This window comes from Centroberyx affinis, unplaced genomic scaffold, assembly GCF_046629955.1.
Source record: "Centroberyx affinis isolate AG114_WGS23_722 - 3 ecotype Tasmania unplaced genomic scaffold, CSIRO-AGI_Caff_v1 ptg000338l_1, whole genome shotgun sequence".
NCBI classification, from domain to species: Eukaryota; Metazoa; Chordata; class Actinopteri; order Beryciformes; family Berycidae; genus Centroberyx; species Centroberyx affinis.
In genome coordinates this window covers 191319-332500 of record NW_027279013.1, presented here as the reverse complement: position 1 = coordinate 332500, position 141182 = coordinate 191319, and the positions used below count along the sequence as shown (strand labels likewise).

At 43.0% G+C, this 141182-nt stretch overlaps 7 protein-coding genes across 15 annotated transcripts in view; 5 read left to right on the top strand and 2 right to left on the bottom strand.

The window, feature by feature from the left end:
* The first annotated feature begins 42301 nt into the window (after positions 1-42301).
* On the top strand, positions 42302-92069 carry rapgef1b (Rap guanine nucleotide exchange factor (GEF) 1b). 4 transcript variants are annotated; one of them, XM_071515309.1, is made up of 27 exons: positions 42302-42553; positions 71453-71598; positions 72295-72473; positions 74376-74532; positions 74722-74810; positions 74916-75073; positions 75813-75870; positions 76430-76544; positions 76804-76990; positions 77178-77699; positions 78427-78629; positions 80678-80839; positions 82736-82882; positions 83416-83508; positions 84538-84620; positions 84772-84874; positions 85714-85789; positions 86172-86256; positions 87144-87236; positions 88714-88899; positions 89276-89360; positions 89537-89631; positions 89821-89899; positions 89989-90090; positions 90230-90327; positions 90434-90562; positions 90820-92069. In XM_071515309.1, the coding sequence occupies exons 1-27, from the start codon at positions 42526-42528 to the stop codon at positions 90968-90970; spliced, it is 3609 nt and encodes a 1202-aa protein (XP_071371410.1). In that variant the 5' UTR covers positions 42302-42525; the 3' UTR covers positions 90971-92069. The 4 variants fall into 4 exon arrangements, with proteins under 4 accessions (XP_071371410.1, XP_071371413.1, XP_071371411.1 ...); XM_071515312.1 differs by lacking the exons at positions 75813-75870; positions 80678-80839; positions 82736-82882 and having other exon boundaries at positions 74916-75074; positions 76807-76990; positions 77169-77699; ... (2 more) ...; positions 86172-86260; positions 87148-87236; XM_071515310.1 differs by lacking the exons at positions 75813-75870; positions 80678-80839; positions 82736-82882 and having other exon boundaries at positions 74916-75074; positions 77169-77699; positions 84535-84620; ... (1 more) ...; positions 86172-86260; positions 87148-87236.
* A 70-nt stretch (positions 92070-92139) lies between these two features.
* On the bottom strand, positions 92140-97280 carry uck1 (uridine-cytidine kinase 1). 4 transcript variants are annotated; one of them, XM_071515318.1, is made up of 7 exons: positions 94869-95027; positions 94240-94399; positions 93724-93820; positions 93477-93619; positions 93281-93375; positions 93123-93171; positions 92140-93033 (listed from the first exon to the last, which is right to left on the bottom strand). In XM_071515318.1, the coding sequence occupies exons 1-7, from the start codon at positions 94956-94958 to the stop codon at positions 92840-92842; spliced, it is 828 nt and encodes a 275-aa protein (XP_071371419.1). In that variant the 5' UTR covers positions 94959-95027; the 3' UTR covers positions 92140-92839. The 4 variants fall into 4 exon arrangements, 3 of the variants coding, with proteins under 3 accessions (XP_071371419.1, XP_071371421.1, XP_071371420.1); XM_071515320.1 differs by having other exon boundaries at positions 93477-93550; XM_071515319.1 differs by having other exon boundaries at positions 94896-94973.
* A 386-nt stretch (positions 97281-97666) lies between these two features.
* LOC139641077 (uncharacterized) lies at positions 97667-105019 on the top strand. Its single transcript, XM_071515315.1, has 10 exons — positions 97667-97877; positions 98524-98699; positions 99310-99441; positions 99932-100084; positions 100247-100486; positions 101213-101588; positions 101717-101952; positions 103333-103508; positions 103684-104428; positions 104702-105019. Exons 1-10 carry the CDS (start codon positions 97754-97756, stop codon positions 105017-105019), a joined length of 2676 nt encoding a protein of 891 aa, XP_071371416.1. The 5' UTR covers positions 97667-97753.
* Positions 105020-110427: 5408 nt separating this feature from the next.
* On the top strand, positions 110428-125533 carry lrrc8aa (leucine rich repeat containing 8 VRAC subunit Aa). Its single transcript, XM_071515321.1, has 3 exons — positions 110428-110521; positions 115976-118100; positions 119873-125533. The coding sequence occupies exons 2-3, from the start codon at positions 115986-115988 to the stop codon at positions 120146-120148; spliced, it is 2391 nt and encodes a 796-aa protein (XP_071371422.1). The 5' UTR covers positions 110428-110521; positions 115976-115985; the 3' UTR covers positions 120149-125533.
* A 1860-nt stretch (positions 125534-127393) lies between these two features.
* Positions 127394-132116, top strand: phyhd1 (phytanoyl-CoA dioxygenase domain containing 1). 2 transcript variants are annotated; one of them, XM_071515325.1, is made up of 11 exons: positions 127394-127532; positions 128162-128320; positions 128679-128754; positions 128844-128891; positions 128973-129028; positions 129113-129175; positions 129358-129379; positions 129517-129645; positions 129984-130100; positions 131408-131534; positions 131721-132116. In XM_071515325.1, the coding sequence occupies exons 1-11, from the start codon at positions 127500-127502 to the stop codon at positions 131767-131769; spliced, it is 879 nt and encodes a 292-aa protein (XP_071371426.1). In that variant the 5' UTR covers positions 127394-127499; the 3' UTR covers positions 131770-132116. The 2 variants fall into 2 exon arrangements, with proteins under 2 accessions (XP_071371426.1, XP_071371427.1); XM_071515326.1 differs by lacking the exon at positions 128162-128320 and having other exon boundaries at positions 127469-127532.
* Positions 132117-132223: 107 nt separating this feature from the next.
* On the bottom strand, positions 132224-135761 carry dolk (dolichol kinase). The gene has a single exon (XM_071515327.1). The coding sequence runs from the start codon at positions 135759-135761 to the stop codon at positions 134190-134192; it is 1572 nt and encodes a 523-aa protein (XP_071371428.1). The 3' UTR covers positions 132224-134189.
* Positions 135762-137331: 1570 nt separating this feature from the next.
* nup188 (nucleoporin 188) overlaps positions 137332-141182 on the top strand; it is a 16632-nt gene continuing 12781 nt past the window's right edge. Inside the window, exons 1-10 of one of the 2 annotated variants that reach the window (XM_071515316.1) lie at positions 137332-137371; positions 137585-137725; positions 139350-139401; positions 139567-139640; positions 139727-139811; positions 139905-139985; positions 140539-140583; positions 140704-140796; positions 140908-141027; positions 141146-141182. The exon at positions 141146-141182 is cut by the window's right edge and continues 175 nt beyond it. In XM_071515316.1, coding sequence (XP_071371417.1) covers positions 137685-137725; positions 139350-139401; positions 139567-139640; positions 139727-139811; positions 139905-139985; positions 140539-140583; positions 140704-140796; positions 140908-141027; positions 141146-141182 — 628 coding nt within the window. In that variant the 5' untranslated portion in view covers positions 137332-137371; positions 137585-137684. Of the gene's footprint in view, positions 137372-137584; positions 137726-139346; positions 139402-139566; positions 139641-139726; positions 139812-139904; positions 139986-140538; positions 140584-140703; positions 140797-140907; positions 141028-141145 lie in introns of those variants that run through there. The other variant, XM_071515317.1, reaches the window with a different exon arrangement.

The window sequence follows — 141182 nt, the reverse complement described above, 5'->3', positions numbered from 1 at the left end:
CTATATTACATGTACATTAATATATCATACTGTTAGAAATTGTATCAGAACTTATGTTTGTCTGAGCATCCCAGGATAGGTGAGGGACGGGTTATTTTTCCTGGTGTGTGGTGGTGGGTGTTGATTTCTGAGATGAAGTATGTTGTTTTCAATACAAGAGTATGTTTTTCATGTTATATATACTTCCTATATACGTATATATACTTCATTGTATATATACTTCAGAGGAAATCGAATTGTGTGCACAAACACAGTACACTTGTCTATGTGACAACATGCCGTGTCATGTGTGACAACATGCCCTGACATGGGGTAAGTTGTCAGAAGTTGTCAAGTTGTATTTCATCAGTAATAACTTTTTCTTGCAGTAAATTATTCAAAATGTAAAAATGCCATTTTTTAGAGAAGACCTTAATCTAGCTAGAAAAAATATATATCATATCTCAGTAGTAAGGCACTGCTGAGAAATACACCAATGACTAAAAAGTGTGACAACATGCCCTGCTCTCCCCTACAGTTAGATCATCTGCATGCGATTTAGAGAACAACTATTAATCAGCATAGTCATATATATTGTAAGGAAAACAAATGGTTTTAGAAAACGATAAATCTGCATTGTTCCCCTCACTGCCGCTCCAATCTCCTCTCGCTCATCTTCCAAAGGACAAACAACTCAGAATTTGCTCCATCCTCTCCAAACTCACCTATCAGGTTACATTTGGCATCACCCACACAAATCAATGAAAAATTACCTTAACAAAACTCTTCATACTGTGTGGACACTGCATTGTCTGTTCATATACTGTATGCTACAAATGCTGTTTTGGTGCTCTAGATGATAAACATTAAAGGAACAGTTACTCACCCACATGTTAGTCCAGTTAACCTCTGTAGTTCTATCTCAGCTGTACCCAAAATAATTGAAATAAATGGGGCTTGGTTGTTTAGAGTTAGAAGAGGGGCATAAAATGTCCATTACATTTCTCTAAACAGCTCGTGTGGCATCCAATTGCATCCAATCCAATTGTTTTATAGCCAAACAATTGCCCTGTGAGTCCAAAGAACCTATATTTACGCGATTATTTCCCATATTTACATCACTGACAGTGCCTTGTTATTGTCTTGTCCAGCAGAGACACCTTGTTCCTCCAATACATGACCAATTTCACCTGACTGAAGATATTTTTAAACGAATTATATAAAAAAGTCTTTGGTGGCCCTTACTCTCTGCCACCAACATGGCTGACACCACTAAAACCATAAACTCCTCAATCTGTCATTTGATCACATATAACCTGCTACATCTTATTCACAACCCAGCCCAAAAGTACTGATGTATTTCAGCATTTCACTTCAGGGTGGTGAACTATCCACAAGTACTTCATCTTCAAGAGAGAAAGTTGTTGCTGATTACCAGGCAGGTAAGATAATGTTAACTTTACAAATCGTTGCAACTATGTCACGTCTCTCTTTATCAGTGGACAAACGAAACTAAATTTCATCCCCTCCATCCTCACACAATTATTACAACCAACATATTGACAGGCATTTTAGTTGGTATTTAGTAAATAAAGAGTGTTATTTGATCAAATAGCGATGGTAGGAAGTGTTTGCCATAGAATTTCAGGATACTCTGGGGGCTGGAAGCTTTGGGCTTTTTGGTCTTAAAAGCCATAAAATATGTTTCTTGTTACAGTATCAAAATAAAGCACTAACAATTTCATATTTGTTCAGTAAGCTACTTTATTTTCTGCATTAAAGGCCCTTCACATCTACAACAGACTGTAACAATGTGAGAATCTACAACTCAGTTGAGTCAGTCCACAAATCCCTGGCTCATTTTAGATGGATGTCACAGCTGACGGGGCACTGGACACTTCTTTTTCTCTCTGGTCTTTCCTCATTTTCAGTCTGTCTCTCCTCAACCTGACAAATTAACTAGCCTTACTTCACACTTATATTTTGTGCAGTAATGTAACAGTGAGTCTGTTTAGCAAACTTAGTGTGTCATAATGTTGACCAGTGCTCAGCTTATTGTTTTGGCGACTATCACACACACACACACAAACACACACACCTCATGTTCGCTGGGATGTCTTTTCCTGGGAAGCTTTTAAAAATACTTTTCAGTGCTTATGATGATCTGAATTTTTCTTTCAGATAAGAAAACCATGAACAGATTTAACTGAGTGGAACCAAAACAAAATCTTAACGTTAACGTTAACAAAAAACGTAATCAATGATGTTTGCTAGTTACATGAGAGTTTAGCTACTTGAGGCTGTTCTGAATGTCTAAAACAGCCAATAGTATAACAACTTACCACAAACTCCCACACTGAAACACAACACTCAGATGTGCGTTGTTTCGCCCGGTGAAGAGAGTGGACGCGTTCCAGGTTGTCCGACCACATAAATATTCCACACAACCATTGGCTGTGCTGCGGCTTGCAAGTCAGACTGAAACAAGCGTGATCTTTTGTCTACTAGAGTGCATGCAGGAAGGCAGGGGGAGGTGCCACACTGCTCAGCTGTGTGTGAAAGCTGCTAGACAACGGCTAGACAACCGACTGTGACCATCCTGTTGACTGTGCGGGAAACCTGGGAAACATCGGTAGGCACATTCTCTCACTAACTGTGAACACTTGTTTTGGGAGTAAAATTGGGCGTCAATATGGCGGCATCAGCGGTACAGTGATGTCACCGCAAGTGGATAGGGGAGGTTGGGCAGCAATGTTTTAATATATGGCATCCATCTTCCGTCTTTGAGATATGCAGATTAGCACTGAATTATGCAGACGTGTGAATGGTGAAGTACAAAGAATTACACACACAAGCATGCTCCATAAATAATATGCCACGAAGCCAAATGTCAATGCCTACTACAAGAGCAGCTCCACTCGCGTCACGACAAAGTCCACTCTCGGCTTCGTTATTGAAAATCGTTCTCCCCATATTTCTCCTCATCTCCATCATTTCTCCTCCATTACCATCTTTCTCCCTCACTTTCCCTCCCTTTCCATCTCCCTCGTCTTCATTATCCCCCTCCCTCCTCGCCAGTCCCTCTCTCTCCCCCTCTTCTGCATCTTTGCTCTCTTCCTTCCCCCCCCCCTCTCTCTCTCCCTTGCTGGTGGTGGAGCCACGGCCCAGACCTGCTGGCCCGGGGTTTCCAGATGGTCTGGCTGGCAGAAGGTTCAGAACTGACCCCTCAGCAGCTGATCCTGTCCTACCTCAAACCCCATGGGTCTGGGAGGGAACACATATCTCAAGATGAGAGGCAGAGGACAGGAGAGGGACCGGGGACTGGGGAGAATTGCGTAACAGCCGAACCTGTCATTTACTGCATCTCATCCTCAAAAAGTCTGAGGCTGTTTCTTTTAGTGCCTGCACTTGTAAGTTGTTTGAAACACAAGCACACACACACACATATCGCCATCGCTCAAGTGCTGGGTTTAAAAAAAAAATTGACTTGAATAGAGAGAGGGAGTGAGTTGGTGTAAGGAAAAAGAGGGAGAGCGTTATAGACAGAAGAGACAGAAAGGGGGGAGAGGTGAAGAAGCGGAATATATAAGAGACAGGGAGAGAGAGAGACAGAGAAAGAGAGAGAGAGAAGGGGGGGTCTGCAAGAGACAGACAGAGAAAGAAAGAAAGATTCAGCGAGGCATGGATGACAGCTTGTGACGCCACATTAGTCATTGTGCAAGAAGACAGAGGTGTCCGCACGGCCTCTTTAGCGCTGTCTCCTCTAATGGCTGTGTGTGTTTGAGGAGGTGTGGTGCCCACGGCCCGTGGCACGTCCCACCAACACTGCCTCTGTGTGCTTAACGTCTGTTTAGACAGCGGCTGCAGCGGTGTTGATGGAAACACACAGGGGAAGGGGAAGGGGAAGGGGAGGGGGAGGGGGGAGTGAGCGAGCGAGAAAGAGGGGGAGAGAGAGAGAGAGAGAGAGCAGGGCACTGCTAATTGGGACAGAAGATCGGGGTCAGGAAAAAAGAAGGAGAGAGAGAAGAGAAGTAGAGGAGAGACAGGGAGTCCTCAAGCCCTCCGGTGGCTCACTCTGCTTAATGATGCGTCTCTCTCGTAATTAGCAGACGGTAATTAACGCTTGGATCACCCAGGTCTCTGTGGGTCACAGTCTCTCTCTGCCACTCCACATCCACGCCTTGCTACAAACAAGCTAGAGTCGCATCCCCGTGGTCCGGCTCCCGAGGCTCCTCAAAAGCCCCTGTAGCTCAGACACAGCTAATAAAAGCATTGCTTCCATATGGGACACACATTTTATGGATTTATCTATGGCTCTGTTTAAACCAGATTGTGTTTATTTTCTTGTGTATGTGTTTGTCTGTTTGTCTGTGTTTCTATGCTGCCCTGGTGTGTGTGTGTGTGTGTGTGTGTGTGTGTGTGTGTGTGTGTGTCTGTGTCTATGTGTGTGTGTGTGCGTGCGCGCGCCTGAGCGAGTTTATATGGGAGGCAGCCAGTGTTTTGTACACACGGTCTGTCGTTTGCTGTGTTAGAGTGGGCTTCACCTCCAGGCTGGTTTAAATATTAAGACTGAGTGGTGGCTCAACATACATATTTTAATGCAGCCCTTGTGTGGATGGAGAAGTAGAACATGCAGGTTCCAGACAGCAAAACTTGACACTCAAACTTTAACAATCATGATCTGCAACGCTCATATTCCGCATACTTACCTGACCTTAATGTGTCACACACACACCATAATGCATGACAGAGATAAACACACTCGCAGTCGCACACACACACACTGACACATACAGACACACACACTCAAACAGACAGACAGACGCACACACACACACACAAACACGCACATTCAGTCACACACAAATGCATGCAAAGAAAAATACACACAGATGGTGGCGCAAGACACAATATGCTTTTGCTGGCTTGCTCCTCATCCGTTAATAAAACATGGAGTTGGTGAGACATTCATTTCAGACAAACTCATCTCCAAACAAGGCCTTGTGGTTAATAATACAGGTATGAATTTATCCCTCTCCCTTCTCTTCTATTTCCGCAGCTGTGTGCCCTGGGATTGGGTCATGTAGGGTTTTGCCCCCCAGGGGTGGCAAAGGCTCGTGGGATGCTATCTTGTTCACTTTCTTATTAATTGAATTTTAAAGTGACCTTGCAGTGATATTGATCTGCATTTGATGAAACACACTCGCACACGCACGCGCTCGCACACACTCACTCACACACAGACAAAAACACACACACACACACACACACATCCATCCTTCCTTATGCATCCTTCACAAACTCAAGGTTAGCGTAGTAGCAAAGTAAGCAGCGAGTTAGAGTGCTTCGTCGTGTAGAATATTTGTCAGAGTTCTGTGATGGCTGAAGTTTGGGAGTTGTGCTGAGCCGAGCAATAAAGGCGGGAGGGGCCGGGAGAGAGGAGACAAGAGGAGGAGAAGGTGGAGGAAGGGGAAAATGGAGTGTAAGCGAGAGAAGGGGTGGGGGGTGGGGGGTGGGAGGGGGAGGTTGCATGTCCAAAGAGCTGCGAGTTTAGAGAGAGTCTTGGTAAAGTCAGTGTGATGGTATGCTGGGGGGGTTGGGGGGTGGGGGGGATAAAGAGGATGAAGAGGAAAGGAGAGAGCAAAGGGTGTTATTGTGTTACTGGATTTAAACTAAGTGAAGAGGAAGCAGGCACAGGGTACAGCCAGGTGTGGAGGAGAGAAAGCCTGAGACTTCTCTGACCTATTTTACCGAGTTGGGATGCTGCCTTGCCCCGGCTCACTCACTAACAGCTCCCCCTTCTGGTGCAACTCAGTACTGCGCCTGCAAACCAGCTGGGCATGTCTTTTCATTCTTCATTAGTTGCCATGAAAGACAGCAAATTACAAATTGGGTGTATCTGTTTCCGATTAACGCCAGCAGTCAGACTTTACTTCACTTTTCAAAACCAAAACAGATGAAAGCGCAATGTTTCGGCAGATGACCAAGAGTGTGACTGCAGGCAAAATGTCCTCTGCTGATGGCAGAGATCTCAACAGTATTTTCCTTTGAGGAAATACACGGGCGGAGCCGTTCTCTGGGGATCTCGGTGAATCTTGAGTCGTCAAACTGAATATCCAAGGTCATGTTTCTACGCCAGAGGATTCTTAAAAATACGTGTGTGTGAGTGTGCGGTGCATGTCGTTGTGTCACATCCACTCTGTCATGACACGGTGGCAATGACGTTTGAAACCGCGCTGAGTGCCGCATACGATCGAGCGGCCATGTGTCTCCATGTGTGGGTGTGTGCATGTATATGAGTGTGTGTGCCCATGTGAGTGTGAAGGTGTCGCGGGGTAAAACCAACACATAACCAGACGTACACTCTTCTCCCTAGTTCTCTCTTCTCTCTCTATGTGTCTGTTGTTTTCTCTGAGTGGGCCCTCGTCCGCTCCTCCCTTTAATTTCCATCTCAATCAGGTAGACAGAAGTATGTCGGACCATTTGTGAAATATGTGGAAAAACATGCTCATTACAGATGAATACAAAGTGGAAATTAGACTCAACAGAGAGAAACTTCAGGGAGCTAAGATCTATATAAGCTTATTTTATCCTTGAATGGAATTAAGTTTTTTGCAGCTCCACAGTGCGTCGACAGCCATGTGATATTAGTCAGGACAGACATGGGCGCAGGGTTAAACACCCTTTCACTGAATCATAGATCTGTGACATTTACCGAGACGGAGGCATATTAAAGTGTGCCTCGTCATTTCTGGCGTTTATCACACACATCGACTATGACTGTCTGCTTAACTCGTCCAGGGAGGGGTTAATAGCAATTGATTGGTTGTTGTTAATCACCGTGCTTTGTGATTACCTGGCAGGGTTGTATCGATCGCTCATTGATCAGCGCATCTTTGCCACCACTACCGCTGTGTCTCTGAACTCACTGTCATTTAGCCCTATGCCGGTGCAATATTGTCATTATGACACCCCAGGCGTCGGCGCTGGTCAATGGGTCCCCAGTGGCAAATGGTTGCCGCATTACTGAACCAGTGCCCACTCAGCCAAAGCTTGATTTACAGGGCAGGGTGACCAAATGGAGACTAAACTGGAGATAATGTGTCTGAGTTAGGCTGTGGGTTTCTTTTTTTCTCTGTGGCCTTCAGGCTCTCTTGTGCCAGCGTGTCATGGCTAAATGGTTTGTTTCTTCACTTCCTCAGAAGAACCCAGTCTATGGTCAAGTGAGGTGAGGGCATGGTGTGAATTATGAATAAAAGTTTACTCTCACTCTTGGTCCCCATAGCGCGCTCTCTCTCTCTCTCTCTCTCCCTCTCTCTCTCACTCTCTCTCTCTCTCTGTCTGTCTGTCTCTCTCTCTCTCTCTCTCTCTCTCTCTCTCTCTCTCTCTCTCTCTCTCTCATTCATTTCTGTACCTTGGTGTGCCTGGCTCTAGCCTCCATTAAAAACCTTGTCTAAAGTAATGAGTTTAAAGTCAGGGTACCTGTCTCAGGGAGGGAATAGAAACAGGGAGTCTGTGTGTGTGTGCGTGTGTGTGTGTGCGTGTGTGTGTGCGCTTGCTTGTACTTGTGTGTGTGAATGTATGTTATAGCACGCACAGGAATAATTGCATGTGTGTGTGCGTGCGTGTGTGTGTGTGTGTGCTGCAGCTTTGAGGTATGCTTTGACAGCTGCGAATTTAATAAGCAAACGTTAAAGGTAGGAGGGAGGGGGGGGGGGATATGCATAGGGCTCTGCTTATGAAATATGAATGACTGTTTCTGCATCTTCTTCAGCGTGCTTGATAACGTCTCTGGTTTGCAATTCCCCTGCTTCACTCAGAACAGGATGCACAGTCCAGCAGTCTTGTGAGAGGAGATGTGCTGTATATAGATATCTTTCGTCAACTTGTCAAACTGAGCTGCACAGGGTTTTAATAGGCTGTGTCATATCTTAACTTAAAGCAATATTTCACTTTAGTGTAAGAGTTTCACCTTTTAGCGTGCATATCCCCATATGGGTGCATGAGCAGTCAATCACCAGTACTAACTGACCCAGCTATTTGAATTAATGTCACACACTTTGTCATTTTAAAACTCTATTCCAAAATTAATGCTTATGACATACAGTATATACAAACTAAAGCAAGGTGATGCAGGTATTTTCATCTTTGCTCTACATCACTCTTTTCAAAATGTAATTTAGCCTCTTTATAGCATCATTTGTTTTCCAAAACTTATTTTACTTTATTTAACTTTTTACATGGAAAAGCTTGATAGTATCAGATTCTCAACACCTGAGACATCGTGGCTTTAACAGAGGCAGCATGGTGGTAGTACAGATTTAAGATATTTTTTTAAAACCTCACCACTTATACCGAATATTTAATTGAATGTGAAAATGTATATTGCATTGTGCCACAACCTTGGAAAAGCTTGGGATTGTTCAATGATATATTTGAAGTTATTTGGTAGACCAAAGGCAACAACATAATCAGCCACAGTTTTTATCAGCCAACTATTTTTTTAAGCTGGGGAGAAAATGGACCAAAATGGTGCTAAAATACTCATTAATTACCTTAACGATCCCTTAGAAAATCACCTCACGATCAGAAAATGTCCAAGAATATGTGTCCCATTTTTGAGAAAAGAGAAAATGATGAAAAATAGATCTGTCCATGATACTCTCAGTCTCATCTGGATCATGATTTGTGACACATGGACAGCCAAAAATAAGTACATTGCTGTGGATAACCAACTTCAACCCCCTTTCAGACATACTTCCTTTCATCATACAGTCAAAAACTGCTCCTGACATTTCTCATTAACTAACTTGACACTCCTAGCATCTGAGATTTCATAAGCAAATTGACTGAGTGATAAATGTTTAATGTAAGCTGTTGCAAAATTGCATGTGAATCCTTTGGCTACAGTTTAAGATGTCCCTATGATCTGCTGAGTTAGCATATAATGATTAGTCTGTAACATAAAAAGGAACAAAAAGTTACGATTACAATAACAATCCATTTTTTATCTTGAATGTGCCTCTGAAATGAGCCTTATCCAATATGGATCCATAGGGTTTTAGATTGCAATACTACAGGATGAAGCCTATTTTCCTAACATACTCACATTATCTAAAATGATAGAAATGATAGAAAGCTTCAGTAGTGACAGGCATACAATACAACAGTGTTCATGAAGTGTTACTGTCCAGTTAATAGCTTAGATCCATCCAGTAAAACCTTTTATTGCAACAGAGGTCTGGGTTCAACTTTCTTACTTGATTAATTCTTAATATGCACATGGACTATTTATCTGGTAAACTCGTGAAATAGCTTACTAATCATTAAAAACTATTTCTGCTTTAGCCTGAGGCCTTAAACACTGAGCACATCTCAGTTGGCCAACCTAGCCCGCTGGCTTACAGCAGAGCTGGGCTCCATTTCAACTGGTCACATTAATACAAATTTGAATAAGATATACAGTATAGAATAACAATATATTATGCACTGAAAGATCATGTTACTTCAAGGTTTTATCAGACTGGATGGAAACAAGATGAATGCTGAGATTTGTAATGCGACACACCATACACTGCGTGCGCACACACACGCACACACACACACACAAACACACACACACACTGACACAGCAACACTGAGGTGGGCCAGTATGGTTTAAAACTAAGTAAGCACCCAAGTCTGTCTTTAAACACTTTCTCCACACAGTGAAATAAAGGCAAACAAGGTCATCAGACAATTAACTTTCTTTGTTTTCCTCCTCTATTCCCCCATTTCTAATGTATATTAATTCCACCCCCTCAACCTTAAGATTAGATTCCTTTCGTCCCAACAGAGGGGTCCTCCCCTCCCTCCCCACCCCGCACGGCTAAAAGGGTGATGAAATGCAAAAGAAAGGGGTAAAGAAAGAGGGAAAAGAATCCATCACTGTGCAGAAAGAAAAGCTTTCCCTCTTCCCACTCCCACATGCCATGTTTCCCCATAGTGTTTAGTTTAACCCCTCCATCCTTCTCCTTCATTTCCCCCCCGCCTTCCCTTCATCTACTGCAGCCCCCATAATAGCAGAGCACTGGCTGTGTGCTTGATAGGCTCAAAAGGATAAAATGGATGGGGTTACAGGCACATACAACAGCTCTCATTAGCAGTCTCACACCGATAATGTGGAGATGAAAAGCCGCTGCACCCCCGTGTGCCCCTGCCGTTGTTTTCTATGAGCTTACCATATGCATTACAGCACTGCTAAAGCCATCAGAGACGCACAGCAGTGTTTACGGCATTGTTTAAAACTTGCTTTGTGGAGGGGGGGAGAGCATTTCCAGTCCGGCCATGTGAGAATACTTTGATTGAATGAATAAATGACAAATAATTTAAAACAGTCATTCTGAACCAGTCTGGGCCTGACTAATTCTTCCTTTTTCCATCAGATGAGAGAAAATCAGTACTGGCAAAGTCAAGTAATTTGCTCATCTTCTATCAAACCACAGTATTGTCTATTAGGTAACATGGCAGGAAGTTACAGTGACATATCAGTTCCTCCTTATGCCCTGTCCCTTTTCATCCCTGTTGGTCTGCCTTCCTGAATCTCTCTCACTCTCTTCATTTGCAATTTAAATTCCAATCAGCTTTATTGGCATGACCAGTGATTCTTATGTTGCCAAAGCTTACATACATTTTGATAACAAGTTAATAATTATGAACAAATGAAATAAATGATAAGATAAGATAAGATAAGATAAGATAGCATTTTATTAATCCCCTTCTTGGTTCCACTGGCTTCCCATCAGTTTATGGCAGGTTGCAACATAATTTGCAGATATAGAATTTCACGTAAAAGGTATTGCAGTTTTTCCTTGTTAATGTTTCATATTCAATGCCTTTCTGGATAATTCTGGGACAAAATATGCCTCGCATGTGTTTGTGTTTGTCACAGTGTAGCAGGAAGTACAGCTCTGCCTCCACTTCCTCTTGTGAACAGACTGAGAGTTGGCACAACCTTTCCTCCTTGGGTAGCCAAGACTGCCTGGGACTGCCTTTGTCTAAGGAAAGGTTGTGTTCACTAAATCTGTACATAGTTTTCTATTGTTTTGGATTGTTCTTTATGGTCAGTTAGTCTGCCATAGTGTAATCTCTATTTAGTGCTAAATACCATTCCAACTTACTTTGTGTTTTTGTTGTGTTTTAATAGGATATGTCGGTTTCTTTTTCTTTGGTTGTAATTTGGTTAGGCCAGATTGTGTGAATGCTATCTCTCTCTCTCTCTCTCTCTCTCTCACTTTCTTTCTCCAGTTCCTTTTCTTCTCCTAGGAGAATTAGGGGAAGTGCTAAAAGCTATTGTGGTGTCTCAGTAGTTGTCCGTTGGCGGGGCGCGCTTCCACTGTGGTAGATAGTAACCTTCCATGATAACTAGCTCGTAAGGGTTTAAGTGGGTTTTCAGATGTGGTTAGGACACTGTGTGTGTGTGTCTGTGTGTGTGTGTGTGTGTGTCTGCATATGCATGCATATGCCTGTGCCTGTGTGTGCATGTATATGTGTGTGTACATACACATATACATGAGTAGCACGACCGTGCAAACATGCATGTACAGTATATCTGTATTTCAGTTTCATTACTCACTGTTTTTTTTAACTGGACCAAACAACACTCAGGTGTTTGGAATGGATGAAAATAAATCTCAACTAAGAATCCTCCATATCTCAGAAAGGGTATATTTAAGTTAGTAGTGTTATAATGGGTGTGAATGGCACAGTTCTGGTCTGTTTTTTATTTCTTGTCCCTGGCAAAGCCTCCATGGATGGGGGTGGAAGGCGTGCTTGATCTTCCCTTGTTCATATTAAATAAGTCAGATTCCAGCCCCCACCTCAAAAACCTATACTCACATTTAAACTGGGGCTTATTGGATGTGAATATGAGCCTGTGTGTAGCTTTCCTTTCAGCTCAGGCCAGTGAGTTTGAGTCCTTTTGAACAGGCAGTAACATGAGGCAACTATGACAGGCAGGACGACCCTTGATCACTGTTAATTATCTAAGTGGACGTGAGGCTCCCAAACCACCAGAGCTGTGCAGCTAGCGCTCTTCATCAGGGAGGGTGCGTGCGTGTGTGTGTGTGCACGCCTATATGAGACCCTTTGTGTGGGTGCACTTGTTATGTTTATGTGCATCTGTGTGTTACCGTCATCACCATATGAAATATTGCCCTTCAAGTGTGTGTCACACTCACAGGAAGGCAGTCATGTTCTTTAACATTATTCAAAAGCAAAGCAGAGTTTGTCTAAACTGTCAAATACAAACTCACGCAAAACAGCTCTTGAGCAACATGTCTTTAATGAAGCCGAGGCCGTTGAAGATTTATGAAAGAGTTTTACATCCCAGTACAATAGACTGTCGTTACACTTGAATTCAAAATGGTTGCATCATCTCCTAGGAAATGATCTGTGCTTGGATTGTGGAGATGATGCACTGTATTCTCCGGTGATTAAAAGTTAAGAACAGGGGGAGTGCAGTATAGTAATTTTATACGTGCTCAGAACTATTACTAAACTTTTAGATCTTGCGAAGTGAAAACGGAGAAAACTTAATTGAGGTTTGACAATTTACAAAAAAACTTGTAAAAAGCAAATGTAGAAAAAAAAAAAAAGAAAGAGTCAATTTGGTTACTGCAGCTTCCTCGGCTTGGTGCACTATTTACATAATATGTCAATGTTGTGTATAAGCTGGAGTCATGACAGCCTTGTGTACTGCACACTTAAAGGCCAGGGATCAGAACATCGATGGTCACAAATGTCCTTGGGCGTATCGATCGGACTGCAACATATCACTGATAGCCGTCTTAATCCCACCGCTTCTCATAGGAGGGAATCTGTGTATGCATCATTTCTGCTGGGGAGTGTAAAGGGCTGCTGAGGCCTCAGTCCACTGCCAGAAATGGATGTAACAGCCAAAGACATAATGGATGTTTTGCACATTAAACCATCAGCCAGGGTTCCAGGCACCTTACATCTGGACCTTTCTCACAGGACAGGTAGTTGACTTTATTGTCTAAGCTGAGCAAATTTTCCACTTCTTAAAATTAAAGGATCTCCGCCTGTCTTCTGTGGAAAGAACCTTGCCTCCTTTCTGTCAGTTCTAAACCAAATAACAGCCATTTAACAAGTAGGAGTTTGTTGTCAGTTTTCCTGGGCAGAAACTTCCTTGCATTAGCTGTCAGGTTGTCTGATATAGAAAATAACTTCTGAGTGCCTCCACATTTATTCCCCTAAGATGCGCTGAAAGAGACCAGAGTAAATAGAAATGCTCTGTGACAACTTACATCTGTGTAGAGGGTGCTAAAGGAAGTTGTGAATAAGCTATAGCTAAGGGAAAATTACATCTAACCATCTGTCATTCTGTAGGGAGAGAGGGAGATATGTATGCCATAGGCCTGCCCAGAATCTGAGTTATGGCTGAGTACGCACCTTTAGATCCACTTGCTGGTGGGTGGATCAAAACCAGAATGTCTTCCCTACTCTGTGTCCCTCTCTGCTTTCCTACTGTCTCAGAAAAATGCTGAGGGGAGGGGGTCTACTGAAAATAAAATAATTAAATAAATCTAGTGGCTCAAGGTTCTTGGGATCAGGATTCCCATTTCTCTCTTATTCCTCAGCCCATCATCACCATGAGTAGATCTGATACTGATCTGACTGTTTTGCTTGAAGGGCTCTAGACACTCTATTTCCGATGGTTTAGGGTTATTGTACTGACTGAGTGTATGGGTGTTGTGTTTTGCGTGCGTGTGTGTGTGTGTATGTGTGTGCAATCTTGCCATTGTGCAGATTAGTGTTTGCAAACTACATTGTGTATGGAAAGAAGGAAAAAGCAAGTGAAAGATAGAGGGAGAGAGATGCAGAGGGAGCACAGAAAACAACACTATCAAAGGAGGGCTTCAAAGACTATCAGCTGCGTCTCCTGGGTAATTTGCGATCCTGCATTCTTTCGACTTCAAAGGGCCGCTGTGTGTTGGAATACTGCAAGTGGGAGAGTGAGGGGGGAGGCGAGAGGATGGAGGAGGGGGAGAATCTGATTTCTCTAATAAATGCTGACACCAGGCCTGTTTGATATTAGATTCAGGGAACAGTTTGATTTGTTATCGCCTTTGAAACTCTTCGGACGTCCTTCAGAGAAAGCAGGCTGACTAGCACCACACCCCCAGTGCAAGGGAGGAAAGCAGAGAGGGCCAGGCTGGTGAGACAGTCGCTACAGTCCAACTGTAAAGATGACCACTAAATAGCTATTGATCATGGCATGTATCTCTCCTTCTTAGAACGATTTGACACGCATCTCGGTACAGAATCGATGATTCAATGCACCTAAGATACATTGGAAGCAGCCAATCAATTAGAACGATCAATTAACACCTGTATCGATGCAATTGTTTGGCCACTGGTTGCAAGAGGGAATCTTTCTATCTGTGTGAGACGGGAAGCTGTACATTAAAACGGCCTCCTAACATCTTATTTGGAAACTCTAAATAATCCTTTCAAACAGACAGAGTGCGATGGCTTCAGTAGCTGTTTTTTTTTGGCAAGTGGAGCATGGAAGAACATTTTGAAAACTTTTTCGTCAGTAGCGCTGCCACTGGCTGCAGGTGAAGAGGGGAAAGCAGGGACTCTCTCTCCCACAGCGAGTCCATGGCGTCTCTTAGAACGGGTTGCCAGATTAGAAGGCCGACTGCTGCCTGTATACTTCACTACTGGTTGGCAGGTTTCACATACTGCAACAGCTTTCCATCTTTATTATAAAACTCAAAGTGGGTCTACACTTCTATAGAGTTTATAGGTGGTTGGTGCATCGTATATTTTCTCTCCGTCAGTCAAAACAACGGACAGAGGATCATGGAAGGGAGGTGGGGAAGTTTATTTTCTTTGAGGGCCGGGGACACATGACGTGAACCTTCACTGGGATGACAACTCAGAGGCAGAGACATTCTCTCTTGGAGGGAGAGAAGCATGAAATTATTAGGTGCTATAATGAAAAAAGATGTGTCATATCAGGTTTTTCCAATAGAGACAAGCCTGCATCGATTTAAAGGGCAAGACCTAACTGCCTGTTCTTATGCCCTGGCACAGATTTATTGGTGTTAACACTGACTATTGCCAGGTTGGTGTTTCTTTTACCCCACCCATGGCCAGGAAAATGAGAGAAGAGTTTGTCCCACTCTCTATTCTGTGATTTTATACCAATGATCAACTCAATTTTCAATAAAAAAAAAAAAAAGTTGGCTTGAACTCAGGAAATATTTCTGGGTATTAAAACGCAGATTCTGGTTTTAAAGCAGAAACACTACCATAAACAGTTCAGTCGGCTGTAAAAGTTCCACAAAATCAGCCTCTGATTCATTGTCAACAGAGCAGCCCCAGGCTGTTAATTGGCATGACTTGACAGATTAGAGCTGTGGTTATTTTGTTTGTAGTGTTTGGAAGTACATGTTAATGGTCCCAATACTGTTCACATACTGACTGGTTCGCCCTAGGCATAAGAATAAAACGTGCCAATATTTCAGTTGGGTGGCATTCTAGTTATTATCAGTCTATGAATTGACTGTATTGCAAATAGTCAGTCTAGGCTCAGAGTCTCTTATCTGAATTCATGTGATGAAGAGAGAGAGACAGTGTGGAAGGAAGGGAGCAAGGAGAAAAGACGGAGGGAGGTGAGCTTTCAAATTCTGTTTCTGTGCTCTCCACTAATCAACTGGTGCACATATTAAGTTAGAATAAATCAACTTTAAGTGTGGATTTCTATTTGTATGCATAATACACACTTTTCTCTATACACCTATACATCTACCTGTACATCTTCACACGTCTTCACACATTTACACACACACACACACACACACACGCGCCTACACACATATCAAAGTCGTTTCAAGCAGATAACACCTGTGGTGTCATCATCCTGCCCCACATAGACAGTATTGACTGACCCAGGGGAGGATTGCGGATTTGATTATTCCGCAGGATGATTGATGTATCGTACGCCAGCTTAGTTTGTATGCATATGAAAGCATGCATCGCTATTGATCTATTGATGCATGGGATTGTGTAATGAATATGCACCCTGCTGGGATAAAAAAAAAAACACTCCTCCGCATCCAAGTGATTGGCTATTGATGACATCATCCCCTCAGTCACAGGTGTTTGGATCCTGCTGTCCAGACAGGACGCTAGAGGCTTGTAAATGAGATTTAATCAGTACATCAGTACTAACACTCCTGTATCTGTGCCAGATGAAAAATACCCCATCATGCCACCCCCAAATCTCTTGCCCCTCCTCATTGCCCATGCCAAAATCCCTCCCCTCCTTTTCCTCCTCCCTATCTCCTCATTAGTGCTGGGTTTGGAACAAAGAGCCATCTGGGCACGGCTACCTGCCAGCTCAGGTGGGCCTTTACACAGAAAAGACAGCGTCTCTTCAACATCTGTCTGCCTGGATCAAAGACATTTCTGTTTACCCCCTGTTTAACTCTCTCTCTCTCTCTCTCTCTCTCTCTTTCTCTCTCTCTCTCTCTCTCTCGCTCTGTCTCTCTCTTTCTCTCTCTCGCTCCTCCTTACTCTATCTCTTTTCTCTACCCCTCACACTCTCCACCTCCATCTCACTGTCTTACTCTGCCACCAAAACTTCCATACATTAGATAGTGAGCAGACTAAATGCGGCACCCTCCTCCCTCTCCGTGTCTCTCTCCGCCTCTTTGTCACTTCGCGGCTCTTCTCCTCGCCCTGAGGGTGTCACGCATCTTCCCAGACTGCTTTGTTTTCTGTTTTGAGCTTTTTTATATAATTGTTTCTCTGTATGTGTAATGAGGCTGACATGATTTTGGAATTTTTCTTCGCTTTGTATCTCAGCTTGTCATTTGATAAATATATCGAGTTTTTTTTAATCCTCTCTCCTCCTTGCCTTGGGTTTTTAGGTGTGAACATGTGCGGGAGAAATAAACTGCTCATATCACATTGTGCTATACAAAAAGCCAGAAGTATTGCTGACATTTTTTATGGGCATATGCACAAGGTATCACAATGTATTTGCCTGTGTCCACTAAAATCGATAAACATGCTGAGCTATATCTGCAGACAGTAAAAAAGGGTCAGCCAGATTTACAGCTTGTAATCAGATGCAGATGGGTCCCCAGTCCCTCAGTGAGGGCAGCTTCTATCATGGAAAGTATTGATGTATTTTGTATCCACTTTCAGAGAAATGATGCTGGTTGCTTTTGCCGTAGGTAACCCTGTGGTTATGAGATAGTGTATTCAGCTGGCCTGGCCCGGCAGACCCAGGGGATCAGTGGAAGTGTTATCCTTTAAGCCAGGTGCCGCTGTTCAACACACTCAGTTCCTGCTGACTGAAACATTTCCCTACACGCTTCTGTCTGCTTGTCTGTCTGCACTCTTCCAGGCTCACTGTGTGTGTGAAGAGGTTACTCAGGCCCACTCTGCCTGAGCCGTGTGTGTGTGTGTGTGTGTGTGTGTGTTGTGAGTGAGTGTGTTGTGACTGTCTGAGAGAAGATTTTCTGGAAGGCTCTTCAATACAGCGCAGTTGTGTTTTCGTTGTTCTTTCTGGCCCTGTGCTCAGAACTGATAAAGATTGATTAGTCTTCCGTTCTAGATCAATGGGGGCGCTATTTTGGTTATGCCTGTTTGCCAGGATGCACTCTGATCAATGACAAAGCTATTTTTTGTGTCGAGGGCAGGGCCCAGTTTACTTCAGTCAGTATCAGAGTGAAAGGCTTGGCCGATGGACCGTTCAAGGCCACAGACGCTCCAAGCAGCTCCCCTCTCCTCTCCCAGCTAACATCCTGTAAAGTCTCCTATCCCCTTGCTCCAGCAGAGAAAGGGAGTGTTGATAGTGAATTAATTTGGAGAGATTTAGCATGCTCCATGTCACACACATTACCAGAAGGGAGAATTACATCACTGTCAGATTACAAGTTGCCACCCTCTGTTCTGCCAGTTAATAAAGGCACTGCCAGGAAACCCTAACTAATAAGTGTTACTTGCTCGCTCTCTCTCTGTCTGTCTCTCTCTCTCTCACTCTCTCTCTCTCTCATCTCTCCTTTCTCTCTCTCTCTCTCTCTCTCTACCCCCCACCCTTCTCCGGTGCGGGCTCCTCTCCCCTACACCGACTTGGAGCAGGGGGTCATTGTCCACTTGTCTCCGGCATCATGTTCAGCAGGAGACAGCCAACTGGAGCGTAAAACAAGGCTGCAGTCTGCAGGTAGCAACCGGCTGAGCTCACCTGCCGCTAAATTCACTCTGACAGGTGAGATCACAGCCTCCTGGCGGGGCACGGCACCCGACAGAGAGGCGAGAAGCATGCGCGGGTAACAGCTCGGCCTCGTAGCACCTAACGGAGCCACGGCTCACAGATCTGCACTGCGGCTCGGCGGAACGAGATGGTTAACAGCGACGCGTCTCGTGGGTGACACGGCCGTATCGGCTTTAGTGATTCTGTTTAATGGCGGCGGTAAGATCCGGCTGCCACCCAGGCCGACCGAGGCTGCGTGTTATGGGCCGGGTAGTCACCGGAGTCCCTCTTTTCTATGGGATCATATTATTTCAATAAAAGATAATGACTTTCATTAAGAGTATGTTCAACCCCCTCCTCATTACACCGTTGTGAACCATACCATAAAAGATGTAAGAGTCATTTAATTGGTTTGAACAATCCTGGGAAGGACAGTATGTCATATTGAGTGTCTGACAGCAAGTGTAAACACAGTGCCGTTCTGAAATTCAGAAATTAGCACTCAAACATCAATCCTCAGTGGAATCACACTCTGGATTAACTTTATTTTGATGAATATCTCTCTTTTCTCTCTCTCTCTCTCTCTCTCTCTGTCATTGAATTAAATGAAGAAGAGTGAATGAGAGTGAGGGAGGGAGAGAGAGAGAAAGAAAGAGGCACACAGTGAAGAGGTCCAACTCCATCCAATCTTAGATTTGGCTCAGTTGAGTGGAGTATTGAGTCAAGACTGTTTGTTTTTTTTTGGACAGATCTACACAGCGGTTTTAATTGTTGTTCTTCCACATGCTGTAGATTAAAAAAAAGGAGCCAGCACATGAAGTGCAGGTTGTTTTGAGCGTAAACATGGTTTTGTTGGTTTAATTTGTACAGAAGTGGTCTTTAATCTTTCATGACCCAGGGGAAGCGAAGGCCTTCTGGTCCTAACAGGCTGGGAATTAAGGGTACACTAAAAATAGACTGGATTTCAGGGTCACAGCTAACATTTGTTTGCCAGCAGGAGCCCTACATTGACCAAGTTTTATCTCATCAACAGAGCACAAAAGTCACCCAACCCCCCATCGGCATTATCATATGTTATTATCCTTGTGCTCTTTCCCCAATGAAAAAGCAGTTGAGTTTCCATTATTTTAATTTTCATGTTTTTTGAGGCAAGACAAGAGGACTGAAATGAAACGGGAGTTAAGTTGAAAATGGCATCCCATTAAAGTTTGGAGGGGAAAAACAATGGTGTTCCGCAGAACATTGGTGTGTGTCGTTTTGTTTTTCACCTTTTCCATTGCCAGAGTGTTTTTATTTGTTTCACTCAGGTGCAAAACACACCACAGGGAAACCACACCCTTGCGCGCACACACACACAGACACACACACAGACACACACACACACATACACACAAAACCTCTACTCCCCACTCAAAGCTATCCCGGCTCCACCACTGCAACTCAGCAAATGTGGCGGGCAGGGTTTAATTTTCTGGCCCCCCGCCTCAGCCCCAGCCTCATGCATTTTTCATCACCACCATCCTGTTCCCACCCAGCCGCTGCCGCTGCACAATGCTATTGATTGGGCGATTAAGCCATCAAACTGTTATAAAGAGGTTAATATTTTAAAGCTGTTAGGCTTTTCCACCCTCCTTACCTTAATGTGTACCCTCTAGTACAGTTTCAAGGGTTTTTAAGAGTTTCCGCTCTCATGCCAGGTCAGGTTATGAATGTTTGATGTAATGCAGACCGGTGTGTGTTTTTTACGCTCCTACCATGCTTACTCCGGCTCTGCGGTGGTCTGTTCGATCAGCTGACTGTGCCAAAGGTTGAGAGGGAACAGTGTCAGTCAGCAGGGAGACTGGGTCGGGTCACATGCTGCTAACACCAAACGTGGGATATGTCTAGTTGTTGACCAATTTGCTTATGGTAATTCTAATAGATCTCTGGAGGCCGCCTGGCAATATTGAGGGTTCAGCGTTAATTGTGACCACTGGGCAAAGAATCTGCAGTCTCATGCTATTCTATCAGTAATTGATGAGCATCTTGAGTTATTTTTAGGTGTTAATCCAGAAGAGAGATTCCTCTCCCTCTGCTTACAGTAATGTTATATATAGTACCCGACAAAACCTTATTATCTCTGCTATACTACCCACAGTAATTCCACAAAGGCTGTTTTCTTGGGTGTGACATGCTTTTAGATGGCGAATATTCAAACGAAATGAAATAATTTCACGCTCATCCTCACCAAATGTGAGAGAGGCGGATTATACCTTTGTGAAAGGTCTATTCTCTTGTTAACATAGGTGGACTTTGCCTCTGTGGAGTAAGTGAATTAGGGGTCTTGGAAAGTGGCGTGTGAACAAGGAAGAGACTGAGGAGAGAGGTGAGAATGGACATGGAATGGATTTATTGTGTGTTGTGTGAGAGAGAGAGAGGGAGACAGAGAGAGAGAGAGAGACAGACAGACAGAGAGAGCGATAGCGAGTGTCATGGCTGTTAGCCCACCGCAGCAGGATTCACACCCCCAGGCCTTGGGACCGGAGGGAAAAGATGTCGGGGGGGGGGCAGGGACAGGGTCGCAAGATGGGAGCGAGCACAGAGGGAAAGCGAAGACCCTCCGCTGTTGTGCAAAGGACCAAGAAATGTTTCCTTGAAGCTATTCAAGTGTTTGTTCGCAAAGGCTTTGAGCGCAGACTTTCATTTCACTCTGACATCAAGCCAAGGTCATGCACTGAAAGGCACAGCTTTCACCTGTTATGCTTTCCCATCTGACACGACTAACCCCGCTCACTATCCTCCAACCAAAATCTACTCAGTTGATATACTATTCCTCTGTATGTCAGTAATTTTTTTCCCTCCGGTCGACAGTGCAGACAAGTGACTCATATGATAAGAGTGGTGCTCTCCATTAGTGCCAGTCAATTTGTCCTGTTTAAGTCCTTATGGTGCTCTCCTTCAGGGCAGAGCCAGATAACACGCTTGAGCAGTGTCCCAATCACTGTGATCACCTGTGACAAACCGCACCGAGGTCCAATCAATACGCTACTCTCTTGGGGCGGTGGGATTAATGTAACTCTGCTGCCCTCTGTGTGTGTGCGTGTACGTATGTGTGTGTGTGTGTGTGTGTGTGCATTGGATGAGTGTGTGCAGACCATTACTGTAGCTCCCACTAGTATATCTTGAAAAATGACAGAAACTAGTATCTAGCTGTCAATATTTGATTATATTTTTTGGGGGGGGAATTTATGATATCTCTCCTCACTTGCCACTTCAAGTCTGAAGCCATCCCGGGAAAACAAACATCACTTTTACCTGGTTTTAGTAGGCCACCGCTTAGCACGAGTGTGAGAATGAAAGGAAGAAAGGAAGAAAGAAACAAAGAAAACGAAAGCAAGCAAGAAAGCAAGAAAGAAAGCAGGAGAGAACAAACGGGGAAACAGGACTCGATAAAGATGAGAGAAAGAGATTTCCGAAAGATGTAGAGGCTAGTGGAGAAAGTTTCGGAGAAGATACAGGCACAAATGAAGGGATTGTCAGGGAGTGTGTGGGAGACTCTGTACAGGCGGGGGGGGGGGGCGGAGAGCTCAGTCGGCGGCTCCTGAGGGAGAGCGTTCACAGCTATATTAATATAACACAGAGGGGGTAGTTAGAGAAGCTTTCTTTGTCTTGGGCTAAATTAACACCCTCTTACCATCATAATAGTCATGTCATTATAGGAGAAGGTTCGAGAGCCTGCAGTGTGTTTGTGTCAATGTTTTCCCTCCCACTTAATGAGCTGGGTTTACTTCATGCAAATACACTGGCAGCTGAGATTATTGAGTTGTTCAGCAGTGAGGTTCAGCAGTCCACCTGAGGAGTCTGGACTTTCTTTAGCCCTGTCAATTCTTTCGCAGAGTAGCTACAGTTAGGATTAAGCCACACTGAAAATAGACAGTCGCAAACACACTCACGGAAACACACTCACACATGAAAACATGAACACACACACACGCGCACACTGTACACGCACCATACACAGAGTGTACCAAGGTCCAGCTGTTTCATGTTTTCATTAAAGTGTTGTGAGCATTTTGTTGCGAGATTCTTCTTTTTCCTTCCTCCGCCACTTTTAATTCCTTGGCATTTTGTTGTCGGTCTTTGTTCCCCTCTCTCTCTCTCTCTCTTTCTCTCTCTCTCTCTCTGTCTCCTCTCTCGTCTCCTCTACCTCCACTTCCCTTCCAGCTCATGTTGAACCTCCTGCTGCGGTCGCCTCCAAACACCATCCGCCCACCACCGCCACCCCCATGCCTCCAAGAGTTTGTCCCTCATTATCGGTCCTTACTGCACCCCAACCAACCTTCCCACCCAGCATGGTGTCATAGCTTCAGTACAGTATTGTCTCATTATCTCCACAGACACCAGAGAGGCAGGGCATTACGGGACGTCAGACACTCCCCCTCAGTTAGAGAGCTGCAGGCTACTGACAGAGCCGACAGGTGATTAAGACAGGCCAAAGGTTTTCTCTGCCCCCGTCCATACAGTGTGTGCCATGCTAAACTACTATACTGTAAACATTGAACATTCTCTTATTCTTCGCTTGTGCATCATGGTTTGTTTGCTTGTTTGACATGAGCAGCACACACCTGCAAGTGAACTGTCACATCGGTGTAAAATGAGTGAGCATTCAAAATCAACCCAAAAACCAAATAGGCTTATACAGTATGTTTCAAAACAAAATTTTATTCAGAAAAAGAAATAGCAAGTAGGAGAATCTGATCTTTTTTTTTTACTATCAATTTACTAAAGAGGAATGCTGCTTTGGTTTCTGTTTAGTATGTACTGTATATTTATTATTTATTTGCTAATGCATGGCGTACACATGTACAAAATGTTTAAAAAGCACCAACAAACTCAGGGTGAAAGCTGTGAAAGAGTAACAGGTGCCATTTATAATCTCTAGAGATTATATGGCACCTGTTGCCACCTGTTACTCTTTCACAGAGATTCATATAATTTATATAATCTCTAGAGATTATATATGGCACATGACGGCTATGTGTGTGCCGCGACGCGTTGATGCTTTTTTTTTTTTTAAATGGAACATGTATGCTATGCATTAGCCAATAAATAATAAAGGCTTTTTACTTATTGTATGGGAAGAGTGCCTTGGACATATTTTTCAAGTCATGTCAAATTAAGTCAAGTTTATCTATAGAGCACTGGGAACAAACAGGTTTATCACAAAGTGCTTCACAGAAAAGAAAGGGCACAAATTCAGATTAAAAACAAGGACAAAAAAACAAGAGATATAACAAGAACAAGTGGGTGTGGTGCTTGATGGGATACAGTTCATAAACAGTGAAGAGTGGATTTAGTGCTTTGAGAAAACTGTATCCAGGATCACAGTGCAAACACTTTGCTCTTATTTTCTTAGGTTTACTTTTACTTCTAAGCCCCAGCCTGCCACATTTCAATTACTTTACATTCACAAAGGTGACAAAGGCGATCTACACAACAACCAACCAACTAAAAAGTTTAAAAACAATATGAGGCATATGTGCTTAGTTTTTTTCTTTCACTCAGTTCATGATTATATCTGTGTTAGTTAAAAGAGACCGCTGGTGATAAGCAGATCAAGGTTAGCAGTGGATTCAGAAAAATACGGTTAGCATATTCTGGGCTTCTGCCTACATTCACCAGATAGCAAACTCACTGACACCCAATAAACGCATCAGGTCGACTTGGTATGCGTACCGGATGCGATGGTGCTAGGGTGACGGCCAGGAGCGTAAGCGGGTGTCAGGGATGTGGCGGTGAGGTGTGCTGGACAAAGAGCTGCGATGACATCAGGCATATTGTGTAATTCAATCACCTGTTGTAGCATATGGCAGGATGTGCAAAATGGATTACATCAGCAGACCAAATAGCAGTGTGTTGAGGTTGAGAGTGAGAGTGAACACTTTGACTGAGAACTGGCCGGTGCCAGATCACTGCAAACTCAAATTCTGTCCTCTCCGCCTCCTGCTCCGTAGCACAGCGTCTGTGCCACCTATAAACCGTTTCCAAAGATAGAATCATAACATCACACGGAAGAGTTAATTACGATGTCCCCGGAGAGAGAGATCATTGTCTAGAAGTAGGATAATGTTTTGTCAGTGAATAAATCATCACTCCATCTCCTTGAGGTATGAGTTTCGGTGCAGTTGGCTCTCCATCTCCTCCTTGAGTCATCTCTCCAAATTCCTTCTGTCTTCCCAGCGCTCCAAAAAGCAACACGTAACGTCCATGTAACTGTTGGGCCTGTTTTCATGGTTTGGGGAGGGGGTGGCGTAGGGGGGGCTGGCGAGGACACAGCACGGAGAGGGAGGAAGGGGGGGGTTGTCTGTCCTAGGAGACAGATGGCGCGGGGGGCTGGTCCATGATGGGCTGGTGCTGGACGGGCTCCATGTGCTGTAGTGGGTAACTGGGGCCCAGGGTGGAACGTAGGCGGCACTCTGATCCTCAGCGCCACAGTATTCCTCAGGCACAGGAGTCCACTTCCCCCGCCCATCTGTTCCTTCCATCGCAGCTATGGCAAACGTTCCTGTACACACGCGCACACACAGACGTACGCACACGCACATGCGTACACACACATACACGCACACACACACATACGTCAGAGACTGCCCCCCGCTAATCTACAGCATTGGGTTCAGTTACAGTGCATCAGCAGCTCTCCCCCAGCAATCCTCCTCCCCATCTTACAAAATTAGCCTCCAGCTTTGACTAGATCCCACCAGCCTTCCGCTCCCATTTGGTGTCACGCTGACTGTATCTGTTATTGAAGCACTTAATCTCTCCCGCTCAACCGTTTGTGTAATCCTACACGATATTAGACTACTCCCACACATACTCCGCTATGGCCACAACCTTTGCTAGAATGTAATCCTGGCACCAGGGATTTAATTGCTCTGCTGTCACCTGTGGGGGTAGAGGGCAGGGGGGGAGCAGGTAGATCCAGAGTCTGGGAGGCAGAGCCAGTGGGAAAAAACAGAATCACTTGCGCGGTTGTAAACAGCAGAGAAAAAAAACGGTGCCATAAGGTAGCTAATGTACGCCTGAGGATGATGCGTTTCTGTGCGTGATGCATGCCTCCAGAGAATTCGACATTTTTTCTCAAATCATAAATGTTTTCATAATCAGTCTGATAATAAATGTGCTAACACATGTGCTGCCCTCAAAGTGATAATGACTTGAAGCTGCAAGCTGACATCAGAGTCGCGGTCAGAAGGCTGCTGGTGAGTCAAGGTCAGAGAGAGACGGAGAGCAAGCAAGATGGTTGTGAAAATGTCACGTTAAAATCATGCTTTAAACATTTTTGTGTGCGTTTTGTGATGAATAAAGTGCAATGATACTGTAATCGCTGTGGTTAATCGTTCATTTATTGTCTTTACCTGGCTTATTCCTATTCAGGATCACAGGGCGCTAGAGCCTATCCCAGCATGCATTGGGTGGAAGGCAAGGAAACGGACAGGTCGCTGGTCCATCACATGCCTACAATCATATCTAAATGGGCAATTTAGAGTCCAATCCACCTGACTTGTGTGTCTGTGGAATGTGGGAGAAAACCGGAGCAAATCCATACAAACACACTCAAGAACATGCAAACTCCACAAAGAAAGTACCTTTTTTTTCCCGGTACCGACAGTGCTAACCACTGAGCCACCGTACCGCAATGCTGTGGTTAACGCTACTAGAAATATATTTATCACGGGGCGTTTGAATCCGGCCTGGGATTTTGTCACGTCATCCCCCTCTTCCTCTCCCAATCTTCCCTATCTATCTCCACTGTCATCTACCAAAAAATAATGGCAAAAATCCCCAAAAAAGAATCTTTAAATATTCATCACATGCTGCATATTCACATTTAACTACAGTTTTAAGTATCAGATATTTTTTTATTGCTGTGCATTTAACTGCAGTCTTTTACTGGCTTCATGGCTGTAAGCAGTGGACATGAGATATAGAATAAGTAAAAACAAAAGCAATCCTCTTTTTCCAGAACATTTCTGACATTAAGAACATATATGACATTCCTTTGGGCGCGGGCCTTGACATGCTTTTAGAGCGGGGCCCTTAGCCAGCTGTCTGAATGCCAGTTAGGGAAACATTAGACCTTAAATATTAATGCAGTAATATGGCATTGTTGGAATGCTCACTGAGCTGTGGGCTCCAGGCCTGCTGGGCTATTTGTCACACTCCAGAAAGCTCACAGCAGCCAGGGAAGAAACCTCCATGAGCGGCTGAGAGCTCACACTGTACTCTGCACAGCCCAGCTGACGAGCCACAATATGACCCCTCGCATAACTTTTGTCCTGTAGGAGAGGTCAGAATAACAATCTCTTCCACTGCTTTTTTGCCTAAAATATTCTATAACATTTTGCCTGTCTTGACGTATTAAAGTGTATTCTGTTAGTCTGAGGATGTATTGAACATAATTGCTCTCTGTATTTGTTCTTGTGAAGCAGGTATTGTTTTTGTTTTGTATCATTTGATTTGTGTCAAATTAATGATGTCGCAAGAGAAGTATCTAACGTTTCTTTTTCCTTCCTGAAATGATCCTGAGCTTCCACCCCCTCAGTTCACAGTTCAGTTAGTTGTCTTTTACAAGTGATAAATTTACCCGAGACCCAACTGAAATGTGGCTCACTCAGAATCTAATTGAGATTGCATAACCAAAAGCAGTTACAAACATATTAAGCTCGATAGTTAAAGCAACCCCCCCCCCCCCCCCGCCACATACACACACACACACACTCTCTCTCTCTCTCTCTCTCTCTCTCTCTCTGTGTGAATCTTCCAGCAACAGATGGCCGATACAGAAATCAGCAACACGTTTATTTTCTCTGTCCTTTATTTTAACAAAAATGTGGCATAATTGGATGGCCATGCTAACACACATATTTTAGTATATATTGATTCCACTCCAGATAGATATATTTTCATCTTACATCATCCAATGAGCAGAATATGAGGTCCTTTGGGAATAAGTAGTTTGTCACCAACAAAAGTCTTTAGATTTAAGTTTTCACGTAATTAACAAACAAAAAACATGCAGACCTATTTTAAACATAATCACCACACACACACACACACACACACACACACACCAACAGAGTTCACAGACAGACACACATGCAGCCTCAGTGCTCTGTGCTTTGCTGCCTGTAATGTATTAAGTTAACCTTGGAGACGCCCTATGGAGCTTCAGCTATGGAGGGCAGGGCTAGCATTGATGTGTGCTCTGCATCCTGCTCTGCCTCCGCTCTGCAGGGAATAAGAAGATGAGAAGACAGGAGGAAAAAGACAGCTGTCGATACACTAACAACAAGAGTTCAACTTCAGGGAAAGAGTACGGGCTGAATGTAGTTTGTGGCAACATTCTGAGATATGGCACAGGCTCATTTTTGGAGATTTTGTATGTGTATCGTGTAGTGTGTGTGTGTGTGTGTGTGTGTGTGTGTCTGTGTCTCCATGAGTGTGAAGAGGTTATGTTGGAGCCAGAGATCTGCCTGATTGGATATGTAAAGAAATGCAAATCTAAAATCAGCGCTGCGATGCTGGCCCAGGTTCACAACTGAGAAAGTGCTGCCGTGGGTACCGTGGAGAGGTCGGGGACACGGGGGGGGTCGGAGGGGTGGGGTGGGGGGTGGGGTGGGGTGGGGGGGGTCAATGATGTGAATTCCATCGATCCCAGGCTTCCTGACAAGTGTTCAGTGATTTCCTGTCCCTGGCAGAAATATTGTGCTTGTTAATCCATTTGAGTCAGAGCAGCAAGGGGGCTCAGTGAAAGAAGGAGAGTCTGTGTGTGTGTGTGTGTGTGTGTGTGTGTGTGTCTGTTGGGGGGAGAGGGTGGGGGGGTGGGGGGGGTCAACGCAAACAGGATGCTAATGAGCCTGCGCTAATCAATGTGTGCTTAATCAGCTATTCAGCTTTGAGTGGCCAGGGGAAGGATGGAGGAGGCGAGAGGAGGGGGTGGGGGAGAGTGCTGGGAGGAGTTCATGAGAAAGTGCAGGCCCAACCTCTGATTCACTCCCTTTGTTGAGAACATCGGTTCTCAAGAACTCCTTGGTGAATGCAGATTTACATTCTCTCAGACAGTGGAGCAGCCAGTCTGTTGTTGGGTTTCTGAATGAGCAGCGCTGGGGCTCCATTCTCCTAGAAGCTATCTCGATAAGATGTGGTGTAAAAGATGGTGATGTCATGATTAGCGATGGTTCAATACAAAGATCAATCAGTGGCCATTACTCAATTGAATGCAGTAATTGGATAAAAGGTATAATGTATTCGATTATAGAGGAAGCACTTTTCATAGATGACAACATAAGAAGCCGCATATTTTAGGAGGAATTTGCGTTTTCTGAAAATTACACTTAAACAAACACTTAATTATTACCAGACTTAATTTTGTGCCATGCCGCATCTTCAGCTCATGCCTCACAGGGACTTGACTCAGAGTGAGTTTACCTCCATTAGACAACATGTCTGTATACATTTTGGGCAGAATGATGCAGAAAATGATTCAACTTGTCATTCTTCATTTTTCTGTCTAAGATGATTACTTTCAGCTACCCAGAAGCTATTTCAGTTATTATGAAATCAATCCCTCTTTCAGCCAATCTACAGAATATTCACCATTTAACTTCACATTTAAAAGGCTTAATATGGTTTTGTGTCATAAGAAATTAAAAATTATTAATAATACATAATCACTCCCATAAGATGTGTTTAACAATTATTTTCATGTGTTTTCAGTCCCATGGACAGATCACATAAGGCTTGGCTACCATACAATAGGACATTATGGAACATAATCCTCTTGTTCATAAACTTTCATTATTTGAACCTCTCCCATAGGACATTTTCTCCCTGCTTTTTTTTTTCCAGCAGGATGGTTTCAAGAGTTACGCATTAATCCTGTTCTTTACCCACTCAGAAAAAGGCCACAACTCAATCAGTCTCTCGTCCTCGGGAACGGCGGCCTATAAAAAATGACTCCATACCCTGAGTTGACAGGCCAAAGATGGGAAGAGAGGAATTAATCTCACAGAAAGATCCAGAATAAAAAAGGGAAAAAATAAACTAAAAAGAAGCGTGGGTGGGTGCAGGAATCAGGTGTGTGTTGGGTGAATGTGGGTGTGGTGGGGGTCTGTACACAAATTGTACACAAATTGCGCTGAAGTGTACACACACACACACACACGCACACACGCACACACACACACACACACACACACAGAGTATGTGTGAAGATGAGAGGGCACTGTGAGCTGTAGTGTTATATCAGGGCCAGCCACGTGAGGGAGAAAGCAGGGATCAATCCACATTACAGTCTAATCTGTATCGCCCCGGGCTGCTGCAGACCCAGGGTTTGGGGAGACTTTATGAAGTGTTGTCAACATGCTGTGATTCCAACAGGACCTGGCCCTGGAAAATAGGCCTGCTGCATTTAGTTGTTAATATTCTATAGCAGGCCGGGTCAACGCAAGCGCTCGGTTTGTGGCGAGTGTGTGCCTCCACTCAAGCAGTTATCAAAAGGACACATTATTTGGTTACCTTGACTGGCCGCTGAAATAGGATGTGACCTGGGGGCTCAGAGCTACGCAGAGAAGGAAAGCTGTAGGGGAAAGACATAGTGGAGTACCGAGAACTGGGCGAGCAAACAGGAGGAGAGAGAGAGAGAGAGAGAGAGAGAGAAAGAAAGAAAGAAAGAAAGAAAGAAGCCGAGTTTAAGTGTTGATTGCTGGCAGTGGTCCACATCGATGCTCTCATGGTGTGTGTTAGCAAGTTTTGCGTTGGTGTGCGAACTGTATTGGAATCTGGATGGAGAACAGAGGGAGATAGGGAGGCAGATTGGGGGAGATAAGTGGAGAGAAAGATAGATCGCAACGGCCCATGCCAAAATCTCAAGCCTTGGGAGGAAGGCATCTCTCTGAGGCTGTCCATTGTGAATCATGAATGCCAGTAAATTTATCACATCACAGCATACAACACTCCCGACTCTATTTCATTTCTCATCTTGATCATTCCAACTATTCATCCTTTGAGGTAGCAGCATGTACATGGAGATGTCCAATTGATATACTATTCTGAAAAATGCACATTAACATGCCTAACAGTTGTCACATACAAAATCCGTGACTGTAATTTAAATGGCTCAAGCGCGATGTTGTGCCATTTTGTTTGCGTTGGAGAATATCTGATAAGGCTACATCATTACAAACCCCCTATCTATCTATATATCTATTCGGGTAAATGAGCAATGGCTCTCGTTTGTGCCGGAAAGCCGAGCTGTCATTAGTCTGTCTCCAAATACGCCCACTAGCTCTAATGATGCAAAAACATGCCTGGCTATGCCTGAGTACGAGCCGTTTGAAGAGTATGAAAAAAATGAAATAAAAAGATTTGAAGAAAGATGGATGTGAGAACGTGAATGTCTTCAGGTGGAGATAGTATTTCACTGCAGAGCGATAGGGAGAATGACGGGATCTTTTGGTGGGATGGTGGGGTGTGTGTGTGTGTGCGTGTGTGTGTTTCAGTTTTATTTTCATTTTAAAGAGGAATGGGCTTTTAACATGCAACTCAGAGTCTGTCTGTCTGTCAACTGCTCTTTGATGTCCTGCTGCTTCTGTAGCCTTTGAGAGGGCTCGGGTATCATTAAGCACTTCCAATGAGTCACACGTAGAAAGATGACTGGATCGCCAAAGTTTTTCATCATCAATAAAAGGGAGTCTGCCTCTCCTTTGACTGGGAACTTCAATCAACTTTAATTCATTCATTTGTCCATAAATAACCTGCCACTGATTAGCCAAATGATATTCTTTCGCCATTGTTAGACAATCTATAGCTGGCCTCTGTGTTTCAGTGCTGCTGCATCATATCAATGCCTGGTATGTGTTCTATAATGATGTGCAGGCATCCATCTTATGCTTATGATAGGCTAATATGTGGAGAACTAATATATGCATGTCACCAGTAAAGGAGAGCATGAGCATTCCAGAGTGCACCGCATGCTGAATTTGAACGAGGGGGAAGACATTAAATATTCTTTTTGATTGCATATCCAGCTGCATATTCTCACAGAGGGATTTTGCTTTTAACTGAATATGCTGTACACAAGCACTTTGCAGTTTAACAAATATTTTTCCCCTGGCAATGTCTCAGCCCACCGGTGGTTTAGTACTTAATCCTTCCCAACAAATCCAACTACTAGATTCACCCAGGGGTGGGCGGGGAGCTGCCATCTCTACAAAGGGAATTATTGACATTGTTAAGCAATCTGTTTACAGTATAAAAAGCATTTTGTATCATAAACAAATGTATGGTTCCCGTTCCTTAAGCCCTCTGTAGGCTATAACTTATCTCATAATGATGAAAGTGACCTTGCTCTGGAGAGTGGGGTGGGCAGGTTTTACTAATGTAGCTGGGAATACTTAAGGGAATACTAATGTTAGTTGAGGCAACATCTTAGGTCTGCTTAAAGCAGTTCTTACCCCAGGTCTCCCCCAGAATCAAGGGTCCTTTTGAAAAGGCCCATCTTCTCATCTCTGGCTCTGTTCTGAAAGCTCATTAGGACCAGAGATCAAAGAGTGGGGCAGCCGGCCTGTGAACTGGACACTGTGGGCTATTTCCATCTATTTATCACTCATGCGGCTATTTTGGCTCTCAGTGGAGCTGATCTGCATCCAGATCGCACCACCACTTTTCTCTGTAAGCATGCCATTTTGGTGACATCCATCAGCAGCCATGTCCGGCACTGAGAGTACTCCTAATTGAATGCCCAAATGCAAATTTCCACCAAATGCTGGCATGCACATGAAAAGTTGATTCGCAACTTAGGGCAACAAACTGCTTCAACCTTGCACACAAAGTCCAGACTAGGGGAGAAAATAGAGAGGCTGTGCTCATTTTACAATGCATGATACAGTTGGATGGACATTGACAGGCACTGTCTGATATGTGCAGAAACATGTCACAGTCCGAGACAGTGCATCAAATGTTGAAATGCCTCACATTGATGTCATGAATATTATTCCTTCATCTATAAATCACTGCACATTTATGTTGCAGCTGTTGATCTGTCCCTAATTTAGTTTTTCTAACCCTGTTTATCTGCTTTTGTCCCAGTGTAATGGTTCCAGGGGTCATCAGATTATTGCCCTGTCTGCTTGACTTAAAGCTACAATATGCAACTTTTGTGACATTAAAATAGCAATACATAAAAAAGATATATTACACCTTTTCAGTCTGTATCAGTCTGTGACCCTGTGTGTACATATCTAAATTCCCCCATTTGCCTGAAATAGGCTTTTCAAAGACGATGGGGACTTTTTGGGATGCATGCCTTTTGCTGTGGGTGTGTTGTATGGGCGCAGCAAGCAGAAAGCTGGTTGTGGCTATCAAGGCGAGGCTAATGACCACAACATAGGGAAGTCATAGCAACAACGATGGGGGAAAGCAGTGAGAAACTAAAGAACAGCGAAGCTAAACGTGCAGCACACAAGACCCGCTCAAAAACCACCGTCACTGGGGTTTTTTAATCACAGATTGTCTGCGTTCACCGTCTGCTTCTTCAGCACCTGTGGTGGCTGTATGGATACCGGTTAGCTCGGCCTCAGGATAGACGACAGCTCATCAAGATGATTGACAAGTGCTGGGCCGTGAACTTGACCAACTGCGGGGGAGGAGGGCGGGACTAACAATGCACTTCTTGTCTCAAAGGGAAAAGTCGCATATTGCAGCTTTAATCCTCTCCCTGCTTTTATAGTCTAGACAAACACACATGGACTCAAACACACACATACACCGTACATTCACACAACAATGAACACCCTCAGATGGCTCAGCTCAGGAGATAAGCAGGCCATCTGTCTGTCTGCTTTTACAGGACAGTTGTTTCACTACTGACATGTTCTTCTCACATGTACATCCGAGTCAAACGGTATTGTGACGACAGAACAACTCTGTTCACTTGCCGCGATTGTGTTCTCCCTGGACATATGGACGGGGGAACAGAGGAACATACAGTATTTATAACCTTTATACTCTTTGGACTTATAGTCTCCATGTCAGACAGGACAAGAGAAGCGAGAGGAAATGCACGAGGGAGGAGGGAAGAGAGCAAGAGAGGGGGAACTACCCTATGATGGATGAGCCATTAGGGACAGTGTGTGACAGACAACGTCACACTGTAGTGACCTTTCTATACTTATTATACATTATACATGACGCACCCACACTCCGCATGCACACGCAGCCTTTCCACTCACACACGTCTCCTCATTCATGCCATAAACACGCCGGCATGGTGCGCTGACCCGTTCCCTGGAGCAAGCGTTTTATTCTCACAAGCTGTCCAAACATTTCTTCCTTTGAAGCCCCGTCTCAATCTTCCCTGCCATCATGTGGTACCTGGCTTCTTTTAAAAGGAACACTCTAACTACTGATTGGTACTTCAGAGAGATAGAGATGGAGTGGGAGAGAAAGGGGGAGAGGAAAAGAGAGTGAGCATGTGTCTGTGGTTGTGTGTGTGTGTGTGTCTACATCTGCCTGTGTGTTTGCTATGGGAGAGTGGGATGTTTCATTGCAGGATTTGTTTTTTGCCAATTAAACAGACACTAATATCCGGCACAATGCCTGAGCTGAGAGGCTCCAGGGTTCCAGGTTGCTATCTGTGCAGTGTGCAGAGTAAACTAGGTTACTCAGTCTACATAAAAAAGCAGAAGTTGAATGCAGTACATCAGAGCTGAAACAGCCTGAACAACCCAATGGCTGTCACTCTGTCGGAGCTCAACAGATGTAGCTTCCTTCGCTAAATCAGCTCCTGGAAAGTTGTCAACACAGCTCTGCCAGAACGACTGCTTCTCTTCTTCTCGTCTGTTATAGTTGCCTTTTTTCTCCGTGCCTCAGTGTTTAGTGTTTGCTGACTGACTGTGGGACAGATAATGAGGGGGGTTTCTTTCTTTCTGTCCCTCCGTCTATCTTCCTCTTTGTGTCCTCCTTTTGCACAGCCTTACGCATTCATACTTCATAGTATTATTTATTTTGTTGTGTTGTAGTGTAAGTTTCCATTATCATATACACACACATGCAAACACACACATACACTGATAGGCCTACACACATTTGAAGGGTTTCATTCCAGAATGCTATATCTGCGTACTATTGATGTTTCCTGACGTTCATTGCTCGGTATTTGCTCATTATGTTACCATTTTGCAGGCAGAGATTTTGGGATAGATATAGAAATCAATGGTATTCCATTGTGAGTTTGGCTTTGATGCCAACAGCTGTTTTCAGGGAATGGGTGTCGGATTTTTAGAAATGGTAGATGTCTCACTTAGGAATGAAACTCTTCACACACAATGTTCATGTGCTTACATGTGGGCCCCAGGTTTATGTTATTTTATGAAAAATTTTAATTAATGAGATGGGAATGAAATAACATATGTAGACATAATTCCCTGTTGTGATTACTAACATCTAATTTATTTTTTACCCCACTTGGAATGCGATAAGTATACCACCATTGTCACTGTGTGTGTGTGTGTGGGGGGGGAGGGGTATGGGTTGGGTTGGGACTGTTTGGGTCAGGTAAGTGCATGGGGATGACTGTTCAGGGGTGCGGACTGGATTTATAGTCCTCTTGGACACAATCTGTATTTGTCCCACTTTTGTATTTATTTATTTATTTTTCTCTAAATTCTTTCAATTTAATTTCAGTTGCATTTGATTTTGTGTGTGTGTGTGTGTAATTTCATGATTGTTATGTGCTGTTGTTGTTGTTATTGTTACATGCACCTTAATATTCCTGATAACATTCACAATATTGTGTAAAGAAACTGTTGTAATTAAATCATTTTCCTGAGAAAATACGTTTCTGTCTTGTGACCTTCCTTGATTATGATATTCTAAATTCTCTAGAATTGCAAGCAACCGCATTTAAACATCATCTTCCATTTCCAATTCCATATAATTCTTACCTCAATATGATGAGGCAACTTTGCTGTTAATGGAGTGGCCAAGCGGTTAAAGAAACCTTCCATTAGACAAACCAGGCTTCACATCCATTCTTCTTTAGTGTCCTTGAGCAAGACAAATCCCTCCCTGTAGTGAGAAAGAGAATTTACCTATTGGAATCAATAAAGTATCACATTGTTATTATGGGAGCAGCACAGTGGCACTGTCGCCTCACACCAAGAAATTCCCCGGTTCGATTCCCGGCCCCGGCCCTTTCTGTGTGGAGTTAGCATGTTTTCACCATGTCTGTGTGGGTTTCCTTCGGGTGCTCCTGTTTCCTCCCACAGTCCAAATACATGCAGTCAAGTGGATTGGAGACTGAATGTGAGTGTGTTTGTCTATCTGCGTTAATCTTGTGACGGACTGGTGACCTGTCCAGGTTCAGGTCAGGTAAAGACAGTCTGTAGGCAACTGCTGCCATTTGTTATTTGTCATAGCAAATCAAAACCACAAAACAACTCTTCTCCTGAGGAGAAATGAAAATTAGTGTCTGAGTAAATACACCCTGGTGCTATGTTAAGAGGTACAGTGCCTGCAAGTGGTACAGTATAAGCAATAGGTGTGTGTGTGTGTGTGTGTATGTGTGTGTGTGTGTGTGTGTAGGTAGGGCAGTTCTACATTAATAATGGCCTGTCAGAATGTATTTTTTCTTGGCAGTAGGAGCGATTAGGCCTGACTTACTCTCAGCATGTGACAGTCTGAGCTACACATGAAATATGTCAAAGAAAAAGCACCGCTTTCATTTTTCCACTGTAACACTTCATGAATTCATAAACGTGCACGCACTCTGGACCCCTCACACACATACAGAGACATGCACACACTGCACTCTTACATCAAAGAACCGTAAATTTGCCTTTAAAAACATTTCATTTACTTTATGGTGTATGGCTATATTAATTAAGAATTCAAATCATGATTAAAATGATTAAAATAAATAAAATGGAGGTATGGGTTTAATAATGTGTGGTCTCTTCTAGTCTATATCATCATCCACAAAAACGTCCTTGTCTTATTCCATCCAAGATTTGGTTAGGCAGCCTTAGCTTTAGGCCTCGCAATCCTAATGCAATTAATCACAGCCTTAATCACTGAGCCTGTTAAATGGCCCTTGTGTGGATTGTAAGATGGATAGCTAGGCAGCCAGGCCTTGTTGGCAGATGTACCAGGCGAGCAGTACAGTAACCCCCTTACCCAGAATTTGGCATGAACTTAATCAGCATCACTGTGACACCCACGGACCACACTGTCTCACTCCGCACCTAGTTCAAATAACATGCTCCTGCGAAAACTAAACTGAACTGGTGTTAGTGGACAGTGACGCATCCTGGTGAACTGCCATATCTACTGATAACACCTACCGGTAATACACATTGAAATAGTGGCATGAGTTGAGTGAAGAGGCAGAGACTCAGAGGGCAAATTTAATTGAGTGGGATTAAAAAAAAAAAAAAAAGCATGAATTTATTCCACAAACACGATATACTGAGCATGAGGCAAGTCACAAAAAAGTAACATTACCCGAAGGAAGATAAAGAGTGATATCAGACAGTGTAACCAATAAACAAAAATTTTTGTTACTCGAGCAAGACCCTCAGGCACCCATTAAATGCCTCTGACCCGCTGAGCAGAATAAAGGAAAGGACGGACGGATGACATTTAGCCATCTAAACAAGCGGAGAGGAAGCTGAGGCCTACTGCTAAGATGGTAATCTAAAGAAGAGTCATTGTTCCCTGTGCCGCTGCATCACAGAGGTGTCCTATTCACCCCCAGCTCTTTGTGCTTTCACACCCCTGGCCGCAAGCTCACCTCTCGGGCTGCGGGCACCTAGGGACGCCACTGGCTAATGGAGAGAGGTGTGAGATAGGGAGTGGTCAAGCTCACTGTGCACCCCCGCGGTCGGCATCATTTCATGCTCTTTGGCCCGCTTTACTCTGGCCTCAGTGTTAAATGTCAATCAGGAGCACTGGAAGGACTGGCGCAGTGAAGTGGCGGGTCCCAACCACGAAGACAGGTTGACCCTTTTGAACACTCCATGGACAAAAAGAAAGAGAGAGGAGCGAGCAAGAGAGAGAGAGAGGGAGAGAGGGAGAGAGAGGGAGGGAGAGAGGCGAGGGAGTGAGACCTTCACTGTCATGGTGATAGGACAGAACGATCTTGAAAAGGCAAGCAGCTGTGCTTTCCAAAAGCCAGGGCCGCCGCCCTGTAGCGCTCCAAAGAGCAGTGCAACAATGCCTGTCTCAGCACATAAATAATTCCTATGTATTAGAGTGAGTGTGTATGCATCCGCAAATGTGTGCAGACAGTTCTGTGTGTATCCTGTCCTATATGTCGGAAAAGCCTGCGCGAGGTTGCTTTAACCTTTAGGTACCTTTGACACTGCATGAATACTTAGGGTCGGTTTATGCGCGGCGTATGTGCACACGCTCAAGCGTTTGTGTTAGCACGTATTCATCAATTTGTGTGTGCTGCGGAAAGAGTGCGCGGCTGTGTTTGTTTTTCCATGGTTCCTATCATCAACCCCGTCTATTTTTCCTGACCTTGTCCACATGTGTCTCTGTGTGTTTGTTTGTGGCAGTGACAGAGCGTTCTATTCTCACGCAGTATTGAATAGGTTATGACCTAGACAGCTTGTCCTCTTCGTCCAACGCCTCTGCATCTTCAGTCTCCACTGTCTTGTGTCGAACCCCCTTATTGACACCTCTAGCCGTCCATCTTAATTCCACGATAAAAAACACTCTTGAAAAATCAGTCGATGGTATGTCATCACAGTGGGGCCAAAGACAGAGGATCCCATTTGTTGTGGAGGTATTTTTCCCCTTCTTCTCCGACAAATGTATTCAGTCGTTTAAGCCTCGCTGATCCCCTCCCTCTTTCAGCATCTCTCAGATGTGAGACAGACAGAGGGCCCTGACCGCTGGCCAAGGTTAACAGAACCTTAAACTGTGTTTGAGCTCTCCATCACACGCCCACCACCGGAGAGATCAAACACCGTTCTTCTCCCAGCCCCCATTGACAACTCTCCGCTAACAAAACTGTCTCACTGCTCCAGCCTTTGCTCTGGACCGTCGCTTGCTGAAATCTAGCCTGCTGTAATTTATTCTGCCATAAACCATCTTCAGCCCACACTAGACCTGATCACATGCTAAGCCCAGTGTGAATGTGTCCACCTTCCCACATTCAATGTACACTAGAGTCCTGAATATTTGATTGTGGTTATTGATTGATGGTTGATTTGATCTGAAAAATCAAATAAATAAATAAAAAAATAAAAAAAAATATGATGTTTTGGTTGCATTGCTTTTTAGTGAATTTCCATTTTCATTTCATTGCAGGCCTAGTCATATTTTAATCTGAATGTCTGCTATCAGCTCAATATTTGTTTCAATGAATCTCATCAAAAGGACATTCATTTCACCAGTTCCAGATTCTGCTACATTAATGCCTCTCAGATAACATTTCATTAGCAATTTATTCTACCTGCACTCAAATTATGTTATAAATATGCCACTACAAAGTATACACTTCTGAGATCCAAGACTCATGGATCATCAACAGTTCATGAGCACCACTGTGTGGCACATAGCAGAATGGCAGTATTTGGGATGTACTGAGCTACGTAGCCAACAGATAGCAGCAAAGAGCTGTACTGCAAGTGAGCGACACCTCTGTGATTTTGAATGACAAAATTAAAATACAAATTGACATGGCAAGCTGACGGAAGTCAATCATATGGCAGACTGATTGAAGTCATTTATGAGGCAGACATCCAACAAATTCAAGTAAAAACGTCCTTATTATCAGCATGCCATAATAACATATCTTTTTTTATCTCACCTCCTGGAATAAGTTAACACACCAGTATTTAATGACAGAATGGGCGGCACTGCAAAGGCCTTTGTGGATCCAATAAATAGATTTGTGTAAATGACCTTTGAGTCAGACAACTGCTGTGCTGTTTGGAACAACGCTTCTGACAGACCAGATTTAGCCTATCAAGGCAACCCAAGAGATTGAAAATACTCTGGTTGTGCAGTGAGCTCTATCCTGTCCTGACAAGTTTGCCACTGCTAAAGAGTCTATTGTTTTTTTCTGTGATTTTACCATAGCTCCAGGGAAAACATTCCAAAAGCCCAGACAGCCCCCCCCCACCCCCCGAGCCCTCCCTTCCCTTCCCCACACACACACACACACACACACACACACTCCACCCGCTCTTGTCTCATACACTCAAGTGCGCGCACACACAGCAAGCACTTCACACTTGTTATATGGGTGTGGTTTCTGCTGTGCAAGCAAGAGCACAAGGGATCAGGCATAATGACAGCTAGTGTAAATATGCACCCTTGACTCTCAGCTTGATAACTGATAAGATGCATTTGATAAAAGAGTAAGCCACACAGGGCATGAAAAAGTCTCTTACAATATATGATGAACTCCCTATCTCAGTTTTTTAAAACATGCCCCTGCTCCCATGACTCTATCACGAGCATATGAGATGACCCAGATCACTCAGAGAATGTAGATCATTCTGCCAGTCAGATCAATTATTCATGAAAAAAGACGACGGGCATGCTTGCTTCTTCTTGATATGCCAGAGACATGATCTGGATGGTTGCTCCTGAATAGTCAAGATAATGTGCAGCACTAAATAGGTAAAAGCCATGACTAGCAGTTTACAGAAATCAGGGCTAACACAGAAGTCACCCTTCCCTTCCCCTCTCATCGCTTTCCTTTTTTTAATTTCCCTTTCATAAGACAAGGACGGTGAGAGTGAAAAAGTAGATAGGTGGTAAACTCTGTGAGGCTGAACTACAAAACAGCCGCATTCTGGGCATGGAGTCAAGGTTTCAATATGTCCAACAGGGGGCTCTCAGTCATCATTTAAGTTGTAGACTATACTCCCTGGAATACTTTGAAGGGGCAATTGCACATCAAGGTCAACCTCAACTTTTAAAAACAAACTAAAACAAATTTTCAACTTCTTTCAATGGTCAGTATTTTAAACTTACTTTTACATTCATACTTTTTTGTCACCATAAGTTAACGTGTAGGGGGGGAAATGGGACTTCCTTATAAGTCTTTGTCAAAAAGACCAACAGGATTTATTAACTGAGTTGAGTTATTAGCTGAGCTTTTTCAAGGGATTTGTTATGTTCAGGTAAGGAAATATGAAGAGAAAAGATAAGTGATTGTCAGGAGGAAGCTGCACAGTGTTCAGAAATAGCAACATTTTGTACTGAGAGTGAAAAAAAATGATTTGCTACCTCTTTGGAGAAAGAATGTTATGCATGAAATTGGCTTTGTATGTGAAGGTGAACAAGTCCGGAAGTAATTATTGTTGTGGATCCACAAGCTAGGGAAGCTGGGGATTGGGAAATGCAAGCAGACATACGCAAGCAACATACAGTGCCTTATAGTCTTATAGTCTACGCCAGCCTGAGACTTGACCTGGTGTTGTAGTCAAACACTCAGCGGTCTGTTTACTTTGTAGAAATCACTTTGCCATGGGAAAATACAGTAGGTGAGGTTATGAAGGGAAGAGGCTGAGATACACTGGTCAAGCAACTCAGACTAAACAGCAAAGCTGGGAAGCCAAGGAACGGGTAAAAGAGCAGTCAGTGGCCCTAGCTAGAAAAAACACCATTTGGTGTCCATTGTCCAAAGTATGGAAATCCATGTCATGATTATGAGACAATCCCATGGCTATAGCATCAAAGAAGGTTCCTTGTATAACTGTTTTACATGTTTGTGGATACAATTCAGTTTCTGAACTGCTAACAGGGCCATTTCAAGCCACAATAGTCAACTATCCCTTTAGTCTATGGTTTGGTGGTACAGTTCAGTTTCTGAACTGCTGAATGGGCTGTTTCAAATCAGCATGGTCAGCCACTCCATTAGCCTATTCCTGTTGAGATCAATGGTGACGTGGGAAATTATTGAGTGTGATGTTGTGGACTACAGCTTTTAACTAGAACTAAGAAGACAGATCATGTCACTCCCATTTTAGCTATCTTACACTGGCTTCCACCTGAATTTTGAATCAATCAATCAATCAATCAGTCTATCAATCTATCTATCTATCTATCTATCTATCTATCTATCTATCTATATGAAGCCTATGCACTCCCAAAAAAGTTTGTGTATTTTCCATCAAATCCATGCATGGGAGTTGTATTTTATTGTGGCTCCAGAACAAATTTGATTTTTGTTTTTTGGTGCCATCTTTGCGATCTGATATATATATATAAAAAAAGAAAAAAAATAGAAATGGGCAGATTTCCGGATAAACCAATTTTAGATTTTGTTTGTATGTTTTCGCTATATGTTTAGGTGCAACTGATAAGTTGTTTGCGGGAGTCCAATAAGGTTTCTGAAATGAGCTGTGGGTATTAACGGAGTCTGCATTAATTATTTGTCTGAGCTATGTGCCAGTCATTTTGAGCCCAAATGTGGCATCAATAACATGGGAATATTTTAATTTATTTGATTGCAAGTTTATTCTTTGTGTTTTGATTTCTTCAAGAAAAGACAAAATAATTTTGCAGCTTTCCGTGAAGCCACGGGTGCCATACATAGCCCAATGTGATGCATGAATGGGACAAGTGGATGGCGTGAGGGCACTAATGAGGTGCCAGAGATGCAATTGGGTCTGGACATCATGGCCAAATTGTTATTATAGACATTTTCACTAATCTTACTTTATTGCATTGTGTTTATAAAAAATCTAAATCATTGAAGGGGCTTGTGTTATAGTACAGGGAGGGTGAGCGATTTTCTGGTGTGTGAGCCTTCCTTGGTGCACCCTATCCCACCCCGACTCACCCACCTATCCAGCCCTACACAGAGACACACGCAGACGATAGCGCTGGTTGATTACAGCTCTTTGACTTGAAATTGAAACCCACTCATCCTCTTGTTGACAGATTGATATAGCTAATTCCTCACGCAAGGGGCCGCTGTTGCACTGGATGAGGGCACCCTGCCCGAGTCTGGGTTGAAGACATTAGTGTGTGTGGTTTGTATCCAGAGAAAATCACCCGGAGACAGACTGAGACAGTTTTTGACCGTACCAATGTGTGTGGCCCACAAATCTATTACATTAGCCCCAGCGAAATCATCTCATGGACACAACAGCATATCGAAAATGAGGGAATAATCGGAGGAGACATACGGCGAGGCTCGTTTGTAGCTGGCTAGCTAACGTTTTGTTGAACTGCGAGTGGAATCACAGCTGCTGGCTACGAAAATGTCGGGGAAAATAGAGAGCAAGCAAGGTAAGTCCTGCCCGGCTAGACTCCACACTGCTCCATTTAGGGTTACCATTATAACGGTATCTCGCACACGGGGCACGGATAGGCCAAATGTGGGGTTCATGGACCGTAATATTACGCTCGGTGGGGCTCCAGATGACGTTAGACTTATATATTAAATGTAAATAGTGGTGTAATTTGGCCTTAATGGATTGTCTTTTTCCCGACTATCCAGTTAACCCAAAGCGTCATCGTAATAGCTAGCTGGTGTTAGCTAACGTTACCCGTCCGAACAAATGGTTTTCCCGTGGCGTTTCAACCTCAGGCTGACTAACGTTAAAGCCAGCTAGACAACACTGGCGCGTTAACATTTACTTCTTCATTAGTTTAGCGAGCTAGATATCGTAGGTTAGCTAACTTCTTAAATGTCCTTTTATATTTTCTCTCATTCAGTGTATGGTAGTTCACCGACAAGCCTTTCACCAGTCACAGTAACTCGTTCGCTTAACCCAATGGTAGTAAATATGTCGTGATTTGATTGTTTGGTAACATAACCAACACTAACAACCACGAACAAACGGTGGCTAACCACCTGCTAAGATGGTATTGGAAGTCAAATATATAAAATAGCATGTTGTGCTTGTTGGCTTAGTTAACTTACCGCTTCATGGCTGGGCAAGTACAACGTTAGCTGAGAGGGTTAGTAACGGTAGCTAGCAACACAGTAGCTAACGTTAAAGGTTAGCTAGCTAGCGTTAGCTGCGTTGTTACCTAGAGCGATGGAGTTGTATGCGTTCACGCCCAAGAGGCGTGTGTGTGTATGTGTGTGCGTGTGTGTGTTGATTTCCACATTGTGCACGTGGCATATTTGGTTTGGTTTGACATTTGTTGCGTCTTATTTGGCACGGCGCCGCTTATTTTGTATGCATCAATAAAGACAGTTAAAGTACTGCAGAATGCATTGAGTCCGGGAGGAAACAGAGGGTGGTCTGGGTATGCTTTTGGAAGGAAACTTTATCCCCGCCAGCTAGACTTGCATCCCACTCCACCAGCTGTCTCCCCGCTTCGCTTCGCAGTCCTGTTCGGTGATGCCTGCAGTAAATGCACACACACAATCAGCTCCTAGCAGCAGGCGGGGAGGGAGTGTCATCCACCACTAGCTAAGTCATTCTTCTCTACATAAGCGTAAAAGTTTCCGATGCCGTGTGTGTGTGTGCGAGTGTTGCACACAGATGACTCCATATGGTCATATTCGAATATAAATGTAGGTACTGTGTTGTAGTTTATATTGATATTGGTTTATCGGACATTTAAAACCAGACATAGGCTATAGTTCATCTAGACCCCCATTCTCTCTTGCATAGGTGCAGTGAGTGTGAGGCTATCTCCTGGGGCTTCTTGGTTGTGTTTACTGGGTCACTTGTTGGCCTGCTGTCTCTGCTCTGTTCCACTGCTCTCTTCCACATGTACACATCGATCCCAGATATGTCCCCGGAGGACAGACACTCTATGCTGGATGCCAGTGAACTGGAAAGAGGGGCGAGGCCAGGGCTTCATGGTAGCATTGAAAAACTGACTGAAGCGGTATGGCTGGATGTGGCTGCAGCGGACAGAGCTTGGGAGTCAGCTTGTTAAGCTTTTTCCTCAGAGAGAGGGTAAAGCTTGGAAGAAAGATATGGTGCTGAAAAGAGATGGATGTCTGTGTGGGCTCAGGCTGTGAGGAGAGTCTACAGAAAGGGGGGCAGCCTTAGACCTTGACAGAAGGAGATGAATTCACTGATGCCTCAAGGGCAAAATGAAGCGGGAAAAGATTTGGAGAAAGTGAAATAATATGTTGAAGCTCTCACCAGCAAGTGGGGATTCATACAAGTGAATATAGGTCTTGGCTTAATGTTTGAATAGTGATATATGACCACAGTACAATTGGGTGCATTGTTAATGCAATTTTACTATAAAGATAAAAGGTTACCATAGGAAATGGTTAATGGTAACCATAGCACACATAGCGACTAGGCCTAAATGTGCACATGTATGGACATCAAGTCCTGGGAAGAGACTTATAGCCAGTGTTTGCTCTGAAGTCACTGGCTGCATCAACACACTCCCTTATCACCGTGGATACTGTGTTCTGCTGTCATTGGCTCGTTGTCTCTTGCTCTTAAACACTGTCACAGTGTCACCTGTTTGGAAGTTGCCTCTGCACACTGTGTGCAGCTCAGAGGGATGTCACCTCCAAGGGAGTGTGGAGGGTGGTTGTTGTCACTGTCCCAACTCCAACCCCAATCCACATACACACACACATGCACACGCACCCACCCTACTCCATCACTGAGACGGCCCCAACAGTAACACATAAACAAATGCTGTGCCTGCGGTGGTGTTGCCCAAAAGCTAACAACAGCAGGAAGCCAATCTCTCATCCCAATGCTTTCCTTCCACAGTGAGAAAATTAACTGGGTGGAGGAAGATAGAAGATGTGGGCATGTGTCTTTCTTTTGTCAGTTTATGTTTGTCCTGTTATCTTTGTACACTGTCTGGGCCCTGATTAAAATGGACTCAGAAGGGGGGAGGCCATCAGGGTATTGGAGTGGGAGATGGAAAGAGTATCTGGGTACTCCAACCAGAGGAGGTTTTAGAGGTTCTACATATACATACAATGTATGTTAAACAACCATCCAGTCTGTTACTCCACCCTCAGTAATGCATACACATGTGAGCAGGTAGCCCTGATGAGTGGAGATCTTGCTTTCTCTATGCATGAGAGAAAATTACTTCAAACTTTTTTTTAAAATTGGGCAAATTTCATTTTGCCCTACCTTTATATGTGACTCCACTGATGTAAAATACGTATATTAAAACTTTTCGTCAGACTCAGGTTTCCATTTTGGTATATAGGCCTAGCCAATCCACCAAGCAGCACTTAAAAATATAAATTTTAACTTTTAAAACTGGTTTACCAGTTATTCCCTTATTTTCTTCCACCAAAGGCCACCATGGGAGGCAGTAGTGAGCAGTGCAAACCACTTTTAAAAGTTGATATTTTATTGAAATAAGTCCTTATTGGATTGGATGTGTGTCAAAATAATGACCGGACCAGCAAACATAGAACACAAATAGAACATAAATAAGAATATAGCAAAAGAGGATCACATAAACATATGCCAGCAAATTTTTAAACACTAGAAATGTTAAATACAAATGTAAGAATGAAAGTATGAAAAGTATCAATTACAGCGTTAAGATGGTGTGCAAAATGGCAACTGCAGTCGAAGTAACTGAGACAAACAAAAACAAATTGTAAAATATGTACGCTATAAGTATGGATTAAGTACTACAAAGACTCAACAAGTGGTGAAAGATAGTTATCTCTCTCATCGACTTTTCAGGAAAACAGAGGGAATAGACATATCTCTTTAGAGAAAAAAAAAACAAGAGATACACATCTTGTCTGACTTCATGATCTTTGGGCTGAGGACATGAACTAACATGTCGTCCTAGTGTTGCAAGGCTTGAGCTATGCTAATAAACATTTGAAAAATGCAAAAATGGAATGACCCGTGAACCAGAATACATGAATTTGTACAACTGCAAACAATTACTGTTTTCTATGATTGATCTCCTCAAGCCAAACTTTTTTTTTTTTTTTAGCCAAAATTCCTCCACTATGTGCATCACACAGATTACGCAATTCGCGGTTTCATGAAGATCAGTAGAAACTTTGAATGGGCTCAACTCATACATGCCTTTGTTTATGATGATGCAATGTATACTAGAGTCACCCTTTCTCCGCCTCTTCATTTGTATTTTCGCCATCTAAAATTATCTCTTACTCTTAAAGTCATGTTCTACTTTTTCTGGGACCAGCAGGCACTTTTTCCCCGCCGTTTTGAAAATGTACTGAACCATGACTTCTGTTCCTCCCAGTCCCAGTGCATTTACATGGATGTGTGTGCACGTGTTTGTTACTGTTACATTTCCATCAAAGAAATGGGTCAAAGTCCTATGAGTATGCTTGTTGTTACACCAATGTCTGACACTCTTTACAGTAGGACATTGTTCCCCCCCCCCCCGGGTAAAGGTTATCCCACGTTATAACACATTTATGAAACAAGCCTTAGTGATTTTCCTAGCATTTTTTATGTTCTCATCTCTTTTTTTCCCCATCAAGACACATCATTTGACACAAATGTGTTGGCATGCCAGTGTTGGTAACAAAGTCGTGGGAGAAGCACAGTGTTTTATAATTAGCCCTCAGACTCCTCTCTAACTGGACAGTGAATGGTAGTAGCCAGCCACAGCGGAACTGATCCATCAGTTCCTTATTTTAGCCTCCCTGCCCCCCAGCATAGCTCTGTGTGAGTGTATATCTGTGTATTTGCCTTTGAAAGGGTTAGCCGTAATGCCAAGACTTTACCCTTAAGCATTCCGAGAGTTAACACATAAGTGTAAGTCATTTTGATGGCTTTGCGTTTGGTAAGTGGTCGCTGTACGGTTTCAGACTGCACTATCCCCTTGTCTGTCATATAAAAGTAGCAGGCCCACATACCTTAGTCACCAGAACTATGAACAAGGACTAAAGTACTTGTTGTGATTACGAGAGGGTTCCCCGGTAGATTAGGTTTACCCTCATTACTGATGAGTGATCCCACTGTTGCACAGGGCAAGCTTTAGGTCTTGGTTTGACATGCTGCAATTTTGAGGTTTGATGGCAGCGAGCATTTCACCCTGCCTTTCCCACAGAATGAGAGGCTTGCTGTTCCCATATAGGTTTAGCTGTGTTGTAATTAGTTTTGTGTGTGTGCTGCGTATGGGAGAGCAAAAGAGGGAGGGAAAAGGATTTAGGGGAAGAAAGAAAGAGGGTGGAGAGAGGTAGAGTACTGATGGGAATTGAATCCCCGTACAGTGAGAGAATTCGGGAGAAAGATGGATGGATTACATGTTGGATAATGACTAGACAGAGGATAATCGATGAAAATGGAAGACTGGCAATAGGCTCTTTCTAACAAATATTTTCAAGGCTGAGGAGTTTTTTTTTTTTAGCATCGTTGGGTTCTTCAGGCAACATTGTACAAGGAAGTAAAGAAGGCAATTATGATTTTAAACAAATGACTTTTTTTTAAGTTCTCCTCGTTTTTCAGTCAATATGACCTTCCTATTCAGGTATTATTTATCTCTCCGCTTTCATCTTTGTTCTTGGGACGTCTTTTTCTGAGGGCTTGCTTGGTCTCATGTGATGATGCTACACCTAATTTCACTGCTGTGTGTTGGCCTACATGCCATGGAGCAGGTCATCTATCCCCCTGGTGGCCTATTCAGTTCCTTGTGACTGTTCAGTACATCCCCAGTCCAGATAACGGCAGGTTGGACCCCCCTCCAGGGGTCGCTGATGATGGCTTCTAGCTGAAACGCGTTCGTTTTTGCCCTTAATAAATAAGAAGACTATTGTTCTGTGAGTGCCAGTGTTTTGTTTGTTTTGGACCCCCTCCAGGACCACCGGTGACAGCTTAGACTGCTTCACTCAATTTCTGCCCAGGATTATGTGACTCTTCAGACATTTACAAGAAGAACTCTTCAACAAACACGTGTGTGATTGGGGGAAAAGTGCACTGTTTTTTAAATTCATCTCATCTTCTCTCAGAGCTATTTGCGGATATTTCCTCTGAAGTGTTCTGTTGTGTGGGTGAGTCAAGTGAGAATGATCATGAGGGCCAGTTTGTGACTAACTCTCAGCAGTGCAACTGAGTGATAGCTATGAAAATGACCAGTCTTACCACCAAGTCATCAGTGTACATGAACTGTAACCATCAGTAGCAGAGGTACAACACTTGTAGAGCTACCTGTAAACAGTTGTTGGGCAGCGGCGACTACCTAGCCACCCAGCACCCCTGGACCTGTAGCTGTGTGGACTCAGACTCTGGGATGGGAAACATAGGCTGGAGGAGCCAAGCCTCCTCGGAGGACACAGACTCCTCTCTGCAAGGGGATCTAGATGAGGACACAGGTAAATACTCAGAAATATCCGCCTCTCCTGATGCATGCTAGCCTGTAATAGCAATGCTAAACACGCTGTTCTCTTAATACTCTCCCATTCTGACAATGGTCCATTCCTACCAAGTGAACTAGTTCTGGGTGATGGGAAAACAGGCTTGTTGACACTAATTATGCTCAATATTTTAATGTTTAGCAAATGTGGTTATGATGAACAGAAAAGAAATTGGATATAGCCTTTATTGATATTCTGTAGTCTCTACATTAAAACAGCCCAGAAACCAAAGTAAACTATTCAGATGAGCACAGAGATAATCAGGGATGAGGCAGTAATTCATATTTTATCTAAACCTGTTTGACAGTCTCATTCATGAATAGGCCAGCACATAGACTCTTTTTGCTGCTATAAATGTGAGATTATTCTTAAGCAGAGGGCTCTGTTTGACTTGCAGATTTTCTAGAATAGATGCATTCAAAAGTTCCATCATTTGCACACCAGGGTGTTTTGTGTTGAATAAATGCATACATGCATTGTTCTTTTTTGGATGTGCAATTCTTTCTTAAAGACTGCTATTCCAAGCTGTTGCCAGTTTAGGAGCTTTTATGTTAAGTAAAATAGGCGCACTGGCAGAATGAAACGCAGGGGACATTCCTCGCTGTGCTTTTTGTGTCGTGTGGCTTTTTGGAAGGTGCTCATTTGCTCTGCTGAAGTCTTGGGTGGACCCAGCCAGAGGAGGCTGCTCTGCTTGGCCGCAGCCTTCCCACACCGGCTGCCTTACCACCTCCAAAGCTAGTAGACAGCAGCCATAGCTACTTTAATCCATGTTTCATCAGGTGAGGATCCAGCAGTATCTCCAGGAGCTTTGAGTCTTGATCCAGGTTATACAATCCCAAAAAATGTAGAACGTGTATCAGTTTAATCTATGTGGCTGTGTTACTTAATGTTCATCTCTTAAATCCTTCCTTCACCATGGTAGCTGAGCCTGTAAGTTGACCCACATGTTGGGGTTAACAGTGTTTGAGTTATTAATGTTTGCAGTGAGCTGCCTGCTTTCCCAGTTAAGCTGTGTGAGCTGAGCCACCCTGGTGAGCCACTAGCACGGAGAGGCTCCATAATTAAGGTAGTTGAGTCCATCATTGTGTAATTACACAGTGCCGAGTGCCATAATACCTTGTTTTGAAAACACGCCGTCTGTGGTGCGCTCAGCCTAATAAATCTGTGCATTTAGGCCCAGCAGGCAGTGAGAGTCAATGTTTGTGTGGGTGTGTGTATCTTGTCTGTCTACCCTGACCAGCCCAGTCTCCTTAGCTGTGATGATGGACCTAATTAGGGATGGGTAGAGTGAGTAATGTTGTGTGTTTCATACAGAGGGACTGAATGATGGCAGGCCTGTAGCAGGTCTGCCACCATTCAGTCCCTCTGTATGAAACACAAACAAAGACCTGCTACAGGAGAGAAGGTCTCTGTTCAGCCACAGCAGAGTCGGCCATGCAGCAGGGATGCTATGACTGTTCAACTGTGCTTACAGCACAGTTGGGTCTAGCTTTGCTAATTGTTCTCAAAATCTTAAAGATGGGTCTACATTAGGGACGTTATGATCTCCATTTCTGGGATGATTCCACTTTCTGACGTCACATAAGCAGAATCAGCTGATATCAATCTATGCAGCAATGTGTATTCACAAAACTTGAACAGTCTTCAACAAATTTTAGAAAGCAAATGTGTAGTGGAGGCACAGAAACTGAGAATTTATGTGAGCATGTTAGACTAAGACTATATAAGCTGTAAAGGAAAAGGCTTTAGCTTGCACAAAGAATTCTGCAAATTCTCTCACTTTCTTTGTTTGGCCTTCAAATATGAACATAAGTTGTCCAGACTAAATTATAAACATAGGCTTTTCACTTAGCAGCTGTCTTTGACAAAGAATTGCTTGTAGCACAGAAAGCTGTCAGGTCTCAATTAATTACACTTTCTCCTGTGCTTCTTAATTTTTTATATATGCTGTAATGCTTAGAAGTCCTGCTTGAAGAATCACTTTACAAAACCCGTCTGCCTCTATTCATTGGGCTATTAAGCTCAACATCGCCATGGGACAAATACTGTATGTAACTCAGCAGTTCTTAGTTCTGGTCCTTGAGACCCACAGTACTGCTGGTTTTCTGTCCTTCCACGCCAGGTAATTGCATTCACCTGATGTCCCAGGTGTAAACAGTCCATGATTAGATGGCTGGAATCAAACCAGCAGAGCTCTGAGTCCTGAGGACCAGGATTGAGAACTGTAACTCCTGTGAAGCTGAGAAGTGGCATTTTCCTTCAGTTCTTCTTTGGCAGTGAGATTTCCATTGCTTGCATATTTCAGCTTGCAGCTTTGTCTTTTTCTGTCACTTTTTGTAAACAAGCCCAGTGATGCTAAACACGCATTTCCCTGTTGAACTAGAGCCAATTATTGGTCATGTTTTTATCAAAAATGAGCAGGCAGAGTCCTTGTGTCACTTTTTCTTTAAGACTGTTGCATTGTGGGGGACTGGGTCAGACTGAGGGGCCATGTTTGTGTTGGTTCTGGGTATGTGTGTATGCGGGGTGGTTGAGAGAAGTGCAGTGAATGCTGCCGGTGTCGGTACATCATCGTACGGCTAACCGGGAAGAGTAACTGGTCGATCATGATGCAGTATGTCACCTCTAGCTTTGTTTGAATGGAGGCATCTCCCTAAATACAAATACAATTTGCAACCTCGCTTTCCCTCCATTGGCTGCTTGAGTTGTTGTCCTCCATGTTTTTCTGGTGAAATGGAAGCAGAGTTATGACGACAGTCATCTGTCCCGTGTGACGTTTTTTGTTTGTTCACACTGCACTAAAAACATCAGATCTGTGTCACACAGGACAACCCTAACCCAAGACATCAGAAGTGGGACACTTTCAGCTGCAGTGTGAATGTAGCCTTTATCTCCATGTTAAGAAATGTATAGGCCTATGTCATTACATTGGCTCCAAATGTAGAATGAAAATCAGCCAACTTTGATTGGTAAAACTGTATGTAAGCCATAAAATAGCAAGACTAGCAAGCTCTTTTTGCCAGCTTACATCTAAGTAGCCTTGTTCTGTTGCAGGCAAGTTTGTTTAATTTCAGCTTCAGAACTGATGTTATGACAAAACCATATGTTGAACCCAGTATTGTACATAAACTGTAATGAAGCCCCACTCTATTTTTCTATAATGTAGACCTGAATGACTATCCAACCTGTGTGTGTGTGTGTGTGTGTGTAATGTCTAAGCAACCAAAGTAAAGTGAGCAGCAGTGAGAGGCAGAAATAGTGTCCTTGGTGACTGAATATGGCATGTAAGGAACTGAAAGGTTGGTGGAATGTGAAAGTGTAGACCTTTTAGAAAAGGGTTTTATGTTAAGTTGCGTGTGTGTTGAGTGTTTCAAATCAGTCAGTGCCTGTGGTGGCATGGCTGGGTTGGGGGAATGGCATACAAAGAAGGGGATGTCCCACAGTCAGTGCCAGTTTCCGATGCCAGTCTAAATCAGGAATGGAGAGAGAAGCTGACACTGCCTACAAATAAGTCATTGTTGTTGTCATGGCAAATGTGAGTGTGCGTGGGTGTGGGGGCGTGGGTGTGTGGGTTTGTTTGTTTGTGTGTGTACATAAACAACTCTGACTCCTAGGTTTGATATCTCCTCATCATACTTAAACAGTGTGGCATGCCCCCACCCCGCACATACACACACAAAAACACGCACACAAACACAAAACATATCTATCCCGTCAGCGACTATGACAGAGCCCTGAGCCCCATAGGCAGAGCATGGGCTTTCAGCTTGAGTATGTCTGCCTCCACTTGACCCACTTCCTCTTGGACGTCCCTCCTCTCCTCCACCCCGAATTACAGAATATGTGTTTAAAAATAGAGTTCAGACATGTAACACTCTGGATTTATGAGGTCTTGAGGAAATTGTTAAATATTTAGCCAGGATGAGTCAAGTTGGCTCGCAGAATTGGCGATTCCTGGTCTGAGGAGGTCAAAGGGAACAAAATCCTCCAGAGACTTTTTCACACACAGTAATCACTTTTGCTTATTGAAATATCTTTCCAGTTGAAGTTAATGAACAATATCAACAATAGGTCAAGACGTATATTTGCAGCTCATATCAAGAACGAAAAATTCTCTCTGCCATGGTCTTCAAGCATGAAATTAAGTTCAGTCAGTGTGACACTTCTCTCCTCTTTACCTGGGTGCTACCAAACATCTTAAGTGTGTGGTAAAAAATATTTTTTTACAAATCGTGTATGCTTTTTTTAACTTAAGCTAGGATTTGTTTTTTTGGTACAACTTTTAACTCAACTGAATTTAGATGACGTCATAGGATGTGAGAATGTACTTCAGGATTTTTCATCTATTAGTTTGTGTGGACTGCTACCATACAGTCATACATGGCAATATACTGTATATAGCAAAATCTTTTCTATGTTTGTAAGGCAACACATACTTTGCTATCAGATTGTTGTAAAATCAGTGCTTTAATATATGCATGTGTGTAATATGTTTGAGCTATGTTTGCTAACATTTCAGTTGCTAACGTTATAATATTCTCCATAGAGATCAAAACAGCTGATCAACCAGCTTGAAAGTGATTGATCACATTCAGATAAACTGCTAATTAATTTGATCTGTACATGGGGCTATCCTCTATGGTTTGGAAAAACCTCTTTTAAAATTACACAAGGTAATGGTAGGTCACGACTGTACATATTGGTGTGACTTGTAAGAAAACTTGCTGTTTTGTACTAGAGCTCAAGTTAAACAGATATGGCTTACCTGCCAATAATAATTCATGTAATAATGCTCAGCTTTGAGTATAGCATATTAGTTTGTATTTTAGCAGTGAAAGTTCAACATTGTTATGCACCGAATCAAAAATAGCCTAACGTTTCTCCACAAACCAAAAGCAAATTCTCTGCAACAAGGCTGACTGTTTATGACACTTCTAAAGCATGTTGCAGAGATGGATTATCTACCTACTACAGACAACATTTATTAGAATAAATGCATAAGCTCTCATTCGATGGAATCTTCTTCCGTGCAAAAGTGTTTACTTAGATACATTGACTAATAAGGCAGACTACTGCATTTTTGCGTCTGACTTAAGCAAATTAGCTTTGGTCAGTATATCTATCTCAACTGCATTCCTCAAATAGTTTATAAAAAACTGAGCATGCGGTGTGTTTTAGCACGGGTGTGGAGAGAGAACAGGGACAGAAGGCTCAGTCATTCTGTCAACCTGTCACTATTGATCTGAACTGGTGTTCTGTTAAAGCCAAATAACTCCCTCTCTTTGTTCCTCAATCCTTTTTTCCAGTGCAATTTTTCAAATGATAAACTACAGATAAAAATCACTGTACATTATTTGTGCAGTGTGTTTTAAACGTGGTGTCTGTATATTTCTGCATCATGCAACATTTGTTTTTGCCTCCTTGTCAGACCGCACAGCCCACCGTCAAGTACATTTTTGTTTTGGATTCATTTCGGGTGATACAAGAAGCTGGCAGTTCTCGCCGTTGTAGTTTTCAAACAATCAAGATTTAATGCTGCTGTCAAGTGCCAACAGTGTGTTAGTGAAGTGTTAGTGAACACAATGACCATAAATAATTCATTGTACCTATGACGCAGCATGTCTGTGCTCCTGCGTGTCTGTTCTGACACACATTGAATGGAGAGAGTTGAAAACACAGCCTTGTTAATCAGATGGAAGGCAATATTGCGATGCCATTATCTTATACTTGATTGAAATGAAAAACAGTTACTTTTAGAGTTACTGGGCTCACTAAATGAAATGTCAGTAACAAGTCATCAGCACAATCCAGGGCAAAATAAAACTGGGAAAAAAAAAATCTAACAATAGGAGAATAGAAAGCAGTATTTGAGAAAATTTAAAATGACTTTATAAGCCTACATACCTGTCATTCTATAAATTGATTTTGAAAGAAACTGGGAAACTTAATCGTAATGCAAGGCGTTTGGTTTGACTCAATGGATTAGAGCTGAAAGTCTCTCCCTGAGGTTAATTGATTAGATATATTTGGGATCTGTCCGTCAAGCCTGTCCTATGCAGTGGTTGAACACAGAATGTCAAGAGGATGACAAGTAGCCTGCTGTGCAGACAAGAACAGCTTTGTACACCACTCCAACATGGGGAGAGTGGTACCACTCCTCACTGCTTGAGGCCATTTACTCACAAGAACACTGTTGCTTACGGTTCTCTGTCTCTATCTCTGTCTTGTACTCAGGCAGTGAAGTGATTGGTCCTCTTGTGGCTGTTTGTCTGCTGTGTGTAGCATCAGTCTCCTATCTCAAGAGCTTTATAGTGCCTGTTCGCCTCATACTCTTGCCAAACAGCTGCCGTTGACTAAGGACTCTGAATTCATCTCCATAGATCAGAGGGTTTTTAGCTGTCTCAGTGTCTCTGTTCTGCTGCTGCTTGATGTTAGAGATACTGACAGTTAGTCTGGGTATTTATAGCTCTTTGTCGTTCTTTAGCCTATTGGTTTCACCCCAGGTGAACCTGCTGCCTGCTCTCAGCAAAGCACAGTCTGCTGAAACACTCGGCTCAGACGGCATGCTTTAAATGGAATGCTAAAAAATGCAGTAAACTACCATATCCAGAAGGTCACTTGAAGGATCAGACTGCTGAGAGCATGTTTGTGTTGGGTGCTTGTGTGGCACAGTGAGCTTCTTTATCTTGTGTGGGTTTCTGTCTGGCTGTGTATGTGTGTACTGTGCTATGAGCCTGCCCTATCTAGGTGGGGTGTCTGTCTGGCTGTGTGTGTGTGTGTGTGTGTGTGTGTGAGACTGTGTTATGAGCCTGGCTTGTCTAGGTGAGGTGAGTTGGTGTGTAATAGAGCTGCATTAGCAGAAGTATTGAGTCTAAGCAGCTCTGGATTGTGAAGTTTGTCCAGAAAAGAGGGAGCGGCTCTGAATGAGGGAGACAAGGGACAGGAAATGGTGCCACTGGCCTCGGCGTCAGGGGGGAAGGAACAGGAGGGGTACCCAGGGTGTGTGTGTGTATGTGAGTGTGAGTGTGAGTGTGAGAATTCCCACTTCCACCCCTACACTTCACATGTGCCCGGCCTGGCCTCCAGCGTAACAGTGTAAACCATGAAAGGTCTGTAACTGTCCGTAGCTTCAATCATTACTGTGGAGTTCAAGTACTCATGCTAAACTCATGCTAGTGGAATCATAGTCTTCCAGTTTCTTCGCCTCAAAGGACCATGAACCTCAACCCATAAAACATAGAAGTGTAACATTTTACATTTTAGGCATCAAGCTCTTATCTAGAGTGACTGAAAATGAGTGCAACAGCAGAATAAGAGTTAATTCCTAGATCACTAACATACATAGTAAGGAGTGCATAGTAAGGAGTGCCTTGATAACATTCCTGTGACCGTGGAATGATCATGTAAGAGAGCACATCTAGGAGTAAGACAATTAAGAAGAAATTAGAAAATTGTAGGAAATAAGAAAATTGAAAGGTAGTAACTAAAGCGGTAAAGGGATTTTTTAACTTTTAGATAAGGACATATTAGAACGAGTAGAAGAGGAAGCTATGGGATAGAGGATATGATTCATGTAAGGTACCATCATGTCATTGTCATTTCAGTAGACGGCTACTAGTTGGTATGCTTGCATAGTACTATTGTTACTCATACTTCTAATGAAATGTACAGAGGACGGTAGAGAAGTTGTTGGGTTGTCCGAATGATTTCTGGTCTATTTCTTCCTTGTGTTGAACGTGGACCTGCAGCCTTGGTCTGGTTTGCAATTTCTGCATGATAGTTGGCTGTTGACTACCTTTCTGGCCTATTGCTATTACAACAACTGCTATTACCACTGCTACTACTACAACTACTACTGCTGCTACCTCTTGTAGTACCACTACCACAACCACCTATTAACGCCATAACAACCATTAGTAACATTCCAGCAACCACCTAGTAACACCCTAGTAACCAGCTAGTGACACCCTAGTAACAACATGTAATCACAGGGATTAAAGTAAAAAAATGTCATGACTCAAACTTCTTGTCGGGTCAAGTTAACCTCCATTTTTTATGTGAAATAGCCATGACCATTTGAGTTTTACAGGATAAAAGCTCCTTCTGTACATGTATTCTATTGCAGATTGACCAGCTCAAGTCCTCTTTTCAAACTTTGAAATAAAATAGATCATCTATTAATGCTTTTATAGCAGGGCCTAACTTTACGAGCCACCTGATGCAGCCGGCATCAAATGAAAGAAACAGTTTGTACAGAAGACTGTCATGAACCGTAATGCAAGAAGAGGGATCGTTTAGCTATATGAGGGCTAGTTTACAGAACAATCAGTTATTAAGATAGATAAATTAAATCACTCAATCTTAATAGTAACCGTAATAGGTCACCCTCTTATCACTCTTAGCCACCTAAAATGATGATGACTTCAATATAAAAACACCAGTCTATAATTTATCATACAATAAATGATAAGATCCTTTCACAGTTTTTTCCACAATTAGCCTATGTTAAGGAGCCAGCTAAAGAAAAGAGGTCTTTTTTTTTTTCTTTTATCCCAGGGGAAATGTTTTGAAGAACAAATTTTATTTTGGTTTCTTTTCATGCATTCTAACACCTTAATTCCAACACCCCTCTTTATTACTGATGGCTTTACTGTGTTTCCCTCAAAAAAATTTCTAGTTCAATTATGAGTGTTGAAATTTGAGTACGTAGAAGTGTATGTAAGAAGTGACAACAGTCTGTATTAGATAGATGAGAGGTAGAGGAAACCCTCTATCTCAGAGGACTGAAATTGCAAAAGTAAACTATGTAATTCACTGGAACACACTGTGTAACAACTAAACAAAAACCTTACCCGTGATTTAATTTCAGTATATCACAGGCTGTTGTGGCTTATTGATTAATGAGTCATCCTTACCAGTTGTCAGTGCAGTGTGTAGAGTCTGATGAAACTGGGCAATTTTTGCAGTTTTACACTTTTTCTGACATCCAGAAAGTGTCAGGTTGCTATCTAACACATATTGCTACAAACATATACAACTACTACTACTGCTACTTCAACTTGCATTTGAGCACACAAATATTCTTCGAAAATTTTGCTTTTCTAGTTTGGTTTGTTGCTTTCTCAGCCTCTCTGTTATTGTGTCAAACTGTGTGTGTATGTGTGTGTGTGCTTATTTTATTGTTGTGTTTTCCTTTACAGTTGGGGCATCAAAAGCTTCCTGCTCATGTGCTATTGAATATAGTAAAATGGGAGCAGACTACGGACTTGTGTTCTTTTTGTTATTCTGGTTGTTGTTGAAAACTAGGGCCTGTGGCATCCTCTCAGCTGCCTTGCCTTGTGGATGAATAGCATTGAGAGACTCTTTGTGTACTCATTTGTGTCTGTCTGGAAGTGGATGCTTGTGCGCACGCTTGTGTATTGTGTGCATGTGTGTGTGTGTTGTACACAGGACAATTGAATGACCTAGACCTCGGGGCTCCCTCCGTGGCTTTCAGTATTACCCGACTGAGCTGGTGTGCCAAGTGCTCCCATTAACTAGTCCCATTAGCCACTCCCATGGCCACTATCAGACCGCGACCCATATTGAATCCACCAAGAGTTACAACTACTGCCAGCGGATGAGGATAGTTTGAATATTCATAATCCCCTAAAGGTCACTCATAGTCTACAATCGAGGCGATGGTGTCTGATTCAGTGGTGAACTTGAAGATTGTGACGGTAAAGATGCTACATGTATCACTAGTAAATCGCTGTGAATTTAGCTGCAGATAAAAGTAGCTTACGAGAGCTAAAGAAGATAGCATGGACAGCCATTATCACAAAACGATTAGTATATAGGCTATTTGATGTCAATTTGTCATATATTATACACTGTAACAATCAAATATATAAAAAACAATCTAATATATATTAGGGATGTGGACGAACAGTAGTGTGCTCAGAGACATCAAGCACACTAACTAGAAAGCCCTGGAGAGATGGTGTGGGCTAGCTGTCAGCAGTAGTGCCAGTAGGAGCAGCAGCAGTAGCAGTGGTAGCTCGGCACAGAGAGGCCTAGAGAAATACAGATGGAAGAAAGGATGGTGTTAACTCTGGACAGACAGAGCTGTAGAAGGAGGAGTTTTGTTGGCTTCATAGTTAAACAGAGGAGGCATTGAGGCAAGAGACTTGTAAATGTTTATGCCGCTACACAATACACAGGCCTAATGGTCCCACCCTCTTCCTCAACAGCACCTTCCAAGCTACCGGCCTACATGTGACACAGAATAGAGCGAGTAGAGCCCTGCTCTGGAGTCAGATGTCTGGGTGATTCAAAATGGAATGCACTGATCTGATACTGACCATCAATATTGGGCTCATCTTTATCTAAATCTTGAAAAATGTAAACATGATTTTGCGATTCAGTGAATGAATCCAATCCAATCAAATAAATCCATAAACTGAATCAGCAAAACATGCTAGTAACTGAAGTTTGAATATTTAAGAGTGGTGCTAAAAAGGCATTTAACAAAATCGATTAGTTGGGCGAGTAATGTTATTGCCAATGTAATTTGTGTGTTTGGTAAAACACACATTAACTGTCCACTTTTAGCATTTTTACTTTTCACATAGACATATTGACATACTGCAAATGTTGGTGTGACATCAAACTCCCATTCAAAGTGGTACCACCTTATTAACATACACAAATTTTGAAGATGTTACAATTTATACTAAAATAAGGATGGGAAGTGACAACTAGCGCTCCTACAGATTGTTTTTATTCCTGAATAAATCCTAATGAATTTTCCCTGTAACAAGTATAACTAATTCCTCATGAATAATTAACTGCTTAACCAGAATAGTTAATGGAAATAGAGTCACTGTCATCTACTCGGTCATTATATATCAACCTCTGTTTGAGAGGTCAAGCTTTCTCTCACTGAACCAAACACTGATAACTTTCCTTACCTATTCTGGTGGCGAAGAAAACCCATGCCAGGATTTGCTGTTTACCTCTGTAGCCCGTACATCAGGACCCACACACTAATGTAGTTGCAAGTCCACTATTTTACACAGTGTGCAGGAACACACCTCCCTCCTTTACAAATAGAATTTATCTGTTGACACAACTAGCTATTTAAGTGCTTAATCATCTATATATTTATCTACAGAGTGTTCTGGAATTAAAGGAGTCATATCTGGATTATTAAGTTCAAAAACAGGTGTATGTATGGCTATATATATATCGGTGTCTAAAAAGAAAGGATACTGCTTAGGAGCAAGCTTGATATTGGATATTCGTTAGCTATTCCTTTTTCCACCTTCAATAACTCGTAAAGCAAACAAGTAAAACCACACTGATGAATATATTTGTGATTAATGGAAAATGAGGAACAGCTATGTGACTAATAGCTGTTGAAGTGTTGTTGAAGGGTGGCTTGTTTTGTTCTCCTCATGATGGTTTATCAGCTCAACATAGTTTCATCATCATGGACAGTTTTAGTTCCTGTTGTTTGTAGTTGCGTTCACTCCGTGTGGCATACTGTTATCTGCAATGTTACGTCTGTAAAGATGAGTCTATCTTTTTATCTCAAGGTGTGATCTTTGACCCATCGGGTTAGTGATGCGTAATTCCTAGAGCAGGAGTTCCCCCATAGAGACACGTTCTCCATCATGAACCGGTCGGCCCAGTGCATCACCTCTGTGGTCGGGTCTGAGAGCAGATGGCCCTAATGCTCCGAAGGGGAGATACTGTTTCTTTCTCCTCTTGCTGTCTTTCACTCACTTTCTCATCTTCATCCTCTCACATGGGCTGAACACACATGACCAAACACATTCTCACTACAGTAGTCATTATGGATCTTGTTTGCTGTTTTGTATTATGGATCTGCGTTATGGATTGCCTGTTGTGTGGCCACGCTCTGTTAGCCACGGTTGACCAGGCCCTCTGTTCCCATGCAACCCAGCATGCAGTGCGCCTCCATCACTGCATTGATATTTACTCCTAACCGTTGACCCGTAGTTGATGGGGCTGCTTTACCAGTCATTGACATATGAAAGGCATGTGTGTGCAAATTATATCACTGTTTATTAATAGCTTAAAATACTGACTGAGGTGAATTTGAGAGAAACGGAGATCAAGAAAAGACAAAGCATTTTTTTTCCCCACAAACAAAAGGTATGCAACATTTTCTCTCGCACAAGAACTGAAATGATGAAATGAATGATTTTTTTTCCATTGATTTCGGAAAAACAAAACCCTGTCACTTCACTTTCAAGTCTTACCATGGTGAGCTATGACTATTTAATGAGCCTGAATATCAGAAACGATGTAATACATGGTTGATAAAACATCAACCTACAAAACTTCAAAGTTGGAAAGAAACATAAATTCAGGTTTCTGATCTCCCAACTTCTGATTTTTGAAAAGATTAATTGGTTGTAATAATTGAATTACATGAATGAGCTATAAAATGAGCTGTAAATTTTTATAATGCTATCTTTAGAGGAGCTATTCAATTAAACATTAAATAAATTTTAAATTGGTTCATCATCCTTGTGTCAGTTAGCAAATAGTTGATCGTAATCCCTGGTGTAATTTTTCAGACGCCGATACTAAATTATACTAAATTACTTGCTTATTCTGTTTATTTAAGGACTTCAAGAATCAATGGGAAATGGGTGGATGCAGAATTGCAATATTTGGATGTAATTTTCTATTGTTAATTTGATTTCCCTCATAGATACAATCTACTGTATCTCATTTACTCACTTAGTAAGTGGACCGGCTGTGCTCAGTTGACAGAGTATGTCTTCCGGCCCCTTCCTGTGGCTCATTGTTGAACAGACTACTCAAACAGCACAGCTGGAAAACTGTAAAACCCACCACCGGACTTCTTCCTCCATTACTCCTCAACTCAACCATTAACCGGGGCCACGTTCCATACCAGGGCTTGCTCCCTTCCCTTCCCTCCCATCCTCTGAGACTGGCTTGACAGACACAGTATAGTGCTGCTTGTTAATAACCAAGGAGGTAGAGAGGACGCCTAGCGAGAATAGAACGCAGCCGAGGAAACTAACCACTACAATGGAGAGTATAAATAATTCACCAAGCACTTAACTATTTCCTGTGAATTTTTCTATCTTTCCTCTCCATTTTTCCTCTGCTGTTCATCTCACATGCCGGAGAGACTCGCATTCCATTCTCTTGCTCCACAGCAGGTCTCGCCTGTGGAGATATGATACTTGGCGCTGCTCCTCTGTGGTTTGTGTTTTACAGTGTAGCAGACAGTATGTCGCTCACTATGTTCTCGTTTTTATAGACAAATATGGTCTCGTTGCAGGCAGGGTTGCTTATAAACAATGCGCTGTCTATTTAAATGCGTCCCAGGGCGTGCGTTCTTTGATACTCAGAAGTTCTAATTAAGAGTGCCAAGAATGTCTGTATGTTGTGTTTTGAAGTACAGTAAATAATATGCGACGCCTGTTATGGCCAAGAGTCAAAGCAAGGTAGAAAGTCTGCATCCATTTATAGCAGTAGCTTGTATCAGGCATGGTTATAGTAATGTGCTGGTTACAGAAATGCATGTTTCTCACCACATTAAGCTTACGCGTCACTCTTGGGTGTGTGTGTGTGTGAGAGAGAGAGGGAGATTCTCATCACATGTGTGAGGCCATTAGCCAGCCCGTCTCAGTAAAAATACAGTGTGTCTATAGCTATAGCTTGCTATGTGAGTAGAGTCAGATCAAGTAAAACTTTTTTTATGTAGCACATTTCATACAAAGAGCAATGTGCTTTACAAAGAAATAAAAGTAATATAGAAAGAAGTGATTGAATAAATATATATTTAAAATATAGATATATAGGCTATATTCTATATAAAGAGGCTTACAAACTGTTTGTAGGAACACTAATGGCTATGTAAATTCCTTTAATTTGATTCTTGTCATTTAATTCTGGATTTTTCCATGCAATGTAACTAGACAGATGTTTCCATTCACACACTCACACCACATCGGGAAATTAACACTATCCTCCAGCCAAATGCTGGTAAATTTTGATTGTGCTTAGTTTGGTTAAAACAAAGAGAAAGTGGCTCGTGAACACCAGCAGCCATGGTAGCCACAGATGAAAAAGTGAGCTAGCCCAAATACACACACACACACACACACATACACAGTCACTTAGTAGAGAGCAGGAACAGATTACTAACTCGTTCAGGTAATCCATTCATTCTCCACACATCATTTCAACTAATGTGTACTTCTAGGAAATGAAGAGACCTGCTTTGTTGAGCAGATTGATTCAGCCCCATTTAATTGTCTCCCTACACACCCACTTGGAGATGCTTTTTTCTTTCGCTCCCTTGCCTCTTGCTTTTCTTTGAACTCTCTTTCTCCTTAACAGCTGGCACAGCGACCTCTGTGACATCTTTTAGCACGCTCAACAAGTCCACATGCGCATGTGCGCGCACACACACACACACACACACACACACACACACACACACACACACACACACACTTCCATTAAATAGCCATTACTTAAGGAGTTCAGCAGGAGGTGACAGCTGTGTGTGTAACCTTAAGCACAGCCTCTCCTGTATCCTGTCCTGGTCAGCTCCCTCCACCCATATCATCCTATTCTGAGATGGGGGCAGTGCTGGGGCCAGCCAGTTGTCCTGTATAGATCACACCTGTACTGAACAGGAAGCCTGTCAGTCCTTCAGTCAGATTTGGACAAGCTCGTATGTCACCACTCACCTGTTGAGTGTAGGGATCGCTACCAGAAACCAGGATCCCGGGATTTCCCACTGAGATTCTCTCTATCTCCTGTCCAGGAGTGTGGTTGGCCACGTGGAAAATTAAATACTTTATAAATCAATCTTTCTATGAATTTATTTCATAGTTTCAATGGATTGTAAACCAGTAGGACCAACCACTTGGCCGATGAATTTTCAGATGCAGTACCCACAACAGGTCAAGACTTGACCTGCATATCCACTGAGACACTTCACGCCACACACATGAGCTCACACATGGGCTCTATTTGCTGCGCTTGTGCGCTAAATTTGCATTCCTGAAATTTTCCCACATTTTATCAGTCAGTACATGCCACTGTAGGCCATGTCTGCTTTGCTTCTGTGAGGTTAATTCACTGTATTGAATTTTATTCTTGCAAATGTAATCAGTTGTCCACGATAATTAAATCTCTAGGTTTTTCTTTCAACTACAAAAAACTTGCTAGACCAGCCATTCCCAAACTTAAGAATGGTGCGGCCCAATTTGAAATCTGAAAATCTTCCGCGGCCCACCCAACCCTTTAATCACAACTCTGATCAACATACGAGACTAAGATGAAGTATTTCCCTATATATTTTTTTATTTCATAAACAGAACATGTGGGCATACAGCAATGCAGTGCAATGTAATAATCCATCCACATACAACAATGCAGTTATTAATTTACAATCCATCACATCTGGGCTCATTGCCGCGTAATATTTTGAGGCGTTTAACAGCACAAAAAAATCTGTGAGGGTTACAAGAGGACAGACGCTAAATCTGTTTCCTCTCTGAATGCCTCTACCTACTGGTCACAACTGCACACTGCAGCTGAGGAAGAGTCAAGTCACGTCTGCATCACATCCCATGGCATGAACATTCAAGCTAAAATTTACATAGAAAGATTTAGACAAAATACCCAAAAGCCCGATTGCCAACATTTTCTTCCCCCTTACTCATCAGAAGTATTTGTGTGCATAACACAGATGAGATATTTGTTGAGATAAACTGTGATGAGCAACAACGGAACAAAATCAATCCACAAGCTATTAATCCTATTTAAATGTCTCCATGGACAGACATTTGACATTACTGTTTTTCTGTGGGATCATAGCGCTCACTCTCACAAGTCCATAAATTGACATTAATAACACAAGATTTACTCCAGTCTCTGTGAGACCATCCGCAAACAGTTTATCTCGATACACTCGATATGAATCACACGTTGGGTAACGTTACATTGCGTCACCTGCAACTCACCTAATGAGAAGGGTGATGTTGCTGCATAGCAGCTGTCAAAGTCTTGATGTCTGGCTGAATGGACGTCAGCTTTAGGCGGAAATCAGGCTCAACATCCAGTTTATTTCTGTACTTTGTCTTTAAAGCCACAAGTTCTAAAAATCCAGTTTCACACAGATAAGTGGTAGCAAAAGGCATCAGAAACATCAATGCCTTGTTGGACAGATCAGTGTATTCTGAGTAAACATGCATCCAGAAATGTGCCAAGTGCTTCTGTGTAAAGATCAGTTTCAAAGCAGTATCACAAGATAACTCCACAAGGCTGTCCTGCTCCCTGGAACTGAGACCTGTGATGGCATCCTCATTATGGGGGGCAAATGGATTCTGTATCCAGCTGTGTTGCTTGCTGAGCACAGGGAAGTATTCCCGGAGCTTCCTCTTCAGGGTTTGCAGGTGCTCTCTGATGGCAACTGCCACGGAGGTCCTCTTTGTTGAGAAGTTCACACAGATTGTCAAAGGACTCGTAGTTGTTCTGAACCACTCTTCTGTCCCACAGCTCGAGCTTCCTTATTGTGGCTTCTGTCTTACTGTGGACATGAAACATGGTCACTGCTTTTCCTTGGAGGGATGGATTGAGTCCATTTAAGTCCATTTAAGTAGCCGAAAATGTCGGCCAAATACGCCAACTGACAAAGCCACTTGAAGTCACAGAATCGATCTGACAGTTCAAACCGGGAGTCCACGAAAAATGTCCTGACTTCGTCACGCAGTTCAAAAACTCGAGTGAGCACCTTACCACATGAAAGAAGCTGCCGGTGGTTGCTTCCCATCTCCGCGCATAATATGGCAAACAGGTGTGATTGCAGTGGGCGACTTTTGATGAAATTTACTGTTCTCACTGCTTCATCCAAAACAGTCTTTAAATCCGCAGGCATCGTCTTTGTGGCCAGTGCCTCTCTGTGGATACTGCAGTGGACAGCTGTAACCTGCGGAGCCACGTCTTTGACCCTTTTCACAACTCCAGTGAGTTTCCCCACCATGGCCCGAGCTCCGTCAGTGCTTAGTCCCACACACTTTGTCCAGTCTATCTCATTGGAAACCATGAATGCATTCAGAGTTTCAAAAATGGTTTCCGCTGTGGTATGTGAGGGTAAAGGTTTGCAAAACAGAAAATCTTCATGTATTTCTCCATTATATCCATATCTGACAAAAGCAAGCAAATTTGCCAGGCTTGCGATGTCTGTTGACACATCAATCTGGAGAGCATAGAAACGGCTTGCTCGTATTCTGCTCGCTAGCTGCTTCAACACATCTTCAGCCATATCATCAATACATCGCTTTACTGTGTTAACAGACAAAGACATCACGTTAAGTTCTTTAGCTGCTTTCTCCCCAATCATCACTCCAACCATCTCTTTGGCAGCAGGTAAAATTAAATCTTCCCCGATGGTGTGTGGCTTCCCGGTTTTTGCGATCATCTTTGCTACTCAGTAGGCCGCCTCCACCACCTCGGCGTTTTCACTCCCAGTGACACACGTGGATTCAATTGTTTTCCTATGGCTCAGATACTCTCTCAGCTTGTTTTCAAAAAATTCTCGAGGCTTTGATGAATATTGTCCATCTTTAGTTTCTAGATGGCGGCGCAGCTTGCATGGTTTAAGAGCCTCATTTGCTAGCACCTCTGAGCATAGCACACAGACAGGCAGGGGATTGTCTTCTGGTCCCACACTTGTAAATCCCAGCGATACGTACTCGCTTGAATACTTTATACGAGTCTTTCTTTTTGTTTTCACGGATTCATGATCTTCTGATGACTCGCTTGTGGAGATTGATTCCGGAGCTTTGCGTTTGCATCCTGACAGCCACCGCTCCATTTTTACACGTCCCCCGCCAAAGATAAGGTATTCCCTCAATTACAATTCCCAATTTTCCAAAGACGAGATTTGAGTATAAATGTGATTAAAAATCGCCCTTTCTTGCAGGAAATGACATGGTGCACTCACTCTAGTATACACACTCATAGATTCCCATCTTAAGCACATACGTTTGATCTACAGTACCCACATCCTAAACATCTATTTTATATTTTTGTTACTGTGTTATGATGTTAATCTGTACTGTATGTCAATTTTAACATATTTGTCTGGCTTTTTTTCTGAAATATATTATGGAATTTGTTATGTGCACCACATGTTTGCTGAGCTCCAACAAGGTAGCACCATCAATATGATTGATGATGCTGATCATCCATTTATCATACATTTGTCTAAAATTTATTTCCAGGTTGTTGTGCAAATGTAAGTCACAAGAGCGAGAAAAAATTGCCATACATCAAAATACTTATTTTGCTTTTTTTTTGTATTCAGAAATGGAAAATTTTGCACTTTCATTTTGAAGACCAAATAGCCAAACCTCCAGTGTTATTCTAGCTATCTGTGGCCAATTTAACAATGTCCTTTTGCTGCAGGAAAAGTTACTTTGAGGAGACAGATTGCCAAACCGTATAGGCTACACGGTTTGCAAAACCAAGTACAGATTTCCACATTGACTTTTCCCCCCACGAAGTGGACCCCGGGGGCTACGTAGATTTCAATCTCCTGCTCTGCTGTAGTGTAGTCGCCGCTGTCAAATCTGACCTTGTATTGTCACTGAACTGGTACGACCTTGTATAACTTTGTATTCTCAGTGAGTACAGTTTGTTGTTAGGTGTGTCACTTTAGGCCAGTGTGAGCTGGTGTGATGACATGAACAGCCCAAGCGTGCCTAGTGAACCTCCCAAAAGGGATGGTACTGCAATAAAGATGACGAAACGAAACGTTTTTTGTTTTTTTTTTAAGATGCCAGATGTGCATTTTAGGTAGGATTTTGGCAGTTTTTAATCCAGAAGTGGCAGAAATCACTTGGGCAGCCCACCTGAGTGATAGATAGGCAGGGAAAGCCCTGGCTGTGTTTAGAAACCAACATGAATAGAGATTAGATGTTATTTTAAACATATTATTGGAGAATCATGATAGCATGGTGGGGTGCTCTTGGGCTGTACTATGGTAGGGGAAACCCTGGACTACTTGCATTGCTAGGGAGTTAGCTATACTATGTACCTGGATGGCCTGCATCTGTAGCTTTTCTTACGACTGAATTAACTATGGAAGTCAATGAGGGACCACAATCATACTTTGCTAGTGACAAAAGATATAAACAGGGTGAGATACACATAAAAATTAAATTTTAGGTGCATCACATACACTTTCCAAGGCATTTTTGCCCCATTCATTTACACCCCTGCTGTATGTGTGTGTATTTGCTCAGTGCAATATGAAGATTCGAGACAATCCAGCAACTGAAAGGCTCCTGGGGACCGTACTATACTGCAGATTTGTGTGAGAACTCTCCCAGGCTTGGTTCAAGAATTGTTCAGGCTGGAGTAGGTGTTTTAAATGTCCCCAAGGCCTTGCATAGCAGTTAAGTATTTACGCAGTTAAATGCCTCCAATGGAAGTGTTTACTCTCAATTCTTGGGTTGAGAATTCATACGATTTTATCACCGTTGAGTCCATAACCACTTCCTCCTAACAATCCTATTCCTTCCTACTTTCTCATTCATACTTCCTTAATAACACCCTAAAAATACTACATCAGTAGCTGAATTGATTAGACTTCTGCTACCAATCCCAAATTGGAATAAAAGATATGAACTCTTCATTCCATACTGTTTTACTATTATGTTACTCAAATAATCCTAACTCTGTACACACATCACACAGCTGTACACTGTGTGTGCAAGTGACTGATGTTGTGACGTGACGTAGTGAGGCTCAGGGCGGCACTGTGTGTTCAGCTCTCCATGGAACGACAATTCCTAAAGCACATGCCATTTAAACAAATAGGCTATGTATTAATAAGACTGTATGATAATCTTCAGCCCTCTTAGCCTGAACGCCCACCCCACTGGCATCGGCCTGCCACCTAATCCACTCAAGAAGTCAGTGAAAACCCACATACTGGCTATGAAGAAATACTGCACATTGTATAAGAAAATAGGTTATGCTCTGCAGTAAAACATGTCGACTATTAGAGTGCACAGGCTTGTTTTGGCCTGGCCAGCTGAGAAAAGTCGTGTATTCACTGTGTGGCTTGTCTCGCTCTTTCACTCGCTCCGTGACCAGTCAGATTCAGTCAGGGAGACATTACAGCCGATGACATCACCGCCTCGTAACTACGGACAACAGCAGGCAGGCAGCTGGGGAGAGCAGGAGTGATGGCTGACCTGGAGTGGAGGGTGGTTGCTAAATAGCCTACATGACTATGACAGAGCACTTTACAATACATTGTATTCTCTCTCTCTCTCACTCTCTCTCTCGCTCTCTCTGTCTCTCACACACACACACACTTTCTTTCTCTGTTCATTTCTCTTTCTTGATGATGTCATTTCCAGGCTCAGCCAGACTTCCAGTGAGCCCAAGAGTAAGGGGGAGTTTCCGTTCCTTGCAAACAGAAAAGGGGGGAAGGGTGTAGCAAACTGGACAGGGAGAGAGGAGAGTAGAGCAGAAGAGACTTGAGAAACGGCCCCGTGTCCTCGAGTACATGATAAACAGTGGAGCCACGGGGGTAGTGATGATGTATGAGGCCAGCTGTATTGATCATGGAGGTGACTCACAGCTGATGTCACCGCCTCTCAACTCTGGGCAGGGACAGTGGAATACAGCTGTAACCTCGCACACAGTCCTTCTGGGCCTGTTCGAGCGGTGATTGAGTGATTGGGTCCTGGGTATTAGTGAGGTCAGCCCCCTGTATGAGTGCCAGTAATAAGGGAGCAACATGGTCAGAGGGCTAAGATTATGTGTGACTAAATTCATATGGAGGCTACTGTACAATCAGAAGCACATGGTCCGCTCTGCAGGCATAGCCATAAAGTGAAACCACGGCAGTATAGCCTACGGGCTTTTGAGCAGCAAAGCTGGATGCCACAGGTATGTATAGCCTCAGGGTATAGAAAAAAAGCCTTGCACATCGTCAGCCCTAGCTAAGCTATTCAGATGCTATTCAAGGTGTGCTGAAGCTCCTGCAGTTCAGTTGTATGGATTGTTGAGTGCGGGAACATCTCAAGTCGCAGACTATTGATCCAGACAGCTACTGGAACAGGCTGAGATGAGCATGTTGTCCCCTTCCCCGGGGTCTTTACTGTGTCTAGTCACCAGACTGACTCTGATTCTCTACCTCTTACTCCAGCTCTCTCTTAGCCCTGTGCTCTGCCTCAGTCCTGTCTGGCTGACTGGCTGCCGTTTTATCTCTTTACTCCACTGATGGTGTGGCGTAAAGAGAAGACAAACTATTTATAATCTCCCTGAAGAGGCCACTATCTCTCTGTCACTCGGTGTGATGCTGCCGCCCCAAAAGGAGTTTGTGTGGTTTCTCTTACTCATCAGATAGCATCTTTGTCTCTGTTGAAGTGACATCACTAGGCTAATAATTATTTCACAAAAATCCTATGTTTGTCCCGCACACATGTTCTAACATTTTTGTCATTCTTCGGAAAATAGAGGCCTGTTTATTTAGGAGCATCATTTTGTGTTTTATGTAAATATAAGTGATTTGACCTGTTTGCGTGTTAGGACCCAGATCAAATGGTGATTAAATTCCCAGTAACCTAAGTGAGTTACTTATGACCCATAGCTGATTCAATAAAATACGAACGCCTCTTTTGAACAACTTATGCTGATTTTTTTCCCCTTGCAACATTAAGATAACGTAAGAAATGCAATGTAATACAAGGAGGGCCTGAGGGGTCATGACAAATGTTTTGTTAGAGAGTGCCTCATCACGCACATTTGTGTAGGGAGGAAACTCTACTGGAAGCATTCTCATCAACGTTTTTAATGAAACACACAGTAGTCCTTGGCTGCCTGGGAGCACTTGGCTTTCACTTGGAATGAGGGATGATGAGGATTAGGGATGGAGAGAGAGAACAGTAGGGTGGATAGATGCGGGGCACGTGGATCGATGGTGCAGATGAAAGCGCGGCCCAGCTGGACGTCCAGTACGTGGTGTTTTCCTGCTGTTGATTGCTATTCACTGTTCAGTGTTTTACGCTGATGGCAGTGGAATGCCAAATCCTGCTGTCATCGAGCTGAGGAGGGGAGATTATAGCAGATAGAGGTGTAATTTTGTCACTGATAAAACCCACGTTTCCTGCTGGCTGACACTGCTGTTATTAGTATTTATCTCCTGATTCTGTTTGGTGCGGTGGGAGAGGGGGCCAGAGACAATGAGCTGGCAGTAAATTCTCCTGGAATTAACGGCGTGGGGAACTCTCCTCTCCCCAGATACTATCAGTGGGCAGGGGAAATTCTGCTAAATTACTCTGCTATTATGAAGCTGCTCTCAATTATGTACCATAAAGCGATTTCCATCTCAACACTAACTAGACCCATTTTATTATGTCCAGCCTCTTCTGCTGTCTCCTTGTCCCCTTTTATGCCTGTGTGGATGCATGTGTGCTCAAGTGTATGTGTGTGCACAGACACATTGGACTGCTAGAAGAAGCGACTGGGTGACGGTGCCTGCCCAGCAGAGTTATCAGTGGGGACTGAAAGGGCAGAGGAAATGTTGATGCGATAACCAATAATTGATAAAAGCTCTGTTGCTCTCTTTTATCTCTTTAGAGAAAAGTACAAGTCTGACAGTTCTGGTCAAAACAGTGTTAGGCTAGTTACTTTAACGTACTCTGGAGTGAGAGGCATTATGGCCATATTAAGTCAGTGTATCAACATTATCGGTGTGCTTATGCCATCTGTTTGTCTCATTTCTATTCCCTCCTATCTGTTATCTCTCCTCCTTGACTGACCGCTCGTCTCTTTCTCTTTCCTTCCATCCGTAGACTCGCAACGGTCCCATCTGTCCTCCTTCACCATGAAGCTGATGGACAAGTTCCACTCTCCCAAGATCAAGAGGACTCCGTCCAAGAAGGGCAAGCAACTGCAGCCCGAGCCAGCAGTCAAGAGCACCGAGAAACCTGTCAACAAGGTGTGTGTGCGGTGCCAATAATTGTGCGTGTGTGTGTGTGATTGTGTGTGTGTGTCGTGGGAAATTCATCTCTTTCCCACCTATTCCATGTGCTTGTTTGCCTGTTTGTGAGACCGTTGTTTTCCTGTCTGATGCTTTGTGCTTCCATTTTCTATTGTGTCTGTGTGTGTGCAAGTTTCCCTGCGAGTTCCCACAGCCTCCCAGCCGCTATGGTGGCTGGCTGTGGTACAGCAGATGTCTGGACCTATAAAGACATGAATGGAACTGGGCCGTTTCCTGAATGAGCTCCTCCACTGCCTCTCAAGGCTTTTGGTGTAATGAGTATATTCCCCAGCAGCCCTTCACTGGAGAAGCTGATCGCTGATAGAGCCCCGTTGCTATAGTACCAAGATGGCTCCAGGCCACATCACTTGATGGATGGTTTTTGAACTGTGTGCGGGGACAGACCAGGGGATTATAGCACCATAGTTTAGAGGCTAGATTCCTGTGATGGTCCAAATACTAAATGGGTTATGGTGCTAAGCATTGGCTTTACATTCTGTACACAGCTTATGGTGGATGCATTTACAGGGTTAAAGAGCTTGTAAAATTTGCTGCATTATCATCATAATCCTAAGTAGTTATGTAGTTCAATTCCAAAGTACTGCACGATGTTATTGATTAGGAATTTTTTGGGTTGTTTTTTTCCCCTTCTAGAAGGTGAGTCGGCTGGAGGAGCAGGAGAAGGAGGTGGTCAGCGCCCTGCGTTACTTCAAGACAATCGTGGACAAAATGGTGGTGGAGAAGAAGGTGCTGGAGATGCTGCCCGGCTCGGCCAGCAAGGTACTGGAAGCCATCCTGCCTCTGGTTCAGGTCGAGGCCAGGATACAGCACAGGTGAGCCATACGTCTTTGTTTTTATAAGATACTGGAAGTAAAGGTTATGCCAATATTTGAATGGTTTTGTTCCTGTTTGTTCCTAAAAATGAATTGGAGGTCTTTAATGTTTTCTTTTTTCCACAATAGAAATGTTGTGCAATAGAACTCTTTGGATATATTTGGAAATAGACATTAGTCTGTATTTTTACTAAATGCTCTCTTTGCTCTCAGAATGCTGTCTTTTTCCCCGTGGATGTCATAATTTATAAGATAGCATTTTATGTACACTTCGCCAATTCAGTTTTATCATTCTTGCGTCTTGACATAGTCCATGTAATAGTTGGTATGCATGCAGGACTTGTTAGAACTGGTACGATATGACCTACCTCTCACTGAGCAGCTTCTAAAGATTGCTGATATGTCCTGTGGCAATAAAATGTTGTGTCAGAGGACATCCCTCTCCCAAAGGCTTCCTGGAAGTGTACAGACTAGATACCTGAAGCGTTTTGCATTATATTCATTATTGATGTGGCACTTTATCAGGAATGTGGCTTGGAATGAGCGTCAGACATGTTAGAACTTCTCTTTCTTTGTTTTTGTTCCATCAGTCAGTGCAGATGAAGGTATGGAGGTCAGAGGTGACACGCTTTGTATCTCACAGTCCTGTGTTTAGGAGTGATTGATGGATGGATGTTACTGTCTTTGAGAGGCAGCCATCGCTGAGGGTTTGACCCCAGAGACAAACCCTATCAAATCTAGCTTAGTGTTTAGCCTTAGGGCACCAATACATCTCTCCCCTTTAGTTGAACATCACTCCCGCTAGCTAGTGAACTCACAACCTTTCTTAAGGGAAACTCCAGACTTTTTTGGCAAATAAGCTAGTTTGTCACCGTGTGACAAAGCGATTGATAGCAGAGTTTCACCATTATGTGTTAATAGTGTGCTAAGGTGCTTTTTAGAGGATGCTTGTGTCATCTGGTAAACATGCACAGTGTACTGAAACATTAACTTGCTCTGTAACTTGGTGAAACTCCTACCAGTCTTCTCGCCACACAATCCCAAATTGATAAAAGTTCTTATTTGCCAAAAGGTTAGTGTATCCTTTTAAGGCTTGATCCTGTAGACTCATGTCTCAATGTCTCACCACAACTGTAGGACTAGAGTCATGCTGACTGGTCATTCAAAGCTGAAGACTCATAGAGTATCCTACCTATTTCCAGTCAGTGTAACCCACAGTCCCTAGCTTGCATCCTCTTTCTAGGTCAAACCTCTCCAGCCTTCCAACTGTTTCCCCATCCCTCAAACCCTTCCTCTAACTCCCCTAGCTACAGACGTCTCCCACTCACCTAAGCTGTGTAGAGACAGTGGACAGATATTCCAGTGCTGTGAATCAGCTGCAGCGTGTTGGTACAGGCCTGGCCACGCCCTAGGGTTGGTTCTGAATGCACCTTTCACTACAGGCAGCAGCAGCACGACGCCTCGCCTCGCTGTACAGATACACATTCTCCTGTTAGCACCACCACAAACAAGCTTTTTCCAACCCACCTTCTAGTCATCTGTACCCACAGTTCCTCAGAAACCCCCCCCCCCCCCAAAAAAAAAGATGTAGCTTAATAGATGGTAGATGTTGTTCTTATATTTTCTTGCTCTTATGTAATTGTTCTTACCGTCTAACATGTTTGACCCCTCCTTTTCCTTTCCACACCCCTCTCTTTTGATGTCTTGAATCATTCTACTTTCTGCACCTCTGGTTTCCACCTTGTTTCACCCCTTGTCTATCATATCACTTCTGTCTATTCCATATGACACTTTTCTTTCTCTCCTTCCTGAATCCCTCTCCCTTTTTCCCACTTCTTTGTTCTACTCATATCACATCTCCCCCACCCACCCCCCCTCCCTACCTCCCCCACCCTCCAACAGCTCGGCGCTGTCTTCCTGCCATAATCGTGTGTACCAGAGTCTGGCCAACCTTATCCGCTGGTCAGACCAGGTGATGCTGGATGGCATTGACTTGGAGGACAAGGAAAACGTGGTGGCCGTCACCAATGTCATCAAAGCAGTGCTGGATGGAGTAAAGGTGGGTTCTGCAGGGGATAGTATCCAACCACATCGTTCCTGTGTATTCCCCTACTAAACCCCAATTGAAGCTGAATACTCACTCATCTGTAGAGAGGGACTTAGAAATGCGGTGGCCTCCCCTGTGGCCTCCTGCTGTGTTTTTATAGAGGAGGCACTAAGGCTGGCTGTGTTGCGTTTCTATCAACAGGAATTGGTGAAATTGACCATAGAGAAACAGGAGCAGCCATCACCGACCACCCCTAACAAACCAGCACCATCTGCTACCGCGGCAGAGAGGTGAGTCCAACGTGTGCGCTCTGGAATACAAACGCACACACACACACACAGACATACCCACACACAGTCATTCAGTCACTCAGACAGCTTTCACTCTGTCTGTAGCAGTGCGTCATCAGAGATGCCCTTGATAGATCGGGAGCAGGAGATCTCGAATAAGGCGGCTCCCGCAGCGACGCCTGCAGAGGCTGCCTCTGACATACCAGATGAGGACGTCGCCCCTCCCAAACCTCCCCTTCCCGAGGCCAAGATGGCGGAGCTCAGGTGAGGAAGACGCTCGTACAGCTGTGCATACACCAGCAACTGCAGCGTTGTAATATTCTCAAATGAATCTTCTCTTCATTTCCTCCTCCAATAAAAATGGACTCTGTGTGGGTATTGGCTTCCACATAACCTCACAGCTGAAGCTGCTGAGATAAGCAAGTTGTCCAGCTGATATACCAGACTTAGCTGTTCATTTACCTTAAATCAATTGAGTACTTTGTGTAGCCCTCTTTGTTGATGTCGGAGAACCAAGAGAGCTACAGAGAACATTGCGTGCCTTTTTGTACCGTGGTCACGAAAGCAGAAGTGCTCCGTTTTACAGTGCTGTATTTATTCATCATACTCCTGTTTCATGAGAAGTTGAATTTTTTTATGTGTTCTCTGTAAATGTGTTACGTACTTCTAATCAGGAATAAAGCCAGGTTGTAGGATGTGGGTATGTAAGGGGATTTCCATATTTCTCTTTCATTTTCAATGAATTGAACCTTTCTGAGTTGAAAATCAGAAACATTTTGTTGTATTTTGTGATGCATTTACATAGTCATTTCCATGTGATCCTGCTGCCGGTATCCAAGCGCTTAAAATCCTCGACTCCTTAAAATCCTTGACTATTTTCGCTCTTTAGGCTTTTGGTATGGCACACTTTGGTTTGTTTGGTGCTCTGTCTCTTCCTTTCTTACTCTTTCTGCTCTGTCTCTCTCTCCATTTGTTTTATCTGTGGTTTCTCTGTGGATTCTGGGAACAGAGCACAGTTGAGTGCTGACGCTGGCCAAAGGAGACCCTCCCAGAAGGAGAAGTATGTCAGCCCTTAGGATCATCCCTCTCCATTATAACATCCCACCTAGACCCCCATAAACCTTCTGGATTGGATGAAAGTGCTTTGACTTGCATGTTTGCGTTATCCCAAAGTTTGTGTCATCTTGGCATTTACTGAAGCATTCATCATCCAATCAGAGGACCGTCCAGTGCATGAGAGTGTGTGACTGACCTATCCAGTGTCTTCCGCTGGCCTCCACATCACGGCCCCTTATTTCCAGTGGCGGTCTGTTCTTTGCCCCATTTTGACCTGGTATTAACTCACTGAGAGATTTAGGTTTGACAAGCAGGAACGTTTCATATCAAAGCTGACAGAGGCTATCATGAGACACCCTCACTTTCATCTCGCTATTGCCTATCTCCAGGAGGGATGATATGTGTGTGTTCATGTATTCATACATGGATTTGTGTGTGCATACATGGCGGAGAAAGTGTGTTCTGCGTGCTTGCCTTTCTGTCCATACTGACATTGCTTTAGGGCAAAAAACTTCCTGCCTACTTGTTATTTTATTCTGTTGTCTTTGTTTATCTGTCAATAGTCCTCCACCAGCCCTGCCCCCGAAGAAGCGCCAGTCCGCCCCTTCACCCACCCGGGTGGCAGTGGTCGCCCCTATGAGCCGCGGCTCCAGCTTGCCCTGCAGTGTTCACAGACAGGTAAGAGTTTGACTCCACCTCACAACGAGATATTAGACATTATGGCCCAGTCACCTGTCACAAGAGGAGAACCACTGAACCAATCGATCAATCAATATCTGATTAGACCACACTAGTGGAGACTGTATTGGGTAACAAATGTCAATTTCAGTTTAAGGCCACACCAACACAAATCAATGCAGTAACTAAACATATAGAAAAAAAACTAACCAGTAAGAAAGTGGAGTGTGCATACATCTCATTTCCTTTGTATGCGCAGCAGCAGGACTATGAGCAGGAGTTCCTTCAGAGGCGTTTCTCCGGGGGGAGCCAGTCATATGGGGGCGACTCCCCGCGCCTCTCCCCATGCAGCAGCATGGGGAAGCTCAGCAAGTCTGATGAACAGCTCTCTTCCCTGGAGCAGGACAGCGGCCAGTGCTCTCGCAACACCAGCTGTGAGACGCTTGGTAAGAATTCAAAGACATGCACACCTTTGCTAATGTGCGTTGGGTCATGAATATTGTTTGGTTCTTCCTTTTCACCTGCTGGGAAAGTGTTGAAGCTGACAGCAAAACTGCAGCCAAGTATTCAGTGCAAAGGCTTGATGTGAAATATCTAATCTGTATTCTTTCTTCACCCATCTAGACAACACAGAGAACTACGACCCAGATTATGACTTCCTCCACCAGGACTTGTCAGTGGGGGACAACCTACCCCCCGCCCCAGTGGGAGGGTGCCTGAGCCCCCTGCCTGAGTCTCACAGCGAGTCCTCTTCCCCAGTCCCTGGACAGCATCCCTCACACCCCCGCTTCAGTGCTCCTCCACCCCAGCAGGTCCCAGAATACTGGAGCCCCCAGCCCAATCAAATGAACCCCTTACACTCATCCCGTATTAGCGCACCTCCTGCCCTGCCCCAGAAGAAGCGGCGCAGCACCCAGGTCTCGCCCTTCCCCGACGGGAGCAGCGGGTCGCGGGTGCTGTACGAGCGTTACCCCTCCCAATACGACAACTTGTCAGAGGAGGAGCTGCACCCTACGCCGCCCTTCCCCCTCTTCACGCCCATCTCGCCCATGCCCCAGACCAACGGGGGCGTGTTTGTTGCCCAGTACATGGCCAGCGAGAATGCAGATGTCCCCGCCAGCCCACCGCCACTGCCAGAAAAGAAGAGCAAACACAGTAAGTGAAAGGAGGAGGGGGGACGGACATAATGAGGGAGCGAGGGCAGGGAAGGCAGGAGAGAGACCCTCAAACGAGACGGTTGAATCGAGGCCACAAAGGCGAGGGAGGGATAAAGAGACTAATGAAGGGAAGAATGAAGCAAGGGATGAGGTTGAGTTAGGAAGGGACATTGGGACACTGGCTGCACTCTGTAGTCAGTTCATTCAAGCATAGTTAATGTCAAGGAAATATTCCACTGTGAATAGAGGCAGGAAGTGAATACCAGGATGTGCTACAATGGGTCCGGCTCCAGGGGCACAGAGGGCAACATTTGGTCATTTCCTGACACACCTATTACATCACTTCCTCCCCAGCTACTGTATTATGTCATTCCATGAAGTCGCCCATTCCTGCTGTCTCATACACTTTTCACAGTTAAAAATATAGCTACCATATTCTTTCTATATACTCTAAGTAAATGTGCATGAATTCACAATTGATATGTCATATTTCGCAGGAATTAATACAAATGTTAAAATAACATAAGTGGAGTCTTGGGATCAATTTAATGAACGTGAAATTTATAAATGTATTAATTCAGTTGTTTCATACATGATAGGATAAATGAACCTTTTGAAGAAAAAAACAAACATTTATTCCTGAATTGGTTGGAATTCAAAGCGAACTAACCATAACCATGGTGAACAATAAAGGTTATGTGATCTACTCTCTCCCCCTCCTCCAGTCCTTCAGTACATGCAGTTTGTGGAAGACTACTCTGAGCCGCAGCCCTCCGTCTTCTACCAGACGCCACAGAGCGAGAGCATCTATGAGCAGCGCAACAAGCGCTTCCAGGAGGTCTACGGCTTCAACGACTCCTTCAGCAGCACTGACTCAGTCCATGAGCCGCTGCTGCCCCCGGCCTTGCCCCCCAAACAACGGCAGCTGGTGAGAAGCCCCTACGCATATTTACACACATCCACATTCACTCTCTGTGCAACTTTGTGTGTTTGCCTCCAGAATCCCAAACCCAGAATGATTACCCTTTTCAAAAGAAAAAGGGAAATCCAGAATTTCTCATAAGCTACTGGGGCTAGTATTGATGAGAAAAAGAAAGGCTGTACGACACCGGAGGACAGTCTCGCTGGCTTCGGCTCTCCAGCAGACCACCGAATTGAACACATGTAAACTAAAAACAGCCCTCTGGAGTAGAGCTTGATGCAGATCCCCATTTGTTCACATTTTATGCTGGCTGGGAGGGAAAGCGTGGAGAAGATTGCATTCTGGGGCTAAACTGCATTCCAGTGGTAATCCTCATCAATTTTCTCTCGAGCCTACTCCTATCTTGTTATCTCTCTCACCTATTCAGCCCCTCTTCCCGACTCTCTCTATCTCTCTCCCTCACCTTCTCTGTGACACAGCAGACATCTATGTGTATGGTGGTGTTCGGTTGTCACTGGGAGATAAGACCCGCCTTTATCAGCCCCACATCAGATCCAGTCCACTTATCTTAATCTGGGTCGGCGTCTAGGTTAATTGAGACAACGGTCTAACAGACAGTCAATGGAGAGAGAGTGAGAGAGAGAGATATAGAAAGAGAGAGAGAGAGGAGAGACCAGTAGGATAGGCCATAGCTGGGGAGGCCGGACCGTGTCCAGCCTTGTCATTTGGCACATTAGCCCATATTTTAGCAGAGGTGATTTTTGGATGAAACCCTTCATTATCACCATTGTAGACCTACCAGTACAAACTGGATTTTATTCACAGTACAATACATGTACAGTAAATTGTCCATGTTTCGTCTGACCAAGACTATTTCATAGTTGAAATAATAATGATGTTAGGTTCTTAAAATTAGATGGCATACTCACTTAGGAACAGATTTGACACCTTTTTCTCACTAATGCCAAAGACATATATTTGGCAGTGACAAGCTGGTCCTTTAAAAATTGATCACTGGTGGGCCCTGGAGCTTAGTACTCATGTTGAAGACAGTGGACTTCAGATGACATTCTGCTCCGGGGCATAGCCGTATCAGAGCCCGGACAGAAAATAGACTTTGTCACTGAGCGGCAGGCTTTACACCGTTCACCCAGGCCACCTCGGAGAGTGTCTTACTTATTTCTCTTTGTCCATTGTTCTCCTTCTGCCACCACCGCTGTGTATTTAGAGCTGTATCCCGGGCTTTTATTTTCATCATTCTGTTTCTGAGTGGAGAGTCAAACTGTACTCCTCTCTGCTCCTGCCGCAAGGCCTAATCTGGCCTCATGTTTTGGACTTGATGAGCTAGTGGCCCAGTGGAATAAGCCTGTTTGCCTCCTCCATAAACCCATGTTCCAGGCTTACACGCTTTGGCGACTTTACACAGCTTTGCAAAAAAAAAAAAAAAAAAAAAAAGTCATTTCGGCTGCTGCTCGGATAAGGAAACGGGGGGGGGGGGACGGAGCGGATCATATTGGCCCTGTTTAGAGCTTGTTGTAGTTGGCCTCGTTTCTCTAAAGCCCTTAAAGCTCAAGCCATAAAAAGGAGGTTTATTGGACCGCCACATCAGATGTGAATAGAGTACTGTGTGACCTATACAGGTCACAGGACCCACTAGTGATTAGGACTTTCTAGGAAGAACTTTGACCTTAACAGAATAATATCCTCGATTCATACTCTCTACTCACTCTACTGTAGTCTGTTCATTCCTCTATGGTACTTCTGCATGTCTGCAATCAATAAGCTGATGCCTCTCAGCTGTACTACCAGAGCCACCCTCAGCTTTCACTACTTTTACTTCACTACTCTGCTGCTGAACTTTGATTAAATCTGCTCTAATTCAGCTATCTGCTTACTAGTATAATCAACTGTCCCCTTTTCTGTCTTTTTCTTCTTTTACTCCCTTAACACCCTATTTCCCCTCTTTGCCTTCCTTAACCCCCATTACTCTCACTCCCCTTCTTTTCCACCTGTTCTATCTCTTTCTTTCTCTTGTCTCTTTTTTTCCTTCTCAGGCCTCCCACTCTTCCTCCCCCTCTTCCTCCTCCTCTTCTTCTCTCTCCTGCCACCTCCAGCCGTCTGTAGCGGCCATGGAGGAGGCGGGCTCTGGGCTGGGCCTCAGCATGTCCGTCTCTAACTCCTACCTGATTGGCCAGGCATCTTTGACCACACCCACGGTGAGTCCCCCCCCCCCACCCCTTCATCTCCACCCCAGTGTGGCCCGGGACTGGTCCAGGGGTGGCCTGACCTGTGTGTGCTGTGTATGTGGTACTGTGTGTTCATCTGCCCCGGCCTTTTTGAGTCCCGGTCATCCTTGAAGGGGTTGGTGGTTTGGTTGCTGTGTGGTCCTTAATTTTATTCATCCACTCATCCTGTGTGTGCATTTGTTTTGACAGTGTGAATTTGTTGTTTTGTTGTGTTTTTGGCTAAGACATTGGAAATGATATGATTAGTGTGTGCTTATCTGTGACTGTGTGGTCATGAGTGTGTGCAGTGACTTGCTGTGGTCATGTACAGCCTCTGGCTAGCCAAGATGTGTGTCCATGTGTCGCGCTGAAGCATTTCTCAAGATATATCGTGAAGGGTGAATCTTTAACCCACTCGCCACTTTTCATTTTGCCTCAGAGATGCAGTCAGTCAGTTGAGTGTCTGGAACAAATGAATTACACACAAGAGCAGGTCATTCAAATATCACCGGAGACTGGCAAGCCTCAGGTAGGAGTTTAGAAATAACAGAATATCCCTTTGTTGGTCTAGCTGTGGAAATTTCAGCCAAAAACAGGTTCCTGTTAATGAATTAGCTTGTGGTTAATGAACACCATCTTTCACGTATTCCAATCGTAACATAGTTAGGGCTGTGATCCCCTGACCTTTTAGTGGACCTTTCTGTGTGTGACTGTGATTTGGTCAGGGTTTGGGGGTTTGACCCACGGTGACCCCATGGTGTGTATGTGTGTGTGTGTGGGGGGGGACGCTAGGAGACAGTGTGGATCTCCCTCAGGATCTCCAGAGGAATGCAGCACCAGATGGACCTGATGGAAAACACATTCCATCTTCTTCCTCCTTCTCTTTTCTCCTCCTCTTGTCTGCTTCATCCTCTGGTGTCGCTCACTGTCCACACTCGCCACTTTTTCTTGCTCCTATCCCTCTAGTCTCCCCCCCCCTACACCTCCACACCTCCCGTCTGTCTGTAGCAGTGGAATGTTTGCATTCCTGAACTCCTCGGGGCACGGTGTTTTGAGGCGATGTCATGGGAGAAGTAAGGCTCGCAGGGAAAGACGAGGTGGGGGCTTTGCATGTGTTAGGTGGAAAGAGAAGGAAATATTCTGTTGTTCATTTTAATGTGGAAATATTTCTGCCCTCGTGTGTGTTGCTGCTGTCAAAGACGCAGTATTTTCTCATTTTGTCAGGATTTTTTAGACTACCACTAGGAAAGAATGGGGGAAATGTTTGGCCTTTATTTCCAATGGATCCTCTTTCTATGTGTGTGTGAGTGTGCAGGCAGTGTTTATCAGTGATCTGTGTGTGTGCTGTTCTGTGCTGGTATGCTGAAACAGGGCTGGTATGTACAACATGTTAAAGCAGGTTGCAACTACCGCCCTACTGACAGGCCCACCTGTCCAACATGACCACACACACCCACACACACTCGTGCTCTTTGCCAAGAACATGGCTTGTCCATACGCATGTGTACACACACACACTTTAAGGCTACAGCTTCTATTGAGAATGATAGTGGCTTCGATACCGGCTTATCTCCCTGTGTTTCTGTGTTAAATATGTCTGTCTTGTCATGTTCCATGTTATCTCTCAGGAGATAAATGGTGTTTCTGTTGCCACCGGTTGCGGTTGTGTTGCATTTTTTGGGTGAATGTATGTGTGCAGTGCATATCATGTTCGGGCACATCATCACCATAGTCCAGCCTTAATGGAGGTGTTGGAGAATGAGGTGAACTCTTTCTTTTTTCCTTCCTATTGTTCAGCTTCTGTTTCTATCTGCTCTCTCTTCACCTCTCTGATCCCTTAGCCCTGTCCTTTATTTTTCCTGCTTTCATTCTTTCCACCAATCACAGAGCTTGGACCAGGTTGCCTTGACCAATGCCACCATTCTGGATGGCAGCGGGGGCGGGCCCAACGGTTCCCTGGCTGGCTCACTGGGCTCTGTGGCTGTCTGTCTTCCCTCTGAGTCTTCTCTCACTGACTCTCTCCACACCTCAGCGGTGAGCTCACAATATGGAGAGACAGAAGGACAGATGTTGGAAGCAAAAGCGGGACACCTTGTCAGAATAGATAAGGAAAGACTAAAACATCTCTCCAAAGATAGATAATAAAATGACCTCTTCCTGTAGCAGATCTGAATTAGATTACAGCAGTGTATCGGTGTTCAGACGATAACATAGTGACTCATTCACTTACTGGCATCTTGTTGTCATTATCACTGCCCACAAACTGTCTGCTGTCTGATTATTGGTCTTAAAAGAAACCTAGTAGAGCATCTTGTACTGCATGTTCTTTTTGCCAGTAAATACTATCTATTACCTTTACAAAAGATGCACACCAGTGCCACCTAGTGGTCCTGATGATACTGAGCTGGGAGGCACACCGCTCACTGTAGCAACACTAGACCTTGGCTAGCTGCTATCTGTCCTTAGCCACACTTTGATACTTGACGTCTATCCCACCCTTAGCAAACACTCTGTGCCCCTCTCCGCTCCCTTATGCCGTGGTTTGTGTCCCTCCTGTTTTCCCGTAGAGCGAGAGCGCGAATGACGAGGGCGGGGAGGGGGAGTACGTGAACCTGTACTCATCCAGCCAGGCCAATGGGGAGCTGCCTCTCTCCCTCAGAGTAAGTAGCTGACCGCCAAGGTTTAAAGGTCGATTCCATTCACATCTCCCATCACTTCAGGATATGAATCAGTTGAAACGCAGCGGAGGGTCCGAAATGAAAAGTCTGCTCGAGACTGACAGCTGTTATCGCTCGTGCCGTCGAGAAGTGGGAACCAGCAGCACTTATTGATTCATCTCTTGAATTGATCGAGCTGAAATGGAATTCGAGTGGAGCCAAACCTGACTGAGCATGCCTTGAGATTCACGGGCCTGCCTGTGAGGGACTCATGTGCTGTGATGGTGTCCGTCCATATGTTGTTCTGATTGCCTGGCTGGTGATTACTGTCCCTGACTGTGCTTCAACTGTAACTAGCATTTAACCTTGTTCTGATCTAACACCTGACATGTTGCTGCTCCAAAAGGGATTCTCAATGGTTCACTGGTTTTCAATTTTCCAATAACATTCCCCATAACAGCTTTTGAGCCCCTGTGCATGTGTGACTGTGTGTGTGTGTGTGTGTGTGTGTGTGTGTGTGTGTGTGGTTGTGTCAAAATTCCTTCGTGCCATGTGACTTTGGGTTTGATTTTAGGCATGTGAGGGTGTGGTACGGTGCAGTGCTGTGATTGAGTGAGTGAGAGAGGGACGAAAAGAGACAGTGAATGGGTGATGGTCGTTGCAATTTACATTTGGTGCAGTGTCGGTGTGTGTGATTTCTACCTTCTGGATAGAGTGTGTGTGTCTTTAATTCTGTAATGGGTCTGTTCTGTTTGGGTTTTTTCCTTGCTCACACTGAGGAAAAGCTGCATTTTACCCAGTGGCCTTTCAAATCTAATCCTAGTTAACAGTAATAGGAGTAATGTCCTCTGTAAACAGTATTTGAAGCATCCATCTTTCTCTCCACCAAATGTGTTGCATGAGGTCTTGGTGGTTCATATGATCTCATCAGTAGCCTTCTGTCATTGCATGGAACCATTCTCCGACGACATTGACCGAGGTTTCATGCAGCCTGCGGATGCTGATATTACTTTTCGCTTCCTCGACTAGGAGACAATCACGGCTGACGATGTGCTTCAAGACCCCGCCCCTCAGATGCCCTCCTCCAATAGCAAAGAGGCTCTGGACAAGGAAAGGTAAGGGCCACCGTGAGGGTCATCAAATACAAGTGATACCAGATAACAAGCCATTTGAGATCTTGTAGTAAATGCCATTGGTGCTGCAGAAGGTTGTGTGAGTGTTTTGTGAATATCTGTGCTGATGATGGTGGTCGTGTGTTTTTAGGAGGCAGAAGTCAACAGAGTCGGCTGGGAGCGATGAGGAGGAGGTGGACGAGCTCTCCCTCATAGACCACAAGGAGATCATGAGCAGAATAACACTAAAACAAGAAGTAAGACAACTGCCATTATGGAACGCTAACATGCAAAGTGCATTTTGTAACGTTACACAAAGCTCAGGCTTTAGTTTACTGTGAGTCACTCTGAGCTGCACCAGTCGTAGCCATTGCTGCCCTCTGGAGTCGAGCTTCAGAAATTGCAGAGCTAAAAAAAATATCTCCCCCCTCTTTCTTTTTTCTGTTTGGTGCAGTCTGATAGACAGATGTGTGTGTGATTATGTGCAAATGCTGGTCTTCACTCTGCAAGGTTAGGGGCAGAGGGACAGCAGCGATTTAAAAACAAAACAAGATAGGGAGAGATCAAAAGAAAAAGGAGAGGAGATTCATGGCCGCTGGTGACATTTACAGCTGTAATAGAGGATGTGTTGAAGTGCTCTGGTGGTGCTATCATCATACACTGGTCTCTCTTTTTCTCTGTCATCAGTGGAGCTGGTGCAGGACAGGGAGAGGTGGGGGCCATTCAGAGGGGGGGGTAGGCAGGGGAGGGGAGGAGGACAGAAAGGCGCAAGCTACATTTTGGGCTAGACTGCATTCCTGCCTTAATCCTCATCAACTCTATCTAACCATCTATCTCTTTCTCTTCCTCTATCTCTGTCCAACTGTTCATCTCTCCCACCTCCCTCCATCTCTTTCTCTCTCTCTCATTCATTTTCTGTGATTCTCTGTGCCTCGCCTGCTCTCTCTCTCTCTCTCTCTCCCTCCCTCTCTCCCTCTCTCCCTCTCTCTCTCTCTCTCTCTCTCTCTCTCTCTCTCTCTCTCTCTCTCTCTCTCTCTCTCTCTCTCTCTCTCTCTCTCTCTCTCTCTCTCTCTCTCTCTCTCTCTCTCTTTCCCAGAATGACGATGGCCCTGACGTTCGTGCTGGATCAGGAGATATTCTGTTAGTCCACGCCACAGAAACAGACCGCAAAGGTACAGTACAGGACACATTATGACTCAGGCTCACCCACATTTAGCATGTATGTTACTGTGCTTCTGGGTCACTGGCACTGCCTCATTTTGCTCTGCAATCATTCTATATTTAACACTGTGATTGATTTTTTTGGCAAAGTGTGATTCTGTAGTTTGACTGATGTGCGATTACTTTTTAGTCTCGTCTTATCTGAGTACTTGGATCAATTTAGAATTGCCTTAATCTGTTTTTGGTTTAGTTATTTGCTGTGTGTCAGTCTGGGTGTGTAGCATTCCTTTCTGACTGTATTTCATGATGTGTTTTCAACTTCAGCTGAATAATTGAGGACTTGTGCTGAATGTCAACTGAAATATGCTGTTCTTTTCCCTTTTTGCTTGACAGATCTTGTTTTGTACTGTGAAGCCTTTCTGACTACATATAGGACATTTATAACCCCTGAGGACCTCATTAAGAAGCTACACTACAGATATCCTTTTCAAACCACTCAACATGTCACTCAGCTTAATTACTATTTTGTTGACAGAAAACTGTTTTTCCTGCAGTTTATTTATTGCATAGTGATTTTTGTAAGCCTTAATTTACCCAGGAAAGACTTGCTGATCCTGTATGCTCTGAGTAATGCCCTGCTTCACAAACATTCGTAGCTGGGAACTCCCCACTACACCTACAGTCTTCCACTGACGGCTACTGAGCAACTCCACAGGAGCTTTTGGGGATTATGTGCCTTGCTCAATGGCACTTCAGTGGCAGTTATTTAAGAGAGGGGAGAGAGTGTCTCAATCATATTTCCCTCCCAGATTTTCTCAGCTGGGATCCAAACTGTGACTGTCCAGTCACAAACTTGCTCCTCTGACCTTAAGTCTATGTCTGCCCCATGAATTATTGTCTAACACAGTAAGAATGATGTTTGCAATATATTGGCTAAAGATTGATGCTGAAACTTTGAAACTGTCTCCATCACTAAGTGAACCACATGCTATGTCCATGCTATGTTCATGTTTTCTGAACTGGAGTCCATCCTATAAAAGAATTGAGGGGAAGTTAATTCTTTGTTGACAAAAAAGCTTTGTTGACAAAAAATGATATGACAACAACCTTGACTGGAAGATATTGTTCAAATATTGCTTAGCCCAAAATGAAGTATGAGTGTGTATTTTGCATGCTAGAGTTTAACTTTATTTGAATGTTATACCTTCTCAAAAATTGTGTGTGAAAAGACCCAAAATAATTCTTAATTTCTTATTTTGTAGTATAACAAAATTTGCTAAAAGAGGAGTGATGAAACTTTTAAACTTTACAGTATTGTAAAATGCAGATCTAGGTGTGTTGTCATTCTCCTTGACCACAGAGCACATATACTAGGTTCTGCCACAGTCCGGATACCTTCAAAAAGCGAGTCAGCAAAAACACATTCTTTGTGCTGGTTCGTGTGGTGGATGAGCTGTGGTGAGTACGACTCAACGTTTCTGTCCTTAATCTAGAGCAGAGCTTTTCAGAGTGTGAGGCACACCTCCTCAGGGGGGCACAAGACAGTAGTAGATGTGGAGTGTAATGGAGGAATACGTTTTCTGGCAGTGAACAAATGAATACATGCTGTTTGTCATGTAATTTATTGGAAAAATGGCTAATGCTGACATTTTAAATAGGCCTATTCTTTCCCTTGTTGAAACAAAACCCATTATTTTGCTTTTACATCCAAGCAAAGTTTGTTGTGAAATGTTTTTCAAAAGTCTATTTGTTTGATAAAGCAACAGTGGTATTTTAGCATCTGGAGAACATAGGGGATGCTTGTTAATAATTTGATAAAATCAAATGTATCCTAACTCACTCTGGTCTGTTTAAGCGAGCTGAGTAGCCCGCTGTGAAATAGGCTATGTAATCTCCCATGGAGATATTTAAATCTGTCCATTGACCTCTTGTGATTGGCCAAATTTAAAGGTTTTCAAGACCAGCACAGGTGGCAGAGGGCTGTAGTAGCGGCTAACCTAAGTGTCAAAAATATGATGAAACATATAGTGCGATTTTGACTGCATCTGATGGGATCTGCCAATACTCAATGACCACAATGTTTCTACTAAGGTGCTGACTAATAACACCTCAATACCTGGCAGACTGCACGTAAACTTACTTTCATGAATGATTAATTGATGCTGACGGAAAATTATGAGGCAAGGTTGTTTGGTTGTTTTTCATTTTTGCATTTGTGAAAAGGAATACTTAATTTACTTTAGTACATATTGACAGTGTCAATAATGTACATTTTAAAAATAAAGTTTCATCTTCCCTATGTAATAAAAAGCTGTGTAAAATAGTAGCCTATAGCTAATAAGCATCATGTGCCAAGTGAAGAACCATCCTGTAATGGGATTCACAGTTATATACTATTTCTGTATCTGAAATGGTTCTTGTATTTGTGAATAACTACCAAGGCTCTGATCTGTGATGCCATCCATCAAAAGACCACCTGAAGCTAGACCACTGACAATGAATTGGAGTCTGTTTATTTTGGAACTATTTTGAGAAAAGCCAAGCTTTTGAGCAAAACAGGTTTTACTCATAACTAGAAAACATGCCCATATCCCTGCAAAATCACCCTGGTCTCTATGTTCCAAGGACAAAGCCAGTTTCCTATTTAATGTGAATGGAGCTGTTCCAGATTTGCCTCTCGATTGCATCAAGAGATTGTTGCTTCACTAGTTTCTAGCTTTTGAAGAGAGTCTTTCTTGAACACACATCCACTCAATTATCCAAGATCACAGGAATAGCATTTATGAATCCAATTTTAATGTTTTTTTCTCTTTTAATGGACATTTTATGGTAATGAGCATGCATCAAGGACTGAGTTAACTCCTTAGTTTCTTTCCTCTTTCTGCTCCATCCCAAAACGTTTATTCCTCCCTCCTGTCATTCCCCTCCCCACCAGCCTGGTGGAGTTGACAGAAGACATCCTGAAACAGCTGATGGACCTGGTCTTCAGGCTGGTGTGTAACGGCGAGCTCAGCCTGGCCCGCGTTCTCCGCAAGAACATCCTGGACAAGGTGGAGCAGAAGAAGCTGCTGCGCTACACCAACTCCCTGAAGCCACTCGCTGCCCGTGGCGTCTCTGCCAGGTACTGTGGGGGTCATGGGTCACTTCTCCCTGAGCTCCTCCTGTGAGGCTTTTGTTGATGGTACAGTAGAGCAATACTACTGTTAGGGTTCAGTTTCCCCACACACTGTAAACGCTGAGGGAGAGTTTTCATGTTAAAACAAGTGTCGGCTTATTGATACGATAACAGACACAGATGCCTTAGAGGTATAAGTTGTTGGAGCTTCTCTTGGGCCTTTAAATTCTCAGTGACTGATTAAAAAAATATTGATTTATTTATTGCCTAGTAGACTGGCCATCGGAAACCACAAGGCCACAGCCATTCCCCGATGTAGAATTAGTCTGCTGATGAAGACATCATCTAATGCTGTGTGTGTGTACATGTTGTGTCACCGCAGGCCTGGAACTCTCCACGACTTCCGCAGTCATGAGATCGCCGATCAGCTTACTCTTCTTGATGCAGAACTCTTCTACAAAATCGAGGTACGGTGGCTCCCAGAGAGCCCGGCTTCTGTGTGATTGTGTTGGTTATTAATCCTCCACATTGTTTGTTTGGCATGTTGTTGAATGTAGGCTTTGCCTGGAGGAATGGAGGCTTTGACATGGAGCTCCACAGAGCCGGCCCTGACTTGTTCCTCTCTCTCCCTTTCTTCCTTCAGATTCCTGAGGTGCTGCTTTGGGCCAAGGAGCAGAATGAGGAGAAGAGTCCCAACCTGACTCAGTTCACAGAGCACTTTAACAATATGAGCTATTGGTAAGACCCTCCATGTATAATGCCCTCTGATCTCATCAGGGGCTCTAATGTACATCTCACATTACCCCTTTAATTGTTGCCATTACCCTCCCATTAGTCAGACATTAGACCAGCTTGGTATTACTGGCCTCCCACTCATGCATCTTTCTCACACAACCGCATATAACTATATTCCTCTTTACCCTGTAGGGTGCGCTCTTTGATAATTCAACAGGAGAAAGCCCAGGACCGAGAGAAGCTGCTTCTCAAGTTCATCAAGATCATGAAGGTTAGTTAGCTCACACGTACAAATACTTAACACCATATAGCTTGCTTGCTGTGTGTTGCTATAACATTTATATCAATTTCTTATTGTAGCACTTAAGAAAGTTGAATAACTTCAACTCCTACTTGGCAATACTGTCCGCCTTGGACTCGGCCCCCATCCGGAGACTGGAGTGGCAGAAACAGACCTCAGAGGTGAGACTGGCTGACAGCAGTCATCAGGTTAAGATTAGTGGAGTTACATACAGACCTGCATGTAAAAATAAAGAGTGAGAGATGCCTTGTGCCCAGGAATGTAGAGGTTGAGACCCCCTCCTATTGGTTCTCTTCTCAGGGATTGGAGGAATATTGCACATTGATTGACAGCTCCTCGTCCTTCAGAGCATACAGAGCTGCTCTGGCTGAGGTGGAGCCTCCATGCATCCCATACCTGTAAGTGAACGGATGTGTTGTGTGTCCAGATTCATGCGTCTTGTGCTGAAGCACAACTTGATAGAATGTCATAATTTATTTTCTCTCTTAATGCTCCTCCTCCCAGGGGTCTCATTCTCCAGGACCTGACCTTTGTCCACCTGGGGAACCCTGACCTCATCGACGGGAAGGTCAATTTCTCCAAACGTTGGCAGCAGTTCAACATTCTGGACAGCATGCGGCGCTTCCAGCAAGTGTAAGTTCACTGGGTCTGCTGAAAAGATGCATGTAGTCACTATATATTGTTTAATAGAAGACTGTAGACATAAATCATAGAGTAGTTATCAAAATTGATTTACCAATCGAAATATATCGATAACTGATGCCTACGTTGTTTTTCATGCAATTTTAACAGCTTAAAACAACGCTGTGGTCTCCTCACTGGCAGTTTCTCTCTTTCCTCACTAATGAATTATTGCAGTAATCAAGCCTTGATCTCTCTTCATCTTTCAGGCATTATGAGCTGAAGCGCAACGACGACATTGTGTCCTTCTTCAACGACTTCAGTGACCACCTGGCGGAGGAGGCCCTGTGGGAGCTCTCCCTGAAGATCAAACCCAGGAACATCACCAGGCGCAAGACGGACCGCGAGGAGAAAACCTAGGGCCTGCGGGCCTCTGCCCCGAGGCTCAGCGACTGACCTCCAACTGTGCTTCATGACACTAACTCCACTTTACTACAGACTGAGAAAGACAGATGGAAACTATCTGCTGGAGCTAACGGGAGACTCATTGTGGCGACTACAGAACAAACTACAGTAGACTGAGGAGTGGCCGAGGTTTACAAGGAGCTCTGCTGCTCTGGGAGATTTTTAATTGGGATTACAGTGGCTCTGGCGTTTGACAGGGAGAGATTCAGTGACTATGGTGAGACAGGAGGAAGCCTGGTGCCAAGGAGGAGTGAAGACGCTATCACACAGAGCTGACAGGGAGACGCTAAGGAAATAACCAAAGTCTGCTCCCTGGGCTCTCTGTTTTAGAGTGGAGCTGTTGTGTGTGTGTGAGATTGAGGTGAATGGTCCATTACTCCCCGAGATGCTCCTTCCTCTTCCTTTATGTACGTGCCATTTATTGGTCATCTTCTACACCCCGCCCCTCCCCGACTCTTTGAGTTCCCCCTCGATTAGCAGAACCTCCTCAATGGTCCAGAGCAGCCTGCCATGAACTGTGATGTCAAAACGCCAGCTGCACTTAGAGAGACTGCTGGGGATGCGAGGGGATTTGAACTCGAGGAGAGGATGACCATTAGGGACTGGAACCGATGAGTTTGTTTTGAAACATTTTGTGTAAGAATCATGTATGGTTATGAAATGTATTATATACAGTGCTCCTTTTGTTCTTAAAAAGGATGTTTATGCTAATGAGAAGAGCTTAGCTTCTCCCAAGTGCCATACATATGTGCACTAAAAAAAGCAAGCAAAAACACAAAAAGAGAATTACTAAAGATGCTGTGATCTATGTATGTCATACTGAATCATTGTGTGCCATGTTCAAGTATAGAGAACCATCAGGCAATCAGAATCATGTCCCAGTCATGTCAGTGTGCAAGAGTGTTTGTGTGTGACTGAAGTCCTTGGTGACTTGTGTGTTTGTCATTCCATAATGTGCTGTAGTAAATCATTTTGATTCCTCTTTGGGATAATTGTCAAAACCAACACATCACACTGTGCTCTCAAACTCCAATAAAACAGCTCTGTTTCTATACATACTGTATTGGTCAGAAGCTTCATTTTCTTCCCCAGGATTCAAATATAAATGACACTTTGCCTTTAATACTTCATTTTCATTTATTGTTTTACAATGTGATCAGTGGAAAATGAATTAAAAAAGTTAAGGCATGACTTCAGCTTTGATAGATTGAAAAAAAATGCAGCATTCTATACCAAACTAGGCCTAACACTAAAAACATAAATGAGCGTTTGGCATACATCTCATTTGATTAAATAAGTTATCAAAGAAAATGAAACCAGGGAAAGCAAAAGGACAACCAGTGCATGTGAGTTTAAATATATACACTACTTACTGAGGTGTCAACGAAAAGCAAAGGTCAATATAAACGAAGTAAACCTCAATGTGCAAAACCACGACTAAAATCGACCATTTAAATAACCAGTGTCTACTTTATGTTATATCACCCTTTCAGAAACAGGTGGTCGGACCACAGCGATATTATGAAGAACAAAAGAAAAAAATATGGAAGACAGTGACTTGCAAAGTATGATCTGTGTTTGCGCATAAACCATTTAGTGATGCACCAATAATTACAGGGGAATTATGAAAATGTTGCATCACTACATGCTGAGGACATGGGATTGTGGGTGATTAAAAAGTTGGAGGAGGTGCGGCTGGCGCCCCAGTTACTGACCCATCCTACACCAGATCAGTAGCAGCAATCCCAACTCCAAGCTCATATTCACACTCTAGACAACCATCCACACACACACACTCACACACTCAAATGCACAGACACAATCTCAGTGGGGGCGACTACTGGGCTCCAGCAGGACCCTCTTTCCTGGAGGATTCGAAGCTCCATTCTGCAGGTCGCCCTGCTCAGAAATGGCCCGTTTGAGGCTCCGCGCATGGCTGCTGACAGACCCGCGCTGCCACTTACAGATGTCACCATTCAGAATGTCTTGGATGTGCTGCACGATGAGGTTGATGGCCACTGGTGAGAGATACATGCAGAATAAGGATACAATGAAGTGAAGTGAAGTTGCACAGAGGGTAAGACTCATTAACAGAGAAATAACTTACCCATATTGTCAACTCCTCTTGGAATGATGACATCTGCATACTTCTTAGTCTGAGAAGAAAAGAAAACAATGTAAAAACTGGGGGAGGGGTCACTAGTTAATACTTTCTCAGGTAGGAGAACTGAATGTAATAAACACAGTGAAGAGCAGGATACTTACAGGCAAACAGAACTCTTCAAAGGCCGGCTTGACAAACGTGGTGTATTGAGAGAGAATCTGCTCCAGGTCTCTCCCTCTATTCATGTCTCGCAAAACTACAGGCAAAAGCAGAAGCAAGCAATCAAGTCAAAGCAGTGACAGAACAATATCAGGAATAGTGCTTGTGTGTGTGTGTGTGTGAGAGAGACATCAATACCTCTGCGAGACAGTCTAACATCAGAGTCTGTGTCCACAAAGAGCTTCATGTGAAACATGTCACGCACTTTCTGGGTGTAGAAGACAAGGATCCCCTCAAAGAGGACCACATCTGCTGGATAAACTGTGATTTTGTCCTCCAGTCTGGAAACATGCAAAGTTTTCTTACAGAGGGCATGCTAAGATTAATGTGGAATATTAAGAAAAGTGTATTTCTGCTGAATCAATATGAAACGCTTCCTTCTCACCTGGAATGAGTGACAAAGTCATATGTCGGCACTTCAACCACCTTCCCCTCCACGATGTCCTTCAGGGTTTGGTACATTAACTCATTGTCAAATGCATCTGCAACACATTGCAATAAATAGTAAACAGCATAACCGAGACATATTGCAGTGCATGCAGCATGTACACAATGACCTTGCAATGTACAACTATGATGAAAAAACACAGGGGGAGGGCTGTAAAAAATAAAAAAAATAAAAAAAGCTGGGGCACCAGCCTTCAGACCCATCCTACATCAAGTCTGTAGCAGCAATCCAAACTTCAAGCTCTTATTGAGTCCAGCCACATCCATCCTTCCACTCACACAATCTCAACTGGAGCACCTACTGGCCTGCAGTAACAGCCCTGCACCAATTCAGGGACTGGTCTTAGGTTAGAGGGTAGAGAAGTGTGTGTGTATGTGTGTGTGTGTGTGTGTGTGTGTGTGTGTTGGCTCGAATCGACTGATTGGGCAAGTCTGGTCGAAAGTCAGGGCCTACCTGGATGGTCAAAGTTGTACTGGCCCTTCAGTGCCTTCGCCTTCTGGTCTGGGGTTAGGACTCTGTAGAAGCTGTCCTGGCTTATGATAGCCACCTTCCTCTGGCGGTGGTCCACCTTGTTCTGGCCCAGGAGCTCCATGATCTTGGCACATACTGTGGACTGTGGCACAAAACTTCCTTCACTCAAGTATTGTTGTGTATGTTTCTTATCATGCTTTGTGATTAAACGGGCAAGGGCAAAGTAAAATGCAACTTATGATAGCTGTTGACATTCGTGGGTGACCTGTCCAGTCCCGTGTTTATCAGCCGGCAGCGGCACTGACATGAATTTGAGAGGAAGTTGACAACCTCACGACAGCAGTTAGCTGTGTGAAGCTTTAGGCGGTAAACCGCCAAAGGACTTATGATGGCAAAAGCACTTAACATTAACAGAGCTGAAATGCAATGTCCCTGTCTTGGTAAAGAAAGAAAACATTCAAGGAGGCACGGGGGCGTGCCCGGTCGTTTGACAGTTTCAGGATTAGCGCTAGTAATGCTGTTATAACTAGCTAACTAAGCTAAGCTAGTAAGTGCGACCCGGCTAATATCCTGCTCCCCGCAAGAGATCCTCTATCTGAGAAATCATTCACCTTGCCGCTGGCAGTTCCTCCGCTAACCCCGATCAGGAACGGACGATGTCGCGGCCTCTCTGCCTCGACCAGGGGTCCGAGAGCAGCCATCACAGGCCAGCAGGATACAGGACTAGTAGCTAGACTGTTAGCTCGCTAGCTGAACCAACAACGAACTCTTCTCGCGAGACTTCAGTGGTGCGCTTTCAACCCAGACCAAAAAAAAAAAAAAGAACTTAATTAACTCGACACCTAACAATAATAATAATACTAATAATAATGATGATTTTTACATGATTTTTTACATTATTAATGATACCTTGTTCATTAAAGGTTTTAAACACCCTGTACTCTTCATAGACTGAAACAGGGCCTCTACCGCTGCACTTTTTTTTGTATATTGTAGTTTTGATACCTTCTATCGTTCTTGACTTGATGCCTTTTCATCTTTTTCTCCAGTAGTATCTCCAGTAGACTTAATGATTCCCTAAGAACGCCAGGCAAGTAACATTTACTGTTCACACTTGTATGTGACATGTTTGAAAATTTGAAAATGAGTTTACATTGGCTTTTACTTTGTTGTATTTGCAATAAAGGCAGTAGCTGGGAATATGGTAAAAACAATAAGGATTACATTTATTATTAAAAACTAAAATACTCTCACAATATACATACATAAACACAGTATTACAATTTTTGTGGGTCATCGTCTGTTTTTTCTGTGTCTTGACCATGCTGTGTGTCTTCACTGGACTCTTCCACCACTATCTCTAAAGCAGCATTTCCTTCAATCCTCTTCACCGTCTCTCCTTTGGCTGCAAGAATTTCCTCGATGTTTCTGAAAGTATAGAGAAACATGGCATATGATTCATTCAGAAATATAAATACAGTTCTTGGTCAATCTAATGCATTCCATGCACATGCTCACAGGATCACACAGGTGCTATGTTTGTCCCCTCCCCCAGTGTTTTGTGATGAATTCCACTTGCCCCTGACACCTTTAGTTACATCCTTTGCCCAAACAGATTTTTTTTTAAACTGAAACTCAAATTCATACTTTACAATGTCTCAAAAGTGCACTTTAAATACTTTCTGCTTTATTTTGCATCTGTCTCAACAAGCTACATCTTTAATTTTGAAGGAGATGTTGCTGCTGTCAAACACTAGCTAGTAATTTGTTCCCACAGACATAAATAGTGGACTCTTGACAATGTTCTAGATGCACTTTGAATAGGATTAGAGTCAACAGTAGCATCAGCAGCAGTATCTGAAAAACACAACATGACACTCAAATACTGATACGTAAATGGGCTGAATCGATAAACAGTATGGGTGAATGTAAAGAGAGAGGCTAACATGGTTAATAAGAAAGCCTTTTTTAATGCAATCATACCCTCTTTTATGGTTATGATTTTGATACCATTATGACAACGCATGCTTGTTGGCTCTCAGAGACTCAAACCCCCACTAACCTCTTCCCCTCCAGGTCAGAGAACCAGCCCAGGTTATCAGCAATAATGTGGTGCTTCTCACACCCTGGACAGGTCACTATAACGACCCCCTTGTGGTAAGCCACCTTGGATATTCTCTTCGTCGATCTGGTGGAGCAAACCTGCAACACACAGATGTGACAAATGGGTTTTTGTCGCAGAGCAGTGGTTCTCAAAGAGGGGGCCGGGGACCACCAGGGGTAATTGAAAGGGCACCAGGGGGTCCCCAACAAACTGATCAATTGTTAAACTTCACCATTATTTCATTTACTTTCATTCATTTACATTTAAGTTAACACAATTAGAGAATGTAGAAGAATGACTGTTTTGATCATAGTTTTCATTGTTATCTCTCTACCTACAATACAGATAGTCATGGAATTCTGAACAAAATCATATTTAAAAATAAAAAATATTCTCAGATTTGGCTCAAAGAGACAAAATCTCATCAAATGGGGGTCCGTGGCTCTGATGTGTACTAAATGTGGTTGGGAATCACTGTTGTAAAGACTGCAGCAACACTAGACAACACTAGACAAGTATGCGACCTCTGGTACCTTGCAAGTGTAAACTAGCTGGTAATGTGTTGACTGAATCTGTCCAACGGCGTCACTTCTGATGCTTGCTGTAGTTGACAGTCCTCTTCTACTCAGACCAGGTTCGTCTCTGTAAGCAGCCGACAAGATGGACCAACCAGGCTGGCTGTGTGTTGGGAGCTGCCTTGTTTTGGCTGCTGTGGACGCTGGTCCTCCTGAAGCCCGACAGCGGAGTGCAGCGCCCGGTCCGGTCGGTGTTGGACCGGGGCGAAAACACCGCAGGGCCCGGCTGACAGTCTGCACTGTCCTCGGAGTAACGAATGAACAAGCGGGGGAAAGACACCTGTGTAAAGCCATCATGCTAGTCGTTGTGTTTAAGGGCATGATAATAGTTGCAGGCGATTTCATCAACGTGTGTCGCGATTTGATGACATCACAGAACAATGTTTAGCTTCCGTTTTGGCGTCGAAAGCCAGTGAGAGAACAGATGTCTAAATTTGTATAAAACTTCGTTAAGACGAGATGATAAACACCAACTAGATGAGACTTTTTTTTTTACACTCCACAGGCTTATACCACTGTACATAAATGGTGTAGCTTTTGTTCTACTTTTTTCTACAGGTAGATGGCAGCAACACGCTTCAGTTCGTCTAGTCGCAGGAAACATAATAGTAGAAGAAGTAGAACGCGGGACTACGGAAGCCTGTGGTGGTTGTTGTCAGTCAGCATCAACAACCATAGCCTGTAGAAAATAAGGCAGCAACCAGTAAAGTGACCAAACAGCAGCATATAAACTACTGCAAACAATGCAGGCCAAACAGAATTAATTGCATTACTTAACTTAATTTACCATAACTTTGTTAAGTAATATTATGTAGGCATGATCGACGTAAAAGTATGCGAAACGATACAAGAGGTCAATGACCAGATCAGGCAGTTTGAGTTGTCAACTTGCACCAAGTATGTTGTTAACGGAGTGGACAAGGGCTACAGTACGCCGAGAGGTGAGTCCGGATTGGTTCTGCTGTACTTACCTACACAGTTTGCTTTGTGTTTTCATGCCTAACTTGAATGTTTGGGTCATCCCAGAAACTGACACTCACTAAGGCACTGTGTATTATGCCACTACTGGTCTCTTCTTGTCGTTTTCATTTGATTAGTTATTGCAGTATCCCACGAAAGCTGCAAACAAATGAGGCAAGATATTGGAAGATATTGGCAGTAGTTCTACTGGGACTGAACATATTACCAAAATATATGCACCACTACCTTAAAACCTGAAGAATGTAATGGCATTTACAGAGGAATAATAACACAATTCAACATGTGTGTAAGGCTGGCTTGTGTGTTTGCACATTTACATCAGTGGTGTCCCGCATATCATGGAGGGCCAGGATTATGCAGGTTTTCATCCCAACCAAACACTATACCAGCTGATTTCACTGATGTAAAACTCATGAATTCATGGTGGCTGTCACATACAACCATATTGTGTCAGTCATGGAAGCAAGACCAGCTGTCAGTTGTATAATTTAAAATCTGATCTGCCACGCTGTAGGAGGGCTGCACTTCAATTTACAATTGGGATAATGTTTCAGCCTTTAAGTGAGGCAAAATAATCAATAAAAATCATTGTTTTTAATTCAGCAGATCTATGGAAGTCTGCAAGGTCCAGGATGAGGGTGTTCTGGGAGTGGTGTAACGGCAAAGATACCCCCCTCATCCCCTTTGATGGAATCCCTTTTGTGTTTGTGGGACGCAAGATGATGGGCTGTCATAGGGGGAAGGACAAACACGCCAGAAAGAAGCAGCAATATGCCGACAAGGTGACTTAATTAGGGCTGGGCGATATGGTTGAAATCAATATCATGATAATCATGAGGATTTTTCTTGATATCAATATATATCACGATATAGTTCATGTATGCAAAATCACGTTAAATAATCAAATTAATGTTCATCTCATTGAACCTAATGGTAATGTTAGGTGTGATGTCAAACAAAACAGAAATATTCAAATAATATTCCTACCATACCTCATTTTATCAGAGTTTCTAAGTAAAATTTGCTTGTCATCATCAATTTAGACAGCAGAAATGTGTGTCACGATATCAAAATATCTTCATATCATCACGATATGATTCCACTGAAAGACGATAAACGATAATATTGAATTATCGCCCAGCCCTAGACTAAATAGTTATTCTTTGCTGATAGAATATACCTGAGGCTTCAGAGCGGCAGCAATGTATATCGACCGTATTTATGTTAAACATCCCTATTTCTTGTTTTACTGGAGGTTTTGACCAGCCTTGTACTGTGTTGTGTTCTACCAATAGACATACTAATGGATTTTCTGTGCTCCCCTATGTCTAACCTGATCCTTAAATATGGTGATGTTATTCTCGTCTGCTGTTCCTGTCTGCAATCACTCAGAGAGACAGGGAGAAGCAGGAAGGTCTGTACAATGGCAAGAAAGGAAGAAGGCATCTTTTGATTAAAACCAAGAAATTATCTTGTCCTGCCTTGATTGGAGTCACACGCATTGCCAAGTTCCCTGGATTCAAGGTACTGTAAGGCCAATACAGCCGGGATGCTATATGAAATAAAATTGTATTAATGTAAGATGCTGGAAACTACAAAATATGCAGCTATATTTATCTTACCCCTTGGTCTAAAGTCCCTCCAAAATAGACTTGAGGTTTGAATTGATTCTTTTCAGCTGGATTAGACATTGTGTGTATATGCAACTTGTTTGCCATGTTGCACATGATAATAACTTTATAATATTAACTTTATTTGTGTAGCACTTTGCAATACAGGTAAAGTGCTTCACAACATTAAAAACAGTTAAATAACAATACAATACAGTTCCTAGATTAGATACTCCTGTTAACTGGAGGATCGAAAAGATGAAAAAGTTTGAATTCGGCACCTATAGTCACTACAGATGGTATGAGTCAGAAGATTAGTACAATTCTAAAAATTCTTAAATTTTTAGAAATTAAATTCTTTGTATGTGTTTGTTTGTGTCTTCTGATTTTCCTCCCTGCAACAGTTGGACAAGGCAGATAAGATGCGTGAGAGAAAAACCAAGTCAAGGGCGCTCAGAGTTGCCCTTCAGACTGATCCAGGCTCAGTTCAGTGGCGAGACCTTTACTTCATCAGGGTCCCGCACCTCTCTGACCATGTTGGTCATCCCATTGACGAGGTAAAGAAAAAGTCATGCTGACATTTTTGATATTTTGCTTTGAAAACTGCTGAGAGTTTAAGGTGTTAGATATGAGGAGTGTTACCTGGGCATAATATTCTGATGCTCCATGTTGATTTCTATTTTTTTTTTTTATCTTCACCTAACCTTTTTCCTGCTCAGGGGGAAGAAGAAGTGGATGACAGGGTTAGAGCTTTGATCAAAGACAAGGTGAAAGAAGGTGTGACAAAAGTGGCGGAGGTAAAGAAGCACATGGTTCAGTTTGTGCAGGATGAGCTCTTTCCAGACTCTGCTCCACCGCAGCTCAGAGCGTTCTTCCCCAAGGAGAAAACCATAAGGAGCATTATGAAGCAGGCCCGAACCGAGATACACTTCACCAGGATTGACTTGGCTAACCTGCTGGTGAGGCATCTCTCTCTTTCTCTCTATGTCTTTCTCTGTCTGTCTTTCTTTCTTTCTTTCTTTCTTTCTTTCTTTCTCTATCTCTCTCTTTCTTTTTCTGTCTCTGTCTCTATCTCTCTTTCTGTCTCTATCTCTGTCTTTCTTTCTCTGTCACTGCCTCTATCTGTCTTTATTTCTCTATCTCTGTCTTTCTTTCTCTGTCACCGCCTCTGTCTTTCTTTCTCTGTTGCTGCCTCTATCTCTGTCTTTCTTTCTCTGTCGCTGCCTCTATCTGTCTTTATTTCTCTATCTCTGTCTTTCTTTCTCTGTCACCGCCTCTGTCTTTCCTTCTCTGTCGCTGCCCCTATCTCTGTCTTTCTTTCTCTGTCGCTGCCTCTATCTCTTTCTTTCTCTATGTCTTTCTTTCTCTATCTCTGTCTTTCTTTCTCTGTCTGCATCTCTATCTCTGTCTTTCTCTATCTCTGTCTTTCTTTCTCTGTCAGTGCCTCTCTATCTGTCTTTCTTTCTCTATCTGTCTTTCTTTCTCTGTCTCTGCGTCTCTATCTCTATCTTTCTTTCTCCATCTCTCTGTCTTTATTTCTCTTCTCTTTCTTTCTCCGTCGCTGCCTCTCTATCTCTGTCTTTCTCTCTCTATGTCTCCGTCTTTCTTTCTATCTCTCTCTTTCTCTGTATCTGTCTGTCTTGTGTGTGTGACTCTCACTGTTTCATATGCTCTGTCTGCCCCAGGGCCTTGCAGAGAGTTGGAAGCAGCAGGCTCCAAAGACAAACTTCATGCTAGGAGTTCATTCGGAGAGCGAGAACCTGCTGCTCTGCTACCAAACTGACTGGCAGCAGGACCTGCTCCGACTGTACGGCAGGGAAGTGTGTTTCCTGGACGCCGCCTACAGGAGAACGCAGTTTCCTTTGCCAGTTTACTTTCTGTGTGTGCGCAGTAACATCAGCCTGATGGTGGTGGGGTTGTTTGTGGTGCAGACCAACAGCGCCGAGGCACTGATGGAGGCTTTGGGGATCTTCAGGCAGTGGAACCCGGCCTGGATCCCACACTACATCCTCACTGAGGACTGCCCCAAGGAGATGGTGGCCGTGGAGACTGTGTTCACAGGTGAAGAATTCAGCTGGGTAGTATGTGGATTCTTATATTGACAGGATAGCCGTGCATTGTTCATTTTTTGGGGAATTCAGAGTTTCTTTCAAGTTTTCTTTCTTTTTGATTTACTGTCTAAATTTCAGGCTGTCAGGCTGTGCTCAATGATCACCTGCGAGAGAAAACATGGACACAGTGGTTGTGCAATGGGAACCGTACCATTGTTAACCACACAGAGATCTTAAAGATGATGTGTGCCATAGCCGGGGCGCTGACAAAGCAGGAACACCAAGCGGCACTGAAACGGCTACAGGAGAGCTCCATCTGGAAGAGACCTCTGTTCAAAAACTGGTTCACAGACAAGTGGCTGGCAGAGGAAAAGGTTAGCACCGAATGTCAGTTACTGTCAGAAGGAATTGTTGTTTAATTGTAACCATTTTATCTCCCTTTGTGTTTACATGAAACAAAGAGAAGTTATGCAGTAAGGCTGTGATTCAGAGTGGAGTTAATTCCGGTACTCAGACCTCAGACTTATCTGTGGAATTAAGCACAGCTGCATGCATCAGGTGGAGGTTTGGAACCTTGTATGAAAATCACAAAACATTTTTTGTAGGCCCCTAGACTAAAACAAGTTGGGAATATAAATGACCCAATGTGACTACTTCATAATAATTCAAATCTCTCCCAGTTCTTCTTCAATTGATATTTGTATGTCTTCTAAATGACCCACATGGATACTAATAGCTTTATCTCTCATACACAAAACAATGTTAATCCTCTAAACTTCAACACAAACCGCATTAAATTTCAATATGGTAGGTGGATTTGTACATAAATGGAACAAATTTGTATGATAACTATTAAACTAATTATAATGATAGTAGCATAAAGCTTTCTAGACAAGTGTGAGCCAGAAGGAGGATAGAATTAAATGATTGGAAATCCATGAATAAAAAATCATTAGACTGTTGATCTGCATTATGTTTGGCTGTCTGCATGGATTGACAATGTCAGCAGTGTTTCTCTCATATGAAGCTGATGTTAGGTGACAGCCTAGTCACTTAACACTTAAACCCAAGATCAAATTTGCCAGTCTATTATTGGATAAAAATAAAACAAGCCAGGCAGGCAAATACGTAGCTCCACATAATTTATTGAAAAAACACCCATTGCCTAAATTATGACATGTTATCACACAGTTTCCTCAATCAGTAGAGGCAATATAGGAAGCACATCTAACACAATTTCTGGTGAAAATGAAATAGACAGTGGTACAGTCATAAATTAAAATAATACATACTCAGTATTCATACTCTAGTCTCAGTTGTGGGGATCGAACCTGTCACCTTTTGGTAATGGGACAGTCAGTCTAACCCCTAGGCCACTCTGTACTATGAGTGCCATTGTTGGATGTGCGAGACGCATTGAAAACCCCATGCCCCAAAAACTAGGCATCCAGGGGCATAGGCACTACAAACTCCTGATTTCAATATTTTGGATAAGTTAAGCAACTGTGCAGCCCAAATCTGAACACAAATAGCTTTATCTCGTTTATCTCCTGTCTTATCTGAAAAACCTGCGCACATGACCCAAGTCATACAACTCTGAAAAAACATACTGTATGTACTCGATGCAAAAGAGGAAGTTGAACCGTTTGCATCTTCTGTTTTATTGTGTCATCATAACGTACCACAAGGATGAGATATTTTGTAACAACATACTACTTATTTGACAGAAATGTTTTTGTCCCCTGTTCTTGCAGAGGTGGGCAAATGCGGTAAGAGCTGACATAGTGAACTTTGTCTCTCTGATGAATCAAGGGGTGGAGTTGCAGAGGGAATTTTTCAGTCATAAGCTGCTAAGAGAGCATAAAGAAAAGAATCTAAGTGAAATGCTGCAATTTCTGGTTGACGACTACTTTCCGCAGATGTTGATGAGGTAATTGCACATTTCAGTTTGAGCATTTGGGGGCCGAATTTGTGTCAAATTTATGTCTAAACAGATATATTAATTTATTCAATGAATGAACGTCTCCTTCAATCATTGTCACTGACAGCAAGAATACTTTGATAATTTGTCTGTCTTAACCCTTTGCTCAATCTCTTAAATGCAGGCACACTGATCTGAACAGCAAATCCTCAGAGTTAACCGTCAGTCCGGCAGTGCCGTCCTTTCTGTGGCATCGGCCCAGAGCTGTGGTGGACTGCGTGATGGACAACCTAGATGCAGCGACCCGCAATGCTGCCAAAGTGGAAGAACTTGGTGAAGGAACCTTCAGGGTGTGGCAAATAAAAGATGGGGGTCGATCCTACACAGTCAGCTTTGGAACAAAGTCCAGGATGCCCTGCTGTGAGTGTGAGGTTTGGAGGAGCCAGCGTCTTCCCTGTGAACACTTCTGCCAGGTGTTCAGCTCTGTGCCTCAGTGGGGCTGGGAGAGCCTCTGCCCTAAGTATAGAGACCAACTTCTGCTCACCTTACCCACGACCCATCCCACAGAGACAGATGAGGCTGTTACTGAGATCATCGAACCCATGTCTACAGAATCCCTCTTGGATTTGGTCGGGTCTGCAGATACTGTCTCCATGACTGCACAGTTACCGCCAGCCTCGCAGGTCCCATTACCACCACAAACTCTGTCCACCCCTCAGGCCTCCTCTGTGCCCCAGGCCCCGTCAACTTCACAGGCCCCACCATCCATTGACACCCCATCAGCTCTTAAGCGCCTGTCCAGCCCTCAAGCTCCATCAATCCCTCAGGTCATATGTATGCCCCAATCCCTTTCAACTCCACAGACCGCACTATCCCAAGCAAACCCATATGTTGCAACAACCTCTCAAGCCCCAGCAGCCAAACAGGCTGTAACAACCACAGTAATACCTATCAAACTAGACTCTCAAGCCCCACAGGGTACAAAAACTATCCTGGTCCCTGTAGTGGCCAACAAAATGACACCACACACTCCAACAACTCCAGCTTCTCAAATCCAAACAACACAACAGACCCAAACATTGCCCATGATTATTACAAAAAATAACTTGAGTGGGACTCCTCAGTTTATCCTGGTCACACAAGCTCCATTAAAGTTACTGAATGCATCACCAAGTGTTACACAGCCCACTCCTACAACACAGACTCAGCCAGCTTTATCAGCTGCCCAGCTGCTACACCAAAGGGACGAGCTACAGAAGAAGTGTGCAGCTACACTGAGGGCCATCATGGAGAATGTGAACAAAATTGAGGACATAAAACAGCTCCAAGAGCTGAAACAGAAACTGGATGTTTTGCAGGCACAGTCTCAGAGCTTGTTTTCAAAGGACCCAGGCCCACAGCCAGCAGCACCTGCTACAACTCTTGTAAAGAAGAAAAGGGAGGGGGTGGACATCATTGTGGCCATGCCAAAACGCATCAAAGTACTCTCACCAATTGATGCTGAAAATGTGAAAAAATAACCCTTTGTTTGAGAGTAGACAAGGAACGCACTGTATTGTCATAAAGGTTTTACATCTTATGGATTTAAATCTTTCTGGACATACCAATCAGAACTTACCAATCGACTATTTCATCAGTTTTCTTGCGGTTGACATGATTTACTGGCCAGGTTTTCTGCTCAGTACAAGCTGAAGTGCCACAAAAGCACATGTCTGTCAGTAAAAGTGTATCAAGGGTGTCACTGGAAAAAGCAAGCAGTAGTGTTTGCTGTGCAGCACAACTGTATTTTCTTTAATGGGCTTTTGTCACCTGTGGCTTTGAATCAATATCACTGTTCTCCTTTATCTACCAAACACAACGATGTGCAGTATCCTATAGCCAAGAGGTTGGACAGTATTAGAAATGTTACAGAATTGCACTTTGTGGTCCCAATCATGTGCCATAGTCTATTTCAAATTTTGAATATGTTGGTTAATTTATTTTGTCCCTCATGAAAAAAAATAAAACAATATGTTGTATAGTTCAATTTTATGGGGTGGTAGATGTTTTCAACTTGGTCAAAGACGAAATATACCACTAAAGATCTAGACCACCAGGCTTACCTATGCTGTGGCAGGCTACTGCTGCTGAATATCCATCAAACTCCCTATTCTAGCTTGTGTCTGGTAGGAAATAAGTTGGCTTATAGTAGGCCTACTAAAACATTTGAAGAGGTTTGTTCCAAAATTAGATATCCACCATTTAAAAAAAAAAAAAGACAACCACTCTCCCATATTGACTGCTGGCATGGAAGTTAAGTACATTATGGGCTAGTATTGAATTTAGGTGCCATCTTAAGACATTTGCTTATGAAATAGTTCATTGTTCAAGATAGAATCATTTATATTTTTCAGATATTGCCTGATGAATTTCAGGTAACATTTTTCCAAATGGATATATAGCATTTTGCAATGAAACCCTTCATTCTGATTTCAATCACAATCACCACAATCATCTCTGTCATCAGTAGTGACAAAAACACTGACCTCAGGAGACACCATGCCATATGTGGCAGCACAAATTGTGTGCTGCCAAGTCTTTCAGGTCAACCTGACGGTTTCTGGACTGCCTCTCCATCTTTGGGGGACCAGACAAAGAGAGGACTCTGGAAACTGTGCAATTAATCTTATCAATTATATATAGGCTACATGCCTTAGACAAGGTTCAAATTATGCTCAAGCGAGAATAGCTGCACACTGCTCATCTTATGTTAATGGTATTACATAACCGATATACATAATGAGTGATTAACATGAATTCTGTATTAGTGAGCTATATTTTTAGAGTGGTGTATGTGTATAATTAATCTTGACTCCACTATCCCAGCTATCTGTGCTGTAAGGAGTGACGGCCTTGTGGATGTGCTGCATTGGGCGACTCTCTGACTCTGTTCCCGATCGGGCTGTGAGGCTGAAGGTGGTCTTCATTGTAGTTGTGCAAGATAAATAGGTAAACTAAGAAAAAACACAATTTAATTTAAAAAATAATCAGAGTATGGAGAAGTCAGCCTTTTCTCGATGAGCTTTGAACACAAGCACAAGAAAGTGACATAATGACTTTCCCTTGCCATTTCTAATAACCTGCTGTCTTACAGACAAGGGGCGGCACCAAGGGTAACTTGCGAACTCCACCCCTGAAACATGGGAAGATGACTGCACCCAAACATATCTTTAGCTAACACTCAGCTGCTATTTATCAAGGTACTTCCAGACAAATATAAAAGCAGCAGCCTGGCAACAAAAAATTCAGATCTCTTAATGTTAATGTCTTAAGGTACTCAAAGTGTAGCTTCAGCTGAGGTGTTTAAAGGGTAACGGTACCCCCAGTTTGAGCTTCTCTCCACTTTCACCTCTATCTTTAAAAATGCAAAAAAAAAAAATTATAATAATAATTAAGCCAGACAATTTTAAATCAAATATGTCTCCTAACAGTATACTCATCCACCAGACAGGTTGCTCAATGCAGCTGTCTCCAAGCATGTTCAAACTTGGGTTTTGGTATGAATATAGTGCGCGTGGTATTAATATAATGCATTTACTTTACTTACCAAGTCTATCTCAGAGACTTTGCAATTATAAAAAGACAGTGTACTTCTTCAGCAGCTAAGTGTTAGCTGAGGAAATATTTGGATGATGTTTCAGAGGAGTTTGTGCGTTAACCACGGTGCCCTTATCTGTAGGACAGAGCTAAGGGTTTAAACATTGTGAGGCACTAATAATGTTCCAAAATAATTTACTGTGCCCATGTGTTTATGTGGGAGCAAAACCAGTAGCAAGGTACAAATCCCATGCATTTAAAGATCTAAATCTACAAGAAGTGCAGCATGCACCAGAACCTGTTCACTTTCAATGTTCACGTTTTTTTATTATTAATATTTTATTGTCCACACTGATCAGTGGCATCAGCACCTATTTCTCTTACTCGCTCTGGATCACATGGTACACATGTGAATGGAAGAACAAATCCAATACCACATTTCAAGATCAGATTAGCTAGCATACATATTTTCATATTGCTAGTCAGGGAGCAGATGGCACCTGAGTAAAGTGTTTGCGTTGTAACGTTGTTGAGTCTACACAAGCAAGAACCACTAGGAATTTCTGGTTTGAGAATTTCTTAAAACCTAGATACTTTTTATAAGAAATTTGGGTTAGGGGTTAAAGTAAATATAAGCAGCACATTTAGGGCTAACTTTCTCCACAGAAACATAACGATTCACTTCTGCATCAACAACTAAGTTAAGTAGCTAGGGGACAAAGTTTAAAGCTGATGTATGCAATTACTTTTCAAATATGTCTAAAACCTGTTCAGTGATGTCACATTACTTTGCAAAACCGTTTTGCTGAATTGAAGCCCCCATGTAAAAGGTTTGTTTGCATTTGTAGTGTTTGATAACACTGAACACTAGTGTTTACAAATGGTGGAGTGTTTACAAACATTTATTCTGTAAAACCAAAATGTTTAAAGACCAATATTCTGAGTCATGATTGGTTTCTATCTACAAGCTACTACTAGCTTTAAAGCTAGAAGTGAATTGTACAACCTGCTATGTTTGATCTCTAATAGCCTACTCACCTGACCTTGGTTCTCTCATTTTTGATGCCAAACCTCTTTACACTTTTTACTTTCAAATCTGCTGGTTTGAGCCTTGGCATCAACTTGTGGATGAAAGCTCATCTGAAAAACTCAAAAAACGTACTCCCCATAAATTACTCATCTCAAATAAATTCAGTGGCCTTTTTGACACCCACTTGTGACACTACTCTAGTGCCTCTTTTTAATACCAAGGGCCTTGTTGATCGTTTAAATAGCACTTGCTTGAGCACTCTTGACACTGTTGCCCCTTTTAAGAGCGAGAAAAATCAAGAACATTGGCTGTAAAAAGAGAATGTAGAAAAGATTAACATAAATGGAAGCCTGATAAACCACAGGTCTCCAACAGTATAATGAAGGACTTAATGTTGAAGTATCATAAAGTTGTAAAGAATGCAAGAGTGCCTTATTTCTGTGATCTTATTTCAAAGACCTGTCATAATTCAAAGGTCCGTTTCAATGTTATGTTTTCCCATCTTCCAGCCATATAGGTTTTAGTATTCTTTACCAAAAACACTGAGAATACGTCTCCAAGTATTCCACTCAGTCAGTGGATTTTATCTATTATCAACAACTCTCTAGCCAATGGTACTTTCCCTTCCAGTTTTAAACATGCAGTGGATCAATCTCTTCTCAAGAAACCTCGACCCATGGTCTTCTGCCAGCAACTGGATAATCTCTAACTTGCCTTGTTTATTCAATATTTTAGAAAATCCAAAATAAGAAATTCTGATGTGGTTTTAGAGCACTCCACAGCATAGAAACTGCTCTCCTCAGAGTGACCAATTAACTTATTTTAGCAGCAGATGCCTGGGAGTGTTATAGGCTATTTTAATTATTTTAAATCTCATTGCCACCTTTGACACTGTGTAGACCATTTCATCAGATCACCTGAAAAACTGGGCTGGTGTCACAGACATAGCTGTTAACTGGTTCAGTTCCTAACTGTTTCAGTTTTCAGTCAGTATAGGCAACTCATATTCACACTCAGCAGACACTACATGTGGAATCCCATCAATTCAAGTCAATTTAAAAATAATGGTAATGATAACTAGGTTGGACTAGACGGTAAGGAGAAACAGACTGATGGAAGGTGTAAGGATGCTTTCAATCATTTTTAAATAATTTTAAAGACAAAACCCTTATGTTTGATGTTGATTCTATTAATCTGTCTGTGGTGAGTATTAGCATGAGAAGTGTCATTTTTATCAGATATGGGCCTATATGAATGAATGATGTAAGCAAACAGGGAATATTGGTACTTTACCAAGTATTGTGGTCGAGATTTGAGTGCTGTCAGCAACATCATATACAGCAAGGTAAAACAGATAATGCAATAAAATAAAATATAAATAAGAAATGACAAACTATAACTCTGGATATTTGACTAATTCACATATTGTGCCACAGTGATACACAGGTTTACAGGCTAACAGATGATCATAGTTGTGCCCAAACAGTGCTCAGCCCCAGATTGCTAAAACTCTAGATGAGAGAGGGGGACATAAATTATGCATTCATAACAAAACCGTTTTCAACAACCTCCCAGCTGGCTAAGGCTACTACTGTTGTTGCAGGAGAGTATATTTGAGCCGGATGATGATGGCAGTCACCACAAGTGACCTCGGCACAAATGAATGTCTCAAGTGCTCAGTTTAATGAGCTGGTGACTGAAGGTTGTGTTCCATAATCCCTGCCAGGAAAGATGGGTGGAGCTGGACAAATGTAAACTGCAGTCAATTTGAAACGGGGGGCCTTCCAGCCAGACCCACCACCTCTATGCTGTGTCAACATTCCCTTTCTGTAGATTGTCTTCATCTTTTACTAGATGAAAAGTTGAATACAAATCATATCAATAGGGGATAGTTTATATTCCCACTCATATTCAACCACTCACACTGAGCTGAGGAGTCTGGCTTTGGGGAGGTTATTTCAACTTCCTGACTTTTGTGGATTTTGATTTATTATTGCAAACATTTTTGTGTTGGTGCTTTGTACAAACCCTTACGAAAAGAACTGGAGTACTTTCCCTGGTAGCTTACAAAAGGATACTATAAGAATAATATAGGGTTGGTATAATACCATAGGGCATTAAAATACCATAGTGCGATTGTACGACAGTGATTTTTGGTTAGGGAATACCCTCAGAACTTTGTCACATAACACCAAACCGTGCTTTTATTTTGAAGGCGGTGTAGCCGTAGTACTTCCGCTTCTCTCGGCAGCAGCTGCTTCGTGCAGATGGACTCGACTCAACCTTCTAGTTTTCTCCTTCCTGACTCCTGTGCTGGCTGCGGCTCTGTGTGCGACCATTGCCCCGCGGTGAAACGTTAAAGAAATGTGTCGGCCGTGTGCGGAAGAGGCTAGAGACAGCGGCTGTAAGAAAACAGGTGGGTCTGAAGGTAGGGACCGTCTCTGTCTCGCTCTCCCAGCGGCTCCACTGGCGCAGCATGTTGGAGCGAGACTGGGCATCGGCTCGTGCGTATGACACCGTTTCCCGTCACTGTTGTTGTGCGAGATCCGACAAAGAAATCATCAGTAGCAGTGATACATATTTTGTATCTGACTGCATTGCCATCAGACTTTTATCTGTGTTTAGCTGAAATGTCAGAGTTAAAGCAGCCGGTTCAGGGCTGAAGGCCAGCACGGGGTTGTTGTTACATTAGGGTACAAAAGAAAATGTTACGAGCTGCTGTGATTTAAAGCGTAATTGTTGAACGTGTGTTTCAAGTAGGAATTGTTATCCCTAACAAAAACACTATTGTATTACTATCATATTCCCATAGAGACTTGTAGTGTGTCTGTGTTGTTCGGGAGTGAGTTTATAGTGACCTAATCGTACTTAATGGTATTTCTTTTTAATCTCCTCCTGTTTTTTTATCACTGTAATATTCCTAGTGTTACTGTGGATTTTTGTATCGTATCCTTATCATATTTGTTACAGGATTATAGATTATAGTCCTATAGTATTATTGGTGTGGGACACAAATGACAATGCAGTGTTGGCCTAATAACAAATCACACCGAGCAGGAGATTATTATCAAAGTATCCTTTCCCAAAGTGTTTATCTGGTGCTGTGGTGTGCTAAAAATTATTTGGATACAGCGTTGTCTCGGTAGGTGTAGTTGTATTGTGTGTGGGTGTGTGTGATCACCAGTGCTGTCAGGAAAAGGGCCTTTGAGGCCAAAACCAGTTAGACCTGGTTAAAACTGCAACTGCAACTGTGTCTTCTTCCCCATCTCTTCCCGTCTTAAGCCTGCCATGGCCAGAGTCAGTCAACTGGTTGATATTGAAGCTAGGGTATCACTGCTTGTCACAGCTGTGTTTGGTCTGTTTAAGGTACTGCTGTAGTGAGGCAGCAAGCAAGATATTTTTTGGAAGAGTAGATTGTCTGTTTTTTTGGGGGGGAGTTTGTTGCAGACGGTGTATGGAGGTTTGTGTGATTGCCTCATCCGTTGCACCACTAGTACATTGTCAAGAACATGTTCCTAAACCCTTCATACCTACAACCTTTAATATCCACAGCCCAAAAATACACACAGAGAGGATGGCCTTCTGCTGAACACAGCACAGCAAAATGCCTCAACCTTACACACATGGATGGGTTTTGTAGTTGTGAGATAACTTACAACTGTGTTATTGCCTGTAGTGCCAGGGATGAAAATCAAGGAGGTCACTGGGATGTTCAGCTGAATGCTCTCATTTAGATGCCAGTCCATAATGTTGCTGGGGAGATGACAGATAGTTGGCCAACCCACAAATGTACCACAGAGTATTTCAGGCCTTGAATACATAGTTTGCTAGGTATTAGTTATGTTAATGCTGGCTTTTAAACACTAGTTCTTCGGTTTCATTATTTGTTTCAAACTCAATTTTCGCTGTCCTTCCTCTCAAAAAATCAACCACAAGGTAACTTTCTGTTATTTTCCATGGTAGGCATACAGTACAATGGATTTTTTTCCTTCTGTTTTTCTGTTTGACTGTCATTAGCTTCAGATGAGAGAAGCTAGTGTCCTTGAGGGAAATGATTTAGACCTTGGCTCTGTAAAATAAGGCTGGCTCTGGCTGGCTCTGACTGGCTCTAACGGCCAGATTTACCTCCACCTCTCTCACCCATGCGTCAGGGCTACTTGGACAAAGACTGCCTTAACAAAAGCGGCTCTGTTTAGGGGAAGGAGCTAGGTGAACTCGGGGTAGGGCTACAAGCAGGGAGCAGGAAGCAGAGAGCAGAGCTGCTACATGATCCAGTCATTACCATATTTAAATGCCATGCTCATTTTAGGAGACCCTCTGCCAACCATGGCCTCTGTATGGTGCGGCGAGAGTGATCAGGTTACTTTAGATCAACTGAGGAGAAATCCTGGTAGTCCGTCTTCTCCATTCCTGTGAAAGAAGCCTTTGATGCTCTATCTAATGCAGCTCCAGTTGCAAAAGAGTATGTCAGTGATTGTGACTGTGATTCAGCTGCCTATGTTTTGACATTAGGGATGGGCAGAGTGAAGCTTTTAAAGCAATGGATGTGTTTGTTTTGACCTTACATACCTGGATTAGTCCTGTCATGTGTTTGGCCATTGCCTGGCTTGAATTGAAGAACACACATACTGCTTTAAAAGCTTCTCTACCATCTCTGTTTGACAACAGGAGAGGAGAAAGATCCTACATGAGCAGTTAGATTGAGGGGATTTCTGGTTTATTGTGTTGTAATGATCGCCAGGATGTATACTCAGCCAGGCAGACAGATTTGGGGTTGGTGAGTAATTCATCTGTTGCCATATAGTGAGCAATATTGGAAATTTTCTTGGTGTCACATATTGCCAGCTATTGCTCTGTGTGCCATATGCACTTTCACAGTTAGAGGTGCTGTGGCAGTTGTCACACAGTACTTTCTGAACTCTTCTTGACACAAGTTTTGCCAAACAAACTGGATTTCTGCACAGACTTGAAAACAGAAAAAAAACAATGACTGAAAAAAATGAAAACGATCATCTTATGAAACAGTGGCAATTTGACCATTCCTCAGTTTTGGTTGTGCTGTGTTTGTGAAGTGGGAGTTGATGTAAAGCAGTGGAGTGGGCTCATAGCCACCCTCCTGCCATTCTGGTTTGAACTGGATAACAAGTCTTTTTTGTGAGCAGATACACTCTTTCATCCTTTTCCTGCCAGTAAGTGAGAGGAGAAGGGTGGACAGGGAGACACAAGGTTTTTTTTTAAATCCACTCCTCTCAACCTTGTGTTTAAATGGGAAACGGAAATCTTTGTTAAGATAAAGACACTTGGAATTTCTTTCTGATAGTCTGACAGAAGGGGTTTGTTAAGGCTACACTAGTCCTCTGTACCATCTTCATGACAAATTAAGAGTAGGCTATGTAAAAACTTGAAAAATAAGTGCTGAGATTGCTGTTCCCACTTTTTATATTACTCATACATTTCTTGTGTTAGAAAGTAGCCTAGTTGTGGTTTGAAAGACGTTCCCTTGCATATCAACTTTTCAGTAACTAAGAAACCCTGCCTTGTTCCAGATTGACCACCATGCATTTTTGAGTTTATCCCACTGGGTTTATAAGGGTTTCATCAGCCCAATCTATCATAGAAGACCATGTAATCCTTCAATTGAGGTTAAATATGAAAATCACCAAAATTGGAATTACGAGATTTTCACACAACCTCATCTTGGGTTAGTGTATGGGTCTCAACTTGCGTTTATTTGTTATGTGGATGACAGCCTGGTCTCAACTTGATTACTCAATTTTGCTGAGGGAGTTTACATTTCAAAGTTCAAGTTGTAGTTCTTTGTTCGCTCGCTGCCAAGTCTACATTAAATTAATCCCTCTGCCAATTCTGACAATTATTCCCTGTGCCTGGTCATGTGAATGTGAATCAAGTGCATGTGAATCATTTGATGAAACGGATGACTTCTGTGTTGCTCCTGTAACCAGCAAATTAGCATTTTTAATTGCCCTTCATGTCTCTATTCTGTTGAGACAGTTTGGTTTGATTTTGACAACTAGGTTGTACTCATACTCATGTGTCTTCAGTCTAGAGAGGACACTGGTATAACTTCAGTGTGAGCCTGTGTGCAGAGAAAGCGTTGCATGAGACAGACGTATGTGTGTATGCATGCTGTGTCAGGCCCTATGCTACTTTTGTATCCAGCTTGCTCTGCACTCTCTGAACTACAGTCTTCTGTCGGCACATACAGGATGTCTGGGATGTCCCTGACGCATAGCAGACTCTCAGCAGGCAAATATAATGACTGCTCCCCCCTGTGCTGCCAATCTGGCAACCTACACACTTGGCCTCAAAATAGCTGACTGGGATGCATTTATGAAAGGCATCATAAAGATAATCTGCTAATTGTACTAACCAAGTAGGAGTTCAGCATGTAATGGTTTATGAGATTTATTCATTTGGGACATTGCCTAAGCCTAGAAATATCTGTGTGTGATACTGTGTATTTCTCTCTGGCCTAGTGTATTTTTTAATTATAAACAGAATGATTCTGTACATTTTTATAATGCCATCATTAATATGCTGGGAGATGGGGTGTAACACACTCTATCATTAAATAAACAATTCTGTTTCTGTCACAATATCAGAAACGCTCAAGTTATCACTCAAGAAGGTTAAACTAGGTTTCCCTTTAATTTTACAACATGAGATATGAAATGAACAAGAAGGGGGATGTCCTGCTACGTGGGCGTTAAATGGTGATATTAATATAGTGTCCACTGTAGTTGGTCATTTCTGAGCAATCAGAAAATAAAGAATTATCGTGTCGTATTATCTTAAAATTTACTAGTACCGCAATAGGGTCATTCCATGTCAAATCAGCCAAATTTCAGGAACCGCCGGCTTAAACTTTTGATTTTGATAATTTTTCTCCTGGTGGAAGATAATGATGACAAAAACCCAAATATTAAAGCTCACTGATCATTATTTTCTGAGTTTCCCCCAGTTTTGTAGAGGGTCAAAATGATCATTTTTGCCTATGATTTGGAGCAAGTTTAGGGGTTGACACTAAACTTGCTCTGAGACACTGAGCAAGGTAGCAGCTCCACTATTTTTCTTTTACAGAGAGGCTTGTAGGTAGACTACAAGATTCTGGCATTTTCAGCACTTGATTTTGTGATGTGTGCCTATGACAGTAGCTGAAAAATGAAAAAAAAAAAAACATCACAAGTGTTTTTTTAAGAGTTTAAATGTTAATCACTTCAACTCTATCAAAGATACCTCAATATCCTTTTACTTCCTGGTTTAAAATAAAAAATATCTTGGTGTCTATACATTTGCAAGGACTTGGGTGGTTTATTCTCTTAGATAATGGCCTGTGAATATGACTCCAGAATGAAATTGTCAAATATACTTTTCAGCTCCACAATACATAGTGTGATTTTGTTATATGCTACGTGCCTAATGGATTGTTTAGATCCTTTGGTAAATGTTTTTTATATGATTGATTTTTTGTGTATAGAACATAGTGGTTGTAAGGCTGACTCAAAAAATTACAAAGAAACTGGTTATGTACCGAGGTGGTTTGTGGTAAAACACCCTGGAGCCTAACAAAACAACCACGCACAGAATTAGATGTGTGTGTTGTGATAGGTGTTAGTGCGTTTGTATGCACAAGGGGATAAATGAAAGTGAATCAAAAAATGTAAGCGAAGACTCTGTGAGATAATGTTCAGAGTCCGACACACAGAAGGCTCCCCCAGTACTGAATAATATGTTGATAGTACAAGATTTACCCCAAAAATGTCCATTGTCTATAATAAAAAACATTTTCTATAGTTTTATGAATTTGACACAGCACCTACTAACTGTATTTTGTTTCTCTGTCTTCAAGATAAACCATCATGATTCCCATCACAGAGCTCCGGTACTTTGCTGACACCCAGCCAGCGTACCGTATCCTGAAGCCATGGTGGGACGTTTTCACAGACTACATCTCAATCGTCATGCTGATGATTGCTGTGTTCGGTGGTACACTGCAGGTCACACAGGATAAGATGATCTGCCTGCCTTGCAAGTGGGTGGTCAACAGAACCTGTGAGACCATCCCTGTCCCTAATGTGACCATCCCCTATGCGCCGGAACCTAAAGGCATTCAGTATGATCTCGACCGCCACCAGTATAACTATGTTGATGCCGTCTGCTATGAGAACAAACTACACTGGTTTGCCAAATATTTTCCCTATCTGGTGCTACTCCACACCCTTATCTTTCTGGCCTGCAGCAACTTCTGGTTCAAGTTCCCCCGGACAAGCTCTAAACTGGAGCATTTTGTCTCCATCCTCCTGAAATGCTTTGACTCCCCGTGGACAACAAGGGCTTTGTCTGAGACTGTGGTGGAGGAGAGTGACCCTAAGCCTCTGGGGAAAATGAATGGTTCGATGGACAAGAAGGCCTCATGTGTGAGTGAGGACGTTGAGGCTAGTGTTCCCATGCTCCAGCGAACAAAGTCCAGAATTGAACAAGGAATTGTAGATCGTTCTGAAACTGGGGTTCTAGACAAAAAGGAAGGAGAGCAGGCCAAAGCCCTTTTTGAGAAAGTGAAGAAGTTCAGGATCCACGTAGAGGAGGGTGACATAGTCTACCGGCTTTACATACGTCAGACCATCATCAAAGTAATCAAGTTTATATTGATAATTTGCTACACGGCCTACTATGTACGCTACATCAAGTTCAGTGTGGTGTGCACAGTGGACATTGAGAAGCTAACTGGGTACAGCATGTACCACTGTGCTCACCCCTTAGCAACTCTGTTCAAGATTTTAGCCTGTTTCTACATCAGCTTGGTGGTGGTTTATGGTCTTATCTGCATGTACACTCTTTGTTGGATGCTCAGTCGCTCCCTCAAACGTTACTCTTTTGAATCAATCCGTGAAGAAAGCAGCTACAGTGACATCCCTGATGTGAAAAACGACTTTGCCTTCATGCTGCACATGATTGATCAGTATGACCCTCTCTACTCCAAGCGCTTTGCTGTGTTTCTTTCAGAGGTGAGTGAGAACAAGCTGAGGCAGCTGAACCTGAACAATGAGTGGACGCTGGAGAAGCTGAGGCAGCGTATCACCAAGAACTCCCAGGAGAAGCTGGAGCTGCATCTGTTCATGCTCAGTGGGATCCCAGATACAGTATTTGATCTATTAGAGCTGGAAGTGCTCAAGCTGGAGCTTATCCCCGACGTAACCATCCCTCCCATCATTGCCCAGCTGGCCAGCCTGAGGGAGATGTGGCTCTATCACACACCAGCCAAAATTGAGGCTCCAGCTCTGGCTTTCCTGAGGGAGAACCTCAAGTCCCTCCACATCAAGTTCACTGACATCAAGGAGATCCCTCTGTGGATCTACAGCCTGAAGAACCTCAGTGAGCTGCACCTAACTGGGAACCTGAGTGCTGAGAACAACCGTTACATTGTCATCGATGGGCTTCGGGAACTCAAAAGGCTCAAAGTGCTTCGTCTGAAGAGCAACTTGACCAAGCTGCCTCAGGTGGTGACTGATGTGGGTGTCCATCTCCAGAAGCTCTCCATCAATAATGAGGGTACAAAGCTGATGGTGCTCAACAGCCTTAAGAAAATGGTGAACCTAACAGAGCTGGAGCTTGTCCGTTGTGACCTTGAGCGCATACCACACTCCATCTTTAGTTTGCACAACCTGCAGGAGATTGACCTGAAGGACAACAATCTCAAGACAATAGAGGAGATCATCAGCTTCCAGCACCTGCACCGGCTGGTGTGCCTGAAGCTGTGGTACAACCAGATTGCCTATATCCCCATTCAAATCGGCACCCTTACCAACCTGGAAAGGCTGTATCTAAACAGAAACAAGATAGAGAAAATCCCCAGCCAACTTTTCTTCTGCCGCAAGCTGCGCTTCTTGGACCTGAGTCACAACAACCTGACCAGCATCCATGCTGATGTGGGCTTCCTCCAGAACCTGCAGTACTTTGCTGTGACAGCAAACAGGGTGAGATGGGATATCTGTTTCTCTTTACTTTTCCCAGTGCATGTGTGTATGTGCATTTTGGTGAAAGTTTATTTGATTTCCTATGTACTTAGAGATAGAGATAAGATTCACTGGCTCCCTCCCCGCTTTCTTCCTCTCTCAACCCCCTATCTCTCTTTCATGTTTGAATAGGCTCAAAGGCCAGATAGGGTAATCAGAAGGTCAGACTTATAATTATACTGAGATGTTAGTGGGCAGGTTGGGAATTATGGCTTTAAAGATAAGCACATGACTGAGGCTTGGACAGTTTTGCAGTTATGTATTGTGAACTGAGATATCTCCCAATATTTATAGTCTGGAATTTGATGTTGCTCTCCAGCTACTCAACAGCTATTAAAATTTTACAAATTTAATAGCTCAGGTCCCAGCTGTAATAGCTGGGACCTGAGTGAAAACCCTGGATTCTGGCTATTAAAATGTCCTAATTCATTGACAGTAGCCAACCTTTTCCTGGGGGTCTTTTTGTAAGGGAAATTTCAGATGACTAAAATAAAAAGCATTGAATCAGTGGCATGTTGTAAAAGCAATCCTACTCTGTACACAGCAGTCAAATTATGGTAAGTGCCATCAAACCTTTAGATAAAAGAGGTCCTCTTTCTGGAATGAAGCACAGATTTTTACAGCTAGTCCATTAATTATGAACTAGGCTGATAAATAGAAACCATTAGGAACTTCTAAGCATAATTATATGGTATAGAAGACTATAGTTTTCCTTTGAGAATGATGTGCTCCTTATCCTGTTTACATTGTAACTCCACTTCTCCTGCCTCTCCCCTTTAAAAGAGCAGATGGCTGATCACATATTCCAGTCTCCTGTAGACTTCTGAGAACATTGTTTTCCAATAAACCCTAAAGTGGGAAGAAGACGACTTCCAAATATTTGAACCCAAGGGACGTCCTTTATTTAGAATGTTACTTGCTTTAGTTGCTTGTATCATTAAATTATGAAGACTTTGAGTGTCACGTGGTTATTACTGCCATTTCATTCATGGGAGACTGAGATGTGTTCCTTTAATTCAATTTGGCTTATGGTGATGAGGATGCTGCCTCTCCCTTAGTTTTACCTTCAATTAAAACAGTTTATACAATTTATCTATGTAGGAATTTGATTCACAGGAAGATGCAGTTAGTCCACTCGTGATTAATTAAGAAAAACAACATGCTTCTGAAAGTGCTGTTTTGAACGTAAAAGCGTGTGTACAGGATCATATGTTTTCAGTAAGGGATACTATTATTGTCGTTTTACTGTGGCTGTTTGTGTGGTTGCATACTGAAAATAGGTTCCAGCAGGTTTGTATGCAGCTGAAAATAGCTGCATTTATTGGGACCCTTCTTGTGTTTTCTGTGTTTCAAAGCCTTTCTTGCCCTTATCCTCTTTACACCATTAGCACATTATTAGCCCTAATGAGTTGTGTAATTTGTGAATGTCGTGTCCAGGTTGGTGTTAAATAGGACCTCATCTTATTCTCTGGATAGCATTGAACTGGAATTACTGAAAATAATTCCTACAGCTACAGCTTTGATTTTTAGAGATTGGGCAAGTGGAATTACAATGCAAGTACCTACAATTCCACTTGTCCATGGAACAATGCTTAAACCATTTTAAGTTTATGCTCCTTTGTTATTATACTAACCATTGTGTGTGAATTAAAAAATCAACAACTGAAACCACTCTATTCACTAGTTACTTATACCCATGATGTGTAATCTGTCTCCCATCCACTCCTCTTCAGATCGAGACCTTGCCGCCAGAGCTGTTCCAATGTAAGAAGCTGCGTACTCTGAACCTGGGGAACAACTGTCTGCAGACTTTGCCATCGCGCTTTGGAGAACTAACTGGGTTGACCCAGCTGGAGCTGAGGGGGAACCGTCTGGAGTGTCTCCCAGTGGAGCTTGGTGAGTGTCGGCTGTTGAAGAGGAGCGGGCTAGTGGTGGAGGAGGACCTGTTCAACACGCTGCCATCTGAAGTCAAAGAGCAGCTATGGAGGGCTGATAAGGAGCAAGTTTGAGTCAAACCTCAGTGGAGAGCTGCAGAAAGTGAGACGTTTGATTGGAGAAAAAGGCAAGGAGAGATTCGGGGGAAAGTTGATGATAATAGGGGAGGAGAACTCAAGAGATTTACAGCAATGGTCCATGTGGGCTCAGAAAAGTGATGGTTGATTGATTGGTGTCTGAGGCTTTCCTGGCTGGACCTATTAAAGCACATGTGTCAATCTCAAGACCCGCAGGCCGGCCCACCAAGAATTTTGATCCGCCTGAAGATGAATCTGGGTTGTCAGTTCACTCTGGCCAGCCTAGCTGAAGATGCAGTTGGTGGGGATACAAGTCCCATTTGCCACACAGCGTGCACTTGCACGCTGTGTGGACGCAGCCCTCACCCCCTCCAACACACTTTCAAAATGCAGCCTCATTACCCATTGCTCACTGGCACCTAGCTAACAAGCTAACTGTCTAGTTCAAAATGGCTTCAAAAAAAAGAAAGAAATGTTGCTGCTGAAGGCAGACAACCGACTGCTTCTTAGATGAGTGTAAAGAATCTCACATTCGCCATGAGGAAAAGTGCTATGCAGATTCTACAAAATGCGTGAGTTTCATGGCCACTAAGGAGAAACACAAAGTTTGGCTATGAAAGGTGGTTATGTAATCTGGCTTTTCTGTGTGATATAATGGAGCATTTCTACACCCTGAATATGAAGCTGCGGGGATGCAAACAAGGGATGTCGAATATGCATGCCACAGTGGATCCCTGCTTAACAAAACCTGTTTGTAAGAGAGCCAAATGTAACAGAAAAACTTTGCACATGATTCAGCCTCGTCAGTGACTGGCAAACGTGCTCATTACCACTACATTCATTACAGTGGGATATGCGCACAAATTGCTCAAAACAGAATTTGCCTGACCATCCTCTGGCCTTGAGACTCAGAAATGTAGTTTTGAAATTTTTACAAATCAATTTGCAGTTGCTGTGGAGTGTGTCCCAGAATACCATATATTAGTGAATGGATTATAGTGCAACTGACAGCCAATTTCTTGAGGGGAGAGAGTTTGGCCCTTTCATTTTCTTCAGGCTGCCTGTATGCTTAGCATGCCCGGAAGCATCTTTTTGTGTGAACAAATGTGCTCTATGATGAAGATCAACAAATGATCCTACAGGACCTGCCTAACAAACTCTTTCTCTCCATTCTCAACGTGGCCACAGCTCAGGACTTTACTATGAAGATTGATGAACTTGTGTCAAAGAAAGGTATAAAACATCCGGTGGGAACTAATGGGTTAGAGAGTAATCTCTACAGGCCAATGTCTAAATACCATGCAGTCATTGATTTGTAACTTAGGCCTGTGTGACAGGCTGTTTGTTAGTTATATGGGAGCTGTGGAAACATGGTCAAGAAATGCACCATTTTTATTCGCCACACAACCACTGATGTGTCTTATTTAGGGCATGTGAAACAGGCTATATGTTAAATGGGGCCTGTAGAAACAAGATCAAGTTGTTTTGATCAAATTTGCTTGACTAAATGCTACATACACTCCTTGGTGTCGTGTGTATTTCAGTTGGTTCAACTTAAAAGTTAAACATTATTGTGTTTAACCAAAATTTATGATTTTGCATGACTGAATGCCATACAGGCTACACAGTCATTGATGTCTTGATTGTGTTGTTTAGGGACTCATTTTAAGCTTCTTGTATATTAGTATTATATATGGAACATTTAGGAATATGGTTAAAGTTCAGTAGTTTTCTTTGTTCAGTTGAAGGCTAATATATAAACAAATGTTGCTTCATCGACATGATTCTAATTTCACAATGTGGCCCATACTAAGACTGAGTTTGACATCCCTGTATTAAAGCCACAGGGACACAGACATTCATAAACTTACTTGCCAGTTATATGCCACACTTTTTCCTTTGTCTTCATTTAAGTAAAAGATATGCAAACCTTGCACAATTCTGATCATAATACAGAAGAGCGAGCACTATTGAAACACGCAAGAATCAAGGCACTTTTTTTATGCGCAATAGAATTATGTGAGACCATAAAGGACTATTACCTATATGGCGCCTCCAAGTGGATGAACTCCTACAAGTGCAAGACAGGAGTGTCTAGCTGCCAAGTATTGCCACTGTTGGAAAGTCAGCAGTCTCCAAGACAGAAATGTTGGTGTTAGCGACTCAAGTGCCCAGCTGTTTGTATGCTAGCTCTCATAGCTGTCATCCACAGTTTACTTCAGAGTAAACTGGACATTTACCAGCACTCTGTTTATTCATTCAAGAGCAAGAGGAGGACACACAGGAACTTACTGAGTGAAGTAAACTTTAGCTTTGGTCGTACCGCACAAAAGAGACATTTATTCGCCTAGAGAGTTTGCAGGATATTTGATTTCCAAATATACAGTCCAAGTTAGTGCAATGTGCTCTTTCTGCTTGAAACGCTTTTGTTGTTAATACCTTGGATTTAATAGCGTCATTTGGAGTAAACTTGCTATTTGTACTCCAGCCAGGCATCTCTTGTTACTAATATGGCCTTACCTTTTACAAGCTGTATGTCCTGTTAATGATTGCAAACATCACATTCATGACTTGTTTTTTTTTTTCATGTGCTGTAAAATGTATAGCTCAAATGTTTAACATCTTTCTTTCATGCATACCAGTGGTATGGCATGTGGTCTTATTGTTACCAGCTGTTTCTTTTTTGATTTTAGTTTCTAAGAGAGTTAAGGGAAGTCTCACTAAAATGAGACAATTGCACCTTTGTTCACAATGAATTTTGTTTCACGGAGGCCTTGGCTATATCCAAATGCCCTTCTAGGGGTTACCATTGAAGTGCTCCCACCTGGTCTTTCAGTACTGTCTGAAAAGAGCCTCAGTCTTGGAAGCGTTAAAGACTTGCCGCCTGTTCTGAAGTCAGGAGCAATGGTCTCTGAGAGAAAAAGGAACAGAAAGAAATGGACAACCTCAGAGAAAAGCCTTAACGGCAGAAACCCACTGGAAAGTTTTTCCAGCGTGTGCACATTTTCAAAAACGCACCAATTGTTTTCAATGGCCCATTGCACACTAACAGGGTCAAGTGGCATGTTAAACCACCTTGGCATGTCTGCTCTGAACGTGGTTAGGCTTCTGGAGCATCAAGCAAGGACCAAAACATGTTTTTCATGAGGTTCTGGAGGTAGAGTGACCATTGACCTATTATAGGCAAACAGATGACTGCAAATTAGGCGAGTAATTCAGTTAGTTACACACAAATGTGCAGATGTGTGGTCAAAACAGGAACACTTTGTAGTATAGTCTAGAAGCCAGTCTACAAATACAAGAACAGGCCATGGGACATCTTTTATGTCGCTGCAAAGAAAATCTAATATAGTAACATTACCCATTGTAGTGGTGCAATGCAGTTGCCAGTGCTGCTGATGCTTCAAATCTCCTGCCTGCAGTGCACCACAGAAGTGTCAAATTAGGAACTTGAAATGATGCACGTCAGTTATTGTATCCAGTGTGTTTGGGCCTTATCTCGCTGGTCGAGTCATTAGCGGTTGGATAGTCAGACAGATATGATGAAATGTTCTCTCTCATCCAATTTTTTTTGGCTTATGGAGCATTAAGAACAAGTGCTGACCTACTTGGTTGTAGTTTTAGTGGATATTACAGTTAATTTTGAGAGTGCCATAGAAATGTATCTCAGGGTGTCACTGGGAGCTCATTCACAGCTTTAAATGTGCAGAATCGGTGAGTTTGTTAAAGTGGCCTATGGGCAGAATGTTGCTTCCAAAAGTTCTTTTTGAACACTTATCGTGCAGCCTTAGTATTGAATCGCGACCTCTATCTGGCTTTTTTCAGCTTTGGTGATTATGTTTACTTCTGCATTATGAAACAGCATCTGATCCCTGGAAAGAAAAGTGTAGCCTAATTACCCACTTGTTTCTGGGTCGCATTTTGTTTTCATTTTGCTCCCTTATTACAGACCCACTAAAACTTTGATTTATATCCAGGAGTGTTTTGGTCAGGAATCGCCTCCTTTCTTTATCTGACCTTCAGAACTACAACAATAGCCATTGCAGTCCTTCGTAGTCACTTCCCTTTTAGTCATGAGATGACGGACAGAGCTCTTCACTTTGGAGCACATTTAATGCCTAACCCCACCCCTTCCTGCTTGTCAGCACCAGTGAAACCGATGAGGGTCAGAGATGAGGTCAGCCAACTGTTTTCATTGCAACTGGGAAGTTTTAGTGACTGATTTTTTTTGTTTTTTCCAGTTACATGGAAAATATGTGCTAGTACTTTAAGTTGTGTCATATCAGAAGCAGCCCATTCACATGTAAATGTATTTAACCTCATCAATAACATACAATTGAAAGCTATTTGTTGTTCACTGCCCCCAAGTTTTGCTTTTTTTCCCCCTCTCTCTTCTGTATTTATGTTAACAGATGAACTATCAGAAATGGTCTACTGTATATGTTATGTATGCCTTACAGTAGTATAGTTGTGTGGAGCCACATGGTTGCCCATTTTATTCTTACCCAGAACCAACTGGTTTGGATCAACATGGGCTCATACAGCAGGCAGATGTGTTGCTGAATTGCCAGATATACTGTATGTTGGTTGAGCTCCTGTCCAAAGAACAGACAGGATTACACAACTGAACTGAACACTTGACAATCTGATTTAAATGGAGGGGAGCTCACCCTCCAGTGTGGGCATTTGTGTAACAGTACACATCATGACCATTGATTTATACTCAATTTAAAAAAAAAAAAGTGTCAATTTTCTGGACGGTCAACTACCATTTCATTTAACCACTTGGGCAACAACCCCAAAATTGTATTATTATTCTCATACTGCCAGGATTACATAATTTGCATTTAATTTCAGACATCCACATTTTTCTTATGTATATAATATATTTCAATGAAGACATGATTGTATTTACTATGTAAATGCAGATCTATCGCTGTATTTTAATGCTTGTAGATCAGGGATAGAAAAGAAAACAGTCAAAGCCTTCTTTCAGTTTTGTTGGGTTTTGTTCTTGGGTTTCACATCCATTTCATTCAGCATCAGGGATATTTAGGCATAGGTTACTGATGCTGACCTTGTATGCAATATAGCCGTACTGAATGCCACCCATTTGACCATAAGCAAGAGCTATGAAACGTTGTTGAATATAGATCAAGTCAGTTGAACATAAAATTAAAACTGGAGGGAAAGGAATTACTATCTTAATCAACACTGTCTGTATCATATGTGACAAAGCCTTTATTACTGTTGCCGAGCCAAGTGAACACTGGCTTTTTAAGTGGAAAGACTATGTAAAAATGGACAATTGAACTTTGATTTCCTAATGTTCAGCCCCTACTTTTCTACCATTCTGACACAATAATAAAGTAAACACTTAACACTAAATCCTGTTTCACGATGAGTGTTTATTCCTGATTTGCGTTCAGAGCAGAACTGCTGTTTGGTTGGGTAGTTGCATTGCTTCAGGGGAAAGTCCTCAGCAGTGGAAAACTAATTGATTACTCATTATTTATTTCAAAATAGTATTCATTTATTAACTGCTCCCTGGAAGCAGTAATTGGTTACACTGCTTGTTATATTACTTTGCCTTTACCCCCCTAAAATTGTTCTGGCTTTTCTGTAAAAATCATGTAAACTCAGTCTCCTCTCCTGTGCACTTCTTTGTGAACAATCAGGGTATGACAGCTAATTATGAGGAACTAATTGCAGTATGGGGGTGTACAAGGGAGATACATGAAATTCTGCGCCATACATCACCCTTATTCAGTATACACTGAATGTACAAAATATTAGGGAGATCTTCCTGATACTGAGTTGCAGCCCCTTCTGAACAATCCACATCTCAGTTGTCTCAAAGCTTAAAACTCCTTCTCTAACTCTAATTCTCCTCCTTTGTGATTGGTATATATATTTAATAGGGGAAATCAATAAGGGTTAATGCGTTTTACCTGGATTCACCTCATCAGTGTACTTCATGAAATGAGGAAGCGTCCCTAATATTTTATTCATTCAGTTTTTTATCCCTTCACCTGTCTGAAGGGCCCCCTCTTGTTTGGCCCCCCCTGCAAGTTTTCCCCCTTTTTCCCTCACTGGTGGCGCCTGAGATACAGTTTTTTTTATAATTCCACTTCAATCTGATATTTAGAGGGCATGATGACCCAAGGGTGTAGGTTTGATTTGGAAAGTGGTAGGGACACAAATTGGTGGAGGGTCTTGTCTTGGGGTCTACTTTTTTCTACTTGGTATTTATTGTACTCTTGAACACAATAAATGTTGGACAATTACCAGTACAAACACCATGTTAAAACTGAATTCTTACCTGGTTTCTGCTCTGCTCTCTCCCTGCCTGGTGCTCTCTTTCTCTCTCTCTCTCTCTCTCTGATGCCTGCATTGACAACCATTTTGTCATACTCTGACAACTTTTTTGTTTAGATTTGTTCAGTCACAGGGATATGCTGTATGAGATAACATTACAGTTCACAGTCTGAACTTACCTGTCAACCAGTTTCTCCTCTCCCTGCCTGGCTTGGGCTGTCTCTCTCTGTCTCCTCTCTCTCTCTGATGTGATACCTGTATTGACAACCACTAAGTTATACTCTTTTGTTATGTTTTTGTACATCATGGCATACTCTGTTTTGATAATATCACAGCTTACCTGGTCACCTCTCTCCCTGCCTTTCCTGGGCTCTCTATCTCTTCTTTCTCTCCGACTCCTCAATTAACAACGAAGCTACAATGAAAAGAGATGTAAGTCCTTATTTGCTATGAAGGGAACTGATAATTTGCAATACAACATTAACGTTACATGTTAAGCTAAATGGCCTGTCGTGTGTTTACTAGCAAACATATTTACTGATATAACGTTTGGCTAGAAAGTTATAGCAAGTAAGGTAACGTTACTTGTCAGCCATGTATTTAACATTAGCTAACGTTACTTAACGTTACTTTCGTCAGGGCGCTTATGTCGCTGTTTCTTTTCATCCCCGTTCAGACTGCTGAAAAGTGTGAGGGAAATTACAGCCTGTAATATTATTGTTGAAACTGAAATCTAAAAACTTATGGTTCTCGAAAAGTAATGACATTACTGTAACGGCAGCCAACACTAGTCCTGACCATGATGCAACTAGCCGGAGTGGCCTCACGATGTCGCTGTGATTTATTGGCAGTTGCTTGAATTTAGCTGGAGGACGCGAGCGACACCCCGAGGTCTTTCTGGGTACTGCACACCCCAGAGTTGCGAAAGAGTCGAAGTCCAAAATCCGATTATCGTCTCCATGGTCGGAAATCACGCGAATGAAACACACACACACACATATCGTAGCTGTCCCTCTCCGTCCAGTCCGGCATGGATTTTATGACAGATCGTGATCTGCAGCAGGTGAGCATCAAATTAAAAATATGCACTCCTAAACTAACACGTAAACCACGGTATACGCTGTGTTGTACGATCCCGTAGTAAACGGTTTGGGGTGTGCTGGGACTAATGACAAACCACTATAATACTCTGATATATAGTGCGTCTACACCCTATAGTGTGTGGCACTCAGTGATGAGTGTATAGTCACGTTATCGTTGGCTACTTAATAGTTTTACATTGTCTCTGTTATTAGTAATATTCCTGCGGGTTAGTTTATAGTTTAGCAGCTTAGTTTATAGCGTTTCTGTGATATTTATATAGCATCCTCCTTAAGTTTGTAGGACTAATCGGACCTATTAGCCTAGTTCTGTTTCATAAAGGAATGCTTGAACGTATGCACATTACTGTGTCTCATTACATAACGTGCTGCAGCCAGAAGGGTCTTGTTCACTGTGAAGCACAACACCAAATGCAGTTAATAATGTCATCTCGTTTATCCTCCTAAGTAACTAAAGCACGAGGCCTAACTATGCCTTCACTTTCTAAAGAGCCTCTGCCATTTGACTCTGAGGATCAACTTCCAGCTTCATGTCCCATATCAGTGTGAAAGGGTGAACCTGACTCAACAGCACTTAACTCCCTGTTGACAGTACGAGCAGGATGGGTATGTGGTTCTGGACGGGCTCCTGACCTCCCAGGAGTGTGACGAGCTGAGGCAGAGGATGGCAGAGATAGTGGAGGGGATGGACGTCCCGGAGCACTGCCGCACCACCTTCTCCACCTACCATGACGAGCAGCTCAAAACACAGGTAGCCCGCAGTGGACCGGGCACTGTCACATGAAAAACATAAAAAAAAAACATTCAAAAGGTTTCATTGGCTGCCTCACAGTTTTATTCCACATTATTTTTCACTCATGCTTGCCATTGTTATGCACTTAAAGATGCAGGTAAGGGTCCCATCTGTTGTGTTTGTCGTGTTCACAGTTGTGTTCAGTCTGTAGGCAGCTGTCTCTCCACCACTTCACAGTACTTGCTTCCCTTCTGGCACAGTAATAGCAAACTTATGTCAACAGTCTAGTCAGCGACAGTCGAGTCTGTCTCTCCCCTCTGCAGTGCAATCATTCCCCGGTGGATCAGGTGACTGACATGAACCTTTTGATCCCCAGGGGAATGCTGACTATTTCATCACCAGCGGAGATAAGATCCGCTTCTTCTTTGAGAAAGGAGTTTTCGACGACAAAGGTGAGCTCCGCGTAATGTTGCTCTGTCGATTACTTTCGTTAAAGGTGAAATGTCAAAACGAGATGGGTAAAGCATCGCTCCACTTGCAGGAGAATTCATCGTGCCGAGAGACCGCTCGCTGAATAAAGTTGGACATGGTGAGGAAGCAAGACATTGAGCAGAACGTTTAACAAAGGCTCTCCAAAGGACCCAGTGTAACTCTGCTCTGTTTCTTTTAGCACTCCATGCCCATGAGCCTTTGTACAAAAAGATTACACATTCACCCAAGATTCAGGTGGGTTAGCTGTTAATCATATCAGAGAACAGACGTCCTGCGTCAGATAACCAGAACTCACACCAAATGTACATGTTTTCACAGGGTATCGCTAAGAAGATGGACCTTAAAAGTCCTGTGATACTGCAAAGCATGTACATTTTTAAGGTAAAGCACACACTCCCTCTCTACTGTATTTCTTTGCCTGTCTTTATACGCTTTTGCTGCACATTTGATCATTCTCAAATATCTGAGAAATGTTTTACAGCGTTAGTTTGTGCAACAACACTGCAGGGTATCGTTTGGGATAAAATGTCATTTTTCTTTCTCTCTGTCTTTCTCTCTTTCAGCAACCAGGGATTGGTGGGGAAGGTAAGAAAGCAACATTGATCCATCACATCCATCAGTTATTGATAATGACGGACATAGTGTTAACCTCAAGGTCTATGGCATTTATCATGTCAAGATACTTTTTTTATAAATACAGCAGGTTGTTGTCTGTTTCTCAGTGACACCACACCAAGACGCCACATTTCTGTACACGGAGCCACTGGGCAGAGTGATGGGGTTGTGGATCGCCCTGGAAGACGCAACTATCAACAACGGCTGCCTGTGGTTTATCCCAGGGTCACAAAACAGTAAACTCACAATACAACAAACCGCTCACTGTTGCTTCACAACTATAGGAAAAAAAGTCTAACAGTACCAAATACTGTATATGGCAATCATCTAGCAAAAAGTTCATTTCCCCCTCATATGCTTCGGTAAGTCAAATTAGAAAGGGAAAAGACAGTTATGTCCTGTTTTAACTATGTTGCTCCTTTTCATAGTTAAGTGTAATGTATAAAAACAGGGGAAAAAAAGGTTCTGGATGGCAAAAAGTTATTGGCCTAGCGCTAGCACATCATATTTAGTGTAATGTACTCTAACTTTTTATTTGATGTTATTTTTTTTAATCCTCCTCTCCTTTCCCCAGGTGGTATCTCTCGGCGTATGGTCCGCACCCCAAAGGGCACGTATCCCCTGACAGACTTCACTGGTAGAGAGCAGACCTACGATGAAGACAAGTTTGTTGCTGCACCTGTTAAAAAGGGTAATTCACAACTCACCAATCTCATTAACGTTAAGGGGGAGCAGGACTGGTGCTTTAGGAGTGAATATTTTCAGGCACTGCGCAAAACTAAGGCTGTGTTGAGGATGTACGTATGTCACGAGGCAAAAGTTTACAATGGGGTCCAGAGACACCCATGCATTTGCAAGGGTGGAAGTAACTAATTACATGTACTCACATTACTGTAATTGAGTTGCTTTTTTGTGTACTTATAGTTTTTGAGTCTTTTTTAAAGTCAGTAATTTTTACTTTTACTTAAGTACGTTTTTACTGAAGCATTGTTCTTCACTACATTTTAAATCACATCCATTACATAGTACAGATTTTGTGGCTCTCCATAAGCACCAGAAACTGAACAATCATAAATTGACAAATTGTGAAGCCATTCACAGTGAACGATGTCGTGGAATTTCTGCTAAAGTTGATGAGAGTGCTAAGTCTCTAAGAAGTCGGGTTAACAAGTTACAACAGTGTGCATTGTCACCCCAGTTCTGAAGGGTGATTTTTCCTCTCTTCCCTTCTGTTCATCTCCTGTTATTGGTTAGTTAAGCATAACAATCATCAAAGCACTTGGAACATTTCAATGCATCGTTGTTAGAGAACAAGACACCTCTGTAAGCTTCAGTTATTTTACTCCTACGTGTGACCTCGGGCCTTATCTGTTAGTGGTCACAGCCTGGTACACGGCATCTCTCAGTTGGCTGAACACACACATAATATTCTTACACTAGAAGGATACATAGTAGTTACACACATATGCATGATATAGGCCTACTTTACTATGAAATTAGTATTTTTTCTCTCGCAACAGTCAGTCAGCAAAGAAGAGGAGAGTAATCTGGCTTTATTTTGTTTGTGCACTTTATTTCATAATTTCTAATTTTTCCAATGAAAAGAATAGAGTTTGAACTCCTCTCATTCTTTTAGAATTGCATGTAAAAGGTCACATATAACAGCGTTCTCTTTTCTAAAAAGTAACTCAGTAACTTTTACTCAGAGTAGATTTTAAATTAGCTACTTTTTATTTTTACTTGAGTAGATTTTTACACCGGTACTTATGTCAGCCAAGTAACAATACTTCTACTTGAGTAGGACATTCTAGTACTCTGTCCACCAGTCATGCACTGAGAGGGAGTTTGTGGCAGACCTCGGTAAAGGATAGGACTCTAAATTATGTCTAAATGTGTATTGTGTGTTACAGAGTAAAGCTGTGTATTTTGACAGTGGTCAGATGCAGTCGATTCACACTTTATTAATCTATTGTGGATCTATCATCTGTCTGTGTTCAGGCGGAGTCGTCCTGATCCACGGGGAGGTCGTGCACCGCAGCGCCCAGAACACCTCCGAGGACTCTCGCCACGTCTACACCTTCCACATCATGGAGTCCCAGGACACCCGCTGGAGCCCTGACAACTGGTGAGAGTGACATCAGCATTATGCGAGTCTGGGTGCTGATTTTCAGGCTAGTCATGTCTTTCCAGCAGACGAATATCACTGTAAGCACTTGTGTGGGTGTGAGAGAAATGAAGTCCCAAGATATTAAGACTCATCGTTTTTCATCTCTCCTCCTCATTTGTTTTTCCATGTTTTTTGACCTGAAAGGTTGCAACCCACAGAAGAGCTCCCTTTCCCGCCCCTCTGCGCTAAATAAAGGACGTGTTTTGATAGAGGCACACTTTCCTGAAGAAGGACCAACATGCATCAGCAGTATTATCCTTAACAAAACTGTTATGTTTTGTGACATAAAGTGAAGTGTCTAGTGACACCGTGCGGCTGTGTAGCCTTATCCAGAATCACCTCGACAGCACATTTCAATCATTCTCATGCTGGTCTGATTCAGTGACAAACTGAAGAATGGCTGGACTTACTGTGTGATGCTGAATAGTGGATTAATGGCTTACTCACATTCCTGATGAATTTGTTAATTTTTTGTGACCTGAGAAATCTTTGATAAACTGTAAAAGAAATATTGATTTGAATAAACATTTTTTTAATTTTGTTGTGTTCAACTCTCCATTGACACTCCACAAAATAACAGGTGCTTAAATCTACTTTTATTGAGGTTCTCCTGATCAACACTGTCATCAAGTACAGGATTATTCCTTTTCAACATCAGTTTTCATGTTTGTGTGGCAGACTCATATTTTCAGTTTACTCAATCTGTTCAAATATTGACCAACACAGACAGCAGTGATCATTTCTATGGTCAAGTGCGTGCATTTTAAGACATTTGGTAGATGACAAACTTTTATTTATTATTTTTTTTATAAACCACAACACGCAAAACCCAAATCTTGTTTATGTTACAAATAAAGAACCTTGGAAACTTAAACACAGATTTCTCAGACACTTTGAGATGGCAAAGGATTGCTCATGCTTGTATAAACCAAAGTCCAATCACTCAGTCAGTCACACAGGTGCCTCTTCTCAATCTATAAATGAGTATTAAACAAATTACTTAAAATAGGAGGAGTATCTTTCTTTCACTTGAATGAAATTCAAACATTTAAGCATAAAAGTCTTTAATGATGCACTCAACATGCAATACTAGGTTTTCAGGAAAATGTAGGGATGACGGCAAAAACAACATACTGGTAAGACCATGCTAATAAATTGTCATTACAACTTAAAAAAAAACCCACCAAGAACTTTTACAGATAAAGAACAAAAAAAACAACGTTTCAGGTAATAAATATGGCATCCTCGTCTCAGAATGCATAACATGATTGTGAGATTAAGCCTGGTAACTGTTGAGGATATTTCTGTAAAACAAATATTAAATAATAATTTGGCTTTTGCTAAACAAGTTTGCCATAAAGGAAGGGACAAATTAGGCTTATGTTCATTAATTTGGCCTAAAGCATTTCTTCAGAGTCCAAACAAATGTGGGATTCCAAGGCTCAGTATCATGAGGAAATGTCTCAATGTATAGGTTTGCTACTATAGTTTGAGGGTCCCGTCAAACCACAGAAATATTAAGCAAAAGAAGTGATTTTACCGAACAAAAATATACTGTAGGATAACTCTGCATACAAGTTACAGTACAGGATTTCACATTAGTGTCATGCAGGAGCATAATGAGTTGCTGCCCTATCGAAGTATTAACCCGCCCACAACTAGTTGTGAGGGGCTTCTTGACAAATACCATGCTTTCAACTACAGTATCTACAATACTAGGTAATGTGAGATAGAAAATATACTTCTTAAGGCAAATATGTTCAGCGGTAAGTCCTTCACATTGCCGTGAGAGAGGCAAAAACAATATTTTAACATAATCAAATTAAATGATTGATTAAAAAAACATATCAAGAAGCTCACTTTAAATAATGTTCTTCAAAGGCTTTACAAAGGCATATATCCATTTGCAAAAAACGGGACAAGATAGAAAAAAACCCCACTGATGATCAAAATGTGCCATTTTAGCAGCGTCTGTACCATCCATTAAGTCCATGGTTCTTAATGTGTGGAAAGGACATTTTTCCACTTTGCTAAACTCCATCTCCCGATACATAATTCAGGAGTTGTTGGTGTCAGTGCTCGAGTACCGCAGAGACAGAACTGTGACCCACAAAGAAACCTCACACCTCCGCTACAGACAGAGCTCAAAGAATAATATTTATCTACTCCTCTTCACATTTCTCAGCAACATATGTTGAAACGGTCGTCTCATTCCTAAGCAACTGATATTGAAATGGTTTGTGATCTGAACAGAACAGACTCTAATGTCATGCTAACAGCACATCTGCAGCCATCAAGAGCAGAATTTTTAGTGCCACCTTGCTTTGTTCTCATTATTAAATCAAGCTACTTAATAATTACCCAGCTTGATTCAGTTGTCATCGCTCCATCTCCTTCTTGTGCTAGACACAGTAACTCCCCTTGTTGCTCAACTCAACATTTTCTTAGCGAGGGAGAGGTCCATTGATTCCTAAAGGGTTCTACGATTTCTACTATCATATTTTTCTTTTTTTTCCACTTTCACCATTCCTTCCATCCCCCAGCAAGAGCTGAGGACAGGGCGAAGGGGTCTGCCGGCCCCTGTTTTTGTTTTGCACCATCTGTCCAGTCCAGTTAAAGCAACAGCAGGATGAAGAGGTAGAGTGGGAGGAGGAGGTTGTCTATTTGGGAGGTGTAGGCCTCCAGCATGGCCACCAGCGTGATAGAGCCAACAATCCAAGAGTAGGTGGAGTTCAGATTAATGCTCCCATCAAAGATGAGGAACATCGCCACAGCAATGATCTGGGCGAACACGGATGTCGCAGTCCCCTCCATGGTTTTCTTCGTGCCCGGCCAGCGAATCTCCCCCATGGTGCTGCCGAACACGGACGCCACGGTGTCCCCGACCCCCACGGCCAGCACACCCGCGTAAGGCACCAGGCCGCCCGCACCGGGAAGTATCCCCTTCGGAGCGCAGGGTCCAGGGAACAGCCATATGGGCAGAGACATGCCCAGCAGCAGGTAGATGTGGGTCAGGATGAGAGGCCCAGAGTCCCGCTCATCCAGGAACAAGGTGAGCAGCTGCCTAAGGAGCTGTCCCAGTGGCCGGATACGGAAGTACCGCACATACTCCAACAGCAAGAAAACTGCCAGGCAGCCCACAGACGCCACGTGGAGCAGCTGCCGGTCGTACACCAGCCCCGGGACATAGGTGGCCACCACAATCAGATGGAAATACTTCCTGACAACGGTCGAGGCCTGGTGCTTCTTCGAACCAGACTGGCGCTGGTAGTTCTGGTGCAACACAACACAGGTGGCCACGCTAGCCAGGAGCACCCAGTACCCCAGCAAGTAGAGTCTTCTCTCATTTAATGTGACAAAGTCCAGCAGCCACATGATGGGGTGTCGGCCAATGAACAGGGAGAGCCACGGCATGAGGATTCCCAGACCCAGAACGGCTGTCATCATGTGGAAGAAGAGCGAGGACACCCAGGTCTCGGACTCCATGAAGCAGAAGAGTAGGGCAAAGAAAACCCCCAGCAACAGAGAGCCCACCACTACCACTGGAAGGAAGTAGTTCACCGGGTCACCTTTGACCTCTGCCAGGCTCAGGGAGCGCTTGATGAGCTGGTTGACGATGAAACTGATTCCTCCAACGATGAGGAGCGCCTCTCCAGGAGTGAAGCAGCGCGGCAGCAGGTAGAGCACAATCAGGCTGAGATAGACGAAGATCAGCAGTACCTCTAAGACCTCGATGACCTCGGACACGGTCAGCGTCTGTTTGGTTGAATAGAGGATCGCGCTGCCTGCCATGCCTGCGATCACGCAGGTGTTTGTGGGCACCGGCCTCGTGATGCCCAGCGCAATAAGGGACAGAAAGAGAGCCAGCATCATGCCTGTGACGGTGATCACCATGGAGAAGCGTTCAAAGTAGACATTCCCTGAGGCAGAGCACTTCTCTCGTAGCACTAGGCCCAGCAAGGGCATCACCATGGAGGCCGGGACGATGCCGCTGTTCGCCGACGGACGGAACTGAAACACGGCGCCACCCGACCTGAGCAGGCGGTCCCATTTGTGCTGCACGTAGAAAGCCTGGATGACGAGGGCTATGCTGCACCAGGAGTGCTGGTTCCAGACCGCCATGTGGACACACAGGACCACCGCCAAAACTACAGTAGACTCCACTAACACCGGGTTGATCTGCATGGCTGCAGGGTGGAGACAGGCAGGGAGGGAGGAGGGGCGATCTGAACAGATGCTCTGAAACAATGAATGCTGTCTTCTGTCAGTTCCTCTCTCTAGCGCACATCATCATGTGTCAGGCACTCTTCACTCACCGCAGAAGTCTTGATCTGTTAAAAGAAAAATTAAAACGACACAATTAGTCATGTTAGCATTCTGAGCGGAAATGTATGAATCACCACAAAAAAATTACAATATACCAATTTGTGAAGATTATTCTATATATTTACCTAAGTAATTACACTATTCTAAATTACTGAATTTAGTATTGTGACTATTTGTTCTGGAGGCACTGTAATATGTCCATGAGTCATCATGGCTTATCCTAACACTGAACTTTGGTCTACTATCATGCTTTCTGTCATGAACTATGGCCACACTGAACATTCACCCAGTCAGTGTGCAAACCACAAAACTGTCTGGCAGATGAATGACACCCCAAGAGAAATGCCTGCTCTTTCCTCAGCCTTAGTTGCAACCTTTTGTTCTTGTGACGCGAGGTGGGGGTGGAGGAGGAGGTTGGACTGACTTTCAAGCCAAATTACCACTGGAGATGACATTATAGCGCCCGGTCATCATATCTGACGAATGTGATGAAAAGAAAAACGTCTACGCTCATTTTGGATTTACCACATCCATGCTAACGCAGCCCACCGGGGCCGGCTAGCTGTCACTGAAGTGAGAAATGCAGCCAAGCCAAGGATGCTGCAACCCCGGCCAGCTTCTAGCTAACAGCAAAATGCAGCTGACTCTACCGAGTTAGCATAGCGCTACAGAGTACTAAACTACTGCCGGAGGGAAGATTAAATTAATGTCGAGCAATGCGAGTGTACGTACCACATAGGTGCAGTGTTGTCTGGACGGAGGTGTGCTGTGAGAGGAGGCGGTGTCCGTCCTTTTGACAATTTTCTTCCCTCTGTCAGCAGCAGCAGCAGCTTCTCACACCCAGTAGGAGGTGGCCATGTTTGACAGCCAAGTCACGTGGTACACCGACAAATATCTGCTAAAGACGTGATTTTCATTCTTTTGGGATTTATTATTTCATATTAGGTAATGTGTTACGATTTAGTGTTGTTAAGAAAGCGTGTATTATCGATTTGAAATATTTTAGATTTAGGCTACGTGTAGGTCGGGTGCAGGCTGAGGTCAAGTAATCAGTCACGAGAGAGAGAGACTTTCAGATCGGGAGGGGAAGGGATTTGGGAGGAGTATGACAAGAATTAAAGAGAAAATAGGGAACTTTTGAAATTAGAATATAAAATATGAATGCATTAAATATTAAACATGCATAATTGAAAGAAGAAAAATATGTTGGATAATGTCTATTCTGTCAATAACTTGTTAATAAAATATTTAGGGGCACTGTGATGAATCTATTTGATATGTGGAACAGTATACAGTTTACTGCGGTTGAAGTGAATCTTTTGTTTTGACCTACAGAGGGCAATAATATGCCTGGAAGCGTTCAAACTGCCACAAATTCATAGGAAGAGGAAGCAGTAGGAGCAGCAGCAGAAGAAGAAGGAGAAGAAGGGGAAGAAGAAGAAGATGCAACAGCAAATTGTTGTTATGATGTCAGTAAAGCTAGTAGGCCTATATATGATATTAATTATTATTAATAATTAAATTAAACATATCAATTTAACATCAGATGGCCTTCTGGGGAAGTCATCAAGCAATATATAGTTACATGAACAAATTCTTAAAAGAAACTGGTTTAGCTGAAAGAATATAGTTCTATTATATTTTTTTCCCTGCATAATCTCCTGGTCCACACTCCCGTTCAGTAGGCGGCGGTAATGCACCTTGAGTTGGTTTGCCAACCGCCAATAACTATGGGAAAGAAGAAGAAGAGGACGACGACGACGCAAGACAACAACCAATCACATGGCAGGGAGGACGATGGCGGAATCGGAGCTGTGTGTCAGGTAGGAAAATAACGTTAAACTTTTACACGTCTACATGGACGAAATATTTAGTTAAAACTGCGAAAGAGGGAAGCTCGTGTACTTAGTGCGCACATTTGCTATTTTAACGCCTTGACACACATACGTTTTAAATTTGGCAATCTGTCTATTTAGCTATTAGCACCACGCTAACTTAGCTTAGCAACTGCTCGCAGTTCCATTTGAATGGCTTTGCAGCGCGGTCCGCCGCATGACAACAACAGCATGTCACCACTTTGAACTTAGCAAAGTTGGCTAGTGAGCTAACACTGCTTATTTAGCTAGCTGGGGAGCAGCGCTACAACACTGCTAACTAACTTCAATCTGACTCAGGTTACAAGATGCTTGGGTTTTAGCTCCAACGATGAGACTTATTTAGTTGGTGGCAATGTATGGTGGTGGCTAAGGGCGTAACGTTAGTTTTCATTTCGTTTTTGGGGATGGGGAAAACACTAACTAGAATATTTGAACGCACTTAGTGGAAAATATTGCCCATGAGTTTGTGAGCAGTTTGGAAGTGGAGTAGGAGCCACAACTGATGCATGAAATCATCCTAAACGAACGGGACGGTACAATGAACAACACTGGCTTTTCGGTCAATTCACTGTGAGGGAATACATGGATAGGTAAACACAAGTTATGGGTTTTACGCACACACACAAACACAGCAGCACAGAGTCAGTCCAGGCTTAATAAGATAGGTAAAACAGTGAGCTACAAGTAGTCAGAAAACTTCCATTAGTTTCTAAGTTGCACCGATACCCACATTACAGTTGGATAAAGTTATGCAAGTATCAGTGGATACCAAATTATAACAAGACTTGCTATCTTTAATTACATTAATAATTTATGATTGTTTCTGTGGTGCTGATTTTCTGATAATCTGGGGGCACAAAGCTACAAGCCCTGTCAAAATGTCATTCATTTAAAACTGATTGGTTGGTTTCTGTGAAGTACTAGGCAGTGCCAAATAGCAGCCAAAGCTGGTTAGCTAAAGAGCACTATTTTGCAATATTTATCTCAGATGATGCCATTGTGCTGGTCAGAATCTGCAAAGAAATACACTCAGTCTAACACCTAAATGTCAATAACAAACGAACAAATCAAACTTTTATAATTGCTTTTTCCAAATATTTGCCTGATATACCAGCAAAACATTTGAATGTTCTGCTAAATGATGTTTCAGCTTGTGACATGAAGCAGGGAATGAGAGTAACTGTTTACTAAAATCACGAGTGTTTCACAGCTCGTACATGGATTGACCCATTAGTAGTTAATTAAATAAATTAAATAATAATTAAATAAATAATTTGGATGAGAGCTTATGAAATTGTGATGGGCAATCCATCTCATTTGTGATTACTACAGCATAAAATGTAGCTAATATCACGATTCATTTTTCTGCCCCACGATAAGTATTGTCCCTTTTTTGTATTGCAATGTATTGAATTTCTATATATTGTCCCATCCCTACACACTAGTTCAAATGCTGCTTTCATGTGCCAGTTCTAAAATAAACTGAGATCTGCTTTCCTACCTTCGGTCCTGTTGATGAATTAACGTCGATGAGCACCTTTCTAAGATATACCCATTCTTCACTTAGAAGCAGTCGAGAGTTGTGGACCATACTACTGGGAAGATCGGCATTGCGAGAGCCGGTAAGTCTTCTTGCAGTCCTTCATAGGGAGCGGGTTGATGAGTACAGTGTCAAGTGCATGTTACAGGTTGGAGCTTCAAATGTGGCTGCACTGCCAGAAGTAAACTGTCTCATTTTTTGTCTATGTGATGTTCTCTGTTCTATGATGCACCCTTGGTGGACAAAGGCTCAGATAGAGGCAGAGCTTGACAGACACTGGGAGAGGCTACATCAAGGACTCAGTTACTACAAGCCGCCCAGGTATAGTCACGCTTATTTTGATGCAAACATCAGCAACACAAATTCATAGTAACTCAAGGAGTAATTGTCAGTTTCCTGCGTTATAGCTCGTCATCTGCTGGAAAAGTTAAAGAGAACAAAGATGTTGCCCAACCGTTGAAGGATTTTGGTCTGAGGATCAGTAAACTACTGGTGAGAGTTGAAATTTGCTGTTTTACATAAATGATATGATGATGCTTTTCCCATTTGGTGGTGGATTTCATGATTATTTCATGCTTGTTTCAGGGTCTCGATGAGCAACAGAGTGTGCAGATTTTACAGTGTTACTTACAGGAGGACTACAGAGGAACCCGTAATTCATTAAAGGTATCTGCTCTCTCTTGGATTATTTAGTTGTATTTGAATCAGTGTCTGAAATTAACTTTTCAGCTCACCTGCCAAGGACTTCTGAATAAAAAAAAATAGTACTTGACAAAAAAAAACGTTTTACCGGCCAAAATAATCTACATTTTTCATAGAAATGTCACCCTACCCATTTTCAATGGTATTTTGTGTACTGTATGTTAATGTAAAACTTGCTTACCCACTTACGCAATGGATAAAGTGTATAATTCATCATGAAGTGCAACAGAGATTACAAGAGAGCATTTTGAAGCATTGTACGGTGGTCAGTGGGGATAAAGTTTGAGAACAGGCAAAAACCAAAGACTATGTCCAAGGAATTCACAATTTATGGTCTGAAGAAGTTACCAGCCAGTGTGTTGGGTCACTCTTATTGATTTATTTGCCAAAAGACACATTTCACTGGCATTTGGCGCTTAGTGGGTGTTAATTTCAGACGCTGGTTGGAATGATGTGATGACACACGTTTTTATTATGAAAGAGACTCAACTGATGGATGTCACTGTCTTCCAAACAGGGAGTTCTCCAGGATGAGAGACAAAGCCAAACGCTGCTGCTGAAGGTCAGAAAACCCTTGAATCCACTCACTCTGCTCTTGGGAACTCTTGATTTAACATGACCGTTACTTCCTCATTTAATCCTTTGATTAAATATGACTGTCTCTGTGTGTGTGCATTCACAGATAGCTGACTATTACTATGAGGAGCGCATGTGTCTACTCAGATGTGTCCTTCACCTACTGACATACTTTCAAGATGAGCGACATCCCTACAGAGTAAGACGCTGCTAGATTTGGGTCACATCCCACAACTGCAACTGTCCATTTCTGCCTGATTTTGGTGTTATTTCTGCAGATGAACATTTTGGTGTATTTGTCTCTATACAGGCTGAGTACTCCAACTGTGTAAATAAACTGGAGAAAGACCTGGTGAGCAACTACCAGTCTCAGTTCGAGAACCTCTTCAAAGCAGAGGCGCCAACATGGGAAACCAATGGAAACCTCATGGTGAGAATTTGGTTCATATATTTTGTAATCTAAGATCTTCATCACAAACACATTCATCATATTTTATGTTTGACATGAAGCTCAAACTGATGGTGACATACTGTATGTCCTCTTCCAGACGGAGAGGCAGGTGTCGCGGTGGTTCCTCCAGTGTC

Excerpts from the sequence above, each read along its gene's own strand:
- rapgef1b (XM_071515309.1), top strand. The coding sequence starts at position 42,526 with ATGTCGGGGAAAATAGAGAGCAAGCAAG. Across the intron at positions 75,074-75,812 it reads GGCCAAGATGGCGGAGCTCA|GGAACAGAGCACAGTTGAGT; the intron begins GGTGAGGAAGAC and ends CTGTGGATTCTG. Across the intron at positions 89,632-89,820 it reads TTTAACAATATGAGCTATTG|GGTGCGCTCTTTGATAATTC; the intron begins GTAAGACCCTCC and ends TTTACCCTGTAG.
- uck1 (XM_071515318.1), bottom strand. The coding sequence starts at position 94,958 with ATGGCTGCTCTCGGACCCCTGGTCGAGGCAGAGAGGCCGCGACATCGT. Across the intron at positions 93,172-93,280 it reads TTGAAGAGTTCTGTTTGCCT|ACTAAGAAGTATGCAGATGT; the intron begins GTAAGTATCCTG and ends TTTTCTTCTCAG. Across the intron at positions 93,034-93,122 it reads AAGAGGAGTTGACAATATGG|TGGCCATCAACCTCATCGTG; the intron begins GTAAGTTATTTC and ends ATCTCTCACCAG.
- LOC139641077 (XM_071515315.1), top strand. The coding sequence starts at position 97,754 with ATGATCGACGTAAAAGTATGCGAAACGATACAAGAGGTCAATGACCAG. Across the intron at positions 101,589-101,716 it reads CGTGGAGACTGTGTTCACAG|GCTGTCAGGCTGTGCTCAAT; the intron begins GTGAAGAATTCA and ends TCTAAATTTCAG. Across the intron at positions 101,953-103,332 it reads AGTGGCTGGCAGAGGAAAAG|AGGTGGGCAAATGCGGTAAG; the intron begins GTTAGCACCGAA and ends CTGTTCTTGCAG.
- lrrc8aa (XM_071515321.1), top strand. The coding sequence starts at position 115,986 with ATGATTCCCATCACAGAGCTCCGGTACTTTGCTGACACCCAGCCAGCG. Across the intron at positions 118,101-119,872 it reads TTGCTGTGACAGCAAACAGG|ATCGAGACCTTGCCGCCAGA; the intron begins GTGAGATGGGAT and ends ACTCCTCTTCAG.
- phyhd1 (XM_071515325.1), top strand. The coding sequence starts at position 127,500 with ATGGATTTTATGACAGATCGTGATCTGCAGCAG. Across the intron at positions 128,321-128,678 it reads ACGAGCAGCTCAAAACACAG|GGGAATGCTGACTATTTCAT; the intron begins GTAGCCCGCAGT and ends TTTGATCCCCAG. Across the intron at positions 129,029-129,112 it reads CACATTCACCCAAGATTCAG|GGTATCGCTAAGAAGATGGA; the intron begins GTGGGTTAGCTG and ends ATGTTTTCACAG.
- dolk (XM_071515327.1), bottom strand. The coding sequence starts at position 135,761 with ATGCAGATCAACCCGGTGTTAGTGGAGTCTACTGTAGTTTTGGCGGTG.